At 43.5% G+C, this 144,179-nt stretch overlaps 1 protein-coding gene across 5 annotated transcripts; it reads left to right on the top strand.

The window, feature by feature from the left end:
• The first annotated feature begins 24,331 nt into the window (after positions 1-24,331).
• LPAR1 (lysophosphatidic acid receptor 1) lies at positions 24,332-124,876 on the top strand. 5 transcript variants are annotated; one of them, XM_075931439.2, is made up of 5 exons: positions 24,332-24,602; positions 25,334-25,387; positions 70,502-70,633; positions 90,799-91,546; positions 122,589-124,876. In XM_075931439.2, exons 3-5 carry the CDS (start codon positions 70,574-70,576, stop codon positions 122,888-122,890), a joined length of 1,110 nt encoding a protein of 369 aa, XP_075787554.1. In that variant the 5' UTR covers positions 24,332-24,602; positions 25,334-25,387; positions 70,502-70,573; the 3' UTR covers positions 122,891-124,876. The 5 variants fall into 5 exon arrangements, with proteins under 5 accessions (XP_075787554.1, XP_075787553.1, XP_006118052.1 ...); XM_075931438.2 differs by lacking the exon at positions 25,334-25,387; XM_006117990.5 differs by lacking the exons at positions 24,332-24,602; positions 25,334-25,387 and adding an exon at positions 24,682-25,034.
• Positions 124,877-144,179: the final 19,303 nt, after the last annotated feature.

The raw sequence follows: 144,179 nt of genomic DNA, 5'->3' as shown, positions 1-144,179 counted from the left end.
ACTGAAAAGCAGAGTAATAGACAACAACTGAAGAGTGTGTTTCATATACATACTCACAGTGCTATTAATCATGTGTGTGTGTTGTTCCTAAAAACTTAGAGGACTAAGTTCAACCCTGATATAAGTAGGAACAATTCCAATGAAATAAACAAAGTTGCACCCTTTATACTGGGAGAGAGAGAGATTGCCTTTTGTTTGTAGTTTTGGATCAAAAACAAAATCCAGTTTTAATGAAGGTACTTTTTAGCTACTCTTCACTCACCCCTCGCCCCCTGACAGCCAGTCAGCACAGCTCACGAACAGGAAGGACAGATTTGTGGTTAAAGCGCTACTCTAAGATTCCCAGTGACCCTTGTTTCAATTCCTAGCACTGATTGTGTGTGGCCTTGGGTGTGTCACTTAATGTCTCTGTGCTTCTGCTGTTAATGGGGGGAAATATTTCCTTTTTCTGACTCTTTCTGTGCCTTGTCTAGTTAGATTACCAGCTTGGAGGACCAAGATTTTCTCCTACTGTTTGTACTGTAACTAGCACAATGGGACTCTGCTCTCAGCTGGGGCCCGAGTCAGAGGGCTACTGTAATGAAAACAATGTCCAAATTCTCCAGTACTGAAGAGTAGGGGATGCAGTGAGGAGTGAAAGAGCAGCTAAGCAAAGCTTTCTGTTGACAGAGCGATCTGTTCAAACAGCAGTGAGCTACAGGAGTGTTAAGCTACCCTATTGCTCAGCTTCAGCAGAGTGCAAAGATAATGTTCTGAAGGACAAACAATAGGGCAGAGATGTGTAATTAGTTCCTGATGTTTCATACAACCCAGGCCCAAGCCCTTAGCAAACCGCTAGGGCTTGTTTTTATTTATGCATTTATTTGTTTTTCCAAGAATAATGGGTTTTCCTCCTGCACTGATGACATTCCCGTCTGGGATCCTCAGTACTGGCTGCTTTGATCCTATGCTCACCTTTCAAAGCCTCGAGGAGGTCTTCTTTTATGTTTTAAAACACATCCAGCCAATATTTAATATGAAGGAGATGTTTATCAGGCTTGGCATAATCACTTTGCTCTCTTTCATTGCACGTACAGCCTCCGAAGCTTTGAAGCCCAGACGCAGATGGAAAGCAAAGGAGGTCAGTGACTGTGTTTATTTTGAAAGAGGGACACTTGGAATAATGAGGAGGAATGTGTGTGCATGTGTATGTTTCTGATTCCGTCAGTCCCCTTAACCTTTGGCTGCCAGTGAGCCTTGATTATTTCCCTACGCCGTCTCCTTCATGTCGGACATTACATTGACCAGATCTCAAGTTGAGCTCCAAAATGTGTTCTGTGAATAGTTTGACTTTTCTGGACTGCACTTTTCTCCTCTTCAGAGGAGAAGGGACACAGTGTAATGCTCAGAGTTCATGAGCACACCAGGGGCTCTCTAAGGTCTCTCTCAATGAAAGAAAAATATGCTGTATTTTAAAAGGATCTTCCCAAAGGAGCTTTCCAGGTAGGGGAGAAACCCCCCTCCTGGTCTAATAAACAATATAGAAACCAGCTGTGTTGCTCCCTCATTCCTGGGACATATGGATGATTGTAAAATGGAGATATCCTAAAATACTTGAACAGTCCTTGAACTAAATGGAATTTTCTTTTAGTTTATTTTCCAGAAAATCTTATTTCTCTGAGGAGGCAATGAAACCCAAGGGATTGCATTGCAGACAAGTGATTTTTGTTAGTACAAGTCAGATTTTTTGTTTAAGCAAAATTCAATTTTTTGCCTGCCTTTTAAGAATTACGTAGTTATAGTCCAAGAATATTATATAATATTTCAAAGCTTCTCTTCTATCTAATGTATTCAGTCTGTACAAGCCAGTGACATCCATGGGCCCAGCACAATTATTTTGAACTGCGGTGAACAAAATAATGTGGATTACATTGAGAAGGAGCTATAACTAGATTTATTTATTTGTAATGTTCCAGTTCCCAGTTATCTTGCACATTCAAATTTGGTGGAAAAGAAAAGCAGAAATGTTCAAAGTTAGACTGTTTTAAGAGCTGTCCCAGAACTGAAGGGGAATTTTATGGATTACAGCTGTGCTTATTTTATGGTTTCCTGGCTTTTTACAGTTTTGCATCATACAGTCTGACACACAAAACTACAGAGAAGAGGGTGGAGCTTGCGTAGAACGCTTCCAAGCTGTGATATGATAGTTTTTAGAACTCAGCCCAGGGGTCATATTGTTACAGGAAAATGGGTTCAGTTGATCATATAAGCCTGCATTTCAAGCTTGTGCATTTCTTCCTGGCGCAATCTGCAAAAAGGTAAATGGAGTGTGACCTTTTTCACTGCCAATTAGCAAAAAGAAGCAGGCCTCATGGGAATGATGTCATCAGAGGGTTTTAATTCATCGCTGTGACATTAGAGCTGTGATATACAAGGCTTTCCAAAGTGTGAGGGGGGGAAACCAGGATGCTGTTTATATAAGTAATAGCATGCAACATGGAATGTTGTATCAGACGCTATCCTCACAGGCCTTTGGAGGCACAAAGTCAGAGATCCTCCTGCCTTCAGTCACCCAACAAGTGCAGCTATCCAACATATCATCACCATTCCTGATTAATCTTTTTATTATTGTACCACTCAGAGGCTCCAATCAACACTGGGACCCTGTTGTGCTAGAGGAGGGGGTGGGGAAATTTTTCGGGGTGAGGGACCATTGACCCCCACAAAAAGCAGTTGGGGGGCCACTCGAAAGTGAGAAGCAAAGTGAGACGCCCCTGGCTGAGAAGGAGAAATTCACAGGGGTGGCCCATGAGCCTAGGCCAATTAGGCCCAATGATGACGTCATGGCCATTGACGGCCATATAGGCGGGGGCACCAGTTGTGCTGCCTGCCTGGGGCGCCAGCTGCCGCAGCCAGCCTCAGGCCACTCCTGGAAAGACATTCCCCATATTCTCCTTGCTCACCAGAGCCTAGGGGTGCCTGGGCTAATAGATTTTGTGTGCTCCTGCCCTGTGGGTGGGTGGCAGGGGGCCTGGAGCACTAATGCAGGCTCCCCAATGCTGAGCCTCAGGGGCCGGATCCTGGCAAGCCTGGGGCCCTCGGGCCTGAGGTTTGCCACCCCTGTGCTAGAGACGGTAAAAACACAGCTCAGACAGCCCCTACCCTGAAGAACTTCCAATCAATGCTGTTGCTTTCATAAGCTTTCACGCTTATGCTTTTACAACTAAAAATAGTGTCTGGAATGGGGGGGGAGGGGAAAGAATCTATTTTGAAGTTATACAAATCACTTAAATCACAGAAATGAAGTGGCAATCCTAGGATAGCATTGCTCTGAGCCCAGGGTAACTGTGGTGGTAGCGGTGGGTGTGCTACCATGGCTTCAGTTGAGCTTTGCAATCTGCTATTTCTGCCCTGCTCCAGGGGCTGTGTCATTTGGACACCCCTGTGGACTACGCTACATTATAAAAGCATCCCGAGAGCCCCAGCACTTCACAAGGCAGCAACCATGACTCACGCATGCTTCCATAGCCTGGCCTCTAGGCAGCTCCCGCTGGGGCTTGTTAGGAGCATTACAGCAGTAACTGCACCAAGGAAATCCTCCACTGGCCTCAGGGGAGGTAAATTATGATGACGGTCGGTCTCGTATGCACAGTGGTTTTGCTGCCACCAACGGGAAGAGAATGGGATGAAAGGAGAGAAGAGGAGATGAAGGGTCTCCTCCTTGCTTCCAAAACATCGTGCCAGGAAAAGCTCTTTTCCTTTGCTGGGAGAGAATCAGACACATCTTGGGCCCAGAATCTGCTCTCAGTTACACTCAAATACAGTCAGAGAAACTCAGGCAGAACAAAATCTCCGAGGCTCCAAACAGCTCCAACCATGTTGAGCCATGGTGACTATGTGACTCCAGCCTTCTTCAGAATGTGCTGAACTACAAGGGTTGAGGAGCAGGGAATTTAGGTTCAGCTGAAACACCTTTAAACACTGGTGCAGGTTCCGCGGAGTGTACTCCACATACCACGACAGCAATGTCAACTGTGTCACCTAAAATTACTAAAAGGGTGTTTGTTCCTTCTTGGCACTGAGAATTGGATCTTGACTCCCAATACATGATCATTCATCCCCACAGAAAGTATGGATTTGGTACCAGCCCACCTGTTCTGAGGCAGAACCTCTTTAGGTACATGTATTTGGGACTGGTAGAGGGGATTAGCAGACTTTTTTGTGAAGGGCTCGGGTGTTTCCTCTAGAGGCTAGGTGAGCTATAGGAAGCAGACTGTGTCCTGTGGCAGGGTGATATTTAGGAAAATGGTTGGTAGAGAAGGAAGCTCCAGGAAACAGATAAGCCGTACAAAAGATCCCAACTATGGGGATGGGGAAACTGGGTTTGTGTACTGAGTTGAAGGGGAGTGGAACAGATTGACTAGGGAAGTTGTGGAAGCCCCTTCATTGGAAGTTTTTAAAAGGAGACTGGTTAGGTGATTTAGACACAACAAATCCTTTAACTTAGCAGGGGGTTATACTAGATGACCTTTAAAGACCCTTCTGATCCCATGGTCCTATGATTCTGTGTTTCAATGGAAAGGAATAAACTTGAGGAACTGAACAGGACTTTGGGTGGGGCCAGTCCCTTCTAAGATGGGGAGACTGACCGGCAGCAAATTAATGTTTCTTTTTCTAGTACTCCAGATCAGTTTCCTGAAGTCAGTGGGAAATTAATTCAGCTGACCCAGACAATGTTTCTAATCATTCAATCATAGCGTTCATGTCAGAAGCAATGCATTTTTAGTATTACAAGAGATACAGTGAAGTGCACCTATATTTTAGAAGGATGGTACTGACCCTGTAGGATTGCTCTTGTTTGATCTTGTTAGTTATTACAGTGCCCAAAAGGTATAATCTTTCATTTATTTTAGTAACCAGAGCTTTGAATTAGTTTCAATATAGATTAATAGCTGCTCACAGTTAAAGCTAAAACAAAGAGTCATACCTAACGGCTGTGCCGAAGGAACATCTGAGATTATACTTCCGGTAAGTAATTACAATTGTTGAGATTTGTTTAAACATTTGTCCTAAATGCAAACAGCATATTTCTAATACGATGTTCTGTAAAGGTGTGTCTAGACTACATGCCTCCATCGACGGAGGCATGTAGATTAGCCAGATTGGCAGAGGGAAATGAAGCCACGATTAAAATAATCGCGGCTTCATTTAAATTTAAATGGCTACCCCGCTCTGCCGATCAGCTGTTTGTCGGCAGATCGGGGCAGTCTGGATGCGCCGCGCCGACAAAGAAGCCGTTCTTGATCGGCACAGGTAAACCTGGTTTCACGAGGCATTCCTGTGCCGATCAAGAAAGGCTTCTTTGTCGGCGCGGCGCGTCCAGACTGCCCCGATCTGCCGACAAACAGCTGATCGGCAGAGCGGGGCAGCCATTTAAATTTAAATGAAGCCGCGATTATTTTAATCGCGGCTTCATTTCCCTCTGCCGATCTGGCTAATCTACATGCCTCCGTCGACGGAGGCATGTAGTTTAGACGTACCCTAAAATATACAAGCAATATAATTTGGTAGTTTTCTACTAAAACAAATTGATCCTCAAGTATTTTTGTCTTGAGCTAGTTAGCTCCCAGAGCAGCTCACTTTACCTGCCACTAGCTGTCTCACGAGTCACTCAGCTCTTTCTCTGACAAGCATGCTCACAGAAACCAGAGGAGGACTCTTGAAACCAGGTGTTTATACACCCTCATTATCACACTTTCTCCTTATGTTTTCCTGAACCCTGGTGAATATAGGTATTAGAAGTCCAACTAATTGTATGGACTTCTGCTAACAATAAGTGAGCTGAGTATGAATGAGTGCTCATCTCTCTGGGATCTTGCTGTCTAAAAAATATCTGAGGTGTTTCTCCCAAGCAAGGTTGTTCTCTGATATGTCTACAGGAAAAATGGTGTTTTTATGACCTCCTACTCGAAGGGTGTGTTCATATAGCTGACTGCTTGGGGAATAGCACACAAGTTCCATCTTGAATTCTTTTCCCACTGTTTGCCACAGAAGGACTGTGACCTATCACAACTATCACAAGCCCATTGTTGCACTGTATGGAGTCTCAGATAGCCAGTGCCTTTGGCTGGTACAGAGCAGGGTTTTGTGCAAATGAGAGGTGTATTTGTAAAATTCAGCCTGCAAATCTCACCCTGTCATTGTCAACTGAAAAGAAGCGGGTCATGGTGCCCAAAAGAAAGCAGGGACAAGACCACGTGCACGAGCATTCATATAACCAAGAAACTATGCAAAATTCTGGTCCTATAAAAAATTCTTGCCATCTCGCGGACAATCCGGTAGAAACCACAATAGTGCTTACATGCCTAACTCCTCTTCTTGGTATTCTTCAATGGAATACACCTGGTAGAACAGGAAATTCCATGCAGGATGGAACAAAATTTTAAAAGATTTGGATCGTATGGTTTAGTTGTGTGACATCAAGAAAGGGCCACTGAGAGAGAAGATTCTGAATCTACAGTAATGGACTGCCCACGTCACCCACACTCCCCATTACTAAACGTCACCAATTCTCTAGCTACCAGATGCAAATCCCATTGTGAGAGAAGAACAGAGTTCTAATGTGTCTATGCTGAGAGCAGACAGAGAAACAAATCTATAATCTTCTTTTTCTAGTTCAGACATTTTCACAGTTTTCTTTAGCTTCCACCCTTTTGGATGGTAAATTCTTCCAAACCTCCAATTAGTGTTCAGAATATATACAGACCTACAGAAGAACAAACTCTTGTGTATCTTGCTGGAGAGGGAGAGAAAGGACAGCTTCTTAATTTTGGCTCGATTTCTATCAGCAAGATGTTGATTGATACCTGTCGCATGCACTTCTGTGAGCAAAAGAGACAATGTGGAAATAAGGAGGAGGGAGGAATAGAACTTTCTTAGGTGCTCTATCTTGTTCTTGACCATTCCTGGGTTTTCATAATCAAGATTTATTCCATCACTAATTGTATGTGCCAAAATCAAAGTCTCTCAGAAACATATAGTTTTATTGTAGTAGCCATATAGCCCTCTGCATTTTTCTGTTATATCAATGAGATAGGGTTTAATTGAGTTTTGGCTAGTTAGTCTTACTTACAAGGACTTAGCTGTATTTGCAGTATTTAAAAAAGTTAATTTGCTAATTGTGATTCTCCAATCAAATTAATGTTTCTTTTTCTAGTACTCCAGATCAGTTTCCTGAAGTCAGTGGGAAATTAATTCAGCTGATCCAGCCAATGTTTCTAATTATTCAATCATCTTTTCTGTGAATGAGTAAGAATCTTTCTACCCTGTGCAATGTCAAAGCCCTTTCTCTGAACAGGAACTAACATTTTCCGTCTACTCATTGTTTGTCATTTCTTCCTAACAGATGATACATTTCCACACCAGGCTGGCCTACAGTCAAACTGATGCTGATCGGTCATAGAAACTTAAGGCCAGAAGGGATCATTATATCATCTAGTTGAACCTTCGGTACAAGATAGCCGATAGAATTTCAGTTGGTTATCCCTCTACTGAGTTCAATACCTCTGTCTGATTAAAGTATATCTTCTCAGAAAAGCATCCAGCCTTAATTTGAAATCACTAAAGGTGGGCCTAAACAGCACCCTTACCTTGAAATAAGCTACGCAATTTGCGCTATGCAAATAGCATAGATTATTTCAAAGTAATTTTGAAATAGCTTATTTCAAAACATCCCTTAACACTCATGCAATGAGGTTTACAGAGATGTCGGAATAGCGAGCCCGTTATATTTTGATATAATGGGCTTGCTCTTAAGACATAGACTAGCTATTTTGAGATACCGGAGGTCCACACTACCAGGTTATTTCAAAATAAGTTATTTTGAAATAATAACTCCTAAATAACTATTTTGAAATAAGCTTATTCCTGTTCACAAGCAGGAGTTGTTATTTCAAAATAACAGGCTTGGTAGTGTGGATGCTCGCCTTGTTATTTCGAAATAACTCCCCAGCGTAGACATAAGACATGCTCTCCACTTCAGTAATCTTTATTCATACATGACGTGGTTAGGATAAAGCAGAAATCAAAGTACTGGGGCCAATTCTGATCTTACCTATATAAGTTTTGTGAGGCAGCTTAGTTGATAAATTCAATTACTTCTGATTTCCATCAGTATTAGTGACATCAGAAGCAGGTCACTTATGTCTGAACGATTGTTACAATGGCCCCAGCAATTTGGAAAGCCAGTTCCCATTTTATATATATATATATATATTATATATATGTAAAGGAAATGGGAATCCAGACACCAAGGCAACATTAAAAATCACATCCCAAGTGTACAAGAAGGTAATCAGTGACACTGATCTTTCCCCATTAACTCTGGCCCAGTATTTTAAGTTTGTGTAAAGTGGCATAACTCATAGGCAATGGGACTACTCCATTTACATTGGCAAAAGATCTGCCCCCTTCCTCTCCATATTGCACAGCTTCCACTCCCAAAAATCTCAGGAAAGTAAATATCCCTTAACTGTTGGAACAAATACTTCTGTAGCTGTTTCCTTTCACACCCTAATCTTGCTCTCATGCAAACAATGTACAAAAGAACCACAAACAAATGAAGAAAACAATAACGTGTGGGCTTTGCAAATACAAACATTCATTCATCACTGAAAGGTCATGGTTAATTTCAGGAGACAAAGACCTTTAATTATTAAAGGGGCTGAAGTCACTGCCTACTTTCTTTATTACTTGTGGCAAGTGGAAATGTCTAATGGGGCAACTTAATTCACTTTCCCCTTTTATTTGATTGGACAGCAACACTCATTACATTTTGCATTTTGTTAAGAGTACTGCCTCAGTTAAGAAAAGTAACTGCAATACACATTTCTAAAAACTGTATAGGTAAAGATCTGTGTAGTTTCCAACTTAAGGCAGGGTGTAAATCCCTTAATCAAACACGGACATTCAGAGACAAATGTGACTGTGTTAAGAAGGACAACCACATTTAACTCATTTGGTAATTTTCACACTCTTTAGAGGCACAAGTGTGAAAGATTTCAAATTGGCCCCTTTTGTAAATGCCACAGAGATTCTAACCTTCCTTTCAGGCATTTAGAACAGGCTGAGACATCATACTTTGGAAACTAAACATAGACAGAAGATGGCTTTTAAATAACCAGGTGGCAGTTATTTTGCTTGTGGTTCATAATTGTGTTATTTACCTCCATGGAGGTGGGCAGTGCACTCAACCTTGTCTAAGAACTTTCCTTCTTCAGTGCTGCTGCCTTAGCCCTCCTGCAAGTTTAAAGCAAACAAAGGGAAGTATTTCTTCACACAGGGCACAGTCAACCTGTGGAACTCCTTGCCAGATGATATTGTGAAGACCAGGACTTTAACAGGGTTCAAAAAAGAACTAGATCAATTCATGGAGGTTAGGTCCATCAATGCTTATTAGTAAGGATGGGTAGGAATGTCCCTAGCTTCTGTTTGTCAGAGGCTAGAAATGGGTGATGGGGGAGGAATCACTTGATGATTCCCCGTTCTGTTCACTCCCTCTGGGACACCTGGCATTGGCCACTGTCAGCAGACAGGAAACTGGGCTAGATGCACCTTTGGTCTGACCCAGTATGGCCGCTCTTATGTTCTTGTGCCCAATGTTCTATTCTCTGGTTTTCAGGCTAGAATCTTTTAGCAGCTGCTCACACTAACACCTCTCCCATCCCATCCAGTAGCAGTAACACTTCTTTGTGATAAGGTGGCCTTCTACAATGGGAGTACACTTTGTCATAGTGCCTACCTAAAGGTTAGACCACTGGTATGCTGAGAGATCATGGCTGGCCATGCTCACTGCTAGTGTTCCCCTGTGCTCTCCTGTATGTACATCTGCATCTATTGTCTCTCCTACTGAGACAATAAATACTGTGTGATGTCATTTTGATCTGCACCTACCAGCACAATGGGGTCATTGGTACCTGACTCAATGCTACAGTAAAGTCCAGTGTACGAAATAAGAGTCCCTCAGAAGGGGATTCCTTTTGAGCAAGCCACGGTAGGCTCCCCAGAAAGAGAACCTGGCTCTGCCGGTGGAACTGCTGGCTCTGCTTCTTCAGGGGCCAAGCAGAATGGCAGCAGATTTCTAGAAGACAGCTGGCTTCTCTGCTCCCTCTGATGAACCTTCAATGGAATCCTTCAAAGGATTATTTAAATCACCGCTTCATTTTCCTATGTCTAGGAAACTCATCTACATGGCTCCGTCGACAGAGCCATGGAGTCTAGACATACCCTGAGATGTTCTGTGAAGTAACCTTGTAAGGCACTTGAGACACACTCCCGTCCAGATGAAATTTCCCGGCATGTGCTCCTCTCTGAACAAACAGGGTCATAGTCCACTCTGCTAATCTCCTTGCTTGTAACAGAGTTACACTGCAAGTGCGTTTAGCCCATACTTTAAAATAAACCCTTCTTCGTTGGCTCTGCATCCATTAGGAAATGGTTTGACATGTATAGGCATTGGATTGATTTCTAGGGGTGCTGAGCATCTGGTGGTGGCATTGAGACCAGTGGAAGACAAGGCTTTGAGGCATACACTCTTTCACCCACATCGGGCTGAATAATTATGGGCAAGTTATCCAAGGGTTTTAATGCTGCAATCAAATCATTACAGGCAGAAAACTACATAAGCAAATTCAAAACAATGAAAACATCAGTGCATTAGTGGAACAGCTCCAGCCATCTGGCATTCATATGTTCCTTGTTGGGGCTGTTATTTTGCAGACATAAATGACCCAATCTTACCTCCAAGCAAGGGCCTTCATTAACTAAATGTATCCAAGCCCTTTGTAGTTGGCTAATGTTACAGTCCTCCTTTCCCACTGTTATATATGGTTAAAGTTTCAGACTCTTGAGGTGTTCTATACACTCCACTCCCATTGAATTTAGTGATACCGATGGATGCGCAATACCTCTCAGGATCAAACCCTCAGTCAAACCTTTATTTGTATTGTGCAAGAGAAGGCCTTGCTGTCCAAGGTAGCAAAATTCACTTCAGTGAAAACAATATTTAATACTTGATAGTAAATACTACTGTGCGTGGTCTAACATTGTGCTAGCAGCCACTAGTTAAACATATCACTTGCACCTATTTCAATTACCCAACTGGCAATTAGCTTAGAATGCTTTAAAAAGCTGAAATTTAAACAAAGACATCACAAAAGCACGTGTGGGGCTTTGTGTACACAAGAGAAGGACTTTTTCAGACTTCTCCATATAAAACCTTTTTTTCCGAAAAAGGACATTTGAGTCAGTTGTTTAGATCTCTCGCTCTCTCTTTCTGTGGTGAAACAGCACACAGTTTTCAGTCCAAGCACCATTAAAAAAATACAGGGGGGGGGGGGGGGCAGATTCACCACAGAAGGCATAGGAGGCTCCAAATCACACCCACATACTTTCCTGAGGCTCCAAATGACACCCACTAAGGAGGCTGCTGAGGGGATATGATATAATGGCACCTCCACAGCCACAGTACCAACTTTCCAGGCAGCACTATTCTCTTTTTTTTTTTTTTTGCGGGGGGGGGGGCGTGAAGATGGAGGGAGGGGATGCTAGCTTAGCTTCCCTTCCTCCCATGGGAGTTTGCAACTTTTCTCTGCAGCTGCAGTCGGCAAGGAAGAATGATTGATGTCCAGGCCCCTCCCTGTGCTTGATTGACTGAGAATCTATTCAGAATAACAACCTGGCTCCTGTACCAAAACGTGCACACACCTACTCGCTTGTTTCTCTCTGTGCCTCTCTCTCACACACACGCGGTTCTCCTATATTAATAAGTAAACACCCCCAAACAGCTGAAATGTATTCAAAGAACCTTCTTCAAGAGATCAAAAATCCTGAATCCCTCCCTAAATCATGAGATTGGCCCCAAAAAATCATGATTTTTTTAAAAGATTGTCTTGCTTTAGGTCTGTCTCTTGGTTTTTGAACTATGCTTGCCTGATGCATCCCCAGCATGTGTCATAGAGTGGCCCACTCTCCCACATATGGTGATTTTTGTCCCTTGATGCAGTTCTCACCCCCACAACTGCCTGTCCAGCAATTAAACTTGTCCCACAGCCCACTATCAGTTCTGTCCCCACCTAACCCTCCTCAGTTCAGTCTCCCCTATCACTTCAGTGCCTTAGCCACCATTATCTCCACCCCATCACTTCAGCCTCCTTATCTTACTGAGCTCCAGTGCCCTCAGTTTACCCTCCCTGTACTCACCCCATTGGCTCAGAACTCATTATCCATATACCCCCACCCCTCCCCACAGCCTCCTTACTTCAGCTGCCCTGCAGCCTCCAGGCCATAGTTCAGCCTCCCCAGCCTCACCTCTGATCTTCTTTGGGTTCTTCACCCTCCCCAGGCCTAGGAAAAGCAACAGTAGGGTCCCCTCTCCCACTTCCCAGACTAACAAGGGAGCAGCTACCTGGAGCCCTGCCATGCCCAGGGGTGTTGGCAGGAGTTCTGTGGCTGAGGAAAACCCTGACATTGGAGTGTCCTGTCACAAGTTCATGAGCGTGAGGCTTGATTTTACTTAACTGTGGTGCATCTCATGATAAATATGCGAGAGCTGGCATGTGTGCGATGTACCTATGAACGACTGCCATTTTGGGCCCTTTAATGCAGCTAGCCTGCCGAATGAAACTGGTGCATTCGGGGTTACCCTATGAATTCCTGCAGTCCAGGCTTCACTGGCTGGGCTGGGCTGGGCTGAGCCGAGCTGAGCTGAGCTGCAGGAATGACCTACAAGTACAGCTCATGATTGCTCACATTTTTTTCTTATCTCAGGCCCTCCCAGCAACCCCAAAACAACCCGCTCCGTCCACCCACCTGGATCTCTACCTCCAGCTTTCCCAAGCCACTGAGCTTACCCCCAGCTTTCCCTCCTTCCGACTCTGCTTTTCTCAGGTATCTCCACACACACAGCCCCTCTGACACCAGACATTCCTACAAACACGGCTGTCTGGGCTTTCCCTGCTGTATCCAGTTCCCATCTGCCTACCACACTCTCTGCACTGTCCTTCGCCACCCATCTTCCACAGCCACCACGTTTTGTGCTGCTCTGTGTCTCATCTCCACCACTGCTTGAGACAGAAACCAAAGACCTGTAGCTGAAGTTTCCACAAAGTATATGGGGAGATACAACACATTTAATGGCCTAATTTGCATGTCTGATGGTAATTTGCATAAAATGCCATGAATATAACTTCACAAACATGGGTGCCTGTGATACTGAACACAAAACACCATTTTATTAAAAATAGGTGTATTTATTTGGAATGATGCTCCTACATCAGTTTCTGGCATTTCCTCTGCCTTTGTGAGCAGAAGGCATAATGTTCATAAGCAGCGATGATGACACAAGCACACAAACTTTCTTCTAATATGGTCTCACTGTTCGCTGTGTGGCAGGAAGTCTGTGAGGGTGTGTCTGGACTGCACCGTAGGTCGAAATAAGATATATTGTGTATCTTATTTTGATACTATTTTGAAATAGCTTATTTTGTCATTTGGCACTGTCTACAAATTTCAAAATAAAGCACCATTCCGAAACGTCCCTTACGCCTCGTGGAATGAGGTTTGCAGGGATGTCAGAATAGCGAACCCGAAATAACAGGCTTGCTGTGGAGACATGGCATAGCTATTTTAGGATACTCCAGTATCCTGAAATAGCGTTGCAGTGTAGATGTAGCCTGAGAGTCCAGGATTAGGTTACAAGGGTGATACAGTATTGAGAGGGCCCAAGGTGGGTGAAGTAAAAACTGCTGTTGATGAAAAACCAGTGTTGATGAAAAACAAGATTTTGGATGACACAGAGCTCTTCTTCAGATCTGCTATACAACATTCAACAGTCAGTAGGTCAACCCTGGGTCGGGGGAAGTGCGGATTCTCCCCAGGGCCAGCCCAGGGAGGTGGGGAGGACCACTGCTGGCCAGGTGCTCCCCAGGAACAGTGTGGGCTGCACAGGCCACCTGCTGGCTTTTCCCTGGGGCTGGCCTGGGCAGCAAGGGCTGCACGTCATGGTGGGCAGCTGCTCCCTGTGGCCAGCCCAGGATCATGGAGGCTGTGCTGATGGCCAGTAGCTGCTCCCCAGGGCTGGGTACTTGCTACCCCCCTGTAGTCATTCATCAATATGACTGTCGTCCATGCTTGCTGCTCCCTGTGGTCATTCTTGACTATAATCATTCCTGCTATCACACCCCACCGTTTCCATTGGATGAGAAACAATCACATTCCAGACACATCCTATTATCCTGGCACAACTGAACCCTGACTTTGCTTTAAGTTAGAAGAAGAGGAAGCTGCCTACCACAATTGGGCTATGTCTACACTCGCGGTTTCTTGCACCAGAAATATGCAAATGAGGCTAAGCGTGGAATATTGCCGAGCTTTATTTGCATACCTAATGAAAACCCTTATTTGCATACCAAGAAAAACCCTCTTGCGCAATACCATTATTCCTGAAAATAATCGGCGTAACGGCATTATGCAAAAGGGTTTTTCTTGCGCAAGAAGGAGCAGTGTAGACAGCTCCTTCTGGCGCAAGAGCCTCGTCTGCAAAAATGGTGGCTCATTAGGTATGCAAATGAGGCTCAGCAATATTCCACGCTTAGCCTCATTTGCATATTTCTGGCGCAAGAAGCCGTGAGTGTAGACATAGCTTTAGCGTTCCTAGCTCTTACCGTTTAGGAGGAGTTCTTAAAAAAACCAACTCACAGACAGACGGACAGACATACCAACAGACTCACAAAACTCTCTCAAATATGTAGTGTAAAGATTAACAAGAGAAAGGACACAGAGCAGTGTTTCCATCTTAATTCTGAATTTCCTGGGTTTGATTGGGGGTTTTTTCAGTTTAAATAAAAAATATTAGAATATTTTTTCAGGCTCACAGTGGAGGGGAATTAGCTCCCTAGCTTTTTTGTTTTGTTTTGTTTTTTACTAATTTTCCAGAAGTGCTGAAAGTGTATCACTTTACAGAGTTAAATATAAAGATGTGTGTGTGTGTGTGTGTGTGTGTGTACAGGTGAAGGGCACTTACGATTTAAAATGCATGGAATTGCTAACATATTATTGAAATATGTATTTTTCCAGGCTTTTAGATGTGAGAAACTGCTTCCATATTTAATCACATTCAGTGCATCTGCATATGATTTTGTAAATAAGCTCCAGATGTCCAGTCTTCCCCTGGTATTCCATGTTTGTCTGCTCAAAAGACTCAGTGAAGATTTCATTTATTTTATGGTTACAGTCATTGCGAACTATTGCTATTGGATTATATTAGATATGGATAAAGAACGAGTCACTGTTACAACACTGAGTAAATGTCTGAATTTTATAATAGTTTTAGTAGTAATTGAAAGATCACTGCTGGTTTAACCACAGAGGCCATCACCTTTCCCAAGCAAGCATTTGAACTACTAACCTTTCAATTGGGTGAGCCATTTGTCCAGTTTCAAGCGGGAGAGTCCTCTTTTTCTATAGTTTTGTCCCCTGTATGATACTGAGACAAAACCATAGGTGTGTTTGGTCTGTAACTGTGGACAGGGAACACCATTTTAAAGAGCATGCAGACCTGCCCCTACCAACATGACCTTATGTACTCTTGGAAGTGGCACACCGGTCGAGTGGGCCCATGCTAGTCCCGGAAGTCCTGAAGTATCTGATATTCTGAGGATGCAGCAGTAGCCGCTTTACTTTCAATGTGTCATTGTCTATCCCATGCATGGTGCAGTCTTGTTGCACTTGCCCGGTTGGACAGGCATGGCAGAAAGTCTCCTTTGAAATTGTCACTTAAGGTCTTTGGGAGCAAGAAAGGGCTACCGTCACTTGGGGCAGCTACAATGGGTTACCTGACTGGGATTAAATAGCTATGAAGACACAATACACTGACTTTTAACTCCTGTTACCAGTTAAACTTCAACTTTTGGGACCTCTATAGCAACAGTTCTCAAACTTTCTGCCCCATGGCCCATCCTACTCAATGTAAATCTTTCAATGGACCACCAGCCAACCATTTATGATGACAAAATGAGTGCAGGAGAGGTGGGATGCAAGGGCTGGACATGTGGGAGGGTGCAGGAGTGGCTTGGGATGGGAGGGGTTGGCTGGGAGGTTGGGTTGAGGAGCAGGCTGAGGGTGGGGGGGTCTGGTTAGAGGGGAAGATGAAGAAGAAGGGTGGGGATGCAGGGTCTCAGTGGGAGGATGAGTGTGTGAGAGTGATGGGGAAGTGGGATCTGACAGGAGAGTATAGGGGGTGCTTACCTGGCTCTGCTCCCAGGCACCGCCCCCCTGCTGTTCCCATTGGTCAGGATTCTGGCCAATGAGAGTGGTGGGGAAAGACTCCAGGTGAGTGGTTTCCTGCACTACTGTTCCCCCTGTCAGCTAGCCCAGTATCCAAAGGTCTAGCTAGCCCAGTATCCTGTCTTCTGACAATGGCCAAAGCTAGCTGCCTCAGAGAGAACGAATAGAACAGGGAATCATTAAGTCATCCATCCCGTTGCCCATTCCCAGCTTCTGACAAACAGAGGCTAAGGACAACCTCCCAGCTCATTCTGGCTAATAGCCATTGATGGACCTACCTCATGAATTTATCTAGCTCTTTTTGAGTCCTGTTATAGTATTGACCTTCAGAACATCCCCTGGCAATGAGTTCCACAGCTTGACTGTGCAAACTGGAGAAGCGGTCTGAGGTAAACAGGATGAAGTTTAATAATGACAAATGCAAAGTACTTCACTTAAGAAGGAACAATCTGTTTCATACATATAGAATGGGAAGCAAATTTCTAGGAAGGAGTACTGCAGAAAAGGATCTAGGGGTCATAGTGCATCAATTAAATATGAGTCAACAGTATGACACTGTTGCAAAAAAAGCAAATATGATTCTAGGATGCGTTAACAGGAGTATTCTGAGCAAGACACGAGAAGTCATTCTTTTGCTCTACTCTGTGCTGATTGAGGGTATGTTCCAGAAAAACAATGCTTACATCCACACTGCTATTGCATTCTTTCGACAGAAAGTCAAAAGAACAGAGGGGGTTTTCCAATGGCAGTAAACCTCTTTCTACAAGGAAGAAGCCTTTTTCTGAAAAAGCTGAAGCGAGAGTTTTTTCAAAAGAAGAGGTCTCCAGGAAAAAGGACAGATGCCCTGGTGGCTGCTCTGTCTACAGTAATCACAACTGAAATGTGAGACAGCATCTAATCAATGTGGATGCTATCTTTTGAAAAAGCACATTGCTTTTTTGATGTGCTTTTGCTATGAAGACGCTCGCTTTCAAAAGAAGCCTGCAATCTAGACATAGCCTAAGTCTCAACTGGAGTATTGTTGTCCAGTTCTGGGCACCTCATTTCAGGAAAGATGTGGAAAAATTGAAAAGTGTCCAGAGAAGAGCAACAAAAATGATTAAAGATCTAGAAATGATGACCTATGAGGGAAGACTGAAAGAATTAGGTTTGTTTAGTTTGGAAAAGAGAAGACTGAAAAGGAACATGATAGCAGTTTTCAAGTGCCTAAAAGGAGGGAGGGAGAAAAATTGTTCTCCTTGGCCTCTGACGATAGGACAAGTAGCAATGGGCTTAACTTGCAGCAAGGGAGATTTAGGTTGGACATTAGGAAAAACTTCTTGTCAGGGTGGTTAAATGATGGAGCAAGTTGCCTAGAGCAGTGGTCTCCAACCTTTTATACCCAAGAACACTTTTTAAATGTCAGAACAAGCCCTCTCTGTTCTCCTCCTCTCCATCACTTGCTATCCCCAGCCCTTATATACTCTCAGGGTACAGTTATACTGCTGCTTTTTTCTCAATTCTTCTGTAGGAAGAGATTTTTTCCAACATTTGGCCTTTCTAGACGGGGCCAAATGTCAGAAAAAAAACCTTCTTTTGGAAGCCCCCCTATTCTTCATGGAACAAGGAATACAGAGGTTGCCAAAAGAGCATGTTTGCTCTTCTGCTAAAAAAAAGCGGAAGAACAAATGCGTCTCTGGACACGGAAGAGTTTTCCTGGGACACCTCTGGAATCCCAGAAAAACTCTTGTAGTCTAGCTGTACCCTCACTGGGTTGAGACAGGATGTCTCAATGGGCTTGGAATGAGGGATTTGAGTGTGGGAAGGGGTGAGAGGTGAAAACTCTGGGAGGGAATCTGGATGCAGGAGGAGGAGGAGGAGAAGGGGATGGTAGCTCGGGGAGGGGGCTCCAGTCTGGGAAGTGTTGGGGTCAGGTAGAGGGTTGGGATGCTGATCAAGCCACAGGCTTGTAGATGTGAGGGTGTAGGAGTTTGGGTTGGAGTGTGTGAGGGGCTCAGGGCAGGGAGGTTGGGAGTATGGACACAGATTTGGGCTCAGATTTGGGTTCAGGGGACAGTACAGGAGTGTTATGATGCTGTGACCAGATGGGGGCTTAGCCCCAATTAGGCGTTTGTTGGTCGGGCATCATTTTTAAATAAAATATTACATCAAACACAAAAAGTTTTAGCGTTGTCTTTATTTACAAGAAGGGCAGGGAACCTGTTTTGAGTCAGGGGTCACTGACCCACAGAAAAGTCAGTTGGGGCCATACAAGTGAGATGCAAAAAATAACTCCTCCAAACTCCCCCAAGCTTCACTAATGTGGCCCCAACTGTGCTGGTGGGAGCAGGGGACATGGTAGTGGGGGGAAGGGTGCTAGTGGGTGCTGGGGCGGGGACAAGGTGTTAGTGGGGGCAGGGGACAGAGTGCCAGTGGGTGCTGCAGCAGGGGTCAGGGTGCTGTGGCAGGGACAGGATGTTGGTGGGGGCAAGAGACAGGGAGTTCCCAGCACACACCTCCTCCGGGGACTCCTCTCCATTCCCTCCTGCAAAGGAGGGAAGCCCCCGTGTGCCTCCTCCGGGGACTGCTAACCACCACCGGCACACCACAGACCTGGGTTCTGGTACTGTGCCAGTTATTTGGGAAAGGGGGAGCAGCCAGCGCACTTCATAAAACCCCAGAAGTGGCGCACAGCTGCCGGACTTCCTTCCACCCCGCAGGAAGCTAGCACTACCTACCTCCATTGTCGCTGGAGGTAGATAATGGGGCTTCTTGGGGATGGGGGGAAGTGGGAGGAAATGGGGGAGCCCTGAATGCCTCACGATCGACTGGTCAAGCCCTCCCGATTGTGGAATTTCCATCACTGGAGATATTTAAGAGCATATTAAATAGACATCTATCAGGGATTATCTAGATGGTTCTTGGTGCTGCCGTGAGAGCAAGGGACTGGACTGGATGACCTTGTAAGGTCCCTTCCTGTTCTTTACTCAATCATAGAATACTAGAGGTATTTCTTTTTGTTTTAAACCTGCTTATCTGTTAATTTGTAGTGACCACTTGTGTTATGGGAAAGCGTAAACACCTTTTAATTTACTTTCTCCACCTCAGATCTCCCCCGTAGTCATTTCTTTTCCAAGTGGAAGAGTCCCAGGGTATGTCTAGACTACCGGGTTTTGTCGACAGATACTGTCGACAAAACTTCTGTCGACATAGAGCGTCTAGACACATTCAGTTCTGTCGACAAAGCAAGCTGCTTTGTCGACAGAACCCTGTAGTCTAGACGCAACCCTACAGGCAATAACACCTTCTGTCGACACAACTCTGTCGACAGAAGGCGTTATGCCTCATAAAATGAGGTATATCAGCATCGACAAAACTGCTGAGTTCTGTCGACGTTATGTCGACAGAACTCAGCGGTAGTGTAGACGCTGGTATAGTTTTGTCGACAAAAGTCCTCTTTTGTCAACAAAACTCAGTAGTCTGGACACACCCCCAGTCTTATTAATCTCTCCTCATATGACTGCCGTTCCATACTCCTAATCATGTTAGTTGTCCTTTTCTGAATTTTTTCCAGTGCCAAGGTATCTTTTTTGATATAATGCAACCATATTTGCACTTAGTATTCAAGATGTGGGCATATGATTTCCAACATTCTGTTTGCTTTTTTGACTGTCACTACACATTGAGTGGATATTTTCGGAGAACTATCCACAATGACTCCCAGATCTCTCTTGAGTGGTAAGAGTTAATTTAGTCCCCATCATTTTATACATATAGTTGGGACTCTGTTTTCCATTATGCATTACTTTGCATTTGGCAACACTGAATTTCATTTTCCATTTTGTTGCTCTTTACTTAAGAGCCTTTGGTGAGGGATCTTATCAAAGGATTTCTGAAAATCTAAGTACATTATATCCACAGGATCCCCCTTGTCCACATGCTTGTTGACCACCCCCATTTACAAAACCCACATCGACTCTTCCTCAATAAATTATATTCATCTATGTGTCTGACAATTATGTTCTTTACTATCATTTCAACCAATTTGCCCAGTACTGAAGTTGAACTTACTGGCTGTAATTGCCAGGATCACCTCCAGAGCTCTTTTTAAAAATTGACATCACATTAGCTATTCTTCTTCTGTACCAAATGACTGATGATTTAAAGGATAGGTTATAAACCAGGATTAGCAGTTCTGCAATTTCATATATGAATCATTCCAAAACTTTTGTCTGAATGCTATCTGGTTCTGGTGACATACTACTGTTTAGTTTATCAATTTATTCCAAAATCTCTTCTCATGATATATTAGTCTGGGACCATCCCTCAGATCTGTCACTTACAAAGAATGGCTCAGGTTTGGGAACCTTCCCCACATCCTCACCCATGAAGACCAATCCAAAGAATTTATTTAACGTCTCTGCAATGAGCTGATTGGAGCTATTGTCACAAATTCTTAGAGCCAACTGCCAGAGAAAAGAACAAACCAGACTAGAACATTCCTCTCACCCTATATGATCATCTTCATCTTCATGATGGTTAAGAAGTGGAAGTTCCAGGCTTGCTTGCAAACATAAGCCTTGAGCCTCACAATTAGCCACACTCTTACATAGAGTACCATCTAACTTCTACTGCAGAACCAACACTCCAGATCTCTCATGTGTTAGAAACTAGCTGTGTCCACACAACCTTTGTGTTACCCTATGACTCAAGATCATCTTTACTATTAAGAAGTTCTAAAATGTTATAATGTTGAGGAAATGGGTTTTGGATTTTCAGGGCAGGTCATACACACAAAAAGATATGTGTGTATGCGATATTACCCAGGGTACAGTCTGGGCTGCTCAACAACTGTGTCTCCTCAAATCCCCAGTCTGGGGTGTTTTATATGCTGCTTCATTGTGAGAACAAGCTCTAATGGCCAGTTCACACACTGCCTCTACCACACAACATCATCTCCAGCTGAATTACAGGAATATTGTGGCCAGTTCAGTGATACTTCCTTTGTAGAGGGGAGAGGTGATTTGAGAGCCTCTGTTTTTCATTCATATACACGCCTCTCCTCTGTGAAGGAACTGCACCACTGAAGCCACTAATAAACTGTTTGGGGAACTGGTTGTCTTTCCATTATATGTGTGTATAGCACCTAGCACACAAGAGTCCATGACTGGGGCTCCTATACAATAAAGCAATACAAAAAATAATAAGTTATTTGACCATAAATGCGTACAGTAAAAAAACACACCTATACAATGGAAACATTTAACCTCTCTTTTATAGCATACAGAGCTGAAATAATAGCATGTGTCAAGTCATAAAAGGCTACAGTTTCAGATTATGCAAATAAACAGAGCTGTGCAAAACCTGATCCAGTCTGGTTGCCTGGGTTATGGACTGAACTCTTTATACAATTTTAGCTCAACTCCAAATTCTGCTTTGAATTTCAGATGCATGCAAACCTAAACCTAAAATACAAATTGGAAACACAACTTTGCTGACTATCTCCTTTTCATCTTCCACTTTCAACTGCTAAAATAATCCCATTGTGGCTCAACCCCCAGTTTGTACCTCAGGCCATTCTTTAGAAGAGGGCAGATAGGTCACATTCTGCAATTGTGTTATAGGCATGAACACTTGCACGTGTTATTGAGGTCCACCTGAAAAATTTAATGAGAGTTTCCTGACTTTTGCATTTTGACAGTCTTATTGGTACACTGGAGACACATCATCCTCACCTGCTGTTTCTTCACGTGGATCACAAACCGTGCGTTCCCACCTTGTAGCTTTAGAAGGGCAGTAGAATCTCTATTAGCTCTCAACTATTGTAGTAGACCTGACATTCCCTTTCATGTATCAAGCCATTCTTTGAAGTGGGCTCATTTACCCACATCAATCTCTGCCACTACCAGGCCCATCCTCATCCATACGCAGAATATGCAGCTGTGTGTAAGGTACCTGAAAATTTGGGGCACCATTGGTCTTAATGTCCTCCCACCTGCCTCTTCCTATACCTGTTCTATGGCTTCTTCCTCTGGAGAGGATCTAGTTAACTTAAAAGTGAAAAAGCCTGCCAGACCTATTAGCACTGAACCTGTGAAAGGGCCATTCAAGTGGTAATGAAACCATTTAATGGGCATTTGCCAACCCCAGGTAAATATTTTATTAGCATGTGACTGAAGATTATAAAACCACATATATAAAAAATCATCTCCCCAAAACTCCAGGCTGACATTGGGGATAGGGGCACCTATTTAATAGTACTGTGTAGGGGCCCATAAATCCTTAGGATGACCTTGGCCACTACCTCCTGACTTCCCTACCCCCATACCTACTCTCTACAAAGTTGCTAGTGACGAAAAAGGGATGAGGTATAAATTCTTAAACTCTTCCCAACCTTATAATGTAGCTAGTACCTGATGCTAATACTGAAGAAAAAATCATTACGTATCATCTTAAAATAAGTTCAGTGTTTCCTTCAATCTAAAAACAAATAGCGTAATTCTTCTCTGATTTACACCCAGGCTACGTCTAGACTGGCATGATTTTCCGCAAATGCCTCGTATAAACTATTGCACTTTTTTGTAACAATGTAGTTACTCTTCCTTTACACTAGTGTAACTGCCAGGAGACTCAGGAGTTCGAAATGAAATGCTGACAAACTTCCTAACAATTGGGTGTTGCTGTAAAACATTTTAGAATATAATATGCAAGCAGAATTCATTATTTGATAGCATGTATCTCTCAAACATACGTGGGAAAAGCTAGTATCTAAAAGACAATGTGCAGTTGGAGAACTGTGTGCTCCAACTGCCTGCAAAGAATATGTATTCTTTGCAAGATGTATACAAATAATATACATAAATGTTTAATTTGTTGATCTAAGTCCAGATTGAGTTACAATCAATTTACTAACTTCTTTGTTGTTGGGTAAGGAATTGGAATCCACTCGCAAGGAAAGGAATTTAGGTATTCATGAAGCCCAGGGATGCTAGGATAGAGAATGAGACTGTGATTATTTATAAGGCTAAGTAGATAGCACATTTGTGAAAAGCACAGGAAGAGACAGTTTGAGTCACATGAAGTAAGGCAAAAGGATTGAATGGAAAGGGAGGAAAGCAGAGAAGAATATAATGCTGTAAGAAAGGGAAAGGTAAGGAGAAAGATAGCAACAAATAAAAGTCTGTGGAAACAAGCTGAAGTGTATATAGGACAGGAAGACAAAGTAGCCTACTGGAGCTATAAATGCTGCCTCACCCTTAATAATAATGAAATTGCAGCTTTTGCATCTATTTCGGGAAACTTCATTTCACCAATCCTGTGTGATATACACTAGCCTTATATGTAGTGTTTGCTACCTACCCAGGAAGGTTTTAATGATCCAAGGGGAGAGAGAACTGGAAAAGCTAAATGAACACAGAGTTTTGGGAAATGGAATGGGATCTGGGCAGACAGTTTTAATAAATACCAGTGCTAGATAGGAAAAGGGAGAACTAGGGAGTGAATGAGAGGCAAGGCAGCCAAACACAAGGCACAGAGATCTGCTGAATGGGACAATCTGGGAGATAGAACAAGGGTGGAAGTGGAGATGGGGCAGGGAATACTGTGAGAGCTGCACGTGCATGACAGGAGGACCATGTTTCTGGGGGAGGACACAAGGCTGAGGGGCAGCAAGAGGGGGGGCATGAGCATGGGAGAAGGGTGTGGGGAGAGAAGCATGAGAATGGGGCAGTTGGAGGAGTGTGTAGGTCAGATGGAGGGGGGGACATGAGCATGGGTGCAGATGGGAGCAGCTGGAAGGGTGTGTGAGGCAGGTGGGGGCAGAAGCATGAGCACAGGGGTGAGGGCAGTTGGAGATGTGGGGGACAGGTGGGAGGAGGGGAACGAACATGGAGGTGGGGGCAGCTGCCAGGGTGTGAAGGCAGGTGGGAGAGGGTGCTGAGCTCGGGGGCGGGATAGCTGGAGTGGAGGGTCTGAGCACGGGGCGGGGCGCCGCCTGCGGAGGGCGGAGGGGGGCGCTCTCCCCCCTGCAGGGCGGGGGCGGCGGCCGCAGCAGGCGGCGCCCCAGTGCCCGGCGCTCGCAGCTCGCTCTGCCCGGAGCCGGCGGCTGCCCTGGCTCGCGGCGCCCGGCGGGGGAGGAGGCGGAGGATGGTGCTGGCGCTGCCGCCCGCCTGGGCGCGCCCCCCGCGCGGCGCTGCCGCCGCAGAGTGACCGGGCTGAGCGCGGCGGCGGGTCTCCGGCTGCGGGCGGGTCTGTCTGTCCCGCGTGGGTCCGGCTGCAGGAGGAGGCGAGCTCGGGCTCTGCAGGTAACTGGGGGAGCGGTGCGGGGAGCCTGGCCGGGCTGGGCTCCGTCCCCCCCCCCCCCCAGCCGCTCCCCTTGCCGGACAAACCCTCCCCGAGGGCCTGATCCTCGCCCCGCCCCCGCAGGGGTCCCAGTGTTGGCTTTGGGGTGGCGGGGGTCCCTTGCCCCCCCCCCCGTGCTGGGGTGAAGTGCTGCCGTTCACACTGCTTTGGGGGCTGAAGAACTTGCGCGAGGTTCCGCGCCGCCGTTGTAAGCGGCGGACGCGTCTGTGGCTTCGGAGCGACTCCGGATCCTTTGGGGGCCCCTCTCGCCTCTTACTCCAGTGCTACGTTGGGCGTGGGAGTCGCCCCACGCAGGACCGGTGGAAATCGACCTGAGCGCGTGTGTATTTCCGCAGGGGATGGCCCTCTTCGTTGTACATTCGGCTTTGTTATAGGTACTCCAGTGGCTTTTTTCCCTTGAGTTTTTGTCAGGGGTTGACATAACGGAAAGGGTAACGGGTGAGCTGCTTTTTTTCCCTCTCTCTCTCCCCGCTGCGTTACTCCCCTTCCATAATTCCAACCGCAGCCTGGCTTTTAGCTCCGAGCAACCAAAAAAGATCAAAGGAAGGGGAGGGACTTCGCTTTGAGTTGGAAGTTGGAATTTTAGGTACTTGTTGCTCTGGAATATGGTTCTAATGGCTTAAAGTTTATTTTGTGTCTCTTCTTTGATGCCATATGGTCTTTGATGTCCAAGACTGAAGATATCCTGGACTTATTACTTCCATCCTAGCTGAGGTGTTTGATACAGGTGAGGAGTTCCTGCTCTTAGTGGTTAACCCTTTCACTGCCTGGATCTCCTGTCCTCCTGCAGAACTGTCACCCTGTTTGCTGGGAACTTGACATATCGATTTCTACCAATAGGTTTCTTAATTCATAGATTTCTAAAACGGATGTGTGTATTTTCTATTTTGTCATCAGTTTTTGATCTGCTTAATATATTGGTGCATATATGTAGCAACAAAGAGAACATGGTGTTTAGTGTGCATCACCTCTTTACTCTCTGTGTATGTTATATAGTGTATTGTCTTGTAAATATTTTGCCCGTTGAACTTGAGTAGAGGTAGTCTTTTGTTTCTTCTGGAATAACCTAATTATCAAAACCATTAAAAAAAATCCTGGGAATAAGTAGTTTCTTTCATTAATGGACATTATAATAGTGCTGCCAGTGTTCATGTACTTTGGGGCCAATCCAGCTTTTCCACACAATGTCCCTGGATTTCTTTATACCAGACACACACTGAAAAGTCCTATTTAAGTGGTTTCCACCTCTTTTTTTCCTGTCAATCACTTAAAGGAAAAGCTTGCTCAATAGAGACTGAAACTTTAATGCCAACATTATCAAGTACAGTCTGAACATCTAGTGGAATTTGCAAAATGGACAAAAGGAAGGACTATAATTCAATGAATGAAGAGCAGATGGGAATGCAGAATTACAGACTGTTAAGAGAACAGTGAGCTTTGAGGTCAAAGTTTATAGACAAAAGGGCAGCTGAAGGTAAACTAAAGGAGGCGAAAGAGGCGCAAGAAAGAAGAGAGCAGAACCAGAGTAAAACAAGAATTGGAGAGATCTATTCTGTTTCTTTCCTGCCCTTTATTTTCCTTCTTTCCCCATCCCGTGTGTGTATTTTTGGCAACGTGGAAACTTCTCTGCCTGGAAATTCAATAGAAAATTCTATGATTGCTCTTTATCACTATTTTTCCTTTTCAGAGTCCCATTGATATAATATGTAGCTCCAAACTTTAATCATGGGGCCTTTTTCCTTGTTTTCTTATGTTCTCTGACTTTTGCAAATCTGTGGTTTCTGTTGAGAAATAGAAGCTCTTTTGAGATTTTTTCCCTAATTGCTACAGTCTTTTGAAGATTTGAGAACATTCAGCTTCTCAGCCTCACTGGATAACACACCTTCTACAACTTTTTGTTTAAGTTTTAGCTGACTGTGACTTGACTTTGGCTAGACAGAACTACTGGAAAAGAGAGTGAGTGACTTTTTTTGGCATGAAAGATTCTCTTTCTTTCTAGTCAGGTTCCTTAGGTTGTATGATTTAGTTTAAAATGAGTTGCTAAGGCCTGAGAATCATGTTTCAATTTGGCAGTCAAAGTTGCATGCCATGCTGCCTTCTATTAGCATGAGTGTACTATATCATTAAAATGAAATACTCTGATGGTTTCAGCAACAGATGAAATACTGACATTTGTCTGTGTCTCAATACAGGCCTGGATACTGTGATTTTATGTATAAGTATGTAATTATATAAGCCCTTTGATAGGTCCGTTCTTTAGATATGTATTTATAGTAGAACCTCAGAGTTACAAACTGACCAGTCAATCACACACCTCGTTTGGAACCAGAAGTACTCAATCAGGCAGCAGCAGACACACACCCCCTCCTACCTAAAAGCAGATACAATATTATGAAAAAGGGGGAAAGCAGTATATTTTTCTTCTGCATAGTAAACTTTCAAAGATGTATTCAATCAATAGTCAGTTGTACATTTTTCAGAGCAACCATAATGTTTTGTCCAGAGTAATGCACAGCCTCCATTCCTAAATTGTTTGTAACTCTGAAGTTCTACTGTAAATCTGAAAATCACATTAATGACTCAAAAAGAGCTGCTGTCTTCTTATACCAAATATTGTAAGCGAGTGTGTGTGGTTTTTGTTTTGTTTAGAAGTTAACCAAAATAAATAAAGAATATATTGAAATATGTCAGAGAGCCTTCTTTTTTAATTCTGCAATTTGATTTTTACTGGTATTAATTTTGTTTGTTAGTGGGGTAGTGGAAATTGAGTGCATAACTGTTAATTTAAAATTATTTTAAAAAGTCAGTAACTACCAGCCTCACAGAGATCGTTAGAGAAGAAAAACTTCAGGAGAAGGGAGACTAGTATTTCCTTTCCCCTCTACTTCAAAACATATGGCTTAAAAATGAAAAACAGCTTGTGAGCCAAAACATTTGTGAGCTACAAAACTGCTAGTAACTGAAACCTTGATCTGTGCAAGTAGGTAAAAACTAACTCATCCTAATAGGTGTTAAGAGATCTAGTCAAGATGAAATCTGTTGTCAGTGGAAGTTTGCAGTACATTATAAATATAAAAAAACAATTGCTTTCAAGCACAGGAAAAAATTGTACAGCTGTTAAAGCAGTCTGCACAGGGATGAAGCTTATTGGAAAATGTATGATGCAGAATTGAAGGAGGAATTGTTTGGAACTTAAATGTACAAAGAGTTTAAATAGGGCAGACGGTAACACAGTTGTGATGAACAGCTAAGAGTACCTTAATGAGGAGTGAATTGCTCCAGAAGGGCCTGATCATAAAGTAACAGTGTTCTGTGAAATCTTTCATGGAACTTAACATGGCCAAAGTTAAATAGAAGTCTCGTTTAAACCAATAGAATAATATTTCTTTAAGCAGCTTTCCTCCTTGGGATTGTTTCACCATTTTGTCTCCTTTGGTCCCCAAATGTTTTGTTCATTAACTTCCAGATGTGAAATTTTCATCAGAAATCTTAAGAGCAGGGGGCTGGACAATGTTACATGGTATTCTGTCACCATGCTAACTTTTGTAAAAGTAAAACCTATCACAGTGCCCAGGCAGTCAGTGCAGAAGTCCTATATGGTGACTGATTATATGTGAATACAGCTCTTACAAAAGCGTGTGCCCACTTTGCATACCTAATTGGGGCAAGAGCATCTAAGGAATGAAGTAGTTACACAGTGAGACTGGTATATTTGAAAAATGGCAATAATTTTGTCAGTCAACTTTAATGTTTTTTTCTATAAGGAATTAAAGTTGTATGTATTTTTAAGGTATGCTGTAAGACAGAAGTGCCATTTTTTAACTCTAGTTATTACAAATAATACCAAAATAAGAAATATATAATGGAAAAAAGTCTTTTCTTCACAGTGTTTACACTTGTGGGTTCACATCCTGTCCATAGTTAGTTTCATTGTGACACGCACCCCCATACACACAGTTTCTTCTCTTGTTTGTTGAGGATTGTCTAAATAGTAGCAAAGGAGAGAAACCGGCTTTCTAGGAAAATGTGTTATAGGTGTTAGCAGAAACCTTTTTTTAATTGAAGCTTTTGAATTGAAAGTCCCCTTTAATATCAGGTTATTTTTTTCCTTTTGAGTGAAGGAAGTCTGGGATTGGCACACCCATTTTAACTGTTGGAAGTAAATGATATGAAAAAAAATCTATATAACTTCACAAGAAATTTGCTCATGAGCTATTTTAAGTAATGGTCAAAATATAGCTTTCACGATGTGTGTTTTGCTACAGCGTGTCTGCATTTGCTATTAGGCAATGTATAGACATTATAATCTACGTTATTTTGTTGTAGGAACTATACTGAAATTTTTCAAGTAACAAGGGAATTTTGAAGGACTTAATCCAAAGGCCATGGGTGTCAATGATAACATCCCCCATTGACTTCAATGGAGTTTGGCTCAAAGCCAAAATTAGGGTTTCAATGAGGAGAGCAAGATTGATTCCAGAAAGGAAAGTAGTACTCCATGGAAAAAAAGACTACTGTTTGTGTTTCAAGGGATTTGAGTTTTGTTTTTGTAAGTTAATCTTTATGGCATAATTTCTTTAAAAGAAGTGGAAATATTGCTAATACATTCTCACTGTTCCAACACTGTGCTATAAGAGAAAAATGTTAATATGTGAAACAGGTCCAGTATTTTGGTTGTTTAGTGAAGAAATTAGAAAAAGTATGAAAAATGTCTGCTCTAGTATGTCCAGCCTGCTACCTCCTCCCTCTTAGTCCCCCCCCTCCCGCTCTCTTACACCAGTGTTTCTCAACCTTTTTTTATCAAGTACCCCCTATACCTACAGTTTTCAGACACACACAATTTTTTTCTACCGTTGCAACACATTTGTTTAAACAACTTAATCGTAGCTGGTCAGGCGATGACATTTTTGGTGTAAAAAGTACAAAAATAATAAAGCGCTGTAAAACTTAAAACAAAAATTCAGTTTTCTCCAAATTTCAGTTGTGTTGATGTACTGGGGGGGTACATCTGGGGGTGCCTTCTCTTGTACCACTGGTTGAGAAACACTGTCCTACACAATAGCCCCAAGCTGATTAATCCAGTATCCCTGAATTTCAGATTCTAGAGTATTGTTGAGCAGAATAACATGCTTTAGAACAGTGAGTGGGCAACTTGCAGGCATCAGGGTTCTATTGGTGGCCTACAAGACATTGTTTACCGTTGCCCATGCAAAGGGTTACCACATTCTGCTGGTTTGGGTCTGCGTAGTTTTTTTCCTACTGGTATTACAAACGTGATGTACATGTGAAGTGGGGTGCATGCTGATTGAGAGAGCTGTGCGCTCTTTCTGCATCCAATCAAAGTGCTGGTATGGTTCACTAGGCATACCTCGCAAATTCTAGGTATGCAAGAGCAGTTAGCAAAGGTACCCTATCCCAGGAGACCATCTTGGTTTCAACAATCTTGTGGCCCACTGCAATGAAGGAGGGCCACTCGTGGCCTAAGCACTAGGGATGTTAACGATTGGGTATTTGTGGAAATGTGCAACTGCTGGAAATTTTAGAGGTTACACATTTACATGCAGGGGGCAGGCAGGAGCCCAAGCAGTTGCTCGCACCTGCCCTGACCCTCTGATAGGGAAGCATCAGTGCAGGGGACAGTTGGCTCCACAGGAGCCAACATACGCGGGGAGCCGGCCTGAAATCTTCTTCCCACATGTACCAAAACCTTCCGGCCTCCCCACCCCCGTGTTGCTGCCTCTCTATCAGAGGCAGCAGCATGGGGGAGTGGAAGGACAAGCCATCTCCCCCGCTCGGAGCATCAGCTCCCTCCTTCCCCTCCCCCATGTGGTGTTTTAGATGCTGCTTGTAATTATGAGAACTGGGAGCACTGGCTGTTGGGAATCTTGAAGCACAGGAAAAAGGACTGAGGGGAGGAGATGGGCCAGGGCTGAGTGAGAGCTACAGAGGGGGCAGCAACTGCTTTGTAAAGAGGTTTCACCTTTGTTAAATAAAGGCCTGTTGAAGTTTGTTACTACCTTGCTTGCATGATGCAACATTTTGGCCATGAGGATGGATCTTCTGTCTCTGAACCCACCTGCACCCTTTCTGCAAAGGCCAGGTGAGCCTCCAATTGCTTTTACTGCCTGGATCCATATGTTTGAGACTTATCTGCTTGCAATCAGTGCTACAGAGATTTCTGAAGTAAGAAAGCGTGCTCTGCTAATCCACTGCCTTAGAGCAGAAGGGCAGCGTATATTTTACACTTTCCCCCTTGCAGATGAGAAATATGAGACTGCACTCACTGCATTAAAGAACTTTTTTTGTCCAAAAGTGAATGTAGTAGCTAATCGCTACAGATTTCGCTAGTGTGAGCAGAAACCAGGGGAGACTATAATGCAATATATTGCTTCTCTGAGGAGTCTGATTGTAACTTGTGACTTTGGGAATATAGCAGATGAGATGATTAGAGACCAGCTCATTGAGAAAACAATCATGCTTCGTGTAAGAGAACGCTTGCTTCTAGAACCACAACTTACACTGGAAAAAACAATACCCATTGCTACCCAGACTGAGTCAGCTATAGCAGAAGCCAAAATAATGAGCATGGATACAGGAGGCCCAGTTCAGGCTGTGACTCCTTTGCAGGGAAGTCCACTATCACTGCAGACAAACGATTACAAGGGGAAAACTAATTAAAAACCACAGAATCAGCAAATTCAAAGCACAGCAAAAGCATGCTTTTGCTGTGGATCCCCACAACACCTTGCAAGTTACACAAGATGTCCTGCAAAAGTAGCTCAGTGCAATCAGTGCAAAAAGATTGGGCATTTTGCTAAGGTATTCCACAGTAGGCAGTTCAATCAACAGGTGCATGCATACCAGATGTTACTGTGCTGAGTGTGGACAAAATCACTACTGCACGTATTCCAGAACAGATAAGGTGCACTGTACACGTTTCTGCCACACCTTCAGGCAAATCACATCCTATTCAGCTAATGTTGGACACTGGTTCAGCAGCATCTATACTACCAGATTCCATCTATTTGTATTACTTTAAAGATGTGCCTCTTACTGAACCCAAACTTCACTTGGTGTGCTATTTGGAAAACCAAATTCCAGTACGTGGCTGCCTGCCAGCAATAGCGGCTTTTGGTGATTGCTGTGTTGCTGTGTAACTGCAGAATTCTACATTGTCCACAAAGGCACTCCTATCCTTAGCAGAGATTTATTGGCTGCTTTAAACCTCAGGGCAGTTAATGGATGAATTGATCTTCCTCAGCAAAGCGCTCTTGCAGTACACACACCAGTTTCAGCTAGGACCCAAGACCAGGTTGAGGAGAAACTTGGCTGTGCTTATGAGTTTGTGCATAAAGTTAAAATGCGACATAATGTGATGCCTGTACCACAGAAGTTACAGCGCTTACCATTTTCAGTCAGGGAAACTGTTTCAGAGGAACTTAAAAAACTTGTTCAAAAGGACATTATTGAAGAGATTGACTCCTCGGAATGGGTTTCACCTATAGTAGTGACACAGAAGAAGGATGGAGGCATTCGTCTTTGTGTGGACTTAAGGGAGCCAAACAAAGCTATTGTGATTGACAGCCACTCTCTGCCTCACATAGAAGAAGTATTTGTAGAACTCTGTGGAGCAAAGATGTTTTCTACTCTTGATTTGCAGAGTGCATACCACCAGATTATGTTGCATAAAGATAGCAGAGACCTCACAGCATTTATTACACGAGGGACTATTTTGTTTTAAACGTGTTCCATACGGTCTTTCATCTGTCCCAAGTGTCTTCCAAATGTCATTGATTCTGAAGAATCAACATGGAGTTCAGTGCTATCTGGATGATGATATCGTGTTTGGAAATACTTCTGAGGAACATGACAGTAACCTGCAGTCTGTACTAAACTGCATCAGAATAGCAGGCCTCAAGCTCAATTTGTCTAAATCCAAATTTAGACAAACAGAGCTCTCCTTTCTGGGGCATACAATTTCACCAGCTGGACTAAAACCTGAAATCCTAGCAATTTCAAATGCTCCTCATCCAACAGATTTGTAAACCTTACGTTCCTTCTTGGGTCTTACCTCCTGGTATGCAAAATTCGTTCCCAATTATGCTTCTCTCATTGAACCGTTACGAGAATTACTACAGAGAAGTTCAACCTTGGTGTGGACAACTGATGCACAAGCTAGTTTGGAAACTGTGGAAGACTTGATTGTACATAGTCCAGTACTTGCACTATTGAGTCCTGCATTGCCCACAATTGTGACTACTGATGCTTTTGATTACGGACTTGGGGCTGTCTTCACACAACTTCATGAGGACAACACAGAGAGGACTGTTGCATTTGCTTCAATGACACTGAGTGATGCTGAGAGAAAATATTCTACAGTTGAAAAAGCAGCACTTGCTTGTGTCTGGGCTACTGAAAAATGGAGAATTTACCTGTGGGCCGCACATTCAAGTTGCGCACAGACCACAGCCCTTTGACAACATTGCTAACCACAAAAGGACTGGGAAGAGCAGGAAATCATATTGCTAGATGGTCTGCAAGACTACTCTCTTTCAATTATGAACTGGAATATAAGCCTGGAAACCAAAATGTGATAGCTGATTGCCTTTGTCTTCACCAGATGGTCCACCGGAGGACGAGGTTGAAGTAGTTGCACTTATCACAAGCACTCTTACTGCAGTTACAAGAGAGCAATTCCAAGCTGCTTGTTCAGCGTGTCCAATTCAACAAAAGCTATGGGAATTTCTGACACAGAGGTGACCCAATAACCCTAAAAACCGTGACCCAGTTTTGCTCCCTTATTTTAAGTTCAGGATGAACTTTCTTTGCTTGATGGCTGTGTGCTACGAGGTACACACCCACTACTTGTGCCAGAAGAATTACAGTCAAAACTCATACACCTGGCACACGATACTCATCAAGGAATTGTCAGAACCAAACAACAACTACAGGATCTGTATTGGTGGCCAGGGATGGACTCCCAAACCAAAGCATTCGTAAAATCCTGTGTTACTTGCCAAATGCATGATAAGACAGCAGTGACGTGTACCCGACCATTACAGCCTGTTCCTCTTCCTGATTCTGCATGGGAAAAAATTGCGATTGACATCATAGGACCCTTTGATCCTGCTCCAATTGACTGTCGTCATGCCATCACTTTAATAGACTATTTCAGTAAATGGCCTGAGGTAGCGTTTACTTCGCAGATCTCTTCTGTTACAGTAATTAAGTTCCTCTCTACAGTTTTTAGCAGGGAAGGTAACCCCAAAGAACTAGTTTCAGATAATGGTAGTCAATTTACTTCCCTGGAAACTTTTCTAGCAGAGAGGAAAATGTAAATAGAAGATCATCCCTGTATTACCCTCAAGCCAATGCGGAAATCGAAGGGTTTGAAAAAGAGTTTGCAAATGGCTAAACTGGAAGGGCCATCATGGTTAACCTTCACTACTGATTTCTTGCAAGCATACAGAGCTATGCAACATGCCACAATGCAAAGATCACCCGCAGAGTTACTGCATGGAAAACCGATGAATACTAAACTGAACTTTGCTGGATTCTTAAAGGCAAGACCTGATGCACCAAACAAGGATGATGTGAGAAAAACAGTTGAACAAAACCAAGAAAAGTATAAGGCTTTCACAGACAAACGGTGGGGTGCTAAGGAGCCAAAGTTTGTGTGGTTCCTTCGTTAGAGTAAGAAAATCTGGAATTTTATGCAATGGGGACCATAAATTCACATCTCCTCTTAAAATCATAGAGAAAAAGGGACTTTACACTTATCGACTTTCTGATAGGCGGGTATAGAATGCTTCTTATCTTGCACCTGCCTATGCACCAAGAGGAGATTAACCCTAACCCAGTCCGCATTGTATGACTTCACTGTAGCACCAACACAACAAGACATTGCGCTGGAACTGGGGTTTGAGAGACGGTCTGTCAGACCCAGACGACCACCTGTCTGGACTAGAGACTATGTTATGTAGTATTTACTGTGTTTTCAGTGTAATATTTCTGCCAACAGTATAGTGTCTTATTCCATATTTGTTGCTGTGGTTAGAACAACAATGTTTCTTATAATTGAGAGAGCTTCTTAAGAGAGGAGGGAATGTGGTGTTTAGATGCTACTTGTAATTATTAGAACTGGGAGCACTGGCTGTTGGGAGTCTGGAAGCACAGGATACAGGAAGGAGCGGGGAGGAGATGAGCCAGGGCTGAGTGAGAGCTACGGAGGGGAGCAGCGGCTGCTTTGTAAAGAGTTTCACCTTTGGTAAATAAAGGCCTGTTGAAGTTTATTACTACCTTGCTTGCAGGATACAACATCCTAGAACTGCTGCCGCTGTGGGAGGTGTTGGGGGGAGGGGAGGAAGAGGCTCTGAGGAAACTAGCATAAGCGGAGAGCCAGCTTCAAAGCGATCTCCCCAGGAGCGGATGAGAGTTTTGCGGGGCACAGGGCAGCACAATTTCGCAGGGCCCCCCTTTGGAGAAAAAATAGAAAAAAAGGCGTCAAATGCGCAAATTGAAAGATATTTTTATATTAAATGTGAATTGGGTAAATTTGATAGAAACTTAATTTAGTTGGATAATTTTTATTTTAATTGTAAGTCATTCTTAAACACGATTCTGCATTAATAATTAAAAATTTTCATTTGAATTTGTCTCTTCCCCCTCCTGCCTCACTCTCTTTTTTTCTCCTCCCCCTCCTGCCTCTTTCTCTCTTTTTCTTCTCCTTAGTCTTCCCCCTCCTGCCTCTCGCTCACGGAGCCCAAATGGCCGTTTGGGACCTGGAGCCTCTGTCATGCCCTTCGCCTCCTGCTCCCTGGCCGTGTACATCACCGCCCCGCCCCTCCCCTTCTCCTCCTGCCGTGGTGCTCAGCTGAGTTCTAAGCAGCTGTTTGGGCCCTGCGCGGCGGCTTGGCGTGGGGCCCATTGCAGCGCGGGGCCCGGGCCTTCACCCCGCTCGCCCTGCCCTATAACCACCACTGCATCTATCTCCCTATGCATATCTGCTGCCACCAGCCACCCTCCTTGCTGCCTCTGTATCACAGGCTGCAAGGGGGGAGGAACTGCACGTAGTCGATAGGATTAACCAATTAACCCAGGTTTATTGTAAGAATTTTAGTTATAAGCTGGGGATACTTCCAACTGATGTAACAGAAGAGGAGAAGGACCTCGGAGTCCTGGTTGATCACAGGATGACTATGAGCCGCCAATGTGACATGGCCGTGAAAAAGGCTAATACGGTTTTGGGATGCATTCGGCGAGGTATTAACAGTAGACATAAGGAGGTGTTAGTGCCATTATACAAGGCATTGGTGAGACCTCATTTGGAATAGTGTGTGCAGTTCTGGTCTCCCATGTTTAAGAAGGATGAATTCAAACTGGAACAGGTACAAAGAAGGGCCACTAGGATGATCCGAGGAATGGAAAACCTGTCTTATGAAAGGAGACTCAAGGAGGTTGCCTTGTTTACATTAACCAAAAGAAGGCTGAGGGGAGACATGATTGCTCTCTTCAAATATATTAGAGGGATAAATGCCAGGGAGGGAGAGGAATTATTTAAGCTCAATACCAAGGTGGACACAAGAACAAATGGATATAAGCTGGCTAGTAGGAAGTTTAGATTCGAAATTGGGCGAAGGTTTCTAACCATCAGAGGAGTGACGTTCTGGAACAGCCTTCCAAGGGAAGTAGTGGGGGCAAAAGACCTATCTGGCTTCAAGATTAAGCTAGATGGGTTTATGAAGGGGATGGTTTGATGAGATAACATGATCTTGGCAATTAATTGACCTTTCACTATCAGTGGTAAATAGGCCAATGGTGGGAAGACAGGAGTTACTATAGAGAACTTTTTTCTGGGTGTCTGGTTGGTGAGTCTTGCCCACATGCTCAGGGTTCAGCTGATCGCCATATTTGGGGTCAGGAAGGAATTTTCCTCCAGGATAGATTGGCTGAGGCCCTGGAGGTTTTTCGCCTTCCTCTGTAGCATGGGGCATGGGTCACTTGCAGGAGGATTCTCTGTATCTTGGGGTCTTTAAAACAACGTTTGAGGACTTCAATATCTGAGATATAGGTGAGAGGATTATTCTAGCAGTGGGTGGGTGAGATTCTGTGGCCTCATTGTGCAGGGGTGGTCAGACTAGATGATCATAATGGTCCCTTCTGGCCTTAAAGTCTGAGTCAATTGGTTAATCGTGTAAGCTTGGGCTTATTAATTAATCATGTGATTAACTACACATTGACATCCCTACTTATCACTAGCTTAGGTTGCCCCTCACTGCTCTAGAATTAAAGTATGCTTGGCTATTTCTGAAAATGTGAATATTATTTTACAAAGTTGTAGCCTGACCATGAAAAGCCTTATTTCGTATGACAATAATTTTTCTGCATTTGCTCCTTTCTCAGTTGGCTTCTCCATTTTCAGACAGCCATGGCTCTGCTTTTCTCTATGGTGTAACAGTATTCTTTCTAAAATCAGTATAGCTTATTCAGAATTTCTGTAGAGTGGGCTTGCTGTGCGTGGACCAATTTGTTCATCATGTTCTGCATTCTCTTCTTAGAAAGTCTGCCTTCTTTTGGCCTCCGACAATCCAGGCAATTAAGTTAGTGGGTATAAAACTACGAGTAGTTTAGTTCAAGTGGTATTTACCCTAGAGGAAAGACGAATTTCTTGTTAAAAAGAAAACAAATGTTATTTGTCTGTCAGAAATAGTACAACATTATCCATAGATTTGTGTGTCCACTCAGGTTAAAAGATTGGTAGGCATGTTTTACCTCTTACCATGTGAGCACTAGGGATGTGAAAGGTTAACCGGTAAGCATCACCCTAAGTGGGTAGTAACTGATGGAGGCTGGAGCAGCTCCCCACCTGCTGCTGTGGGCAGGGGACTGCTACAAGCCCCACAGAGGGCCCACCGCGGACAGGGGCTGCTCTCAGTCAGCGCCAGGGTGGGGATGAGGTCAAGAACCACATAGGCTGGGGGCTGCTCCAGCCAAACTGAAGTGATCCCCAGCCTGGATCCTGCTTTAGTCGGTTAACCAGTTAAACATTAGGTTAACGTTTAACCGGTAAAATGATTAACCGGGATTTCACATCATTAAGAACCCTGCAGATTTGCAGACATCTGCTTTATATTCACGAGCATCCACTTCCACAGATATGGATATCCACGTATCGTTTTTGTAGATGCGGATGAGGATCCAGATATAGATATAAAATTTGTGTCCACATCTGCATCCGTATCTGCAAAAATGATCCGCAGATATCCACATCTGTGCATGCAGATACTTGCTTTTCATCTGTGGGTATCAGTGAAATTGCAGGGCTCTAGTGATCTGTTTGGTGGAAATACTATGAGCAGAGAACAAGAAAACAATTTGCAGTTGCATCAAAAAATGTTTGGGAACACTGTTTGGGCTCTGAGAACTAAGTGGTACGCTAAAGTTTTGTATCAATGTTAAGATTTTTAAACATCTCACAACTGAGCACACATTTGAGATTTTTTTTGTTTTTTTATAGTTTGTATTTGGCATGCAACATACAAACTGGAGGCTGTCTTACCCATTATTGAAAATGTGTGGGAACAAAGTTTGCAAGTCCAGTATCTTTTTTTGGAAACAAGCAGACTTGGAATATAACAGGCAAAGTTCTTTGAATTTCTTTTTAAAGTCTACTGAAAAATGTGGAGCTTCATAATCATGTGAAGTAAATTACAGCTAGATGGAGGCTTATGCATCTGGAAGAGCCACTTATTCCTTGTTTAAAGGAGTGAAATGCTGCATGAACTCCTCTGCACATGGTGAATTTCAGTTGTAGTCTAATGAGTGTTAATTTCTTTGTACGGTAGGAAAAAATCTCATACTGTAATACTCATGCAGCGGCGGATTTACGGCAGGGCGAGCGGGGTGGCTGCCCCTGGCCCCGCGCTTCCAGAGGCCCCGCGCATGCGCCGTGTCAAAGGGGGGGCCCCGCAAAATTGTGCTGTCCGGGGCCCCATGGCACTGCCCTGGGCCCCGCGGCACTCTTATCCGCCCCTGTAGTCATGGGAGTGCAAAAATAAAGCTAGATTGAAGTAAAAATTGAGATCATTCTGCATCATACAGAGATTTAAGACAATGGTAAAATCTGCTAAAGGTAACAGTCTTCCATTATTAAGTCTTTCTGTCTATATAAAAAAATGTGCTGGAAGCCTGACCTATGGTAGTAGTAAGTAAAGATTGTCCTTGGAAGTTATTTGCCATTTGAAGATGGCTGGTTCTTGTTTGGATTTTTAAAAAGAGTATGGCTATTATTTATTATGGAGATGTTGGTTTGCAAGCTCATAATTAATCTTCATGTGAGTTTTGCAGTTAGAGATTCAATCTTCACTTACTATATAGAGACCTTTATACTAACTTCTGACTAGATATTGGTGGCTATTTAATATTACTGACTTAACACAAATATCAAATGTAGCAATGAGTAACCTGTACCTGAAGTATCTGGTTGATACAGCATAGCTCAAACTAACTGCCTCTCTTATTTGGCAGTGTGCATGAGGAATGGATGAGAATCAGTAGGTTCATCCACCTATAGTAGAAAGACATGGGTGTAACATGTGCTTCTTTGTTTGAAGTTGTCCTGTCTGTTATCATGGGCTACTGGTGAGGCTTCCATGTGAATTCCAGTTGATCTATCATGCATAGAATACCTTGTACCTGAATCTTTGTCATTGGTACTGGTACAGGAATCAATAAATTGCCTTGCTGAAGTTTGGTTTTGATCAGTAGGTGCAGGTTTAGTGGTGATACGGGTGCTGTCTCAGGGTACGTCTAGACTACAGGGTTTTGTCGACAGAAGTTTTGTCAACAGATACTGTCGTCAAAGCTTCTGTCGACAAAGAGCGTCTACACTACATTCAGTTCTGTCGACAAAGCAAGCTGCTTTGTCGACATGGCAGTGTAGACTCAAGGACAGTTTACATGCAATAACGCTTTCTGTCGACAGAAGGCGTTATGCCTCGTGAAATGAGGTTTACCAGCGTCGACAAAACTGCTGAGTTCTGTCGACGTTATGTCAACAGAACTCAGTGGTAGTGTGGTATAGTTACGCAGGTATAGTTTTGTCGACAAAAGTTCACTTTTGTCGACAAAACCCTGTAGTCTAGACACACCCTCAATGTTGTTATGCTGTTTGAAGTATATCCATTTCTTCCTTTCCCTCTAGAGCACATATGGTATTAGGCTATGAATATTAATTATTTAAATCGGTGGTGCAGAAGAATGTAAGAGGCCTGCAATTTCAGGTCTCGTTGCATGCTTGGGCATTCTAGAAGGCCTAGTCAAGGAATTGATCTTGCAGTTGAATCTCGATGTATGTAACTGTTGTTGCTGCTTTCAGCCAGCAGTGCCAGTACATAAACAGTCTCACAAGTATACTTTGGGGATAATGAAAAGCAATACAGTATTTCAGTTTGCATCAGCTAAGTTTTCTTGGGACATGCCTTTTTAAAATTGTGATTCAATTTAACCAATTATATCAGACTCCGTTATTTGGATATGAAGACATGTAATAGAGTTCAGATACTAAAGCATGGAAAAGAATGAGAGGATCTTTTTATTTGCATATTCTTAGACCAGTGAGACTCTTCTTTTGACAGTCTGGGTATTGGAACATAACTCAGCTCATATAATTTACCATCTATCTTGAGTGGTTTGTGGTTCTCATACAGGGCAGACATTGAGATAGGTAGGAATGGGATGATTCATTAGAGAGATTAGGTGTGGTTTTTACAATGTGTAAGTTGTGAGATGAGCTGTGTTAAATGGAAGGAGGGTTGCTTTGATGTGGTAAGGGAGCTGTAATGCAAGAGGTAAATGGACAATTTGGTTACATTGCCTGGGGTAATGTTTATTGTTTTAAACTGAATAGCATATTGCAGTGCTGCTGATAGTACTACACTTCAGGTTAATTACTAGAGTATAAAAAATTTTAAATGACAGTTTAGGAGGATAAAACCTCAGGTCAGAATAGCATCAGAATCATAATAACATAAGATGAATGGCCTCTCAGCTTGAGAGAGTAGCTGTTCTTACCCCCCTCCTCCCCAAAGAAAATCACAAACCAGTTCAGAAAAACTTTCCATTATAATTAACCTGGACTAGCTTATTTCTAATACGTCCCCCCTATTTCTCTGACATTCAGTGAAAGATTAATTTTGTTCTTCAAACTTTTCATTGTCCATTAATACATATCATTTAAACAAAATAAACTCAAGAGTTGGAAGAGGACATACCACTGTTTCAGTTAGATCAGATGAACATTTTGGTTTGAGATTGAATTGCTAGTCAGATGTAATAATAAAAAAGAATCACCAGGAAAACAAGGGGGGGGGGAAACAAAAGTACTCAAACACATCGGAAGAAGGCAACACAAACTGCACAATTCATGAGATTGGGCTTTAACAGTGACTATGCCATGAAAGATGTAATATGTATAACTAATGTATGTTGACCTTTTGGATTACTTAAAGGTTTGTTTGAAGGTTTTGACTGGCCGCAAATTGCATAGCGTTGTCAGTGTAGATAAAACTTAAATAGATTGTATTTCAGTACAGATTAAGTGTCTATCCTCCTACAGCCTAATTTTTGACCCTGGTTGACTGGTAACTTAAAACTGGTAGTTCTGTATAAAAGACAAAAGACCCCCCCCCCGCCCCCCCCCCCCAAAAAGAGCATCCCAGAATCTGCAACAGCTTCTGGCACTTTTAGAAAGCTCTTCATACTTCCAAAATAAGCTGTTAAAAACATGTCCCAACTGCTGATATCTACTGATGGAGTCTGGATATGAAGGAACATGGAGTGGGTGGGGATGGGATGGAAATTTTCCTCATAGTCACCATGGATTATAGCTCACAGAAGATAGATCTCCAGCACCAGGTAAAGCCTAGTCTTGCAAACTCTTAAACAAGTGTTTGATTTTGCGCCTGCAAATAACCCCACCTGCCTCTCTGGTTGACTTTTTCAAAAGAACTCTGTAAACCTTATTTTTTTCAGGAATAAGGGTTCGAAAAAGTGTTGTTTTTTTCTGAAAGAACCGCGTCTAGACTGCTTTAAAAAAAACCAACCTTTTTCAAAAAAGTGATTGGATGCGATTATGCAGCTGAAGAACAAGATTTGTAAATCTGTGCTTCATTTGCATTTTCGATCTCCTTCATTTACATTCCTCTTTCAAAAGAGTCTAGATGCAGCCTTTGTGAGTGTAGTTCACTGTCCCATGTAGTGGCATTTAGACCACGTACAGTGGACAGAGAAGAACAAGTGAGAGCCAGGTGGCTTTATAGCTCAAGCTGTAGAGCAGCCATGGCCAACCCGCGGCTCACGAGCCACATGCAGCTCTTCCCTCCCCCCGGGTGTGGCTTGCAAAGGTGCCCCCCCCATGGCTCATAAAGCCGCCCCTGCACCCCCAAAAATGGTCCTCTCCTCACAGCTCCCTGTGCTGACCTGGGCAAGGGACCTGTCTGGCACGGCCATTAAAGATGGCGTCAGTTGGAGGGAGCCTGATGTGGCCAAAAAGCCTCTAAACGCATTTGAATGCATTTTCCTAAAGGAAAATGCAGGACAATGTAGCACTTTAAAGACTAACAAGATGGTTTATTAGATGATGAATTGTTTATTAATGTATTAGATGGTTTATTAAAGTGCTACATTGTCCTGCATTTTGCTTCAGCTACCCCAGACTAACACGGCTTCATTTCTATCACTATTTTCCTAAAGGGGCAGAGCTTTTTTTTTTTTTTAAATCTTGGGTCTTTGCGCAGAATGGATTGGCCACCTCTGCTGTCGAGGCTCCTATATTAAGCTCCAGTGATCCCAGGTTCAAATCTGCCCAGTGATAGTTACATTTGCACATCCATAAAACACCTGTTCAATTTGCAGGTGGAATAAACAACCACAAAATACAATAATCTGGAATTACTGAAATCAAGGAAATACAGAATTATATAAACCAAACCCCAGATTACAAGTGTAACATCTGAATAGAGATTTAAAAGGAATCTGACCATGGTGTGCAAATGGGAGTTGAGTAAGATTTCATATAGACGTTTGCTCATCTATTACTGCTTGGACATTGAAGACTGTCAAGACATTGGGTTTCAGGCCCTCATTACTGCGGAGACAGTAACTTTATCAGCCTCTTAAAACAAAGTGGAAAAAAAAAACTTTTTTTGTGCAATATTACTTGAACATTTGTATTGGTCCAGTTAATTGCTCATTTAATGAACTCTACCCTGCTGTATTTTGTGTGGTTAGGCTGGCTAAAGTTTGGCAAGAATTAACAATTGACACTAAAGAAGAATTATCTTAATGACTGGGTTTAAATTCTCTAGTCTCATGTCCCTCCCTCCACCCAAGGCTATAGACAAGCTTATCTGATAAACAGCTGTGACCCAGAAAGGAGATCATACCTTTGATCTTTGTCACAATACAAGGCCAGCAAACCAACTGGCCCTGAACACCCAAATCCCAAGGCTGAGACATTAACATTTTCATTACTTTCTGTTCATCTCACATACTGTGCTTCTAAGTCCTGGCCATAGTACAGGACTGAAAATCAAGAGTAGTTGATATTAGTTTATTTTTAAAGATCAAAAGCAGACTTTTAAAGGGATGACTTCCCATCCTCTGCCACACACTTAGCTTTCCTCAATTTCTTCAGTGCCACAACTCAGCCTGTTGTACCCCATCCTTCATTTTCAAGGACTACAGATAGCAGATTGGGTATGGGTTCTCTCAAAAGTATTAAAGAAGCTGCAGTTGCCAATAACATTTACTAGAAAACTGAAGCAGGAAGCCCGTTTTCATTTTTAGCCTCAGAAAGGTCATGCTGGTCATTCAGTACATTCAGGTTTTTTAAAGGTGGATCCGTTCCAAAGCTTGTCCTGGAAAGAGGAACATATATTTCTTTAATTTTAATGCTCATTGTGAAGATACAGAATGCAAAGGAGTCCTGGGGCTCCAGGGAACAAAAGGAAAATTAAAATCACCTCAGATAGTTGGTTTCGGAACTCACAGGTTGCCCCAAACTGGACCATCGAAGAGCTACTCGATGATCTGCTGCAGCCAGACTGATTCCCTCTGTGATTCAACAAGTAAATGCACAGGAGACTGGGGTCTAAATGACCATGTACCTCTCATTTCTTGTTTTTGAGATGTCATGAACAGATGTGTGCCATTGCGTTTAGGGTGAACTGACAGTTGCCATAGTTGTCTAGTACTTATTGCATGATGTACCCTGTGGAGAATTAGTGCTGCATTGCATTTGGCTGAAGTTCCACAACAACTTGGATGCTGGAGATGTCTACAACCTACTTAGTAACATGTTCTACCACATGGGAAAAGACAAGCCCTGAATCTAAGTAAAGCTCTCTCCTCTTCCTTCACATGTGCACAATTATCTATACCCTAAAACTATCCTACCACCAAAAGTGTACAGTTGGTATGGGCCTGATCAAATTTCAGTCCCACCACAACTCATCCTCTTCCTTTTAAGTGCTGGAACGGAAGCAGGAGCTTTCTGTCCATCCATTACCCTCTACACAGACTGCTTCCTTAGTGCTATTCACAGGCACCTTCACTTGACGCTCAATTCTGCCAACCATGTTCAAACCCTTCTTTTGCTTGTTTTTTTCCGGTGAGCATCCTGTGAACATCTTGTTAACCAACTTTTGATCACAGGAAAATTCGGGGAAGAAATTTTAGGCATGCAAATATGTGTACAAATAGGAATATTCATAGCAGAAGTCCTCATTCTGACCTCTTATTTTAAAACCATTTATTTACTGTTAGAGACCTAAATAATATGCACAGAAAGTAATTGTGTACATGTGACAAGAAACAATTGACTGTAAAGTTTCCTAGGGAGGCAACCAATTTTCTCTCTGTTCTTTACTTAAAAGTAGCCGGGCTCCTTCTTAAATTTGGAGTAGATGTAGATGCCGAATAAAATCTTTCTTTATACAGCATAGAAAAGGTAAATATTTAATTGTCCCAAAGAGGTTATAAGCCTCTTCATTTCTCCAGCATCTCTTCCCCTTAAATGCAATGGGGAGATTCAATGGACATACTGGTTGCAGTGGCTAGATCACACAGTCAGAGGGCAAAAACAAACTTAAACAAAAAGAGATTAGGCTCTTTGGATCCTTTTGTTTCTGAAGGCCAGGACTCGGGAACACTTGGAACAGTGTGGAGAAACTTGAACTGCTGTGGCCTATTTTATACCCATTCTGAGGTTAGTGGATTTTAGTCTTCAGTCTGTCACTGCAGTTAAGTGCACTTTTCTAACTGTGTTCTGAGTCACTTATCAAATCAGGTACTCTGGGTTTGTCCTTTCAAAATGTATCTTCAAGCTACATAAAGCTTGGTAAAATGTTTTCATGTCTGAATTTGTGTTATTGAGGAAATGGGCTTCTTAGAGATAAAAATCTGGTTTAATATCCTAAGGGAAGTAATTGTTTTGTACACAGAAAACAATCAAGAAAATTCTTTTCTTGAATCAGATATGCTGTTTATCTTACTGCATGCTTGATGGGATGTTTATATGATTCGGAAGAGACTTTGAAGATAATTTCATGTTACCTCTACCATTTATAGTCTTTTTCTAAGGTACTTTCCATGTATCTTAAAAGAATATTGCCAAGGCTTCTAGAGTAGAAATCTATTGTTTTCTTAATACTATTTACTAGCTAATTCTTTTCTTGGGGAGGGGAAATCCCCTTGGCTAAATGCTTCTATGACTTTTTTAAAGCAAAACAGCATTCTCTCGTGAATAATCAGCAATAATGAACCATTGTATACTTATATGTTTCAGGAAGAAAAATTAGTTTCAAACATTCAGGGAGTCTTAATAAACAGTAAATATCTAACCAAGGCTGAACACTTATGAGAAATTTAATCCCTTAGGATACGTCTAGACTACATGCTTCTTTGGGCATATCTACTCTACAGCACTAATTCGAACTAACTTAATTCGAATTAGTTAATTCGAACTAAGATAATTCAAATTAGTTTTTAGGTCTAGATGCACTAATTCGAATTAGTGTTTTGCTAATTCGAAATAGCATGTCCACATTGAGTGGACCCTGAACCGAAGTTAAGGCTGGCCGGAACCAGTGCCAGCAGGGCATCAGGTTAGGACTTAGAGTGTGGAGCTGCTGCCTCAGGCTAGCCAGGGGCTGTGCTTAAAGGGACCCAACCCCCACCCCGGACAGACAGTTCTCAGGGTTCCCCGCTTGCTTGTCTACCTCGATGAGGGACAGCAAAGCAGTTCTGTCTTGTAGTGCCCTGGGTGCTTACACTCGGCACATCACAGCACTCGGCCATCAGCCCGGCTGCTCTTGCCGCAGGTTGCCATCTGGGGGGGAGGGTGGTCAGTCGGGGGGCTGTCAGGATCCAGGAGGCCCTGCAGGAGAGCTTCCATCCCGAGAAGTCCACAGAGCCACCCCAGTCCTCCCCATCGGGGGCTCGTACCGCATTCCCTTCTCACCTCCTTCCACTTACCCCTCCCTAGCCCCACTTCCTGATGTAAAAAATAAAGGACATGTATGTTCAAAAATAGACACTCTCTTTATTTAACAAACCTGGGGGGGGATTAACCTCTGGGGAGACTGGGAAAAGGAGGTGGAAGAGGGGAAGAGAGAGGGTGCAAGAGGGGAGGGGAAAACCTGGCAGGAGGAGCTGGAAGGGGGAAGCCAAGGGAAGAAGGAGGAGGGGAAGTAAAAAATTATGGTACGCCATATCTTCAGTACTGTGTACAGACGTGGTCTCCTCACCTCAAAGAAGATGTTTTTGCCTTGGAAAGGGTTCAGAAAAGGGCAACTACAATGGTTAGGGGTTTGGAACAGGTCCCATATGAAGAGAGGCTAAAGAGACTGGGACTTTTCAGCTGAGAAAAGAGAAGACTGAGGGGGGATATGATAGAGGTCTATAAAAGCATGAGTGGTGCGGAGAGGGTGCATAAAGAAAAGTTCTTCATTAGTTCCCATAATAGTTCTTCTGTTTGTGGACGGCTGGAGATAAATGGCACGAGACAAATGGCTTGGTCATTGTCTTCGGTCCATCCTCTCCAGGGTCCCTAGTATTGGCCACTGTCAGCAGACAGATTACTGGGCTAGATGGACTTTTGGTCTGACCCAGCATGGCCGTTCTTATATTCTAAGCTCAGGGTCAGGGGTCTCACTGGACCAACTTGATTTTCATGCAAACCTGCTCCTGGGTTCGCATGTGGCCTTTGGTGGCCAGGCTGGCAGCTATCCTGCCCTAGGCGGCCACTTTCCTGTGCCTAGTGCAGAGATTGTGGATGTTGGAGGCCTCCCCCCAAACCTGGATGAGGTTCACGATCTCTGCACTAGACCAGGCGGGCTCCCGCTTCTTGCGGCTCTGGGCAGGCTCCTGGGAGCCACCAGCTTATTGTCCTGGGAAGAGGCAGAGGGCTGGGTGGCAATGGGTGGCTGGCTCATGCCATGCCAGGTGCAGGGTCTGCTGGCTGGGTGCTGGCAGACTTGCACTTGGCATGGGCACTGTAGCCAGAACTGTAGCCCTTTAAGGGTTCTGGGGCTGGGAGGGGGGCAGAAGAGTTTCCCTGGTTGTGCCCAGAGTGGCCACCAGGGCAAGCTGGGAAGGGCTAGCCTCCCACTAGTTCGAATTAAGTGGCTACACAGCCCTTAATTCGAACTACTTAATTCGAACTAGGCGTTAGTCCTTGTAGAATGAGGTTTACCTAGTTCGAATTAAGCGCTCCGCTAGTTCGAATTAAGTTCGAACTAACGGTTTGCATGTGTAGCGCCTATCAAAGTTAATTCGATCTAACGGCTGTTAGAACTAACAAATTAACTTTGTAGTGTAGACATACCCTTTCAAAAAAAGCTTTTTCGAAAGAATCGAAAAAACTTCTTTTGAAAGGGATCATCTAGACAGCTACAACTCTCTTAAAAAAAGCGATCTGTTTTTTCGAGAGAGAGCACCCAGGCAATCTGAATGCTCTCTTTCGAAAATGCCCTGTTTGTGTTCAAGAATGCCTTTTTTTTTAAAGAGTTCTTCCGAAAAAAGGCGTTCTTCCTCATAAAATGAGGTTTACCACTGTTGAAAAAACCACTGTGTTCTTCTGATTTAATTTTGAAAATACGCAGCGGCAGTCTAGATGCAGGTGAAGTTTTTTTGAAAAAAGGCCACTTTTTTTGCGCGTGGGGGGGGAACCTATAGTGTATACATAGCCTTGGTGTCTTCTCTTTCTGCAGTTCAGGGCAAAAAGTATCTTTTCACTTAGTGGGTGTACGGTTGTGCTCCTAAGTTGACCACAAGAAACTCCAGAGAGACCTAACAATTGCTGGAGAGGACATCAGTATATATAATTAATTCACTGACAAATGCAGAGAAATACATATGGAAAGGAGTCATTTGAATTGCTCACAGTCAACACTGTTCTTAATTAACCATTCAAGAAAATGGCTGAGGTGTCCTCTTGCACAGCTCTTTGAAAGTCTCTTCATGTATAGGAGTCAAAACAAACGTTAGGCTATATAAGGAGGGGATAGAACGGCATGCTCAGAAGTCAATATCATTTGTATAATAGGGATGTCAGTGGTTAACTGGTAAGCATCACTCTTATCAGGTGATCCTCACTGGTTAACTGGTGGCCTGGCTGGGCAGCAGCAGACCCCTCCCCCCTGCCTGAAACGGGCCCCCACCAGCAGTGATCTTGGCCTGGCTGGCACAGCCCATCACAGGCAGGAAGTGCTCCAGCCAGTCTCCTGCACTGCGGGTGAGGACTGGATTGTCCCCGTCTGCCCTGTTTAAGCGGTTATCCACTTACACATCTTGTATAATCGTTAAATGGGTGTTACATTATATGCCCACACTTGTAGTAATGCCATGTTCAGTTGGGGTTACCCTGTCTAAAAAAGTACAACCCAAGTAGATGGGCTCCAAAGACTGGTGAAGTGGTGAACAGCAGGGTTGCCAACCCTCCAGGAATTAAAGCTGAATCTTTAATTAAAGACTATGTTGTGTGGGGGAATCACCAGGAATGAATGAATTGAATGATTGGACATGTGGAAAAGCCTTCTGTTTGAGAGTAAAATGCTGAGGGCTGTTTGAGTTTAAGTACTGGAATTATACCTCAGATGATATTTCAGTGTGGTGTTCTCATATCGTGATCTCTTCTCTGTTTCTTCAGCGTGCTCTGTTCTGAGAACCTGATTCTTGATCCCACATAGCTTTATATATAATATGGCGAGTCCCACTGGCTTTAATGAGTTTATTCCTAGGAGTGTACCCTGGGATTGTGCTGGATTGTACTACAGCACTTCATTGACATTTGCAGGTATGTGGCAGATGTCTTGGCCAACAGCAATAAAGAACAGTCAGTTGTGCCTGTTATCACCCCTAATATCATTATCTCATAGACACTAACCTCTCCCCTTCACTCCCCCCCCCCCCCCCGTTCTAAAATTTGATTTGTCAGTTTTATACGTGTTCACTTTTTTTGATCGTATCCCTTTGGTATATATGGTCATGCCAATTTTCTTCCACAATTTGATCTGAGGAAGTGGATCTGGCTCACGAAAGCTCGTCACCTAATAAACAACCATCTTGTTAGTCTTTAAAGTGCTGCATAGTCCTTAATTTTATAGTACAAGTTGGACCTCCCTTGTCCAGCACCCTGGGGACCTGACCGGTCCCGAATGAGGGAATTTGCCAGACCAGAGGAGTCCCTCCCAACATGGCCCATGCTGAACTCCTGCCCCCTGACAGGGCTTCCAGCCCAACACCACTACTGCCTGCCTGGCCAGGCTGGAGCTCCCTAGCAGCTGATGTTGGACCCCCAGCTCCATGGCCGGAGCCCTGGAGCCGCTGACTACCCCTGCTACCTCCCAGCCACAGAGGGCAGAACTCTCCACTGCCCCTCCGCATTTCCCCCCTCCCCCAACATAGGGCTGTTAAGTAAGTCACCAGCCTCCCTGCCCTATGGCCCAACCTCCCTATACCTGGGCTTTGTGGGAGATACACAAATACACACACACACACACACACACACAGAGTTTGTGTGTGTGTGTGTGTGTGTGTGTGTGTGTGTGTGTGTGTGTGTGTGTGTGTGTGTGTGTGTGTGTAATTTATATATAATATCTCTGCATTTTGTAGTGAACTAGTTGCTGAGTGTATTTGGTCAGAAAAAGTGGTTGTTATGTACTACACAGAGAATTTCTGACTAAGGCCTGGACAATGCTCTTTCCTTGAATAGCCACAAAGGTCATACTCAAAAGGTTTGTCTGAGGTCATTTTTGTGCAAAAGCTGAGCTGTGAAAGAAACTGAGGTCTGAGATGATCTGTTCATTGTCATGGAAAAATATTACAAAATATGAAGGTAATCTTAAAAACAAAAACTGGTGAGAGCTGCTTTTGTAGCAAGAAAGAGCAAGTGATGGGATGTAAAAGAGGGGAAAAAAGAATGGTACAAAATCATATACAGTGGTTAATTTGTGCAGAAACGGCAAACTGGTTTTTGCCCAAGGTGGTCTCTTCTCAGAGCAGTTATACCCTGGTGTTTTGCTTTGCCAAGTATTTGTAGAGTCATATCTGAGTCCTTTTGTTTATTGGAATTGCCATATTTTACACCTTTACAGATGTAGTACTCAGATTTTCCAGTCTAGGGAGGTTACTGTTGAAGCAACTTTCTTCCCAGCCTCAGATGACTGCTGTACATTATTAAAAAGGTGGATATCTGTACAATGTTTGTGAAAGTGAAAGATTGAAAATCCTTTATCTGCGGGAAGTTAGAATCTTCACAATGCCTCTTTCTAATAACTCTCTTGGAGGCCTGAAAGTGAGAGGTATGGAGGTAGCAGAGTGGGTGGAAGGAAAGGCTTCTGATCTGATTTTTCTTATTTTTTAAAAAAATTATTGTGCTTTTGACCTTTCACCTTAAACAGCTGGAGTTTGAACTCTCAGAACTTTTATTAAAGGAGGGCCCTCAGTTTAGACTTCAAGGAGAATTGTGAGAGCAAATGTCTAGTGCTTTATTAAGTAGCCCAGGTAAAATTCAAGTCACCTTGAAGGGAGATGTCTCTTGCATCCTTTTCATTCCATGCCATTGTTTCCCACTGGTCTAAGCTCGGAAGCCTATCTTTTAATAAGTAAACACGATGGAATTCACACTGGGAAATCCATTGAGAGACGGACCTGAGACACAATCTATTTGAGTTCTCAGAAATACTCCACTTTCACTTGTGTTCACTCAGGAGTAATACCCAAAACCCCATCTGAGTAGAGACTGACTTTGTTGGAGAAAATGCCACTTACAAGAGAAATGATATTTTAAATAAAATGAGCTGAAAAGAGATGCCCAGTTATTTAATACCAAATCAAAAGCAGCAATTGACTACATTCTGTGGCTAAGAAATAACTGGTTCATCTCACTATAAAGAGAGCAAGAGAGGCCTTTTCAAAAAATACAGATCTGGATATTGGTTTGGATTTCAAATCCTTCTGCAAAATTCAGAGAATGAGGTCTTGATTAGGATCTGCCTTTAATTTTGTCTTTGTAAAGTTAGCTCCTGTGAAAGGTGCTACACTGTCAATCCTCAAGACTAGAGAGATAGCAAGTTTCCTCCCATTACTTGCCAATATGCCGTACCGTGCTGGAGGAAACTCCTGTAAATGTGAGAATTCAGTTTGTGCCTATTGAGTCTGTCTGTGGCCTCTCTGCTGAGACATGATAAAGGTTGCCAGTTCCTTAGGGCCAGTTATGGTGTCGGTGCTTTATTGTGATGTGAACATTTGTCTTCTTCAAAATGGACAAAGGCCACCAAAGTTATGTGGGGGTTTTTTTTTTTAACCGAATATATTTATACCGGGCCAAATTGCATAGATTGACACCTCCTCCTTTATTGTAAGAAATTCATTTCCCATCTTTATTTTTAGGTCTATGATATGAACCCCATTTAAACAGTATATTTTCTCTCGATGTTTACAGTGTGCTACTAACAAAGGAAGAAAAGTTGTGTGCGAAAGAGGGATGTGTGGGTGTGTTGCAAATATTCATGGAGTTGTGCTTTGGTGTTCTTCAGTATACAACAGCTGAGTTGTGTTCCACTACCCTTACGGTGAGATGAAGGAGCTCTCTCTCTGTTTTCTGGGACTGCCTGCTCAGACTTCTGATATTTATTAAAACTTCAGGAATTCATGTTCATGTTAATCTGGAAAAGCTCAGTAGAGGATAGAAAACACATCACAGTAGCCAGCTCTTGTTTTGCACCCTTCTCTCCTCACTTCAGTATAAAATGTTTCCAGTCAGTAGAATTCAGGGACAGCAATAGGATTGCCAGATGTTCAGTTTTTGACCAGAACACCTAGTTGAAACTAGTGGCTATGGTCAGAACTACTGCTTGGTCTGTTAAATTTCTGGTTGGTGCAGTGGGGCTAAATCAGACTTACAGTCCCGAGGTGAAGTGGTGATCAGGGAAGCTCCACATGCTGCTCCTGCCTTGAGTGCTGGCTCTGCAGTTCCCAGTGGCTATGATCTGTGGCCAGTGGGAGTTTGGCAGGTGGTGGCATCTGTGGATACACTGGCCTGTGCTCCAGAGTTGGACATGCTGGCCACTTCTGGGGGTTGCACAGAGCCATGGCAGGCAGGGAGCCTGCATTAGCTCTGCTGCAATGCTAGCCTGGAGCCATGCCATTGATGGGCAGGCCACCCAGCTGGAGTCTGCACCATGAACTCCCTCATCCAACCTGGGAGAAAGGGAATGGGTGGCACTATCCTTGCATCCTAGCTCCCTCTCAGACCCCATATCCCTGCCCCTCCTGCACTGCAAGCCCAGCTCTGAGCCTGCTCCTGCACCCCAGCTCCCTCCTGGAGGCTGTATTCCCTACTGCACCCTAACCCCAGCCACGAGTCACCTCCTGCACCCAAAGTGTCTCCCAGAGCCTGCACCCTGCAACCCCTCCAATACCTCTGGCCCCCTGCTCAAGCCTTGAGCCCCCTCTTGCACCCAAACTCCTCATCTCCAGCCTCACCCCAGAGCCCACATCTCCAGTAGGAGCCCTCACCCCCTTGTGCACCTCAGCCTCCTGCCCAGCTCAGGGAAGGTTGAGTAAATATGGAGGAGAGTGAGCAATGGTGAGAGGGGGGATGAAGTGAGGGTGGGGGTATCAGAGGAGGAATGGGGCAAGAGGAAGGGCAAGAAGGGTATTCAGTTTTGTGTGATTAGAAAGTTGGCAACCCTAAGCAGATAGGGCTCTGGGATGCATGTTTCATGTGGGATAACATAGAAACGCTGCTTCATTCTGACAAGTGATGGGAATATTGTGTATCTTGGAAGGGTGATGTTACTTGTGCAGTTTCCTGTATCCACGGCCGTGCTGAACAGTTAATAGCTGCCTCTTCCTTTAACAGAAACGTGCAGAGCAATGTTAAAACCTAAGCAGAGCTCCTGTTTCTTCTGTCCTATGGATATCGGAAGTAGGCTCTTACCTTCCAGGATATATGGGGAATTTCTTTTGTGTTAGGGACTGTAATTGCAGATTTGCTGCTCTTTAAAGTGCTTTAATTACCATGTTCTAAATTTATTCAAGTATTGATCAATAGAGAAATAGTGATGGTTGCCAAAATCCCTTTATTATAGTAACTAGAATGAAGTCTGGTAAAGAAATCAAGCTGCCAGTTTTTCCTCTCGAGCCGAAGTTAATTGACTAACACTATTCATAGAATAAAGTGCATTCATTCCTGACTGTGCTGAAATATAATCTGTGTGAATTAGCTCCTGCAGGATTATTAACTCTTCTTGGTAGCTCCGTGCTGTTCTAGGCATGTTCTACATAGAAAAGGGGCGAGAGTCCCTGCTCAGGAAAGCTCCCAGGTTGAAGAGGAGGTGAGCCATTTAACTGAAGTGATCCACTTGGTGGCTGACCACTAGGGATGTAAAAAATAGTTTAAAAGTGTAACTGATAAGCTACAAATCCTAATGGTCACACAGTTACGTGTGCTCTGTGGTATAACGCGTACGTAAGCTTTATACCGCAGAGCCCACAGCAAAGCCAGCTCTTCGGGAGTGGGAGCCTTTGCTGGCCCCAGTCCTGGGGAGCCAGCGTGTAGGGTTGCCAGGTGTCCGGTATTCTACCGGACAGTCGGGTATTTGCGCTCTTTGTCCGGTTAAAAAAAAAAATCAGAGAATACCAGGCATGTGCAATGTCCAGTATTCACTGATTTTTCTGTCTGCGCACCGGATGGAAGCCTGGCGTGGACGGGGGGAGCGGCTGGAAGACGACTTCACGATCGGTGCTAGGAGCCTGTGATTGCGCAGAAGCTTGGCAGGGGCCGGGGGAGCGGCTGGGACTCTGGGTGCTTCAGAAGCCTCGCCGGGGCGCGGGGAGTGTCTGGGAGTCCAGCCCAATCACAGGCTCCCAACGCCAATTGTGGCCCCGCCTCCCAGCCTGAGATTCCCAGCTCGGAGGCGGGGTTGCGATCGCCGCTTATCCCGTGTGTAGCCTACAGCAGGAGGACTAGGCCTTCCAAAGATAGAGGCTGCTCTGGCCAGCTGACCGGAGCAGCTCCTGCCCATGGGGGGAAGGGGAAGGGTGGGTCCAGGGCTGCTTCGGCCAACACGCTGGAGCAGCCCGTGCCTGGGTGGCCCCATGGCCCTGGAGCAGCCCTCTACCCAAGGCAGACAGGATGCTGCTCCAGCCCTTACTGGTTAAATGGAACCTGTAAGCCTCAGCCGTTAAAGAGAACTGGTGGAGGGGGGCCTGGTCTTTGAGGAGGGTAAAAAGTCTGCCCAGGAGGTACTAGCCGAATGAGGCCAGTGCCCACTCCACCACCACTACTTCCTTTTTGAACACGGAGTAGGCCTTCTCCCTCAGGAACAACTTCCTACTGATGTATAGGGTGGGGTGTTAATCACCTCCCACTGTCTGGAAAAGAACAGCTGCTAGGGCCACTGTAGTAAGAATTGCTTTGTGAATGTGGGGCTATAGAAGATAGATTCCTGACAGAGTTGGGCCTTTAGTATGTGGAAGGGCTTCTCACAGGCCCTGGTCCCCTGGATACTTTTTGGGCTTTCATTTTTAAGGTGATTGGTGAGAGGGGTCGAGATGGAGGGAGCACTCTGGGATAAAGTGGTGACAATAGCCGTCGAGCGCCTCTCCCCCACTCCCCCAACTGGCATTCTTGTAGTTTTGAAAACCCATTGCTAGAGGGCTTGTACCTCTCCAATCAGGGGGGGTCTCTGTGCCTTTTCCAAATGTGTACCCAAGATAGGAGATCTCATCCCTCCTGAGGTGGCATTTAGTGAAGTTTCCCATCAGGCCATCTTCTTTTGAGCAACTGTAGAATGGTCGCCATATGTTGTAGGTAGGGGTCTGCTAGTTGCAGCTTTAAACACCACATCATCCAAATAAGCGCCTATGTAACAGCTCTGGGGGGAAAGGGGCGAAGAACACAGTCCATTAGCTGCTGGAACGTGATGGAGGCAGTGTGCAAAATGAAGGGGGTGGAGCATGCTGTCATCTCCTTGGATTCGGTGTGAGAGGAATCTGCCAGTATTTTTTGGTCAAGTCAAGGGTGGTGGTTTACTCTGCTTCTACAAGCTACTCAAGTAGCTCATCAACTCAGGGCAATGGATATGCATCAGATTTTGATTCTGCATTCGCCTTGCGTAAATTGATGCAAAAGTAGATACTTCTGTTGGGTTTGAGGACTAAAGTCACCGGGCTTTTCCAATTGGTAAAGAACTCCTTGATTACCACCAACACCAGCAATGACTAGTGTTCCCATCTCATGGTCTCCTGTAGCTTCTGAGGATGGGGCTAACTCCCAGTTCTGTCTGGATTTCATGGTCCACCAGGTGAGTTCAGTCTGGTTTCGTTGAAAAGACTGAGCATTATTTTCTCAGATTCCTCACCAGGAGTACTAATTTAATTTGCTGCTGTTTGGTGCTGTTTGCTGAAATTAGAATATAGATAATTGTCTATATAAACAAATGTCTCCAAACCAATGATGGGCAACCCAGGCTAGTCAGTGGGCCACAAGTTTGTCATAACCTCCCAGGATAGGGTAATTTTGCTAGCTGGGTTTGCATGCCTAGAATTTGCAAGGAGTGCCAACTAAACCGTAGCAACACTTGGGATGCAGAGTAGGGATGTTAAGAATGTAATCCATTAATTGTGTAGCTACACAATCAATAAGGAGTGGCACTGCTGCCGTTCAATCCCAGCTCCTGACAGGTCTGGCAATTACCCCCACTGCATCTCTGCACTATAAGCACTTTTATTGCAGAGCTGCAGCAGGGGTTGATGATGGGTCCTGGCGCGAGCTAGATTGAACCAGCCCTGTCAGCTAGCCCTCTAAAATAAATTACTTGTGCGGGAGAAGGGGGGGAGGAAGGAGAAAGGAGAGAGTGTTGCATAGAGTCAATAACGTTAACCAATACGTACCTGCTTATCAGTTTATCATTTAGTCGACTACACTATTACATCCCTAATGGGGAGGGAGCATATGGCTCTCACAGTCAAAGTTGTGTGCAATCAGCACACACCTCACTTTCATGTGCCCTTGCTTTATGTGACTGTCACTTAAGTAATACCACTAGGAAAAAACCTACACAAATAGAAACTAGGAGAATCCTGAACATGGGCAACATTGAACAAAGTATCTTGTGGGCCACACACAGAATCTTGACGGGCCACACGTGGTCCACGGGCCATAGGTTGCCCACCAATGCACTAAACACTGGCTGATACTGGTTTGGTAGATTGGCACATCCTAATGTGCTAATAAATGAGATCTAATCCTGCAAACACTTGCACATGTGCTTAACTTTAAGCAAGTGAGTAGTTCCACTGAAATACTTTAATTTAAGCACTTTTTTGTAGGATTGGGTCTATATTAATTTTTTACTTGAATACTCATCTCACATACACAGTTAAATGATGGTGCCAGTTCTAGACATTTTGATAACTTTGCAAGAGCTTTGATCTTTTCTGCTAATAGAAAAGATTATTTTCCCATTAAATGTGTGTTGTCAGCCAAAGTTTTCTCTTGCTCAAAAGATCTAAGTAATTCTCTAGTGACTGGGGACATCAATATCTTCTGCTCTCACCATCCCCACCCCCAATTATCAAAACAAAGTCATTATGTATTGTAATCCTTATAATCTCCTAGCAATTGAATGCAGAGTGCAGGAGTTTATCTTAGATTGCAGCTTCAGGCAAAATATATCCTGGAATGAGTAATGGGTTGAGGGAGATAAACAAACATACATCTTTGGGGTCATAACTTTTTAATCAATTTTAGTTGAGTCGGCGTGCTTAGCTAGCTCATTTGGTAAAGATTCACGAGTTTAGCTTCTTCTGTAAATGTATTTGACTCAGTACAGCATGTCCTGAACTCAAGGTCAAGATTCCGCAATCTGCTCACTGCTACAAAATAAGACACTGTCTACTGATCAAACGTTACTTTAGATATTGGCGTAAACGCTAATTGTACTTAAAGGCCTTTCCAAATACTGGTTCAGTCCTACAAAGAAAAACATAGTTTGATATATTTTTGTGTGAAGTAAATTGCTGAAATTATTGCACAGAAAACTAGAACAACAAGTATCTATAATACAATTGACCAAATTTAGATCTGGGCTCAAGCCAAGGTGAAGTTGATAGCTTCTCACATGCATTTGACCAGGTTTGACTTTTGGCCTGAAAATTAGACACTGATTTCAAAGATCTTTTTGCCTTAGTAAAAATATTGCCCTCGATCACTTGCAAAAAACAAAATGTAGTACTTTGGTTGGTTTGGGTTATTGCTTAAGCACTTTTTTCAGCAATGGTTTCAGTTTGGTGTTCTTTTCTAAAAGAAATATTGTTAAATTTCTTATAGCTGCTTAACCTAGTTGTCAGTTAACAAATGCAATTTTTGGAGTATTATGTGTTAATTTATGTTAATTAGTGCCTAGATGTAATATTAGAACAATAAAACTGTTAAAGGTAAACAGTGAAAACATTCTTCATATTTGTGTGTGCATATATAAAAGCACAAACAATACATGCTGCAATTAGTTAGTGTTCAGTAAAAGTGGCACATGCTGTTAAGTATGGGGAACAACACTGTGCACTTCTCGGGCACTTTCGGTTGTAAATATTTTGTAAAAAATAGAGCACAAATGGGAGAGAATAATTAGGGTCTGCACCAGTTTTAGGTGGGACACAGTTGTTAATATTTCTATTGTCTTCCAGACAAGCCTCTCGAAGACCCTTCCAAAATTATTAATTATGATTTAATATCTTAATATTAATTAAGATATAGTTTCAGCCAGTCGAGGCCCACCAGAAGGAACTATGCCTAGAAAAAGACGCAGACGTAATTTGCAACAACACTGGCCCCCTGCCTTTCTCCCAGTGAAGAGGCTGTTCTTCAGACTCTCTGCATCTGAAGCTTATGTAAGGGAGAGCTAGGACAATCCTTGGCTCATGGGTGCATGTCTGTCTATGTGCTGTAGTCCTTTGGAAAGACCCCCCGCTGCCTGTGGTTGGCATAATTTGCTTGCAGGTAAAGGTTGCTTGTGATGGACTGCAGGTACGCGTTATGGCTGCCTTTACTGTGCATGTGGTGTGAGCCCTTAAATGGGATTATGTTTTGGTTATGTTTTGGTCTAGAACTTGATCCAAGGACGTAGAGTTTTGTCTGTGTCCTCCTGGCCCTTCCACTTTTTCGATAACTTTTAAACATCATCTAATGTGTGCAAAATATTGGATTAATTTTAGGAAAATGTTCTTAGCACCAAATGTAGTATGTTAACTGTTTTCTGCTGAACAAGGAGCAATAAGTTACCTTTATGTGAACTCTTCTATCAAATTTTTAAAATGGGGGCTCACAAAAGAAAAAAATTGTTAGTTTCGTATATGTGGTGCCCTAAACACTAACCCATCTCGACATCAATAACATGTTATCTTCAAAGTTACATAAGTGCAAAAAAACCCCCAAAAACCAACCACCCACAAACTCAGATTTGTTATCATTCTGAGCTTGCCATCACATCTTGTTTTGTTTGTGCTGTCTAATGTATTTTAAAGTTCTCTGGGTGAGGATGGTCTTCTACTTGGATTTTGTACCGTGCTGAACAAGCTGATGTTTAATAAATAATTGTGTTGAGAGAGAGAGAAACATCAGGGGATGTGTGAGGAGACAGACGGTGGATGCTTCTGGCAGTAAGAGATACTATAAAATCAGGAATGACTCCAAAATAGGATCTGTCTCACATCTGATTTTGTTCTTGTTAATTTGCCCTACTACATGCTTATGTGTGTCTTTTTCTTTTTTCCCCATTACCATCTCAGAATCTCATCCTAAATGTTTCTAGTACAACACATGGTCAGAACTGTCCAATTTATAGTCTTAATAAATCTATTTATATTCCACAGCATTAGCTGTATTCAAAGTGGATGAAATGAAAAGGCATTTGTTTCAAGGCTGTAATGGAGCTATGTAATAATAATATTCAGGATCAGCATCTTTTGATACAGATTAGCTTCTTGTCAATCTAATACTGAATTGACTTGAACTCCCTATCAGTTGCATTTATCTTTGTCTCATCCCCAGAAACGTATTCTCCAAAGGAGTCCTTTGTTCCCATAAAAGACATGTCTATTTTTATACGGTAATTACTTGTTTAACACGTGCCCACTTAACACGTTTTCGCAATAGCACGATTTTATTTAGGGAACATTTTTTGAATAACACGACCGTCCCCGAAATAACACGAAAATAATCAAGCGGCAGACTGCTTCATGTGGGAGTATAGTTGGTAAAAACACTGGTAATACGCATGAGTGGATGAATACATGTAGTCACAGCACTCCTCCTCTCACTCATGTGTTTATCTCTGTGTTTTAACAAACCGTGGTGACTTGTGTTGCTAGATATCTAATGTTGACATTGATGACAGAGCACCAAAAAAAAAAAATTGACTTTGCCGCCACCACTTGAAATGCAAGCGCCACCTTTTCCTTTATTTTTAATGGGAAAATTGACCCCGTATAGCATGTTTTCGCTTAGCACGAATATTTGCAGAAGCACATCTATAGCGTTAAATGAGGAATTACTGTATATAGTGCATGCCCATGCACACCTATAGCCAAATTGTATTACCTACTCCTGAGTTGGGTTCCAGGTGTTTAAAACTACAAGGTTGCAGCAGATAATCAAAGACAGAATCTGGCATAGTGAAAAGTTAATTTCAAAATCCCAGTTTGCCCTTTGGCCTGTGTCTGCTCTGCTCATAGAAGTCTTGACCTCTTTCAATGAAGTAAATGTATGCTTACGGTCTCATACTGCCAACTGTCTAGTTACTTCCTACCTCACCTTTTATACAGAGATCTATTATTCTGTCTTTTAAAATAACTTTAAAAATGACTATTTTGTTCCTTTTCATGTTGAGTCTGGGACAGGAGATCCAGAGACTAACATGATCATGATGTACCCTAAATAAAAATTTTTTTGAATTGTGCAATTTATTCAGTATGGGCATTTGTGTGCTGTGACCATCAGATCTGTACTACATGGATAGTTATTTTCACTGTTGTTTTTTTTTAACAAATTCAGTGCTTGAATTTTTAAAATAAGCAGAGCTTTCTAGATGCTGAAGACAGTCTTGTGGCCAAACAGAATTTGGCAGAGATTAGTCATGTTCATAAAGCAGAAGAAATTCCATAAGCTGCAGTTTCATATTGAAATGTATGGCACCTATGTATGTACTTCCCATATATAACTATCCGTTTGCTGGATGTGTTTATTGTAAAGATAACCATGTCTATAAACAGTCGGAGTAATTAGAGCAATATTTGTATTAAACACCTGCCATTTCATAGTTCAGTTATGATGCATATGAATCCGCTCGCTAATTCTTGGCACTCTTTCAATGTCTTGTAATACAGCAAGCTGTCAAAACCTCATTAGTAAGAAGCTGCCCTTGTCGTTTTGTGGTTCAGATGTGTTCCTCTTTAATAAGAGATTGCATTTTCTGGCACTGTGCCTTTTTTTCTTTAGCAAATTTGTCTGAGGATCCTATTTTCCTGTATTCCTCCCTCCCCCTCGGCGCTCAGGGCCTGATTCTGAATTCACTAATTTTATATCTATGTAACTTCATTAACTTACATGGAGTTATTCCTCATTTTATGCTGATGCAAGACCATAATATTGTGTGTGAGTGTTTCTACAGCACTGTATATCATCCAGTCAGAGTTGTGGAGTAGAGTTGTGGAGTAGTTCGTTCTCTCTCTCTCTCTCTCTCTGTCTCTGTCTCTGTCTCTGTCTCTGTCTCTGTCTCTGTCTCTGTCTCTGTCTCTGTCTCTCTCTCTCTCTCTCTCTCTCTCGGGTCTTGCACTACTGACAGATGGTGTTTGCCTCAGAGGCTCGCTGTTGTCCTCCACATGGCCTCTTTGGCAGGGGCCATAGCCTACTGATCCATACTCACCACAGGCTAGTTCATGGTTTTGGGGAAAAAAACCCATCTATAGTCCTGGACTCCCATCGCGGGGCAGACTCTGTGATGGTGTGAGGTTTGGGGGGAACCTGGGCCCGCCCACAACCCTGGGTTTCAGCCCAGGGACCTGAAGGCAGTGGCAACACACAGAGTTGTTTTCACTTCCAGTCTGGCAGCTTTTTCCCTAGGCCACTTCCCCAAATGATCCTTCCCAGTACCTCTCCTCTAGTACTTGCTCATCAGTCTTCAGCTCGTGCGTGCATACAGACAGACAGACAGACACACACACACACACAAAGCTCTTCTGTACCACAAGTCCTCCTTCTGGTCCTTTACTCTTTTCCTTTCCCACCTCCACTCCTGTTAAAGCAGCTTCACTGGCTTTCACTGGCAGCAGGCGTTTGATTAGCCTGCTCCTTCAGGCAAGTTAACTAACCTCAGGTATCTGCTTTCCTTAACTATGTGGCAGCAGTTGCTGGGAGTTTATTGGGAGAAGAAAACTGTTTATCCAGCACCCTGCCATATGCCCTCTATCAGAGTGCCGCAGCCTGTTGGTTTGGGTCTCTCACAACTACTTTAGAAGCATCTGAGAGTCGGTTCATCTGTCTGTGAGTCTGTTTGTTCAATGTCTATTCCTAACCTAGGGGTCTCCAACCTTTTTAAGCACAAGATCACTTTTTCAATTTAAGTGCAATATATGTTCTACCTCAAACCCAAATACGCTTGCCTGGCTTCCTTCACCCCCCTTTCTCTGGGATCCTGCCCCTCCTTTACCCTGTCTCTGAGGCCTCACCCTGCTTGCTCTGTTAGCCTTCCTCCCTGAATCTCATTCACTTTCACCAGGCTGGGGTAGGGGTGCAGGTTCTAGTCTTGGGTGTATGGCAAATGCCATATCTCCTAGGCCAATGTTTCTCAACTTTTTTTTTTTATAAAGTACACATTTTTATAAAATAAAATAAAATAAAAGTACTCCCAGTACCAACAGTTTTCACATACACACATTTTTCCCCCATTGCAACATATTTGTTTAAACAACTTAATTGTAGTTTGGTGGGTGAAGAAATATTTGTGTGTAAAAAGTACAAAAATAATAGTGCTGTGATACATAAAACAAATTCAGTTTTCTCCAACTTTCAGTTGTGTTGATGTACCCCAGACTTCTCTTGGGTGCCCCTAAGGGTACTTGTACCACTGGTTGAGCAGCACTGCTCTGGGCCATTCCAGGGTCCGTCCCCCTGCCTACAGTGGGTCCCTTATCCTGCCTTCCGAGTGCAGGAGCCTGGTCCAGCCTGCGTTGGCTGTCCGGCTGCTCCCAGGGCAGCCAAGACTTGAACCCACTGCTCTGTGCTCTCCAGGTGAATGCCCTAGGCCAGTCCAGAGCTGAGCTGAGCCTCCCCTCTGGTGGGTTCTGTATCCTGTGTTTGGCTGTCGGGTTGCAGGTGCACAGGGCTTGGGCTGCTGGACAGAGACTCCAACCCACAACCCCGTGTCCTCCTCAGGCAGGTGCCGTATCGCCTAGCCCACTCAAGTGCCTTCATCAACTAGCACTTGCTCTTGGGGTGGGTTGAACCTGCCACCATGTGGCTCCCCAGGCAAATGCCCTATCTCCTGAGCCATGCCAGAGCCCACCCCACCACCTTACCTTCAGCAGGTTCCTTATCCTGCCTTCCAAATACAGGAGCCAGGTCCATCCCTCGGGGGCAGCCCGTGTTGGTGGCCCAGCCATTGCATAAGTGTGTGTGTGGGGGGGGTTTCCTTCAAACCACCCCCTCTGCCCACCCTGGGAGTGACCAGACACAGCATAAGGGATCCTCTGAAGGTAGGGTAATGAGGTGGGCTCTGGAGTGGACTAGGGGATAGGACAGTTCCCTGGGGAGCACTGCATGGTGGGCTCAAGTCCTGCCCACCCTGGGAGCAGCTGGACAGCTGCCCCACTGATGGAGCAGCAGAGCCAAGGCAGCCCCGCCCCACCCCCAAAAGCAGCTGGCATGTACAGCAATGGCTCCATGTGCTGCCCCTCACCCACAGGCACTGACCCCCCAGCCTCCACTGGCCATGGTTCTCCCATCATTGCTCAATGGGACCTGCTCTGACCCTTTCAGCAGGCTGCAGGGACATGTCAGCAACCTCCACGAGCACAGCCAACCACAGGGATAATTACTCCAGACAGGACGCGTTAGGCATTTTCGTGCCAAATAATTAAATGTAATGCAAGTTGTGAAATGCACAGTCCAGTCAAAAACTAAAACTAACCCACTTTGCAAGCAGTAACAGTAGCCGCAACAACCCCCCATGTACATGTTGGGGTCAGGAGATGAGAGGGAAGGACTGTGTGAAGTGACAGAGATTTGCATTGCCAAATTCCCTCTATCCCCTTCTCTCTGTGGAGATGGGGTACAGGAGTGGGGGGGGAGGGACACCCTGACATTAGCCTCCCCGTTCTCCCTCTGACACCCTCCACAACAAGCAGGAGGCTTCCAAGGGGCAGCTCCAAGGCAGAGGGCAGGAGGAGCAGCATGATTGGGGGGGTGGACCTCAAGTGCCAGCACTTGATAGCTTCCTGGCCAAATCAGTCAGATCACCTGCCAGAGGCTCCAAGATCTACTGGTAGATCCCGATCTACTGGTTGGTGACCACTGTCCTAAACAATAACAGCTGGGACCACCACAGCTGGTATGCAGCTTCCTCTCATCCTAACTTAAATCCAAGTCAGGTGTTGGTTGTGGCAGGAAAATGGGATGCGCCTGGAATTCAATTGTTTTCCATAACATGGAAAGGGAGGGGGCTGATCAGAGGGACACGATACTGCACAGTGTCCTGGGGGCAGAGAGCGCAGAGGGTAGCTATACTGCAGAATGACCACTGGGGGCAGCCACGCTAGAAAAGGAGTGGCCAGTTGGAGATGGAGCTCACCATCTTTCCGACCACCAACCTTTGTCCTCAGCCCTTCTCTCCTCTGCCCCAGTCCCAGTACAGGACTGGGGAAAAGACCTGCCAGCCCTACTGTTGTCCCTCCCCCCGGAGCATCACAGGGGCTGGACAGCACAGCTGTTCCCACCACACGCACCCCTACAAGACCCACAGATGCCCTATCCCAGCACTGCCAGGCCGCCTAGCATGCTCGCACAGGAAGGCCTACGCAGCCCCACCCCAGGGAAGCACCACTGGGAGGCCTCTGCACCAGCCCGTGGGGAGCCCCGGTGAGAGGCCTGCCTGTCCCGGCCTCTGGGCCGGACCTGGGCAATGATGGGTAAGTCTTCTAGTATGGACCTATTTATTTCTAGCTAGAGCACTTTCCATATTTGATCATCTATCAGAAGCTTCTTCTCACTGCAGTAGTTGTATGAAGCAGCTCAAGAAGTCAGACCGCACCATTGATTCCCCACCTCCCTCTGCTTAGTTTGTGAGCTAATCGTTATAATTGGCCTGCACAATGGGTTTTCCAATGCATTTCAGGATTTAAGCGCTATTATTTTATGTTAAATCAGAAGAGCTCTTGGAAGGTGTCTAAACCTTTACTTAGAATGATTTTAAACTTTTTTTCCATCAACTAGCACTTTAAGAACGTGCTAATTGCTTTTGAGCTAGAAGATGATGGGGAAGATGAAGGGGTGGGGCTCACAACAGTGTGGTTCTTAGGTGGGTTTTCCACTGGAGCATTCCCCTATCTGGCCACCTGCAGCTGGATTCCAACCAGGGTTCTTTATATAATGCATACAAATGAGTTACTCAAAATAGTGCAGGTTGCTGCAGCAACTAGTGATACTTAGGCTGTCAGTGTAGCTTAATCTGTGTATGTCTATCTGCCTGTCACGGGGATTTCAGCGTTTTATGGCTGCTCTGACAGAATTATGTTATCTATGGTTTTGGCTGCTAAGTCTAGATGAGCTGCTTAGTCACCACTTTTTTTTTTTTACTGTGCATGATAGGCTAGTTGAGGAATTCAGATAAGCATTCTATGAAAAAAAATTCAGCTGAAACTATACATATGTTTGTGTATATCGTGTCTCATATTCATGTGTCTCATATCCTCCCCCCCCCCCACCCCGGAATTACTGGGATTTTCTGTGGATTTGTACCTGTGAGCATATGTACATTAAGAAAAGAGAGAATTCTGTGCACCCAGGATTTTGATTAATACACTGACTCCATCACTCTCAATTATTTTGCACTTCTGTATGAAACTGGATCTGTCTGTGTCTTTCTACGTAGTGTCTGTGTGCTCTGAAACAGGGAGATATTTTTAACTCCATATTCACTGAGGTCTGTGGTCATTCTGATCTCTTCAAGAGGCAGATCTTCTGAAAAGCTGTCTTTTCCTGTTCACACAGTCCTTGCTCCTGAGGTTGACAATTAGATTGCTCCAATGGAACACAGCTGTTGTGGGAGGCTGTGGTGACAGAGGTAGGCAGTCCCTCCAGGAACTTGAGCTGTTCCCAGGGTGGATTTCAAAGATGAGTTCTTAAACCTAGTATTCAGCTACAAGACAGTGAAGTAAGTGTAACCATGGGGTGAGGTTCATTGAATTAATAGGTTGCTGTGTTCTAGACTGTTTGACTTTCACTGAACTCATTCCTCAGCTCTGTCTCAGCTGGAACAACATCTTCCAGGAAAGTCAGTGTTAGGTAGGGACAGCATTATGTTTGCCTTAAAGACTTCTAAATCTTTTCCCATGGCCATTAATTTATATCAGCATTCAGGGACATTGGGGGCATTTGTTTGTTTGTTTGTTGTTTGTTTTATTTTGTGAATGAACCTGTTGAATTCTGTTTTCAGGAGTGGAGATCCTGGAATTTGATCATTATCTTAAACCAGGTTCAGAGAACACACTAACTTGATTTCTTTTCACCATTTCTTAGTTCATTTTTTGGACATACAGTGAGGCGAAATGCACAAAGAAACTGGTCTGACCTCTGATGAAACAATCTGAATGGGAACTCTTTTGCATTTGACTAACAAATCTGTTTTCCTCCTGAACCTTTGTTCTTTATTTTTGTTTGGTGAGAAAAAATGATGGCATGCCTAATATAATCAAACTTGTGTTTCACTCGTTCTTGTAGTACCAGACCACTTTCTAAGGATTGAAATACAGGCAGTCCCCGACTTACACGGATCCGACTTATGTCAGATCCGCACTTACGAACGGGGCTTTTCTCGCCCCGGAGCTCACAGGCGGCGGGTCGCCGCCCGTGTCCTCCGGGATGAGAAAAGCTTCTCCCAGTCTCCCTGGTCTGCTGGGGGGGGGTCCAGCCAAGCTGCTGGACCCCCCCCCCCCCCCCAGCAGACATGGGACACCCGAGCAAAGCCGCCGCCTGGGCGGCTTTGCTCGTTTGCTCGGGAGCAAAGCTGCCCAGGCAACGGGACCCCCGCCGCCTGGGCGGCTTTGCTCCTGTCCCCCTGGTCTGCTGGGGGGGTCCAGCGGCTTTGCTGGACCCCCCCAGCAGACCAGGGGGACAGGAGCAAAGCCGCACGGGCGGCATCCCGCCGCCCGTGCAGCTTTGCTCGGGGGCAAAGAAGCAAAGCCACACGGGCGGTGGGGTCCCTCCGCCTGTGCGGCTTTGCTCGGGTCTCCCTGGTCTGCTGGAGGGGGAGGGGGCGCAGCTAGTGCACACCCCCCCCCCCCAGCAGACCAGACTTTTGTTGCGGGACGCCTCGGGTAGAGCAGCTGGGGTGCTGCCGGGTTGGTGCTGTGGGAACCTACCGGGCAGCGCCCCAGCTGTTCTGTCCCAGACTCAAGATTCAGCAGCTGTTGAAACTGATCAGGCTGATTCCAGGAAGCTGGGGGCAGAGCAACTCTGCCTCTGGCTTCCTGTAGTCAGCCCCTGGTCAGTTTCAGTGGTAGCAGCTGAATCTGGAGCCAGTTCCGACTTACATACAAATTCAACTTAAGAACAAACCTATAGTCCCTATCTTGTACGTAACCCGGGGACTGCCTGTAGTAATAAAGATAATTGCTCTCCTTATCTTCTTCAAAACCTATGGGACATATATGTCTTGAGTTGCTTCCCAAGGTTTTCGCTGTTGGCGTATTTTGTATTTGGTCCTTAGTACTGTAAGGTCTATGACCATGAATTCTGTCCTTGAGTGTTAGTTCAGTAGTCTAGGTCCAGTTCCTTCTGAAAATGGTATCTTGCGCTCCATGAATCCCCCATTTTGTTCAAGAGTTTATAATACAGGGAGGTAGTCATGGTTGCCAGGGAGAGAGCACCTACTGTTGATCCTATGAGGATTTCAATCAGGACTGAAACTTTGAACTGTACTTCCTGGTCAGTTGGGAGCCAGCACAGCTTGAGGTGTATTGGTGCAATGTTGTTATGTTGACCTGTGTTCTTGACTGCACAGGCTTTGTGTTTTGTATCACTGGGAGCTTTTTCAGAACGTGTCTTTAGGAATGCAGACACCAGTGGCAATAATCATGTTCAGAGTTCACAAATGTGTGGCTTGAGTACACCTTTAAATACCCTCAACTTGAGAGAGAATATTTTGAAGTGTATTGCTTTCATGCAAAGTACCAGATATCTACAATAGTGTGACTGTACCAAGTGCATGCGTGTTAATTACCAAGACACAATGGTGTTGTCTGTTAGATTTCTTTTTCCTCAAATCTCATACTGTTCCAATTCTATCATGCAGCTACACTAGTGGGAGCAATTGATATGAGGCAGGTGCTGGCATGTTTGTCAAAATGACATCTAGACTAGATTTGGCAAGAGTGAGATGACGTGGTAAAAATGACAGTACCTTGTCTACATTCATGCCAGCACCATTGTTGTTGCTTCTGGAACTGCAGCTGTGGTAATACAATGCTCTCAGCTCAATAAAACAAGTCTCACAGACACAAGCATGTCAGACTTCAAATTTGTCAGAAAACTGCAATGGCTTTTCTGAAATGGTTTAACATGCTTATTAAATGGGATACTCATTCAAAACGATCATTTTGTGCACAATCAGGGATGGCTCGTGAGTATAGGCCGACTCTGTCGTCGCCTAGGGCACCATCTTCAATGGGGCACCCGATGACGACGTCATGCCATTGACGGCTGTGCAGGTGGGGGTGCCGATCGCGCATTCTGCCTGGGTCACCAGCTGCCGCAGTCCAGCTCGGACCACCCCTGTGCACAATTAAACCATCCAGAGAAATGTATATAAAACTATGTAAGAGATACCTGATAAGATGAGGCTTAGAAAGAATATGTCTATGGCAACAGAAGACAAAATTAAAATGTCTGAACAAGTTCTCCCTCCATAAAATAAAAATCAGTAAACAATTGAACCAATAAATGACGAAAGGGAATATATATACAATAAAACCTGTTATCTGGCGCTGTTCTGGTAACCTAAAAATTCTGGTTATCTGAGGGGGGAGCGGGAGCCGGAGCCGTGTGGGGCCTACGGGGAGGAGTGCAGAGGGGGAGCATGGGAGCCATGTGGGGCTGGGATGTGGCCTGCTAGGGGAGGCCACAAGCTGTGGTGGGGGGGTTGTGGCTTGGTGAGGGAGAGTGGGAGGCGGAGATGGTAGGGGTGGCCTGCTGGGAGGAGCGAGGTGGGAGCCTCGGTTGGGGGCTGGCCTGCTGGGGGTGCCAGGAGCCGCAGGGGGAGCCGAGATGCTTGCTTCTTGCTTCCGGCTGCCGTTCGACCCTCCCCCAGGTACGTGCTGCACGCTCATCTGAGTAGCAGCCTAGCACTTAAAGAGCCAGTTTCCTTTTCCCATCCGTCCGCCACTCCCCCCCCCCCCCCCCGGCATCAGAAATTTGCCATTTTTTACAGCTTTCCGGATGCATAAGTTCCAGATCGTGCAGGTTTTATGGTATAACACTTTACAAAAAACAAGTTGAGTGGTGTAGTAGAACAGAGAAGAATGAATACAAACTAAATACTGTCAAGGGCTCAGTACTTCTTTTCATCCTCCTCAACATATCTTGGGAAAGCTGAGATTGATATATTACCGTTAACTACAAGGCTACGTCTAACTACATCCCTTTTTCGTAAAAGGGATGTAAATTAGACGTATCGCAATTGCTAATGAAGCGGGGATTTAAATCTTCCCCGCATCATTAGCATAAAAATAGGTGCTGCTTTTTTTCCGCACGGAGCTTTGCCGGAAAAAAGCGCCATTCTAGACACTGATCTTTCGGAAAATAAAGCCTTTTCTGAAAGATCCCTTATTCCTTATTTCAAGAAGGATAAGGGATCTTTCGGAAAAGGCTTTATTTTCCGAACGATCAGCGTCTAGACTGGCGCTTTTTTCCGGCAAAGCTCTGTGCGGGGAAAAAAAGCGGCAGCCATTTTTATGCTAATGAAGCGGGGGAGATTTAAATCCCCGCTTCATTAGGAATTGCGATACATCTAATTTACATCCCTTTTACGCAAAAGGGATGTAGTCTAGACGTAACCCAAGTGTCTGACTCCTGCAGAGATGAGTAATGAGCAGCAATGTTTGTGTATGGGTTGCTTTTTTTAAAATATAGCATTGAGATCTTTTTGAAGAACTTTGAGGAATTTTGAAGTATTTTATGGTATTCTTGAATAAGCATGTTTTGATTTTAAAGCTGAGTATCAGTTATGGTGAGAGTAAAACAATTAGTAGTGGCTGAATTTCTCGAGTCCGGTACTCTCTGGTCTAGTAACATCCATGGTCCAGCATGATTTTAGTTAGCCGGATGTCCAGTTATCATGGGTGTGGCCAAATTTCCCACAGTCCCATTAAGTTTGTTTACAGCCACTAATCCTGGCTTTCAGTGTTCTGTGCTGTTATCTAGCTTTAATTTGCCCTGAAATCTCTTCTAAGAGACCAGAAACCAGGGGAAGTGTTGGTAATGCTGCTAAACAATATTGACCTCCCGTAGTTCGGCCAGGTCTCTGGTTTGGCACTGGTTAGGTCCTGAGGGTGCTGGACTAAAGAGGTTCAACCTGTAGTTACTCTATTTTGATGGTAGAAAATTATGCAGCTGTTGTGATCATACTATATCATGCTGCAGTATTTAGAGAATTTAGAGAGGAGATGACATACTTTCCATTTTTTAAATCTGTCCCTAGTTCATAATTACGGATATGAGAGCAGCTATACTACCTTGTTTAAAAAAAAAAAGTTGGATTATCATGTTGGTACTTTAGAAATTGTTAATATCATTCAAATTGAAAACTAGTTTTTTTTTCTGAAACAGTTGTTTTGATGGAAAAAAATGCATATAATCCTGATACTATAAATGTAGCTATCTCAGTTCCTTTAAAATATCCAATAGGTAACTAAATTACTCAGAGACAGGTTTGAAGGCCGTTGGTATTTGGGCGGTAACACTTGCATGGCTTTCTTCATCTAAGGATTTTCTCCTTCTTTCCAGGAGTGACTGCCAGCATGATTGAGATCTGACCAACTGTCTCGATACTTCAGTTCAGTCATCTGCTGAGCTACCATGGCAGTCCCATCTGCTTTGGTGCCCTCCTCAATGATGTCGCTGCCACAGGTAATTGAGGTGAGTGGACGAATACAAAATTTTGGTAGAGAAGAATTGATCAAACTTGTGTGAGCAAAAGTGTTAAGATTGGATTCCTAATCCTTGGTTGGCATGGTTTCAAGTCATTGATAGAATTCCTCCTAATGTGTTGTACTCTGGATAAACTTGGTATTCATTGCATAATGTTGCCCTTTTTTGTGAAGTGATGCTATTCTTTTCTTTCTATTAATAACATCTAATTCACAGTTCACCGTTGTTTGTGTTTTGGTCACACCTCGAGGCCCAAACTGGGGATCAGAGCCAAATTGATAAAGGCACAGTCTACGTGCAGACACCTCTTCTCTCTGTCTTGCTCTTACTCTCCATTTCTTTTGTTATATTAATGAGAAAACACCAAAACGTTGGCCACAATATTGTTACTAAATTCACATCAGAGGACCAAATACTGCATGAATAATAGGTACTATATTACCTCAGCATTAAAGAAGAAGAACTAATGAACTACATGTAGGTCATGTCTGAACTTAGGAAAACAAAACCCCAAACTGAAAAACACGGGTTAGTTAACACAAGTTAAGAACACACAGTGTGGATATAATCTCTAAATCAGCATTTCTTAAACTGTGCGCCGCGGAGAACAACAGAGTTAAAAATGGCTGCCTTTTTTTTTTCTCAATAACTTTCCTTAACTCCCCCCCCCCCCTTTTTTGATCAATACCTTCTCCCCAGCCCAACCCTACCTGCTGTGTGGTTGTGTGTGGGGTTTTTTGGGGGAGGAGTTTGTTTGTATTTTTTGCTTAACAAAGAAAAATGCTTGGAATTCCTCATAAAAAATATTACTGTTTGGTGTCCCTCGGTCTTAAAAAGTTTAACACTGCTCTAAATATTGCAAGTTCATCTCTTCTGTGCCTTTCTTTTCATAACACTATTACAAAACTAGCCCCTTATTCTTTAGTGAGGCCTGGATAGGTGGACTTGTATGTCTGTGTGAATTCCCATTTGTCACTGGTGCATCTGCATGGATGTGACTTTCAGCTCAGGGGTTCTGGTCAATTTAAAATGAGTAATGACTGTGAATCGACTGGCAGATAGCTTGCAATATATGTCATGTTATGCAGGATCACTGCAGGTGAGAAAAAATGACATGAGATTTTTAAATTGCTGCTATTTGAAGGCTAAAGGAAGGAGATTTTTTTTTTTTAACAGCAGCTATGAACATAACATAGAAATCAAAATGGATAATGGGAAGGCCAATCAGGTTGGAACCTAGTCAAAGCAAACTGCAAACAAAACACAGATTTTTCTTTTTCTTGATTGTTTTGTTTGTGTTCTTTGTAAACCTTTCAAATCTTTAAAACTTCATAAAATTGAAATGGTTTGCAGGCTACCTCAGAAATCCTAATGCTTCACTAAAATATTGCTTTCGCGTAGTACATTATCTTGTCTAGTCAGCAGAGGTGACAAAATGATTTGCTGCAGAGGAGATTGGGACTAACAATTTCAAGGATTTTTTTTTCTTCTTCTGTGCTTGAGAGTAGGGTTGTATGTCTCCTGTGGGAGCTGGATTCCAGTTAGTTTAAATAAAACACGCTGTTCATCTTTTCGATAACACAATTTATGCTCAAAATATGACTTAATCATTTTCAGTGGACAGTTATCTAGGAAATACATTGAGAACACTGGACACATTTATTTTAGAAAGAGCAAATCTATTTCTTCTCTGTTTCATTCCCCCTGCCCGCCCAGTCTTTATTTAGAATCCTAATCCTGCACAGAGCGGTTTTCACTCCCGTAATTCTGGATGGAGTCTCACTTACTTCAGTTGGTCTCTGGGAGTGCGGCGGGAGTCCATACTTGTAGTTTCTTGTGTGGCAGTGGGGCCTGATGGCACATCCAGAGGTAAAATTCTTTGGGCACGTCTACATTGTATGGAAGATCGATGCTGCCACTGTCAATTTGCAGGAATTCAATTTAGAGGATGTAGTACAGACCCACTACATCAGCCATGGCCAACCCGTGGCTCAGGAGCTGCATGCTGCTCTTGCCCCCCCCAAAAGTGCAGCTCGCGAAGCCACTCCTGTGCCCCCCCCCCCATGGCTCCTGGTGGGCCCCTGGCTTCCTTGTGCTTACAGGGTCAGAGCTGCGGAGTTTTAAAAATGGCGCCCAAGATGGCGGCCATCTTAAGGGGCAGCCTCCTTTTTTAAACAAAATTAAATTGTTTTTGTTTTTGCTTGACAATTCTGTTCTTGGGGGGCTTTTATTTTATTTATTTATTGCTAGACAATTCTGTTGCAGCTCTTTGCATTTTTTTCCGACACTGTTTCGGCTCTCGGTACTCTTACTCCTTGCAAAAAGCAAGGGAAGCTGATGGGAGCATTTGCTCCTGTCGACCTCCTGCTGTGTGGACCAGGATTTAAGATGCGTTGACTCTAAATTATGTAACTAGAGTTGCATGTCTTATTTCAACCTTTTTTAGTGTATACTAGGCCTTTGTCTCTCCCCCAAAACTAAGGTTGGTAGAATCTCCTTCCTCTGTTTTCTGGAATGGGTAAATATGTGCTTTTTGAAAGTTTTGAAAATTCAGATGAGCTTCTGAAAGTTGTTTGGTGGCACTAGACTTTCTAATCTTTTTGAGAATTGCCCATCACTAATTTCAGCATAGAGACAGGTTCTGATGCCTTGGTAAAGTCTTCTAAATTATCAAAACCTCCTCACTAGAGTCCCTTCATAAACTTTCTCAATCTCAGGTTCTCTGTACATCACTGCCTTTCCCCTCCCAGCATACTGTTATCACAGATACAACCTGATTTAAGTATTTGGGCACATGGCTAAGAGATCTTGGTAAAAGTCATGGCCAAAGGATGGTGAATGTTCAGGATAGTTTTCTCATCCAAAAGTGAAATTCGGTATAAGCAATCTCTGCTCCTTTTTGTTTGAATGTGAAATGTATGCGGAAGGGTTATGATATGTATGGTTATGCGTTTGTCACTGTATATAGTACTGTGTTCAATATGATGGAACTCTCTTTCTTTTGTTAAAGCTCGTGTGTAACTTTGACAGGGAACCAGGGAGCCACCCCAGAGTTACTCAATTAGGGTAACTGCAAAACATGGAACAAACAATTCCCAAAGCTGGTGGATTTTCCAATGCTTAGATTGATCAACTGACCACAACAACTTCTGTAATACTTTACCGATTACCCAGAAGCCAGCAGCCAGTTCCCTGAAAGTAATTCAGCGTTAGGCCTCCACCACCAGATTCCTATGTCAAATATGATAAATATTACTGAAAATTGTATTCATCATATATAAACCTTCTACCAATCCAAAAGGATAGGACACCCTACATCTCAGGTTAATGAATATTTCAGCTCTTACCCAAATATACGCTTACAGCCAATTCCTATTAACTACAATTTATTAAAAAAGTGAGAGAGGGTATTGCTTAAGAGATCAGTATACATACAGACATAAGTACAGTTCTAATATCAGATTGACAGTACAAATGGAGAGCTCTGTAGTTGCAAAGAGTTCTTTCAAAATTAGCTCATAGATTATAGCCCAATGTCCATATTAAGAGTGAATCCAGTTTAGGTAGGACTGGAGATCTCAGTCTTACGAAAGCATCCGGGAGATCTGAGTTGAAAAGGATCAGGACTCACTGGGTTTTTATACAGTTCCAGGCCTCCTCCTGAATGGTTGGAATCCTTAGGCAAGCAATATGCAGTTACTGAGGTTCTGAAATAAACTTGCTTCCTAATCAAGTACTTAGCTACAGATTAACATAAGACATTTGCCCATTTACCACCATTCTAAGTGATTTGTTGTATGCTTCAAAGAGCGATGAATACAGTATAGATGGGAACCATATGGTTACATTGTTATCTCTAACAATATACATGTAAACAGATAAAAATCACAAACATTATCTACCAGTATGTCCCTAAAGGTTCAATTTGGGTCATTTAGCTCTGTAGGATGCTTTCTGGCTATGGGTCACGGTAGCTTAAATGTTCTCCATCTCAAATATGTGCTCACATTTTACACAAAGGTGTGCAAATCCTGATGGCAATGCAAATTGACTCTTAGAATTTTGTGATGGTTATGAAGTTTAGGAAAAGGGTGTGATTTAGGAAACATGAATGGCTTTTGTTACAGCCGCTTAGTGCATGGGTTCCCAAACTGGGGGGCATGAAGAAATTCCGAGGGGGCGGGGGCGAGGCAACCCAGCCCCACACTCCCCCGTCAATCCCACCCCAAGTTTTGCTGCTATTTTTTAGGAGAGGGGGCGTGAGGGTTTCTCAAAAATCAAAAGGAGGGTGTGATGCCGAAAAGTTTGGGAACCACTGTATGTACCAACACTTTTCCTTCAAATTAAAGCACTTGATCAAGGAAAGAAGCTAAGAATAAATCTCTCAGGTGTTGGTTACTTTGCGCACATACAGAAGTGGATAGCAGTAGGTTGTAAGTTCTTTGTGTTTTTACAGCATCTAACATACTGGGATCCTGGTTCATGCTTGGGACTCAGAGGCATTACTGCAGTACAAATAACAATAGTAGTGTAAAAAAAAATCACAACATGACCAGCACTTGACAAACATGATTCTTTGTCTTTAGAGTCTGTCACTTTTGAGTATTCCCCCCCCCCCCCCATCTTCCTGTTGGCAAAAATGCTACATAAAATTACATTATAGAAACCTTGACAGCTTCATAGTGTAGTAGGTAGAATGGCCAACAGGAATCTTGAGGAAGCATTTTAGGGTGCTTGGAATGCTGTGTATTGTTTGCAAAGGGAAATGATAACCAGTTATGCTTTAGATAAGATAATTTACTACATAGAATGATTAGAAGGTTGCCTTTAAAGGTGAGATGGCAGATAAGGGAGAGAGGATTATTTTCTTTCTCACAGTAGGAATTAGAGATTTCATTCATTCTGTTTACACATCATAGCTTCAAGGAAAAAAATATTTGTTCTTCTCAACTAAGAGCTCTTAGAGCACTTCAAACATACCTCAGGCTTGTTGTGTTTGTTCACATTTCTATTATTTATTTATTTATTTATTTGCCAGCCAAGGCTCACCAGTGCTAGATGTAAATGGGGACACACAAACCAATAGCTGCAATTGTTCTAAAAGGGAATCCAGAAGGCATCTTTCATTGTCCTTTCTGTGCTTGTCAAGCGAGTCTCCAGAAACCAATTCTCTTCCATCTGAAATGGAATAAGTTTTTATTCTGATTTCTCTCCATGTTTTCCTGTTTCTGCATGGAGGAGACTTGGATTCACATGATTTAACTTCAAGTGGGGTACTGAGTAGGAGGGGAAAAGGGCAGGGAGAATGCAGTGGGTAGCTGATATTTTGGCCCTGTGTATTTTAAACCCATTTCTAGCAGCCCTCTGGCACTGGCACTTTTCTCTGTAATATTCTTTGAATGTGTTTAGTATGAGCTCTTTTCCCTGTCTCATTATACCGAGTAATCCTGTAAAACATGTTGACCTGCCAACCTCCTGCTTATATTCTTTTTCTTCATTATGAAGGTGAAATCCTTTAGTTATGACACCTTGATCTCTAATTTAGGTGATGTAAAATGAGTATCTGCTAAGGGGAAATGCACAGCATTGGGATTTGCTTTGTATGAAATGTGCCATAGTAGAAAACGCCTGTCACTCGTGTGTAGCTAAATAGTGGTGATGTCTTGAAGTCTTTAACTGCAGTACAATCAGCGGAATTCCACGGACAGTGTTGGAATAAAATGGAACAACAAATATTAGAGGGAGAAATGTTGATACATAATTAATCCTAGTGGAAAGTGCTGCTGCAATTTAAACGAATAGAACTATCCTACTAATATCTCCCTAGACTGTTGCAGGATAACTTGGGTTCTGCTGACTCCACCCTGACTATTCCAGATAGGCTGTTGAACTGTAGCTCTCAGCATCCTTGCTGAAGTCTGTTACATCTTTTTGGTAACAGGACGAGTTTTAATTCTTGTAACTGTTGACTGCTGAAGACGGCCTTAGAAGTGCAGCAGAACTATTACTGTCCCTTCCGCTCAGACAAAACCGCGTTGTTTGTGGTTTGGGGCTGGCTCCCAGTCGCAGGACTGAGCGGAGTGACCTATGTAGCACTTTCTCCCTTCCAGGTGAGTAAACAGATTGAAGCCATTATCAGAACAGGTCTCTGGGAGCACTGGGTACTTTGAATGAGAGAGCAAACCAGCAGTGGCCACACAGGCCAGGAAATGAGTAACTAGTGATAGCCATGAATCCACCCAATTATAGGCATTTCTTAAGGGGAAACTTAAATACTGTTTGGCTTTCTCATTGTACCAGTTAGAATAGTCAGTGTTCAAAATGTGTCTCTATGGTTACAGAGTAGACTAGCATTGCTTTTATGGGTTTCTGGTTGGTCAGGCTTGAATGCATCATTGATAGAGAGCCCATTGTAGCTTCTGTCCCAAAAAGAGGGGTTCTATTATATATATCTTCATATATTCTGTTTACGCATCTTTCATGGAAGGTTCATTAACGCAAAATAAACTGAGACACGGATCAATGCTGGCTCTGTATGCAAAGGTCCAGTATATTGCTAGGAAAAAATATTTGAAGAGGTAAATACTGAGTAGTTTTCTTATTCCCATTTAAAAACTAGTTTTTTCTATGCAGAACTAAAGGCCCTACACTAGTAAACATAATTTTGAATAAACATTTACCTTTCTGGATAAGTTTCCCTACATAATTACCTTGTCTGAACACTCCATGAAAAAGGTGGAAGATGCATCTTAGGCCGGGTCTTCACAAGACCTGGAAAGTCGGGTAAAGGTACACCACTCTAGCTGTGTAAAATACCTTAAGCCAGTGGTCACAAACCAGTACATTGGGATCTACCAGTAGATCTTGGAGCATCTGACAAGTGATCTGGCCAGGAAGCTATCATAGTGCTGGCACTTCAGTTACCCCTCTCCCCACTGCCATGCTGCTTCTGCCTTGGAGCTGCCCCTTGGAAGCCTCCTGCTTGCTCTGCAGAGTGTGGGAGGGAGAACGGGGGGGGAGGGTGGCTGATGTCAGGGTGTTCCTGCCTCCCCCACTCCTGTACCCCATCTCCACAGAGAGAAGGGGATGGAGAGACCTTGGCAATGCAAATCTCTATCACTCTCACAAACACTCACTGTCCTTCCCTCTCATCTCCTGACCCAACACGTACATGGGGGGGTTGTTGCTAATTTTTTTACTACTTGCAAAGTGGGTTAGTCTTAGTTCAGGCATGTCCAAAGTCCAGCCCGCGGGCCAATTGCGGCCCGTGTTCCGGTTTAATAGAGCCCCACAGGTAATTTGGCAATATCTATCTTTTATGGCCCCCAACGAATCCATATGTATTGAGATGAATACATTGTAAAATCTCAGTTAATGTCAGTTGGTCTAAATCAGTTATAAATATATTTGGACACAACATGTATACTTGGTGTTATGTTCCTGTTCATATTTTTTGAACTTAAAAGTTGACAGACAACCTTTATTACCAATAATATGTAATGTACTTTACAATGTTCCTGACATATATTTCAGCTTCTTGTATTTTTTTTTCATCTGGCCTTCAGATATGAAAGGCAGAGTGATTTAACACCTGTTTAGATTTGTCATCCATGTGACGAAATGAAAAGTATGCCATTTGCAATAAACTTTGCATAAAATAGTTAATTTGCATTTAATTTTAATGGTTCAAAGAATGTCAGGTAAAATGGTCGGCCCTCACGCATGTTCACTTCATCAAATCTGGCCCTCTTTGAAAAAAGTTTGGACACCCCTGTCTTAGTTTTTGGGTGGTCTGTTCATTTCACAACTTTCATCTCTCTATTATGCTTCAATTTAATTCTTTGAGTACTAAAATGCCTAACCCGTCCTATCTGGAGTAATTATCCCTGTGGTTGGTTGTGCTCCTGGAGGTGGCTGACATGTCCCTACAGCCTGCTGAGGAAGTCAGAGCCGGGGTTCTCCACATACTGTCCTTACCGGTAGACACTACTCCTTCAGCTCCCATTGATCAGTAATGGAGAGCCATGGCCAGTGGGCTCAGTGCCTGTGGGTGAGGGGCAGCACATGGAGCCATTGCTGTACATGCCAGCTGCTTTTGGGGGTAGGGTGGGGCTGCCTTGGCTCTGCTGCTCCATCACTGGGGCAGCTGTCTAGCTGCTCCCAGGGTGGGCAGGACTTGAGCCCACCATGCAGTGCTCCCCAGGGAACTGTCCTATCCCTTAGTCCACTCCAGAGCCCACCGCATGACCCTATCTTCAGAGGATCCCTTATGCTGTGTCTGGTCACTCCCAGGGTGGGCGGAGGGAGTGGTTTAAAGGAAGGAAAGGGGAGGGGGATCTCCAGTGAACTTGGGAATGGGTATCAGCCTCTAGAATACAGGATGGTGGGCTTGCTTCCCCCCCCCCCCCCCACACCCACTTATGCAGCGGCTGGGCCACCAATACAGGCTGCCCGAGGGATTGGCCTGGCTCCTGTATTTGGAAGGCAGGCTAAGGAACCTGCTGAAGGTAAAGTGGTGGGGTGGGCTCTAGCATGGCTTAGGAGATAGGGCATTTGCCTGGGGAACCACATGGTGGCAGGTTCAACCCACCCCAAGAGCAACTAGACACAGGAAATCCCAACGCTTCACTAAAATATTGCTTTCACGTAGTACATTATCTTGTCTAGTCAGCAGAGGTGACAAAATGATTTGCTGCAGAGGAGATTGGGACTAACAATTTCAGGGATTTTTTTTTCTTCTTCTGTGCTTGAGAGTAGGGTTGTATGTCTCCTGTGGGAGCTGGATTCCAGTTAGTTTAAATAAAACACGCTGTTGCTTTTTTTGAAAACACAATTTATGCTCAAAATATGATTTAATCATTTTCAGTGGACAGTTATCTAGGAAATACATTGAGAACACTGGACACATTTATTTTAGAAAGAGCAAATCTATTTCTTCTCTGTTTCATTCCCCCTGCCCGCCCATTCTTTATTTATAACCCTAATCCTGCACAGAGCGGTTTTCACTCCCGTAATCCTGGATGGAGTCTCACTTACCTCAGTTGGTCTCGGGCGGGGGCGGGGGGAGTCCATACTTGTAGTTGCTTGTGTAGCTGTGGGGCCTATAACTTCACTTGATGGCACTTCCAGAGGTAAAATTCTTTGGGCACATCTACATTATATGGAAGATCGATGCTGCCACTGTCAATCTGCAGGGATTCAATTTAGAGGATGTAGTACAGACCCACTACATCAGCCATGGCCAACCCGTGGCTCAGGAGCTGCATGCGGCTCTTGCCCCCCAGAAGTGTGGCTCGCGAAGCCACTCCTGTGTCCCTGCCAGCTCCCCGGCTTCCTTGTGCATATGGGGTCAGAGCTACAGGGTTTTAAAAATGGCGCCCAAGATGGTGGCCGTCTTAAGGGCCTCCTTTTAAAAAAAAATATTTTTGTTGTTTTTGCGTGACAATTCTGTTCTTGGGGGGCTTTTATTTTATTTATTTATTGCTTGACAATTCTGATGCAGCTCTTTGCATTTTTTCCGCCACTGTTTTGGCTCTCGGTACTCTTACTCCTTGCAAAAAGCAAGGGAAGCTGATGGGAGCATTTCCTCCTGTTGACCTCCTGCTGTGTCGACCAGGATTTAAGATGCGTTGACTCTAAATTATGTAACTAGAGTTGCATGTCTTTTCAACCTTTTTTAGTGTATACTAGGCCTTTGTCTCTCCCCCAAAACTAAGGTTGGTAAAATCTCCTTCCTCAGTGTTTTCTTGGAATGGGTAAATATGTGCTTTTTGAAAGTTTTGAAAATTCAGATGAGCTTCTGAAAGTTGTTTGGTGGCACTAGACTTTCTAATCTTTTTGAGAATTGCCCATTACTAATTTCAGCATAGAGACAGGTTCTGATGCCTTGGTAAAGTCTTCTAAATTATCAAAACCTCCTCACTAGAGTCCCTTCATAAACTTTCTCAATCTCAGGTTCTCTGTACATCACTGCCTTTCCCCTCCCAGCATACTGTTATCACAGATACAACCTGATTTAAGTATTTGGGCACATGGCTAAGAGATCTTAGTAAAAGTCATGGCCGAAGGATGGTGAATGTTCAGGATAGTTTGCTCATCCAGAACTGAAACCTGGTATAAGCAATCTCTGCTCCAAGAGGCTGTTCTACACAGTTAAAAAATCCATTTGTTTTTAATTCCAGTAATCCATGCTTCAGATATTTTAGGCATTTTTATTTTTTTCCAATGCATTTAAAAAGATAGGTGCATTCTATATATGACCAGTGGGGTTAGTGCCTGTGGATGAGGGGCAGCACATGGAGCCATTGCTGAATATGCCAGCTGGTTTTGGCGGTGGGGTAGGGCTGCCTTGGCTCTGCTTCTCCATCTCTGGGGTAGCAGTCCAGCTGCTCCTAGGGTGGGCAGGACTTGAACCCACCACACTGCCCTCCCCTATTATCTGGTCCACTTCAGAGCCCTCCCTACCTTCAGAAGGTCCCTTATTCTGTATCTGGTGACTCCCAGGATAGGCGGAGAGGGTGGTTTGAAGGAAGGGAGGGGAATCTCCTGTGAACTTGAGGATGGGCATTAGCCTTTGGAACACAGGGTGGTGGTCTCGATTCCGCCTCCCTCCCCCACCGACTCAGGCAATAGCTGGACCGCCAATACAAGCTGCCCGAGGGATGGACCTGGCTCCTGTATTAGGAAGGCAGGATAAGAGACCTGCTGAAGGTAAGGCATGCACTGGGCTCTGGAGTGGCTTAGGAGCTAGGCCATTTACCTGGGGAACACATGGTGGCAGGTTCAAGCCCAATCCACCCTAGGAAGCCCAAGAGCAACAAGACAAAGGACCCCCTCAAAGTCAGGGAGGTGGGCTGGGCTCTTGAGTGGGCTAGAAGATACAGTCCTTGCCTGAGGAGGATGTGGGGTTGTGGCTTGGGGTCTCTTCCCAGCAGCCCAAGCCCTGCACACCTGCAACCAGACAGTCAATACAGCATACAGAGCCCACCAAAGGCTCAGCTCAGCTCTGGACTGGTCTAGGGCATTCACCTGGAGAGCACAGGGTGATGGGTTCAAGTCTTGGCTGCCCTGGGAGCAGTTGGACAGCCAATGCAGGCTGCCTGAGGGATGGACTAGGCTCCTGCATTAGGAAGGCAGGACAAGGGACCCCCTGAAGGCAGTGGACTGTGGAGTGGCCTAGGGCAGTGCTTCTTAACCAGTGGTGCAAGTACCCTTAGGCACCAAGGGAAGTCTGGGGATACATCAACACAACTGACATTTGGAGAACTTAATTTTTGTTTTAAGTTTTACAGCACTTGATTATTTTTGTACTTTTTACACCCAAATATTTTATCACCCACCCGGCTACAATTAAGCTATTTAAACAAATGTGTTGTAACAGTTTAAAAAAAAAAAGTGTGAGAGAAAACTGTAGGTACTGGGGGTACTTATCACTTTTTTTAAAGGCGATACTTTATAAAGAATAGATTGAGAAACATTGGCCTAGGGGATAGGGCATTTGCCACACGCCCAAGACTAGAACCTGCACTCTTACCCCAGATTGGTGAAAGTGAATGAGATTTGGGGAGGAAGGGCAACAGAGCAAGCAGGGTGAGGCCTCGGAGAAGGAGTGGAGGGGGGCAGGGCCACAAAGAAGGGGGGAAGGAAGCCAGGCAAGCGTATTTGGGTTTGAGGTAGATATTATATTGCACATAAATTGAAAAAGTGATCTTGTGGTTAAAAAGGTTGGAAACCCCTGCCTTAAGCCGAGTTTGGCGCCATCTTCACAAAGGGAGGCCAATGGGAGCAAACGCTCCTGTTGGTTTCCCATACTTTTTGTGACTGCAAAGAGTATGGTGCGGAGTGGAGCTGCCCTCAGCGTTTGATTTAGAGGGTCCTAACCCAAACACCAGAAGATTGATAATCTGGTGTAGCAACTGAAGATGTGGCCTTATTTGGAGGTAGAGTGGTCCAAACTGCTCAAGATTAAGACCAAAGCAGACTGGGAAGAGCTTCAAAAAGATCTCACCAAACTAAGTGATTGGGCAACAGAATGACAATTGAAATTTAATGTTGATAAATGTAAAGTAATGCACATTGGAAAAAATAATCCCAACTATATATACAATATGATGGGAACTAATTTGGCTACAACTACTCAAAAGAAATATCTTGGAGTCATTGTGGATAGTTCTCTGAAAACATCCACTCAGTGTGCAGTGGCAGTCAAAAAAGCAAATAGAATGTTAGGAGTCATTAAAAAAGGGATAGAGAATAAGACAGAAAATATCTTATTACCTCTATATAAAACCATGGTACATCTTGAATAGTGCGTACAGATGTGGTCGCCTCATCTCAAAAAAAATATTGGCATTGGAAAAGGGTCAGAGAAGGGCAACAAAAATGATTCGGGGTTTGGAACGGGTCCCATATGAAGAGAGATTAAAAAGACTGGGACTTTTCTGCTTAGAATAGAGGAGACTAAGGGGGGATATGATAGAGGTCTATAAAATCATGACTGCTATGAAAAAAGTGAATAAGGAAAAGTTATTTATTTATTCCCACAATATAAGAACTGGGGGTCACCAAATGAAATTAATAGGCAGCAGGTTTAAAACAAAGAAAAGGAAGTTTTTCTCTACTCTGCACACAGTCAACCTGTGGAACTCCTTGCCAGAGCATGCGGTGAAGACTAGAACTTTAACAGGATTCAAAAAAGAGCTAGATTGATTCATGGAGATTAGGTCCATCAGTGGCTATTAGCCAGGATGAGTAGGAATAGTGTCCCTAGCCTCTGTTTCTCTGAAGGTGGGTGACGGGAGGGATCACATGAAGAGTACATGTTGTGATCCCTCCCTCTGGAGTATCTGGTATTGGCCACTGTTGGCAGACAGGATACTGGGCTAGATGGACCTTTGGTCTGATCCAGTATGCCCCTTCTTATGTTCTTAAACATCCTATTGTAAAGAACTAATCTTGCACCCACTGAAGCTAATCAGTATTTTGTGCCATTCATCTGGATACAAATAAGATTGGGCCCAAAGTCTACACATTACAGTTCATTATGAAAGTTCTCTTTGAATGCATTTAGCTGCTTCTTTCATCCCAAAGTACATCAGTGCAGAGACTGTAGGTTTGTACAGCACTCGGCACCACCAGGCTTTGAACCTGAGTGGGGTATCTGGGAACTGGTGTGATTACAAATATTTCACAGCAGCAGTCAACTTGCAGTTGCCCAGTGAACATCCCAACTTGCTGTGCAATGCAGTCCAGTGACAGCAGAGCATAGCAATTTTGTGGCCAAGATTTCCAAGGGTACTAACGAGTGATTTTTATGGCTTCCTGGCTTGATGTCTTTTAAAGGAGCCTGATCCTCTTAAGGGGGGTGGGGGGGGTGGGGTGCTCACCATTATCTGAAAATGACAACTTAGCACCTTTTTCATAATGCCGCCTTGTTCTGGGATATAGGTTTTCATTAAAAGCAGTCACTCTTTAGCTGTTATGGTTACGGAAGTGCATTTGGTCCACATTTTCAAGGCTGGCTGGAGCACTGAGGTCTGCCTTTGTTTGCAGAGCCTAAGATATGAGCTGCGGGGGTGGGGGGGTCTGGGTCAATAATCTAAGTGGATGCTAGCTCAGATGTCTAGTGCATTACTTTAAATGTTACCACTGTTAACTGTTTCTCTGCTCCTCAAAGCATGTAATAATAAAGGACCATATTATGAAGACCGCACAATCAACTGAGTGACAGTGGTATATTAGCACAAGAGTGGGTTTGCAAGAGTACCAGTCTTGCCGCTCAAACTCCTACTCATTTCCTCTCCACTCCCCAGTGCAAGAAGGAGTCAGACAGAGCCTGGGATCTCCGCACACCTTCCAAAGAGGGAACAAACTCAAGGATCCCAGAGGAAGTGTGTGATTTACTGTGAACGGCATCGTAGGAGAACAGAGCTTATTTTTGCAAGTGGAACCTGGAAGAATGGCATCCCCTCTCCCCATCTCCGCCTGATGCCCTGCTTTTGGAAGTTGTTGGTTTCCATTTTAAGTTTTCCTCTAAAACCGCTTGCTCATTATGGAGTTGTAGTAGCTCTTCAGTAGTAGGCTTAAGACTGAAGCTAGCGTCTCATTCTGTCAGTCCTCTCTACTTCCCAGAGGGAAAGCATCCACCGGAAACTTTGCATATTCCTCATTGCAGGGTAGAATTCTTTGGAGAAGCCTGGAAATATCAGAAAAGGAGCTTTGGTGATAGCGTGTTCTTGTTGGCTTTTTTAAAATTTCCCTTTTGAAATCTCTCAGAACATTTTTTTTTTCTTCCCATTTCCCCACACTCTTTGGACAACAAATTCCAAATAAGTGTTTTGTTTTGTTGCGTTTTTGTTTTTTTGCTGGCCTGGTGATAGAGAGGGCAAGTGTAGGGGAATGGGAGCATGGGAGTAGTAATGTTTGAGAGTGAACTGGAACACACTTGCAATTTTCGTTCCTTTCACTATTCAAAATAGAACTTCTGTCACATTGCCTGGTACTCCATTTCTTCGAGTCTAGGTCTTTGGATCCTTTGGCAGACTGCTCAACAGCCCTGTGGTAGGAAAGCGATCTTGAACAAGGCTCCCTGTAAGCTGCACGGCAGCACGGCCCCACAGCTGCTTAATCAGCCCCATCCAGCCAGGGCTTCAGGTAAAAGAGGGTAACAAAACTCCTTTCAGCTGGGGTTCAACCCAGACCTGTGAACCTGGACAGAGACTGTGTCTTGAGCAGCAATGCATAGCCCAGGGTCTCCAGTCTTTTTAACCACAAGATCATTTTTTCAATGTAAGTGCAATATAAGATCTACCTCAAACCCAAATATGCTTGCCTGGCTTCCTTCCCCCCTTCTCTGGGACCCTTCCCCTCCTCCATCCCTTCTCCGAGGCCTCACCCTGCTTGCTCTGTTGCCCTTCCTCCCCAAATCTCATTCACTTTCACCAGTCTGGGGTAGGGGTGCAGTTCTAGTCTTGGCCGTGTGACAAATGCCCTATCCCCTAGGCCAATGTTTCTCAATCTTTTTTTTTTTAAAGTACCCCTTTAGCCAAAAAAAAAAAAAAAAAAAAAAAAGCACCCCCAGTACCTACATTTTTCTCTCTCTCTTTTTTTTTTTTTTTACCATTGCAACACATTTGTTTAAAAAGCTTCATTGTAGCCAGACAGGTGATGAAATATTTCGGTGTAAAAAGTACAAAAATAATAAAGTGCTGTAAAACTTAAAAAAAAATTATCAGTTCTCCAAATGTCAGTTGTGTTGATGTACCCTCAGACTTCTTTCAAGTGCCTAAGGGTACTTGTACCACTAGTTGAGAAGCATTGCCCTAGGCCACTCCAGGGTCCATACACACACCCCTGCCTTCCGGGCATCCCTTATCCTGCCTTCCTAAATATGGGAGCCGGGTCCATCCCTTGGGCAGCCTGCATTGGTGGCCCAGCCATTGCCTGAGTGGGTAGAGGGGGGTGGGATTGAGCCCACCACTCTGTGCTCCAGAGGCTGATGCCCATCCCCAAGTTCACTGGCAATCCCACTCCACTGTCCTACCTTCAAGCCACCCCCTCCGCCCACCCTGGGAGTGACCAGACACAGCATAAGTGACCCTCTGAAGGATGGGGGGAGTGGGGCCTTGAAGGTGCCTGGGGAGCACAGAGTGGTGGGTTCAAGTCCTGCCCGCCCTGGGAGCAGCTGGACAGGTGCCCCAGGGATGGAGCAGCAGAACCAAGGCAGCCCCACCCCCAAAAGCAGCTGGCATGTACAGCAATGGCTCCATGAAATGAAATGAAATGAAAATTATGAAATGCACGGTCCAGTCAAAAACTAAAACTAACCCACTTTGGAAGCAGTAAAAAAAAATAGCAACAACCCCCCATGTACATGTTGGGTTAGGAGATGAGAGAGAAGGACAGTGAGTGTTTGTGAGAATGACAGACACACACACACAGTGTGTGAGAGTGACAGAGATTTGCATTGCCAAACTCCCTCCATCCCTTCTCTCTGTGGAGATGGGGTACAGGAGTGGGGGGGGGGGGAGGGACACCCTGATATCAGCCTCCCCTTCTTCTCCCTCACACAACCCTCCACAGCAAGCAGGAGGCTTTCAAGGGGCAGCTCCAAGGCAGAGGACAGGAGCAGCGTGACAGTGGGTGGAAGGGCAACTGAAGTGCCAGCACTTTGATAGCCTCCTGGCCATACCAGTCAGGATCACCTGTCAGAGGCTCCAAGATCTACTGGTGGATCCCAGTGTACTGGTTGGTGACCACTGGCATAGCCTTTTCCCTGAGCACCTGTGATATTGTTGGTAGAGGAAGTTGAGCTTGTTCACTGGGAACACGTCTCTGTACATATTTGGGCAACCCAGTGGGCTTGGTAACCTGCATTGAATCCCTTTCTGCCACCTTTGCACTACTTTTGTTACCTGTGCTAGCTAAGTTAAAGCTAGGGCATTATTCTCATCTGTGCTACAGTCACATCTTTGCTTTCGCTGTAGATGTACCTTAGAGAAGAGCAGTACGGTTACTAGTTCGGCCCCTTCGCGTACTCAAGCAGTCAGGCTTGTTCAAAGCTGCTGCCTGAGGTGGCAGGTTGCCTATAAAACCAAAGAAGGTGTTGACCTTCCTTCACTGCATCTCTTGAATCTTGCAGGAGTTTAGGGGTGTTTTGTGATGGTCTGAGCAGTCCAAGCCTATGGACATTCTTGGCATGATTCTCATATAGGCTTTGAGCACAGACCAAGTGTCCATACAACATAGATGTAAAGTGCTACTAGAGAGGCTACGCTGCCATTGGAAGATGTAAATAGTTACTCATGACATAAGGCGGTAAAGGATTATGCTCTCTGTTGTCAAGTTCCCTCTTTTGTGGACCTCACAGCCAGCATTTACTTTCCTCTAAGTTTGGGAACTTAATAAGGGTTATATTTTGATGAATAGTTTTATGTAATAATAAGTATTCTTTACATTTTGGCTTTTGTACCTCCTTTTTATCTTGCACTCTACAGCCAAGTCATTTTTAGTCTGTGTTCTAAATTTGTTTGCTACTAACCACCAGACCCTTTTCAACTTGCAACGTTAGTTTTCTGCAACATGGCTTTGTAATTATGGGGTGGGGAATTACATGCTGACTAACCTTTTACCCTGTATTCTGGGACCCTAGTTGGAATTTCTGGTTTGTCTCAAGTCTAGACTTCTTGGTATGTTGGTAAATTTAAAGGCTTTTAGTTAAATCCATGCAGCAGTAACTTACCTCTGAGAACTCCTGTAGTAAACACTATATCCAAGTCTCTCCCAGTCCAGAATTACACATCCTTCCCAACTCTAAATTTCTGTTGAAGAAACTGTCATGTGGATCTCTCTGAGGGCATACAGATGATTGCTTATTATTTCAGGGCTCTGCATTAATTAGGGACTATGATAGTCAACATCTTACCTTGCAAAACCAATCAGGCTGCTCTGAGTTTCATTGGCTTAAAAAAGACCGTACGCAAGTTGAATCGCTTTGCAAAATTTCAGGCCTTGAATTTTACTTGATGTTTTATTCTAAGCATGATTTTGATCCCCCTCAAACTTCATTTAGGAAAAAATGCCTTTATCCCTTCTGCATGTTTTCTAACAGCACAAGAAAAAATGGCAAAAATTAATTTTAATTGTAGAGAAACTTTTTGTAAACTTTTGGGGAGACTTTACATTTTTGTTATACTTTCAGATTTTAAAATTTCAAATACAACTGAAAAGCACATAGAAATTGCAAAATAAATCATATTACAGCTCTGAAGATTACACAATGAGGGGAAAAAAACCACTCTTGAGTGAGTGGGTTTTTGGGTGTTTTGTTTGTTTGTTTGAAGTTAATCTGTGTAGCTAATTAGAGGCTTTCACTAATGAAAACTAGCAGAGTTTATATGTTGTGATAATTAACCCTTCAGACTCTCCTAGAGCACATGTATTTCCCACTGGTTTGGTGATTGGCTTTTTATATATAACTGAGACAGACTGCATTACAGATGGTTATGCTAAGTTTATTGATTTTTATCATAGCTTGCTTGTGGGTGTATGTAGTAGGGATGTAAGCGAGTAGTCAAGTACTCGACTACCCAATAAGCCTAAGTTTAGCAGGTAGTTGAGTTGAGTACTTGACTACTCAGTTCCCCCTACCCTTGCTGCCTCTGTAACAGAGGCAGCAAAGGGGGGAACAGGAGCCGGTGCTAGGGCGAGCCAGCTTAAAAGTCAACAGAGGCTCTTACTACATTTAAAAGTCAGAGCTGCAGTGGTCGCAGTGCCTCCAGGAACTACCCCTGCTGAGACTCTGCAAAGCAGCTCCCCTTATCGACTAATCATGTAGTCGATGCAAGTTGTTGGGGCTTATGGCACAAGGGAGACGGATTGAATTTGTGAGCTCTATTTTGTAGTATAGCTACAAAACTGTAATCCTGTAACTTCATCCAAAACTATATTTGCAAGGATGAACTGTCTTATCCTTATCAGTTAGACAGAGGCAACAGTGAAGCTCAGACAGTCAATACCCATATTTATGATGTGAGAGAGAAATTCCCACCCCTAAACTTGGTGCATGAATGTAACAGAGAACATTCACTGAAAGATTTAAGACTAGAAGGCACCATTAGATCATCTAGTCTCTCCTCCCACATTACACAGGCCATTAAACTCATCCACTTTACTCCTGTAAAATGCCCAAAGTCTGGACATTCATATAATACAGATTCTGGCAAAGAGTTTTATTATGTTTACTAATTAAATCCTGTGCAACTTCCCTTTCCCCCAAGGATTTTTGTACTTGACGCATTATTTCCTCACAATCTTTAAACAAAGAATTTGAAGCCATAGCATGATAGAGCTGGAAGAGACCTCAGGAGGTCATAAGTTCAGCCACCTGCCCAAAGCAGAACCAAACCCAATGACCTTAAGTCTGTCCTGCTGAAGTGCCCATTGTACATGAATTGTTCTATTCAGTTGAGGGATCTTGTACTTCAGCGCCTCTCAAACGTTAGCAACCTGAAGAGCCCCATTTTGATTTTAAAAATTGTAGTAATCCTTAAGTCCCCCCCCCACGCACACACTCAACCCTTGCCCTGTTCTCTGTCCTGAGGACACACTTCTGACCTGCCCCTTCTCCAAGGTCCCGCTTCTGCTCATTCCATCTCCCCCTCATCACTCGCTCTTCCGCTCCCTTTCTCACTTTCACCAGGATGGGGAATGGGGTTGGAGTGCGGGGAGGTGAGCTCTGAGAGGGCTTGGGAGGAGGTGGGGGTGCAGGGTCTGGGGGAGAGTTTAGGTTCAGGTTGCGGGCTCTGGGCTGGGGCAGAGAGTTGGCCTGCAGGGGAGGATGGTGAGAGGCTCGGGCTCCCGCCAAGCTACACTCACCTCAGGTGCTTCCAAAAATGATGGGCATATCCCTCTGGCAATGGCTCCTCGGCAAGGGGGCCAAGAGGATGCGCACTAGGGATGTAAACGGGGAACTGGTTCATTAAATCCTATTGTGTGATGTGTTTGTTTGCGTACTGGTCAGTGCACACACTGCTACGAAGGGTTATGGAGTAGAGAAGCCCATAAGGCTTGCGTTGAGGAATTTACAGTCAGAGATCATCTGTTTAAGTAAGCTTATGCACTCCATGGAAGAGAGAACTGAAGGATAGGGGAATGTGTTACTGAATGTCACCATGTGAAGTGTTGGGTTGGTGAGCTTGCTGGGATCCATGCTGAAAAGCAGGTGCCCTGACAGAAGCGGAATGAGTTAGCCCAAGGCAGTCTAGCTCTATTTTTATGTATCAATAACATGCTTGATTCATTATTTAAAGCTCTCATGTTCTGTGTTATGGGCAGCATTGTCTGTGTTAAGTGATTGTTTTTTTCAGATTGTATGTGTCGCACGATGTCACAAGTACTGTTGTTTACAGCTACCACAGGGAAAAATTCTGTTTCCAAAGACTGATGTAAATACCGTTGGTTCCCTGAAGTCTTAATACCAGTTCTAGCATTGTAATAACAATTGTAATGTCGTCTTGGATATGTATTTAAAGGCATTGTCTGCAGAATTATTCATGTTTCCTTGCTTCAGCATGTGTCTTACCTGCAGAGGCAAGCTTGTTGTTATTGGACTGCTGCTTTGAGTTCTGATTTCTGTTTTCTCTTTTTTTTTCCAGTCCACAGTCATGAGTGAACCCCAGTGCTACTACAATGAAAACATTGCCTTCTTTTATAACCGGAGTGGAAAATATTTAGCCACTGAATGGAACACTGTCAGCAAGCTGGTGATGGGACTGGGTATTACCGTCTGTATCTTCATCATGCTGGCCAACCTCTTGGTTATGGTGGCTATTTACGTCAACCGCCGCTTTCACTTTCCTATTTATTACTTAATGGCCAACTTAGCTGCTGCGGACTTCTTTGCAGGACTGGCCTATTTTTACCTAATGTTTAACACGGGACCCAACACTAGAAGGTTGACTGTCAGCACCTGGCTTCTTCGCCAGGGTCTTATTGACACTAGCCTGACGGCATCTGTAGCCAATTTGTTGGCCATTGCTATTGAGAGGCACATAACGGTCTTCCGAATGCAGCTGCATACTCGAATGAGCAACCGCCGAGTGGTGGTAGTAATTGTTGTCATCTGGACTATGGCCATTGTGATGGGGGCCATACCAAGTGTCGGCTGGAACTGTATTTGTGATATCACTCATTGCTCCAATATGGCGCCTCTCTATAGTGACTCCTACTTGGTCTTCTGGGCTGTTTTCAACCTGGTCACTTTTGTGGTCATGGTGGTCCTCTATGCTCATATCTTTGGATATGTGCGCCAAAGAACTATGAGAATGTCCAGGCATAGTTCTGGGCCCCGCAGAAATCGGGACACCATGATGAGTCTGCTGAAGACCGTGGTCATTGTGCTTGGTGAGTGGCTACTTCAGCAAAAATTGTTCTTTCCGTTTCCCATAGCATAGCATTTAGTTAGTGGTAGAGGAGAACTGGTGCCCCGCCTTCCCACCAACCCATTATACATTTTTGAGGGAGGGAACAAGCACGTGAACACCAAATAGCACTCTTGGATATTATTTACGGCACTGGTAGCTGAGCCTCAAGCATTCTAGAATGTAACATCTGTCCTGGTAAGATCATTTTTTTTAAAGGGAATATTTCAAGGATTGATGGGGACAACAGGACATGAAGTACAGTGGTGTTACACACAAGACAGCAACAGCCCCTTCCCCTGGAACAGCTTCACTTATACTTCCTGGTCCCTTGTAAACCTCCTCAATGCAGACATGCCCCCTTCATAGAAACTTTTAACCCTGCATATCTTCCTGGTGCCAGGCCTTTGTATTTGGCAGAGTTAAGTCACTGTAGCACTGAAGTGCCACAGAAGCACTGATTCTTGCCTCTTGCTCCAAGATTAATCAGTAAGTAGTTTAATCTATACTTCCTCCAATTTATGTTTATGTAACTAATAATATAACAAAGATGTCTGTGTACTTGAACATCCTATAACAGACACCTGAACCTAGCCAGACATATTTTCACTTCAGTTAGTGAGATTTAATGATTTTTGACAATGAGGGTCACTAAACAGAGGGAATGGTTTTGTGCCACAGAAGCAGGTCAAGCATTTGTTACCTGGATTATCACCAAATATGGCAACAGATACCTGTGAGGCTGTGCCATTTCTTGAGCAACAGAAAAGGGAAACACAGCAGGTGCTTACCTGGGAGATGGAAATAATGCAGGAAGTAGTAGCAACTTTAGTTTCATTAATACAAGCAGGTAAGTGTTAGCATGGTGACTTGGCTAACATCTTGGTAGAAGGGCAAATGTCTGTGCGCCACAACAAGAACAAGCTGGAGAGTTACCAGCAATCCTTGTATTATTGTTTCCTTGCATAATTATCATGTTTTCCTTTTCTCTCTAGAGTTTTAAAAAAAAAAACCTGTTTATAGTGCTGAGATGTGAAGGATAAAATGGGTAAACTTTCCCTTTGATTCATGGACTGCCCTGCTATCTTCAGCACCGTTTCTAAACTCAACCCATCCTCCCTCCCTTTCACCAAATTCAGACAGGCAGATGGGGTTCAGAAAAAAAGCTTCCACTTTGAGCATATTATTGGAAAGCAAATCTATGTTTTCTCTTTTGGATGAACTGCCACTCTTTCCAGCTGTGTATCAGTAAAGTATTTCCTGCCAAGTAGCCAGCTGATTAAATCTCTTAAGCCAGACAAATAAGTGTTTTTTTTCCCTTTGAAATAGTAGAAAGTACTGAGTAAATCTCATTTGGTCACTAACATCAGTTATGCATGGGACTAAGATTGTCTGTGCAGGTAGAAGTCAGGGGAGATCTCGCTCTGCTCTTCTCCTTTCTCCTCAATGAGAAGTTACGCTGAAGATTTTGAGTACGAGATACAGCATGACCTTAACAGCGAGGCTGAACTGAGACCTTAAGCCACCTTCTCTCCTAAGGCATTGCTGAAAACTGTAGAAATTACCTGGAAGGCTAATTAGCATAAATCATTCTAATTTAATGTCACTGTTAGTATCATTAAATAATAAACACCATGGCTCCTTGTTACGTTGTTTTGAATAATTGCCAGCACTGTAGGCAGCACATGCAACTTGCTATATCATTTAAATCGCCACGTAGTGCTTAGCATTACTGATTCCATAATACTGCTGACATTCATTCAGTGATGCTCATGTTGTTCTGTGTGTATACTCGGTCTTAGGCCGTGTTTACGCTTCCCAGTTTATAGTGGCACAGCTGTTCCAATACATCTGTGCCACTGTAAAAGCACTTCCGTCCCTACATTAGGCCGGTGGCAGACAGGTCTCCCATCAACATAGTAAACGCTTATGCCAGCAAGCTTGTCACTCAGGGCGTGTTTTTCCACACCCCAAGCAACAAGAGTTTTGCCAGCAGAAGTGCTGTCGTAGACCTGGCTTTAGTCCCATAGAACATTTCTTGAGAAGTCTTACAAAATGGCTTTCCTCAGAAAACAATAATGAATGCAGTTCTCAAGTTACCAGCACTTAACTGTGTGGTGTTGCTGAAGAACAACAAGTAGTCTAGTAGCAACTTAAAGACTAACAAAACATGTAGATGGTAGCATGAGCTTTCATGGGCAAAACCCACTTTTTCAATTTTCCTGCATGGCCAGCACTTCTATGGAATATGTATCCTGTATGTAACAAGATATCAAGTATAGGGCACTTGAAGTAGCCTTTTAAAAATAGATGAGATGCTTACATGAAAAGTAGAAGCTGTAGTTACACTTGCTAGGACAATCTACAAAGGGCTGTGAATCCTCCTGATCCAGGGAATTGGGCTAATTGCTCGCTGGGGTCACGAAGGAACTCATATTACTGAGAGGGGTTCTTCTGTTGATGCCGACAACTCCGCCTTCACCAGGAGTAAGGGAAGTCGAAGGAAGAGTGCTCTTCCTTCAACTTCCTGCAGGATAGACCGTGCCAAAAGCTGAGCTCGACTTCAACTACACAATTAACGTCGCTGAAGTTGTGTATTTTAACTCAGCTTTGTCCTGTAGTGTAGATGTACCCTTACTGGTCTAGCTATTAATGCAATGTAGTGCATTAAAGTCGGAGGCAAAGCTCACCCGCTGTACGGAGAAAGGGGAAAAGAAGCACCTCGCTTTTATTCTCAAAAGATCGTCTCCGCTGAAATTCCCTGCAACTGACTCAAGAATGCAGTTGGCACATGCCAGCCCTCTTGACCCAGGCGATTGGCTTTCCTCAGAACAGAGTGGCGACGGAGCAATGGGGAGGGTAAAGTGAGAATCAGAATGCAAAATGCAGGGAAGGAAGTGGCTCTAGAGGAACCCTCAAATGTAAATCAGCAAACACTGCAAATTTGCAAAGATGTAATGTTGATATTATTTTATAGTCCCCTGAATCCATAAATAACCACCCCGTAAGTTGGCTAACAAAGGATTCCTTCACTTGAATTCTAGATGTCCATAAATTGGGCTTTCTGAAGTTATCCCCTTGCTAGTCAGAGGAAAAATCCCACCAGCGAGCACAGAAGTTTTTTTTCATTCTCTCTTAGTGCAGTTTCCAGGGAAGGGGGGTAAACAAAAGAACTTGTTTATCAGCCCCAGTAAACACAGTCTGCCATCCCTGCATCTCATTGCCTTGCTCCAAGAGGACAGACACCCAAAAGAAAAAGAAATCCTCTTCTGATGGCTATGCTGCCAGCATGTGTGAGGTGGAATCCAATTGAGTTGCATAAGAGGACTCATTGTTTTCCTAATGACTAAGAGGGCTCGAAGCTCTGACTGGAGCCGTCGGGTGCTGGCACACTGCGTCATCCCACAGAGCGGCTGGGATGTTGAATCCTGGGACTGAAGTCAATGCAGAAAACAGATTTTCTTCTCTTTTTTCTTTTCATGCCCTTTTGTGTTTTTTTTCCTTGAGTAAAATATTTTAAACAGAAGGAAGTGATTTCATAGTTGATTCCTTTCTTTTAACAAGGCTCCTTTTGAAATCGCTAATGCAGCAAGAACATAAAGCTCTTTCTCCATAACATGTCTTTTTTGCTCAGTGACTTTTGCAGAATCGATTCATATAACAAACCAACATAAAATTGGGTCTCAGGCTCAGACTCCAGTTATACCAAAAGCATTTCATAATTGCACTGTTGTATTAAAATAGAAAAGAGAGTTTGCAGTAAGAACCTACCTGATGCAACAAGCTTAAAACTGGCATCTTTTCCTCTTTATTATGTTCAAACATTTTTTAAAGATGAAGTTTAACCAGTTTTTCTGTTGCTTTTTAGTGAAATGGTTATCTGAATCTTCTTCACTAGCCAATGCAGGGCTGGAAATATTCACTGCTATATAAGGAAGACCAGTATTAAAACTCTGAATTCAGAGATCTAACTTCAAACCCTACCACCACACTAGATTTGACTGACCTTGGAAAAATTACTCCCAGCAAGATTTTTTTTAATGCTATTGAGATGTCTAAGAAGGCAAATAAGTTTTGAGTGGTATTCCTAAAAGTGCTGGGACTATATCTGCGTATTTAGATAACAAAATACATTTAAAAACCTGTTCCTTAATCTCTGCTTTTTGGATTTGTGAGCGAAAAACTTTCTTGTCTATTTAAAATGTTAGCTGTTAGCTGTTGTGGGGATTGTCTTGTCTCTCCATAGCCTATCTGGTAAGCCAAATGAAATAACAGTGAGGGTGATGGTGCACATTGTAGTGTGCAGTCTCATTAGGGCAGGAGTGGGCAATTATTTTTGCGGGGGGGGGGGATACTTCATGGACTTTGGTTCATGGACACGGGCCATCTCTGCTCCTGTAAGGGGTGAGGCCTTGGGGCCTCTAGGTGCTGCACCCCCTGCTGGGGGAAGAGACTTCATGTGCTCCCCCTTCCCAGGCCATTTGGGATCTGGGGGAGAGGAGTGCACTAAGTCTCCCTCTTCTCTCCTCCCCCCCAGCTAGGGACTCTCAGAGTCTAGAGGGAACTGCCAGCCATTTTGAACAGCTGGCAGTTCCCTCTAGGTGCCTCATGTCCCTGGCAGGGAGAGGAGACTTCACACACTCCCCTACCCCAGACCAGTTGAGAACTGGGGGTGGAAGAGTGTGCAAAGTCATTCACTGTACAAAATGGCTGGCGGCGCCATGCACTCATGGTGGGGGGAGGGAGCTGCCAGCCACTTTGGACAGCAAGTGACTTTGCACTCTCCCTCTGCCCTTAGGTCAGTGGTCCCCAACGCGGTGCCCGCGGGCGCCATGGCGCCCGCCGGGGCATTTGTAGGCATCCGCAGACAACCCGGGCTGGCTCCGCCCCCGGCGCACTGGAGGCGCCGGCCCCAGGCGCGCGACACTCACCGGCGCCTGGTGCGCGGCGCTCGGGCGGCCCCAGCCCCGGGGCACATGCGGGCGCGCGGCGCCGGTGCCGGTCCCAGGCATGCAGCTCAGGCGGCGGCGCCAGCCCCGGGCCCACGGCACAAGGGGCTCGGGCGGCCCCGGCCCTGGCGTGCCCCAGGACGCGCGGCCCCGCCCCCGGGCGCCCGGCGCGAGTGTGGCCCCGCCCCCGGGCACCCGGCGCGTGTGTGGCCCCGCCCCCAGGCGCCCGGGAGCCTGTAAAGGTTGGGGACCACTGCCTTAGGTCTTGATTGGCCTAGTGGCAGGGGAACGGAAGGGCAGGCCACAGGCTGGATCAAACTGCTTGGCGGGCTAGATCCAGCCCACCCCTGCATTAGAGGCTGTCTACAATGCAGTGTTGTATTGCTACCTTGCTTCTATAGGGCGGAGTCATGGGGGCCGCTCGTAGTAACAAGCATTACAGCCACTGCTCCCGAGTTTGCAGAATAGGGCTCTTGTGTCTGACATCGAAATAACAGTAACAGCTCTTCCCAGTTCAGTGATGGAAGTGTGACAAGTTTGCATATAACTAGGCCACAGAATTATTCCTTCCTTTTTTAGCCTCCTTGCCTGTGCATTGTCAATATTATTTTACCAAAATTACTTATGTATATTGACTTTAACTCAGGAGCTGCCTTCTGTGACCTAGGTGGTGCAAGCAGTTAATTCCTGACTGCTTGTACTGAGACTTTCCTGGGAACTGGAAAACCTGCACCATGTCTTTTCTCTGAAACATAAGGGTACTGACAGTGTGAGAGAATAAGTTTGATTTAACCTGCAAGACTTGGAAATAGAGGTGGGTGCAGGATTCTAATGAATTGTAGTTAACTATTTTGCCATAAAGGAGTGTCATTTTCTGTAAATGCACCCTCCCCCATCGCTATTACAATGAAGTAATAAATGTGATGGAAACATCTGGAAGTTCAGGGTAAATATCTGGAAGGTTAGACCTGCTTGTTGACAGGGTAGAGGAGAAAGGATTCTGCCACAGTTGTGAATTGCACGAGAAATGTTAATTTTTTGTACGGACTCTTAAGCTCTTTCACAACCACGGTACCAATTGAAATGAAATGTGACAAACAATAACTAAGTTAATATAATGCGCTTTTATGAACCTAATTAATCCTCAGAGCTGGAGGTAGTTTTCATGTTGCTTGGTTAAAGGAATGTAGCAGGAAGTAACCTATTTCTCGACATATGCGGTTGATTAAAGCAAATTCCAATGTATTATCAGTAACTTGTCCTCTAAGCAGGTGATTGATTGGTTGACATACAGTTGTTACATGGTAGGATGAAAACCAGCCAATACTGTGGAGGCAGCCTTTTTTAAAAGGTATTTTCAATATGCATGCAGTTTGTCTGCTGTAACTGGAAGACCATTCACCCCATGAGTGTTTCCGCCCCTCTGTGCTATGCATTTGAGAGGCTTTTTTATTTAAATAAAAAACTACCCCCATCTCATTTAGTTTTAATGAGTTAATTTTCCATGCTAGTTATATAAGCACAACTCACAGGCTAGAGAATGCTCAGATTTCATAAATGTCTGTTGCTTCCTTACGGACTCCGATATACCTTTTTGTTAGCTGTGTTTCGTTAGCATGGAGTTGAGTGGACTCAGGAAATGAGGCGAGAGCAATATTGTCTAGGCCGGAGCAGACAAAATATGGCCCATGGGCTGGATCCAGCCAGACAAGCTTCTGGATCTGGCTTGTGGGCCACCCAGTCTGAACCATGGGCTGCCCTGCCAGAGCCCTCAGGCACAGATCAGCCAGTTGCTTCAGAGCAGTCCCATGTCACTTTAAGTGGCTGGCCGCTCCCAGTGGGTCTCTACTCCAGGTGCCAGGTGGAGAAGGAGGCTTTGCAGAAACTGGCCAGTTGGAGCAAAGAGATTTTGCTAGAGGCAGAGACAACATGCGAAGCCGCCGCCTCCTCCCACCCCCAGACACCCAGGGCAGACAGCCACAAAGAACAGCCAGTCATTTTGAGCAGCTTGGGGCTGCAACAGGCAGGGAACCTGCCTTGGGGTCCTGCAGGGCTGCTGGCTGGGATCCGCCAAGGTAAACCTGCCTCTGGCACCCCAGTCCTTCCTTCCACAACCTCCCAATTCCCTGCCCCAAGTCACTACCTCCTCATGCCCCGGGTCAGTATCCAAACCTTGTTCACCATCCTGCCCTTTTCCCCCAGGTCACAAATCCCTCCCAGACCTTGCTTCCTCTCTTACACCCCACCCCCAGGCCAGAATCCTCTCCTGTCTGCACTCCCTCCCTTGACCACTTATCACAATCTTGGAGTAGTCCGCCATGAAAAGGTATTGTCCACCTCTGGCCTAGGCAGAGCTTGTCTGGCAGACCTTCCTTGCCATTAGAGAGGTTTTCTACAGTCAAAAGCAAATACTAAGTTGTAGTAGAGCAACACGTCAATAACAGAATCTTTTGGAAGAGCAGAGATATAACTTGGCACTCGGGTTCATCTGTCCATCCTGTCTTTGTAGAGTTTGTTGCCACAAAGAGCACTGAAGCCTTAATATCCTTTTCCATAAGATCATTCTTCTTAGCAGATGTGCCATGTGTCTCAGGTGGCACATGACCAGGATTCATCACCCAATTTGGTCTGCTGGTTGGATCATTAATATCCTCAGCCTCAGTCGGGCACATGAACACTGATGCATGCTTCACAGGAGATCGTTGAAAATGCGTCTCACTTATTAACTGTAAAGCACTGTTCTATTCAGCAGTCATGGCCTGATTTGGAGGGTTGTGATGTGTGTTCTTTTAATGTTGATAGAGAAGGCAATTGTGGGGCTGGTGAGGAGGGCTCTGCTTCCCACAACCACTGTGCAAAGGGCCACTTTAAGAACTGGGGTGCTCCTGGAATTGGGAAGCACAGTAGAATCTGTTTAGTATGAGAGAGTTGTTCATCCTTCGCCAGCCTTACATAGTAACCTTGCTTCTGTGTTGATTCAGGCCTAAGGAAAACAAGTTCTGTAAACTCAGGAATTGGCATCGGCAGTCTGATTCTGACCATCAATGACTTTCTGTTCTAAAACAGGAGGAACAGTATTTAGACTCCTGGTGTTTTTAGATAGGTATATTTTAAAAGTGCATAGACTGTGAATTTAGGCCTCGGTTGAGTAAACTTGGAAGTCACAACTGATGATCTATAGCCTAAATTAATCATATCTAATGTATTTAAGATGAATTCTCTTACTGCACTGTACATAATTATATGAGGAAACAATGTGTTTGTAACACATTGTATAATCAGTTATAAATGAAGGCTGTATAGTAGAAGTCTGATAATTATTATACCCTCAAAGATACTATTTGAATGAAAAAAGTGAAATCAAATGTGATACCTTAAGATTTCTGCATTTGAAATATGTTTGAGGGGTTTGGTTTTTGTTTTTACTTTGAGTTTTTTGTGTTTGGTGTAATTTGAGTTGGGTGTTTTGATGATTTCATGCAAGCACTTTCAGAACAATTGAGGCTCAAGACCAATACACATCTAAAACTTTGATTGGAGAAAATAACTGCTGTAGTTTCTTGGTTTTTATTAAAGATGCTATATGCTGCTAGTTTTATTATGCAGAAATTTGTGCATGTCCTCTCCGTAAAATGTTGGATATTATATAAAAGGGAGAGCACAGTCAATTTATGAGGCTGAATAGAAAATCAGACTCTCCTATATCTTTGCCATACAGTTTGCCATGCATGTCTTTAATTTTTGTTATTACTGTGAGCATGGAAAGAGTTAGGCAGATAAGTTACCAGCCCAGGCATAAAATCTTTCCTGATTTTTTTGCCTTGTGTTATGCAAATGTTACCACAATTCTTGCATCAATAAACTATATGTTCAGATTCTCAGCTGTAAATCTACGTAGCAGCATTCAAATCAGTGGAGTTATTCAGACTTGTATGACCTGAGAATCTGGCCCATAATTTGTAAATTCTTATCAAGGGCCACAAAAATAACCTGAGTTTTGAAAGTCATGTAGTGTTCTTATTTGGTTTTAGCACACAATTATTGCATGGTACTCTTCCCATAAAGAGTCCCTCTGAATTTGACTCAATGGGCACTACCTGATGGCCTTTAGGGTGTGTCTAAACTACAGGGTTTTCTCTAAATAACTTCCCCTGCATCTAGACTGCTGCCGTGTTTTTTCAAAATTAAATCAAAAGGACGCGGCATTTTTTCGATTGTGGTAAACCTAATTTTACGAGGAGGAACGCCTTTTTTCGAAAGTGCTCTTTCAAAAAAAGGCATTCTTGAATGCAACCAGGGCTTTTTTGAAAGAGAGCATCCAGACTGCCTGGGTGCTCTCTTTCGAAAAAGCAGCTCACTTTTTCGAAAAGTGGTTGCAGTCTAGATGCTCTCTTTCAAAAGAGGCTTGTAGTCTAGACGTAGCCATAGTGTTCTGATTTGGTTTTACAAAAACACACAATTATTGTATGTACTCTTCCCATAAAGAGTCTCTGATGGCATTTATTTCCTTGCAACTCCTTACTGTTCTCTCTTTTTTTCCATGAAATCAGCTTTATCATAACTAAATCTTTTAAATAATTGTTTTGGCTATCAGGAATGATATGGTAACAAAAATCTATTCTACTGGTCTACTTGAACCTCAAAATAATGGAGATTCATTCGTTACAGTAAAAACAAGGAGTCCTGTGGCACCTAAGAGACTAACAGATTTATTAGGGCATATGCTTGTGGGCTGCAGCTCGCTTCCTCAGATGCGTGAAGTGGACACTTCAGTGTGGCAGGAATGTATACATACGCACAAGGATTGAGAGGGTTACGTTGCTAAGTGGAAGATCAGTGCTAATGAGGGTATATCTAATAGGCCAAATATACCCTGATTGAATTAGCTTCGTTAGCACTGATCTTCCACTTAGTAACATAACCCTCCCAGCCTTGTGCGTGTGTATAAATCCCTGCCTCACTGAAGCGTCCACTTCACGCATCTGACCAAGCGAGCTGCAGCCCTCAAAAGTTCATGCCCCAATAAATCTGTTAGTCTCTCAGGTGCCACAGAACTCCTTGTTGTTTTTGCTGACACAGACTACCACGGCTACCTCTTTGAAATTTGCGACACTATTAGTAGATGTGTGACTCGAGGCGTCACAACAGTTATGTTTTCCAGAAACAAACCAATGCAAGCTCACAGAGCTGGAGCAACTGTAATTTGACCTTCGAGTTTAGAAAGTGCTGTGGCAAATCCTTTCTATGAACCCTAAATCTGGTTGGTTGTTCTGACAATTTAAAATGAAAGACTTTTCTTTCTTTCTCACTGTCCCTCCCACTAAAATCAAATACACCTGTAAATAAAATAGATGCATCTTCAGTAAACAACTTTTCTCTAAAATATTCTAAATATCCTTGTTAAATTCATGGTTTTACCCTTGGAGAAACCACCTGGAAGTTTGGTCCCTTTGACTTAATACAACAGATTTATTTTCCTTTTGGTTTCCTTTGAGACTATGATTTGAAGAACTTCTGTCAGTGCCTAAAGCAGGCATGTGGTTTTTTATTTGGGGGAGAGAGGACTGAATCCCTGTGAGAGGGCCAATACCTTACAGTGGAAAGAAATGTTGCCTCATTTATAAAAGCTTTTTACCTAAATTCAGTTCAGATTAATACCTTTATTTTGTAGAGAGGCACATATTAAAGGCAAAATGAAAACTTTGGAGCATTTAAAAATGCATGGGATAAATATGAATCTCGAGTAATCCTTCAAGGATTACTCAAGATTCAGTTCTTGGTAAATAATCTTGGAATAGTGACTTGTAGGGATTATCTCACAGTTTGTACACTCTTTAGGATTTCTTTAAATAGCAAAATTGAGACTTTGGGTATTAATTGTCCCATCCGTGAACATAGCTAGCATGTGTTAACAATAAAAAAGATTGGGCATCTCCTTGCACCTGGGGTACAGAAAATATTGCTTCTGTTGGGCAAAATTGAAATAACGAATAGTTGGTAGAGGAGTGGAACATAGCTGCTGAAAGCCCCACCTAAAGGAAATGAAATACTTCCGAATAAACTCCTCTCCTTCAGCGGCATTATAACCAGGGATGTACTTAGAGAGACAAGGTGAGTGAGGCAGTATCTTTTATTGGGCTCCCTTTTGTTAGTGAGAGACACACGCTTTTGAGCTTACACAGAGCTGCTCTTATAAGTTTGAACACGTCCCTCTCCCCAGCAGAAATTGGATGCTGATAACATCATACTAAGCCATTATGCAGATAATGCATGAAACTTCTATATGACCTAACTAGCAAGTGTTTGCTATTGTGAGGGCAAAATTCTGCCTGCAGAGAGTCCAATCTGCATGTTATGGGCATAGAAAATAGCTTTCAAAGTCTGATTTTAAGTGACTTGCTCCAGTTCATGACAGGTGACTCTGGTTCTATTCCTAGCTCCCTATCACATCTCAACAGGCAAGTTTGGGGGGAAGGTGGGAGAGAATGAGAAAAATAAACAGTCATTAATATCCCACACACATCAAAATCTACAGTGAAGTCAAGACCATATAGGAAGAAACTGTATTTACATAGTTCTAAAGGGCAGAAAACATAAACATAAACAAAATAACCAAAGTCCAGGAAGTTTTTTTTTTTTAAATTGACTGTCTTCAATGTTAACTGAAAATTGAACAATTTAAGCCTTTTCTATTTCTGACTAATATTAAGGTGTATCAGTAAACTTCCAACATGCATCACAGCAATCAAACATCTTGCTTAAAAGTCTTCAGTTCCTCATCAGAGGAGGAAATATATAAATAGACAAGGGGAGAAAAGTGCTTTTTGCCTGTCATTGATAGCGGTACAGTGTATCTTGTACAATGTATAAGAGATTATCTTTAGTTCACGGTACAGCACACAGCTTCTGAAGCTTATGTGGTTATTCCATGAAGAGCTCTGCCTCTTTATAACAGTAAAACAGCCATTTAGAAATGAACTTCTTGTCTACAACTATAGAAGGTAGTCGTGGCTGATGAGTGAGGCGACAGTAGTGTTCGCCATAGAATACTCTACATATTACCCGTCTGAATAGATGTTATGGACATGTGAAAATGAGGGCGTGTGCTTCTGCAGTTGCAGCCCTTTTGATCCATGTCCATGTGTGCCACCTTCTGCAGAACTTAACTTGGTCTGTGTGTACTGGCTATGGGAATTAAATCCACGCTACAAAGATACATAGCATGTCATTTTGAAAATTATCATTGTATGAAACTAATTGAATAGAATGAAAATATCCGAGTTAGTTCCAAGCGGGCAACTTTTTTGAATATTGTGCAAACTTTCCCTCCCATCTCCTCCTCATTCCCAAGGAGTGGAAGGCCTTTATTCCAATTAACAGACTTAAGAAGCAAGAGTGCTTAATGCAGAATCAGAGGTGGTCTGCTGAGTTATAGGCTAGATGCACAGACCATCGTGAGCTTTCCTGTTCCTTGGCTAAACCATTGCTTTTCTAATTGACTTTAGAGTTACGGTTTCAGTTTAAAAATTACTTAATGTACATTCATTTCTGAAACTATCCTTTTAAATCGATATTGCAGTCACTCTACATATTGGTAATTGGGCAATTTTATAAGTAGAGCAATTATTTATTCTCTAAATAAGAATAAATTGAGTTAACAGTGACCAGAAATTTGTCTGCTACTAGCTATTTGATAGTCAGCCTGGAATAAGGTTTTTTAACTTCATTCTAGGTTAGTAATAACTACAAAATTTTACTGTTGATGCTATATGGCAGGGGTAGGCAATTTTTAAAAGGGGCTACCGTGGAAGGGGTAGGGCCTCAGGCTGAAGGGGGCAGGGCCAGGAGCCTTCTTGTGCTCCCCCAACCCTGATTGGCCTGCAGTAGGGGAGCACGAAAAGTCGTCTTCCTCCCTTTCCCACCCTGCTCCTAGGGTTGACAGATGGTTTCAACAAAAATACTGCCCATCCCTGCTATACAATGTGGTCTGAGCAGTTTGTAGCGGTAGAGATGTGCATATAAAATATCAAAAAATTAAAGTAATCACTTCCAGGTAATTAGTTTGTTGCTCTGTAGCTAGAGGACTTCGCTCTCCATTCTTGTCAATCCAGCAAATTCTCCAACTCTAAATTCATACCATCCTGTTGTGGTGAGTTTCTTTAAAGAGCAGAAGGCTTCGACAGGTTCAATGTTGCTTTTCCTGTCCTTACTCCTAAGTGTAACTGGTGTCTGTAAAGTACTTAGAGAAATGTGACCTCTTAAACACATTCCAGAAACTTACAGTAGTGTTTGAGATTTTGCTCCATGTGACTTTTCTTTTTTTGGTTTTACTCTCTACCCTTTATTCACACTGCCACTCCCTTCTTTATTTTTAACCTTATCTTCATGACCTTGCTCCCTTTCAGATGGCAGGCAAGAGTTAACGCTTTTCAGAGCTTGCACAGATGCTGAATGGGAAGTGGGAGAACTGATTACCCAGAGGTATTGCAAGAGGATTGCAGTCAACACCTTTCAGCCCAAACTCTGTGTGTTCCTGCTTTGCTGGGTCCAATTGCAAGCTGCTCAAAGCCTAGGAGCTAGACTTGGATGTCAGACTTCACTTGGGTTTTGTCCTGGCAGTGCAGAGTAATTCTCGACCTGTTTTATAAAAGGAAACATAGCTGGCTGCCTTGTTCCAAACCTTTCTTAGGGACAATAGCTATCCCTGTATTTCCTTCACACTCAAGACTGAATAGGCATGGAGCATGATTTCTGGAAGTCCATGTGCTAGGGTTGCCAGGTGTCCGGTTTTGAACCGGACAGTCCGGTATTTGAGGGTTCTGTCTGGGGGGGGGAGGGTGGGAAATTAAGAAAATACTGGACATATAAAATGTCCAGTATTTTCTAATTAGGTTAGATTAGTTTTATTATTATTAGGCGTATCAGTACTTAAGTTGCGAACTGCCTGGTTGGTCGGCATATTCACGCTGTGTGAGCGTGTCTACCAGCCAGGCAGTACGCAACTACACGAGAGGGGCGGGGCTGGGGCAGGAGAGAATCCCCAGGGCCAGACTCGCTGGTGCTTCGCCGGGACCGTGCACAGGAGGGGGAGCGCCCCGGGATCTGCGTGCACCTAGGTCGATCCCGCTCCCCGCTGGCTGATTCTCTCTCCCAGCTCCCCTCCCCTGGCCAGTCCCGCTCCCCCTGCTTACCTCCAGCCGCTTACCCCTGCCACCGCCAGACCTGCTTCCTGCCAGCCGGTTCCCGCCTCCCAACATCCTCCCAGCCAGCCTTGCTCTCCTCCCGGCTGGTGTCCCTCTCCCCCCCCCCCCCCCAATCTGAGATCAAGTGCATCCGGTATTTTTTTTAAGCCACCTGGTAACCCTACCATGTGCCAGTGTAACAAGCTGTGAAGTGAAAAGCGTATTTGCTGTTTCTTACTCCATCACCCACTTCGTAACATATTTTGTTCACTGCATAGAAGACAAATGAAGTTTAAGACAGCAGTAGAGCTTTTCTGTATCAGTAATACCCATTATGGATTCAGCCCTTTAACAAATAGATCAGAATTAGTTCTTAAACTAAGTGTCTGATTCCCAGACCTGAGGAAGAGATTTGTGTAAGTTTGAAAGCTTGTTGGTCTTACCAACAAACATTGGTCCAGTAAAAGATATTACTTCACCCATCTTCTCTCTCCAGTGTATTTGCTGTAGAGTTGGGATAAATAAATTTCAGCCTCTAGGCTATTTGCAAACTGTTGATTTTGGATAAAATTTCCAAAGTGCCTAAATGATTTAGAAGCTGAAGCTTCTTTTTCAAAAGTGAGCTAGGCACTTAGGTTTCTATGCGTCTTTTGAAAATGAGATTGAGACGTTTGAAAATGTTACTCTTAACTCCTTGCTGTTGGTTATTTGTGGGGACATTGAAGTTTATATGGCATTGCTTCTGCTCACTGACTGGAAGAATTACATTTTTTGAGGAAAATATTGAAAAATATTTTGTCCGTGTGACACTTTGAATAAGTAAAGATTTTTGTTAAACTTCTCTTATGCAATTTTTTCACTGAGCCTTAGTTGCTCTCTACGTATATGTGAAAAATGAACAATATAAACTTACGAATCATTTGGTTTTGAAAATATTCATGAATCAAGTGATACCTGTTGAGCCATCTGTAGCTAATAGTACTATGGAGAGTTTGTAAGATGAACTGTAGTATCAAATTATATTATCTGGCAGACTGGAAAAGTGGTTTAATAGCTGCAATATATTTGAAAAGCTCTCATTTGTATAAAAAGCCACTCTTCGTATCAGACAATTCCTTTGGGTATGCTGTTAGGGCAACATAACTGTCAATTCATCTTTTCTCAGTCTGCAAAATGTTACTACTTAAAAATGAATCATAAACTCGCCGATAAGCTGAAATGCTAAAGAGACCATGATGTCGTAAAAAATAAAACCTGGTTACTCTGTGAAGTTACTGTTTCACAGTTGGAACTGATCTAGGTCAGCAGAGCATTGATAAATGCCTGTGTTTGTGAAGTACCAGTAGAGCTGTGATAGTCAGTTATCCTTGGTAAGTAATGCCACTTATCAACAGTAATTGTGTGGGTTTGTTTGTTTTTTAAACAACAATGTATGTCCCACTATTTTCTCTTGGGGTTTAGGCTCCTTGGACACTCCTGACATTTTTACCCCAACTAACTTTTTTAACTTTTTTAATTCCTAAACTCAAAACTTTCATTTGTCTGGGCAACAATAGCTGCCTGACCCCAATGGCTCCCAGTCAAAGGAACTAATCAAGCACCCACCACAGAGGAAGTTGGTTTTGTTAAAGTCAGCCCAGGGACACTGACCAATCAGGACTCAGGTTAGGTAAGAATTCTGTCTACTGTAGCACTCCATCGTCTGTATGACATTCACCTGTGGACTAGCTAGTTTACTAAGATGTAAGGGATACCCCAAAAACATGTAATATTGAACATTTAACCCTCCTTTTAAGGCAGAACCCAAGATCTGGATACCTTGGGTGAAATCCTGTCCTGTTGACATCAGTGGAAGTTTAACTCTTGACTTTGGTGGTACCAGGGTTTCACTCCATGCATCTTGGTGAAATTTGGTTCTGAAAACGGACTATGGCTGACTTTTACTGTAACTAAAATCTTGGAGTTGGACACCCGCAGAGCTTTATGGTTTAAATCTCATCTATTTCATAGAAATACCTTTTGAAAGAATGTTTAAACACTGCAGCTCATGATTTAATGAGTCCGCTGAACCTACTCTCTCTTCTCCTGGCATTGTGGATCGCTGCTGTTCTCAAGGGATTCAGTAGCTAGGAACTTGTAAAGAATCTCAGATGATATCTTTATTATATATTTATACTGATAACTGGGAATCCTAGTGGGAATAGCATAATTTTAATGTATTGAGGCTATTGAAAAATACTTCATTTTTCCCAAAAAAAGCATAATCAGTAGGGAGTTATAATAAAATAAAGGGCTTTCTAGCATTTCATGAAGTGAAGAGTAAGTCCAGTGTTTTTCTTGCATTTAAAAAATGCAACGAGGGAAGGATTGCTGTGGTGTTAGTTTCAGTGCACTGTTGCTCAGTTTTACCTTGAGAAGTAGCAGCAGGTATTTTGTATATACAAGCAAAATCTTCTAGTAACTGTGTACATTTTTGTGAGGCAAGTTATCAGCATGAAGTGGATGCCAAATTTAGTGTCGGTAAAGCATAGAATACAGATTAGGACATGCAGCATTTATTGTACAGAGTGCAAAGGATTTATTTCCTTATCTTAGTAAATCCATGGTATTGTTCTATGTTCTTACAGCCCCAAAGCTTCAAACCTTACTCCTCCACTCCATGCACATCCTCATTTTGAATAAATCTCAAAGGAATTTCATCTCTCCAGGTCGCTGGGGAAAAAAACTTTTCATCAGCGCATTAAAAATAGAGGTGGGGAAAAATAAATGGAAAACTTAGTTGCCAAAGATAAGCAGTTGCCAGTGGTTAAAAGAACTTTTAGAATGAGAGGGAAGTTTCCAGGAACTCGCATCCGTCACACAGGTTTAGTGTACATCAGAGTTGTGCAGGAGACGAGGTGACAGTCACTGCCAAAGCAACAAACATAATGGTGATGTCATCAGCACTGCCCACAAGAGGTGGTTATATTGCTAGTGGGGCCTCACAGTTAGTCCTCGGCCCACACCCGACTCCTCCCCATCAGGGATTTTGCCGTCCATTTTTAGATTGGTTATTTGGATTGAACACTCATAGGAGCCTTCAATCTCAGGAAGGGTTTGGGAACAGATTTATGGGAACTAGACAGGCTTAAAGACACACGTATTGTGAAGGAGTGGCTATGTACTTCTCTGATAATTGTGACTTTTACTGTTTGGTTGGCCTTTCAGGATAGTCAAAGTTAATCTTATTCAAAAGTAGTAGTATTAGGAGCTTCTGAGATCGAAGGCCTGTTATCTCCTTACTCTTTTATTCCCTTTCCTTTGGGTTGGAGAAAGATACCAGAAGATAAATAGGCTTATGGACTGGAGCTCACTCTAGTAACTGGTAGAAGTATGGGAAATATAAAATAAGTTGACAAGATTTTGGATGCAGCTACTCTGTAAATATTACCACATGCAGAGATCTAGTTACAACATGGTTGAAATCCAGTTCAGTCTTGCACACTTTTAAACTCTATTCCTTCACTGAACTACTTCCCTGTAGTAACTGAAGACTGTAGAAAGGCAGGGGAAAACTGTAAATTAAGTCTCTGTTCACAGCACAAAACTAACCTGTGATTTTTTGTTTTTTTGTTTTTTTTTTGTAACCCTATCTCGGAATCGTCTGTCATTTTATGCTGGGGTTTCTAAAATGTAAAAATTTATATTCAAACTTGCACTTGCACTATCAGAGGACTGCCATTTTGTAGCAAGGATTTTGCATATAATGTTGGAGTGTAGATTAGGGTTGTAAGTGAGTAGACCGCTACCCGTTAAGCATATCTTTATCGGGTAGTTGAGTCACTACTTGACTATTTACTCCCCCCCACTTTTGCTTCCTCCAGGGCAGCAATCAGGGAGGAGAGCAGGAGCCGGTGCTGGGGGGAGCCGACTTAAAAGCCGGTTCCCCCCAACATGATCTCTGCAGAGGCACAGCAGAGGATCTGGTGTGATCTAGGAATCAGCTGTCCTGGCTTACACCTGGTCCCAGAAGCTGTGCCATTTCTAAGGTTCCCGGCTGCACCTCTGCCTTTAAAATGTAGCAAGAGCTGCGCGTGGCTCTTGCTACTTTTTAAAGGCAGGGGCGAAGCAGAGATAGCAAGCACCTCGCTTATCAACTAATCAAGTAGTTGATGGAAATTCCACAAGCTCGGTTTGCTGATGAATAGAAATTTAACATCCCTAGTGTAGAGGAGGTCTTTGTATGGCAATCTAATCTAGCATGGACAAGGAAGGGTGGATTCTTCACCATAAATGGAACATGGTGAGAAAATGGCAATCCGTATTAAGAAGTACAATGCGGGTGTCGTGTTGCTGCAAGTTAGAGCTTTTGTCATTGATACATTTTAATATATGCAGATTTGCATGGAATTTGGGCCTTTTGTTTGAGCCAATCCCAAATCAACTGTGGAGAATTGGTTGTTTTTGCATCCTTTGTTTAGAATAGTGATCTCCAAGTTGAATGGGTTTTTGGAGTAGACTCTTTCTGGACTAGGCACGTGTAACTGAAAGTACCCCAAAAGAACAAGTTACTATGGAGAGCTACAAGATTGGCTAGCCTGCCTCCTTTTTTAAAACCCAGAGGGGTGCTTAGCTCACATCCTGTCTTCTCTTGAGTACACGTTAATTGCAGGAGATTCTCTGACTTCCACCTCAGCTCACTTGTGCTAGAGTTTTGCCCTAAAACAGGATGATTTTTTGCCCCAAGAGTTTTCTTGGTGTTGATAAGGAGAGTGTTTGCACCACTGAAAAACTGCTACAAAGTCTTCAGTTACAGAATAAATCCTCCATCGCTAAGTGATTACCAGTGCTATGATAAAGCAAATGTGAAAAGTAAATGAGCCACAGACAAGAATACAAAATGTTAATTCCTTAACCCAGATTCTTCCCCTTCTCCCTACTTAATATGTTGCTGATCCCTTAACTGTAAATGGGAGTTTCCCAGAAAGACTGGCACAGTGCTGTTTCGCTGAGCAATCATCTTGTCAACAGTTGATACCTGACACTGTGCTGTGTCAGCTTTGGGGTTTATATGATCAGCACAGGAAGACAGCTCAGCCTCTTGTGACAATAGATGCATATTGGTACTCATCAGAAAATGCATAATGTACAGCCAGGAAAAATTTAAGGAGGTGGCAGCTCTTAAGTAGGTTTTCAGAGTCATATCGCTTCAGTTGGGTAATGAAATTTTTACCTCCTTTGCTACAGATGTATTTGGTGCTTCGCTCATCTCTCTTGGTGCTTCACTCATTTCTCTTCTCTAAAGTACTTTCTCTAGACGTTTAGCTTAAGGAAGTTAACTAACGTCTAATTTACTAGTCGAATAGTCGATGGAATTTCCATCAGCTACTTGACTAGTCAATAGGCACTTCCGTATTCCTCCTTTGAAATGTAGAAGAGCCCCCACTAGGGCCGTGTCCAGACTCAGGGTTTTTTTCGGGAAAAGTAGCCTTTTCCCGAAAAAACTTCCCCTGCGTCCAGACTCAAGCTGCGTTCTTTCGAAATTATTTCGAAAGAACGCGGCTTTTCTTTTGATGGCGGTAAACCTCATTTCACGAGGAAGAACGCCTTCTTTCGAAAGTAGGCGTTCTTCAATGTAAAGAGGCCGTCTTCGAAAGAGAGCATCCAGACTCGCTGGGTGCTCTCTTTCGAAAAAGCGGATTTCTCTTTCGAAAGATCCGCCTGCAGCTAGACGCGATCTTTCGAAAGAGGCTCTTTCGAAAGAAGCCTGCAGTCTAGACATAGCCTAGGAGTTCTGGGAAGGCTCAGCTATATGGGCTCAGCACCCAGGAAATCAATCCCCACAAGGGACCAAATAAATCTGTCTTACCCTCGTACAAGTTGTGCACAGAGAAATCTCATAGGGTCAGTCCTCTTTATCAGTGGAAGTGAGATATGCATGGTGGTTGCTCCCATCCCTCAGTTAACAATTATTTACTCTGGGTTTGATAATAATCAAAAGTTTTTATTAAGTTTAAAAAGTAGGAATTAAGTGGTTGCAAGTGAAAACAGTCAGAACAAAGTAAGTTACTAAGTTAAAACACAAACACCAGCAAAGTCTATTTATTGTATTAAGGAACTTGTTACATGCAAATTCTTTCTCAATAGCTGACCTTACCTCAGGTAAAACGCTTCATTAGCATTGATCTTTACTCTGGCTTGAGTCGTGTGTGTGTGTGTGTGTGTGTGTGTGTGTGTGTGTGTGTGTGTGTGTGTGTGTGTGTCCTCTCTATGTGTGTCTCCCCTCTCTTAGGACAGTTGAGGAAGTTTCAAAGGCCAACTGAAGACAAAACTGATTGCCTTCTATTTCTTAAATAGACTTCCTCCCCCACGCTACATCTACACTGACATGATTTTCTGAAAATGCTTTTAACAGAAAAGTTTTCCGTTAAAAGCATTTTCAGAAAAATCACGTCTAGATTGGCAGGACGCTTTTCCGCAAAAGCACTTTTTGCAGAAAAGCGTCCGTGGCCAATCTAGACGCAGTTTTCCGCAAAAAAGCCCCGATCGCCATTTTCGCAATCGGGGCTTTTTTGCGGAAAACAGTACTGTGCTGTCTACACTGGCCCTCTTGCGCAAATGATTTGTGCAGGAGGGCTTTTGCCCGAATGGGAGCAGCACAGTATTTCCGCAAGAACACTGACGATCTTACATGAGATCGTTAGTGTTCTTGCGGAAATTCAAGCGGCCAGTGTAGACAGCTGGCAAGTTTTTCCGCAAAATCATGTGATTTTGCGGAAAAATGTGCCAGTCTAGACACAGCCCCAGAGTGGAACCCACTGTTTAGCACTCCTCATCCCTAGGGAAAAACACCAAGTTCAAGATGGAATCTAGTACTAGGAGGCAGGACCAACCAAAGTCTGGGCTTTCAGGAAGAATAAAACCTTTTACAGATCTTTGGTTTGATACTGAACCATTTAGATCCTAAAGTATTCCTAATGGCCCTCATTAGCACATGCAGAATTCAAACCAGATTCACACTTCATATGTCTAACTTCTTATGCAAGAATGATACATTCACAAAAATAGGATATACAGATTTGGCAGGGTGTAACTTTAAAATCAATGTGTTATATGATGCATTTTGCATAAAGCCTATTATTTGTATTCATAAGCCAATTTTCATAAGGCATGAAGGGAGTGTGGGAGCACTTGGCATAATTGCAAAAGCAAGAAACACTTAACTTTACACACACAGAGAGTTGTGTTCCCTTCTGCATGTGTGTGTGTGTGTGTGTAGTTGTGTTCCCTTGTTCTGATTGATTTTATAGTTATCAACATGTATTTCTCACAATCGTAATATAGCTGATACTTTCTTATATATCCCTAATTGCACTGGGCATACTTCTGAGGTTCCCATCACTGTAATATTGCTGGGTATTCCTACCTAAATTTATCCTTGTGCAAGAGGCATTCCTCATGCTCTCAAGTCAAAGGATCCGGACCCAGGTTCAACTATGGGGCAAACATTTGCAGGAAGAAGTGTATCTTGCAACATGTCTAAAAGAACTCCGGTTAGAAGTAGGGATGTAAAATCCCATTTAATTGGTTAGCCAGTTAAACAGCACGGTTATTTGATTAAAGGGGACAGGCAGGAAGGCTGGAGCAGGAAGGCTGGAGCAGGAAGGCTGGAGCGGGAAGGCTGGCCACAGGTTAACCGGAGCCAGTAAGCATCACCTGTATTCATCAGGGACATTTGGCTAGGAGCTCCAGGCTGGGAGCACAGCTTTTCCAGTGAAAGAAGTCAGTTCCCACACTGGAAAAGCTCTGCTCCAAGTCTGCCCTGCCCTGAGCTCTTAGCCAAATGTCCCTGATTAATACAGAGACCATTCTTTGATGCACAGCCCAAGGGGGCAGCTGTTGAGGTAAACAGGCCTCAAGGTTTATAAAGAAACAGGATCCTTAAATGGTCTCAGTAGCCAGCCAGCTCAGAACGTGAAGCACTAGTAAGACCTGCCACAGCTCTGTCATAGTTAGTAGATGGGCTACCAGGGGGCTTTACCATATAGGTGGCTTCAGTGATCAGCCCAGTTGCAGTGGATTAGAAGCAGTCTAGCCCGGAACTGACAAGCAAATAGATCCAGTGGTTAGAGCTGCAACTGATAGATGCTGCAGTCTTCAGTCTGGCTGTGAGCAGGAAATCACACATCCAGCCACTATACCTAGCTAGGCCTGTGGAAGCAGACACAAATCTAGCGGGAACGTTAAACCATCCACTTCCCTTCACAGTAACAGAGAAAACAGTGCTTCACAGCTCAGGTGCACAGGCAGAAAGATACAGCTCCAGTCCTTTCCCTCCTTCCTCCCCCAAATCATCCACCAGAAGCACAAGCAATTCTTATAAGGCTGACACTGCAGTAACGGATGCACAATATACCATCTCCTCTCCCTCAGTGCAGCAGGGTTGTTTTACACAGTGAATCCATCTGTTAGTCCAACCAAGCTGCATAGCCCAGACATCAGCTCCCTCAACCACTATGAAGAGTCGTGTACTTCATTGATGAAAGCAAATATGCATGGAGCTAAGAGGGACAGGAAATACCTCCCCCGCCCAGGTTGTATTATCTGCCTCAAAACCCTGACAGTTTGGCCACATTAGACGTGCATAGGGTGACCGTTTTGGTCAGGACAATCCCTTCTTAAAGCCCTGGCCTGACTGGTGTTGTTTTTTTTTTTCCAAAAGGCAGTATTAGTCCCACTTGCACTTGCCAACTGATCAAGTTAGCAAGCGCAAATGGAACAAATGCCCATTTTTGTCAGAAAAGTGTAGTGTGGTGTGAAGCAATGTGGGAGGGGGCCAAGCTGAGTTGCAGTGGGGAGGGGAGGCAGCATTGCAGCACGGGGCGGGCGGGGGGAGGGCGCAGCAGGATTCTAGCAACCTGCAGACAGCCTCCTGAGGGGTATCCCTGAGGGGTCTAGCTACAGGTGTATTGTAGTGTTTCCTGCAAAAGGCCATCAGATTCAGGATCTTCTATATCCCCACTGGGAGTTTGTTCCATAATTAGATCCCCTTGTCCAAGAGTGTTTCTATCCCAGCTCTAAACAGGTTTCATTCTGGGTGTTTTGATCTACATTGCCCCAGAGGAGGGCAGCTGTCAGGGTGTGTCTAAACTACACCCCTCTGCTGACAGAGGGATGTAGACGAGGCACATCGCTATTGCAAATAGACAGGGATTGGTCGACAAGGAAAGCCTTTTCCGACCGATTCTGTAAACCTTGTTGCACAAGGCATAAGGGATCAGTTGGAAAAGGCTTTCCTTGTCAACTGATCCCCGTCTAGATTGCCACTTTTTGCCTGCAAACTGCCGCGTCGGCAAAAAGTGGCAGCCACTTCTATTCAAACGAAGCGCAGGATATTTAAATCCCCGCTTCATTTGCAATAGCGATGTGCCTAATCTACATCCCTCTGTCGGCAGAGGGGTGTAGTTTAGACACACTCTCAGAGTTTTATAGGTCAAAAATTCAGCTTTTCATGTAAAATCCGTTAATTGCTTTAAAGATGACTAATGTACCTTAACTAACTTGCTGTAGTTGGATACCATTCAACTATTACTAGATGGGAGAAAACACAACTGCAAAGCTCATAATTGAGTTGGAATTTGAATCTAATCAATCTGATCATTGCCATTGTCTCTTTGGTTCTTACTCTGTTCAGGTTTTGTACTCCCCTCATTGCTATAATGCAGAGCTACTCAACTTTGGAAGTCCGGGGGGGGGGGGGGGGGGGGGCATAATGATACTCTCAGCACATCCGGAGGGCCGCAACTTAAGTGTGGTTGCATATACATGCAAATATATGCAAATAGCTTCTTTCATATTAATAGGCATGAATAAAAAGATTAAGGCAAAACTACACAACACTCAGGCCCCATTTAAGTCAGTTCTGCTGATATTAATAAAATGCAGTGTTTACCCGATTTCCACCCATATGACAGCACTTTTCATGAGCAATGACAGTCCAGGAATTTAACTACTAAAACACATAGCAACAAAAGACCATTACATTGACTCGTCATTGTGGAGCGTGTTCCCAGTGGAGGCCATGCCATGTTCAAAGGATCCTACCTGCGGGTTCCGTGTTGAGCCCCACATAAACCCAAACCGCACCATGGGTTGCAAAGAAACGGGCTGCATGTGGCCTACGGGCCGCACGTTGAGTAGCCCTGCTATGATATCTGAGTTCCTTCCCGGAATGTGTTAAGTTAGAAGCAAATTTAGGTCTATTAAGGAAACCAAGAGTTCTAATAACTGTATTTCTGCTGTCACTAATAGTTTAATTCTATTTATAGGGGGAACACGTCAGCGCCTAATGTTTAAACTGTGCACACACACAGTTCTGTCAGGAATGTACGTTGCAGTGGGAGCTGACCCAATCATAATACATGTAACGTGTAAGGATCTTAACAACAAAAGAAATAACATTGGAAAGATATTAAACAAACCATACTGTTTAAATGTAAATGTATTATTAGAACTTGGAGACGTAGCAAAATACAAGAACCGGTGGGGAGAGGGAGGAGGGACATTTTAAAAAGAAAGTTTTCAACTTCAGCATGAAATAATTTTCTGTGATTAAAAACAGTAATATGTGTGGTACTAAGGGAACATCAAAGTTTTCAGCGTGTTACATATACATTACAGACTCCGATGCAGACTAACTCGACTACCCCTCTAAAATCTGGTTTGTAAATGGCTTCATGCAACATGCCAGCTGTCCACTCTGTGCCTCAGATGACCTCTTGTGGTGAGCCCTAGTGTTTGCATAAACATGGCTACTGCTGTAGAAAAATTCAGAATAGCTTAAAAAAATTAAAGGGGCACTTAGGTGCCAAAGAAATTTGTACAAGTAAAAATTACTTTGAAAATTCCCAGTATAAGTTCAGGTATGTTTAATGCCTTACATAAAAAGACTTACTTGGCTAAATGCTTCCACTTGCGCATATATGGATATACATACATCTTCAAACTTGCCCAGCGATTTTACGTACCTACATTTTTGAATGTCTGAGTAGAGGTATCTCTAAAGTGACCATATTCTCGTAGATGCTCAGGTCCATTTAAGGTGTTTCAAGTTGGCACTTCAAGCTCATTAGTCATTTAAAAAAAATCTTGGCCCTAGTAGTCTACATTTGCTTCAAATCAACTAATATTAATGACTTTACCTTTTTATTGGGTTTTTTGGATCATTTTCTTTCAATAGCCATAAGAAATCAATTTGTATAGTCCAGCTGACAACAAATAGTCAAATCCAGCCTAAAAAGCCTCAGGTGGGAGGGGATATGTGAACTGAAAATATTTTCTCCTCCTTCCATCTCTCCCCAAATCTGAATTCCTTTAATCATAATCTGCTTTTTCCTTGACCCTTGTCCAATGTGTAACACAGTATTATAGTCTATGCCAATGGCTCAACTACTGCAAAGGTCAGACTCTGCAAGACCCCTGTCATCAACAATATTTTATGCCCCCATTCCAGCCAAGTCAGACGTTGAGCTTATGAAAGTGTGCTAAGGCCATTATTTAACTGTTGTAAGATGATGATAGACACAAAAACTTCCTGTTTGTATCAGGTTTTTGGCAAGAGTGAGGCGCGGGGACTGTCATTTTATTTTATGAAGCGGGAAAAATATTTAAATTTTCTCGGCAACAGCTGGACCTTATTCATGCATCAGCTTCCCGTATCTTCTAGTTTAGAAACCAGTCAAAATCCTGACCATTGTCATTTGATAATCTCCTGGTTTTGTTCAACATGTTTTCCTATAAGTAAACAGTTTATTTTTTTACCTTTAGGAAAAAATGAATTTGGTTATTCACTCACTAAATTCAGCCATTGGATTAATGGTGAATTAAATACTTTCCTCTAGATCTTTCAGAGATTGTAAATGCATGTTGTTAAATTGTTTCAGTCCAAGATTTTTGTTTTCCAAGGAAAGTAGATTTAATGCACCAACCCTGAAGAATTCCTTTTAATAAATAATGTATATATGTGAAGTACAGGGCTTTGTGCTCCTTAATTTCAAAAACTATTTTAATTGAAATCCCATATGGCTCACTTCCATGTCCATTCAATCTTTTCCTTCTCTTGTAGGAATGTCTCAGTCAGTCAGTCAGTCAAGATGGATGATGAAAGTAGTCCTTTACAATCAGGACTAAGATCCTCAAATTTATTTCAAGTGGCTACTAAACAGTCATGGTTAATAACAGCATTGGTGCTGGAAGTGAAACCACAACTTAGAGATGAGAAAAATCAATCTTGTTCTTTGCATCTTATTTTCTTTTTTTTCTCTCAATATTTTTTCTGAGTTTGGGCTGTTGGTATGAGATGTTTCAAGGGGGCATTTGGTGATTTTTTTTCAAGCAGTAGAGGTCAGGGAGCCACAGACAACATGTGCATATGGCTACTATTTAAATCATCAGGCTGCTGTAGAGTTTCATCCAACTCTCAGCAAAGGGAAAGACTGTGTATGTGCTGTGTTTTTCCTAGACCTCATGTGCTGCTAACAAACTAGTAACGGTTCTCTAGCAATTTAAATTGTCACTTGCCAGTCTTCTTCAGGGGGAAACAAGAACTGGAGCTCTGCTGTACGTCGAAGGAAAAGAGCAATGTAGTTACCAAGTTGGCACAGCAAACTATGCCGTGTAGTTGCCCAACAAAAGCTTAGTACTAAAAATCTACAGAGGGCGCAAAGATTTTGCTGCACTGGAAGGCTCTGCGTTTGCCTCACTCTTCCAGTCCCTCCATGCCTTGCCCAGGGGTCCGTGGACGCTGTTGGCTCCCCTTGTTATATCATTTCCTCTCCTTGCTGTGGTTCTGCTCTGAATTCTCTTACAATACGTACATACCCTTTTATGATGGAATGGATATGACGTGCCTTTTCTGATTTCATTGTAATTCTTGCAGATCATTTTTGCCGCTTGCATACGATAGCAGCATAGAATTTTAAAAAATAGCTGGTGAGAACTGCAGCAGAATGTACAGCACAAGGTATCTATGTCAGAGCACAGCCGTGCTTTCAACAAAACACAGCTGCATTGATGTGCAGTAGTGTCAGGCTCACTCAGGACCACACTTGTCAGTCCATGCTCAACCAGCAATTCCTATCACAGTCTGCTTGCTCATAGGAACTCTCTGAGGGTACGTCTATACTTGCACCCTACTTCGAACTAGGGATACAAATGTAGGCGATCAAAATGGTATATGAAGCAGGGATTTAAATATCCCGCACTTCATTAGCATAATCTTGCCCGCGCGCTGTTTAGGAACTCAGCTGTTTTGAGCCAGGAAGTGCACTCCGGGCTGCGTTAGTTCGAATCAAACCCTGTGGTTCGAACTAATGTTACTCCTCATTTTTTGAAATTTTTTGAAATCATTTTTTGAGGAGTAATGTTAATTCGAACCAAGGGGCTTGATTCGAACTAATGCGGCTCAGAGTGCACTTCCTGGTTTGAAACAGCTGAGTTACAAAACACAGCGCAGGCGAGATTATGCTAACGATGCGCAGGATATTTAAATCCCCGCTTCATTTACTATTTTGGTTGCCTACATTTACATCCCTAGTTCAAACTAGGATGCAAGTGTAGACGTACCCTGACAGTGGCAGAAACTGTTGGCATGATGTGATGGCATTTACTGCTAGGTAAAACCCTTTTGTCCTACAACAAAGCCGCTGTTCCTGCACATGTTTATCAGAGGAGGGATTTCAAACCTGGGACTCGCTTTCCCTTTGATTTGCTGGAGCCCGAGTTTGTTGACTTTCTAGGTATTTTGCAAGGGAATATCTATTTCCCTAGGCATTTTCTGAGGGAGTCGGTGCTGGGAGAGTCAGAGCTCTCATTCTGATGAGTTGAGGAGAGCTGGAATTGGGTCGGTTAGAACTTGGCCTTTTTAAAAATATCTTCATGGAGTTTGACTGGCACATTTTAGAAACTGAAATAAAAACTAAGTGAAAAGACCAGCAAAATTCCCAATCAAAGCTTTAAGCTCAATGTAATAAAGATTTGTTCTTGAGCTGAAGATTTGGGGTGATACCATAAGCATTTGGGGGCAAAATCAGGGAGCATTATATCTGGCTAGAAACAAAAGAAAAGTTATTCTTCATATATTTGCAGAAGCATTAACTCTATTCACTATTACTTTTTGTAGATAATAGTATTCAATTTATAATGGGCCATCTGAATTTAGTATTAATGGGAAAAGGCACTATGCTATAAATAAATGCTAACATAATTGTGTGCTTAGATCTTCATGCTACACTCAAGAGAATTGCAGCATTAGGAGACTTACTGATATCCAAGGCATGAAAAACACATGGCTGTCTAGTGGCTAATTAACTACATTCCAAGTAACTAGAGCTAACCGTTTTCCCTATGGAGAAGTTAATTAAACCTAGCTATTTCGCGTTCATCACGCAGTATGGATGCTGTCCCTGTTCCTGTGTTTCACCATGCTTTGACTCCTATAGATATTCATAATCATCAAATAGAGTGCACAGTTGGTCTGTGCGCTGGATTCCTTACAGAAATCCTTGCTCCTTATAAATCCTCCAAACAGTGGAGCTAAGTCAAGATAATCGGTTTTGAAATGGGAACTAAAGGAGCCTGGTGTTGTGGGATTTTCGACAGAGGGGCCTGAATACTAGAACCCTGTTGCCCTCTCTGTACACCAGAGTCCGACTGTGTGACATGCCCGGCTAGTCTCTGTGCCTCAGGCCATGCATTCACTATGCGGAAGATGAATGCTGCTGCAGTCAATCTTCCAGAGTTTGGTTTAGCGGGTCTAGTAAAGACCCACTAAATAGAACTCAGCAGTTGCCCTGTCGGCTAGGGATGTCTACATGTAGACTACATGAGTAACCGATAAGCCATCCTGTCGACTACACGCATCCTCCCACCCCGCCTCTGTATCAGAGGGAGCCAGTGCCCATGGGGAGCCAGTTTTAAGCCAACTCCCCACAAGCACTGGATCCACCTGCTGCCTACCCCTGCAGCCTGATAAAGAGGCAGCAGCAGGAAGGGTGAGGGGAGAAGGCAGGAGCTGATATACACCAGCCAACACATAAGCCAACTCTCCATGCATACTGGCTCTGCTGACCCACCTCTCCCCCGTGCTGCCTCCTATAGGGGGGTAAAAGCCAACTCCCCCCAGCACCAGCTCTGTGATGCCACCTGTACTCGCCCCTCTGCCACACACACACACACACACACTCACTCACTCACTCTCTCTCTCTCTCTCTCTCTCTCTCTCTGCTTCGTCTATCAGAATCAGTAGCGCAGGAGAGGCTGCTGCAAATCAGCCTCTGTCCACAAGGAGCCGGCCACCCACAGATGAGGCAGCAGGCAACCAGTCTGCATGTGGAGCTGGTTATTAAACCAGTTTCCCTCACAAACCGGCTCCAGTGTGCCGCCCCGCATTACTGCCTCTGATACAGAGGCAGCAGCGTGGAATGGCAGGGAGCTCCCGGGGAGTGGAGCCAGAGTTCACTGGCTGCTGGCCCTGCCCTGAGGGACTATCAAATAGTCGTGTAACCACGAAAATTTGATGGTTACATGATTATTCAGTTGTACGCTATCTAACATCTCTATCGTCAGCAGCCGGTACTCCTGCTCTTGCGAGAAGTAAGGGTAGTCAACGGGAGCAGGGAAATTCAAATTAAAGTACGTCAACTCCAGCTGTGTAATTTATGTAGCTCAAATTGCATATCTTAATTCCACCTTCCCCTATAGTGTAGAGCTGGCCTGAGTGATGTTTGAAGGGGAGGTGCCTGGTAAACAGCAGTGTCTGAAAGTTCATTTAAAATTTAAATGATGCTGTTGCAGAACTATGTTGCCCCTTGAGTTGATATGTCCCCTCACAATAGGGGCACACTACTAGGGACCATAATGATGGCTGCAGCAGAAAAACCTAAACAAAATAGAATTGACAAGGCAAGATGTGGAAGCTTATACTGTCATTGCCTGTGCTAAACCTGTCTGTACACAAGGACTTTATTTTTCCATTGATGTCAATCCAGCAAATCTCAAGAGCATTAAAATCCCCTCATTTTCTCTCAGATTTTTCCACAACAGAGCTCCCTCTGCTATGTATATATTGGAAACAACTTTATCAGAATGCCTAACTTCACTGCCCCAATTACAATAATAGCTACTTGATTTCATCCCTGCGCTTAAATGCAGAATTTTGTTCTGAGCTTTACCCACTCTCAGTTCTGCAAGTGATGGGGGGGGTGGGGCAGAGGAGTGGGAGGGGGAAAAGTGTTTTAATCAGTGCAAGATTCTTTGGCAATCATGCTACTGAAGCCTTAGGAGCTTCTGAATTTCTGCTGAATAGAGTTCTAAGAGAGAAAATAAAGCCCTTCAAAGACTACCTTTCAGTGCATAGAGGGCATGTTTAGTACTTTCCATTACGTAATGTGCCTGTAATGGATTAGCAAGACCCAAACAAATTCTTTTCCTTGAGAATTACTCCCTGCATCGTGTCCCTCTTTCTGCTTCTTCATTCACGATGCTAGCAGAAGGGTAGTCTTTGTTGTTGTGGTTAGCTTGAGATGGACATTGCTTCATTTGTCTCCTGGGAGCAAGATTTAATCAAAGGCCTTTAGCTGAGGAGGAAGAATGCGCCTCATTATCACCTTTTACTGGAAACATTTGCCAAGGAGGGAATATTTAGAGGACAGCATGTGTGACGCCTCTTCTGGTATGAAGTTCTGCCAGAAAAAAATTTCAGACTTTGAGAGAAACCTCTGCTATCAGTGAACAAACCCTTGCCAGGAGTATATTGATTGTTGCAAAATAGAATGAAATATTGCTGGGTTTGGTCAGATTGTGTATACAGCCTTTTATGTGATTGGTGCATTGATCTTTAATTTTTCTTTCTCACTAGGTGCTTTTATAATCTGCTGGACCCCAGGACTAGTCTTGTTGCTCCTTGATGTTTGCTGTCCTCAATGTAACGTCCTGGCCTATGAAAAATTCTTCCTGCTACTTGCTGAATTCAACTCTGCCATGAATCCCATTATCTACTCCTACCGGGACAAGGAAATGAGTGCTACCTTCAAACAGATCCTCTGCTGTCAGCGCAGCGAGAGTGCCAATGGCCCCACCGAGGGCTCTGACCGCTCTGCCTCATCGCTTAATCACACCATCTTGGCTGGAGTGCACAGTAATGATCATTCTGTGGTTTAAAACAGAACTGAAAGATCCAAAAGGACCAGAGAGCATTTTTATTGATGGCTGAACAATAACAGGCTACGAAACCACGTACAAAGAGGGCTGGGCACAAGTAAAGTAACCAACTCACAAGACAGGCTTAAATACTAATGGACTGTAGTACTCTTGTTTCCAGAAAACCCACCCACGCACAACACCAGCCTTGTATGCAGAACTGGCCACACTATAGCGTTCATCCTTTCTTCTACTTTCTGAAAGTAGAAAACAGATTCCTTGCGAAGGAATTCTTAAGTAGCCCTTGGGAAGTTGTATTTAGGCAACACTAATTAGACTTGGTCAGAATATGCTTTGTCTTGGTGCCAATTGGAATCAACTCTGATTAATTAAGCTTATACCAGCTTCACTGCATTTACATGTAGACACTTAGTCATCTTTTTTAAAAAAATGCATTTCATTTAATAAACACTTAATATTTATCACCATCTGCATGCTTGTGATGGACATTATCTGTGCAGGGAGAAAAAACATGCTGTAGTCTGTATTCTTAGCTACACCAAACCAAAACTATGCATCTATTACAGACAACAGGAAAGTGATGGAAATTCTGACTCTTGCTACCTTTTTTCTATTGGTATTAGAGAACACGCATGTTCCGTGTGTTTGCAAATTGTTTTAATTACGGAAAAGCTGATCTTTGTAAAGTCCCGCAGGAAAGTAGAAAACCATAGATTGTAGAGCAGTATTCGTTTAGATGATAAAATAAACAGTACTCTAGTCATAAGGTATTTAACTTTTCTTTTTTGAAGTGTGGTATTGAAATATGTAACATACACAAGGAGTCCCAAGTTTATGCATAGTCAGCTCCTTAAAGTAAGGTGTGTCTTTAATGCTCTAAAAGAGCTACAGCTGTGAGGCTAAGCTGAAACACAATAGTGTTTGGTAAGATGTATTTATGGCATTGGAGGTTTTTCCTCATTCACTGGGATTCAAAGGGATTTTAATGCATAATACAGTGTACTTGTTAAACTTTTTAAAAAAATTTTGCACTGAGATGTTTTTGAGGGTAGCTATTAAATTATTTACCCTTCAACTCATAAACAGTAGTTACTTGGAGCTAAGGTACAATATTATTTTTTAAGGAGATCAAATATATAATAATTTGTCAAACAATTGAAATCTCCATTATGACAAGCCAGCCTAGTATTTGGACATCTAATATATGGCTACTTCAAGAGGAGATACCACCCGTCCCAAGTATAAGCGCCTATGAATTATTACATACTCATGTAACTCAATTGTCTGCCATCAAACAAATTTTAGTGAAGAAGGGAACTTTGTATTAAAGAACTTGGGACATTGGTATTCCAAATTACTTGTTTGTGTGTGCGCTCATGCGGGCATAACAATGTAATGGACCACAACTAAAGTTCATGATAGGCTATTTTCCATGTTGTTAGATGCCTAAATAATAACTTGTTTGAGGCTTATTGATCAGTCTAATTCTCTCGAATGTTAGGTAGCAGGTGTTGGAAGACTGTCATGAGGCTATTGTGTTGAGGTGGCTAGAGGGTGGAGATTAAAGAAGGATGCCTGAAAAGGGGAGTTTAGCTCTAAGGAGGCAAAGTATAAAGTTGCCAAAGAGTGTGAAATCAATAGGAGTTTTGTCATTGAATTCAGTGGAGCTAGGATTTTCACATCTATTGTTCAGCAGGTGTGTAAGGGCTACGTGAAAGTGGGGAAATGGGAGCAAGCAGGTGGGCTTAGAGAGAGCTTCCGGGAGTCATGTGTCATTTAAACAAGAGACTGATATTTATACTCGCTTTGTACAAAACACACACAGCTATATTTGTTCATACTTTATTGAAGCCGAGAATAAAAGAATTCATGGTTTTTTTCACACATGTAACTACAATAAGAACCAGAAGATGGGCTGTTTGAACTTAAAAAAAAAAAACAAAAAAAACTCCACACTAAGCCACTAATAAAGTTTTCTCAATGAGTGTACAATGTTTGGTGTGCATACTTCAGTGCTCAGACAACAAGGGGGATTTCCCAAAGAGGGGAATGGAGTTGGGGAGAAAGTATCTGTTTTTCTGTCCTTCCAGATCTGCTTTTCCTTCTGCTGGTTGCTTCAGCGAGGAGGTATAGATGACAGAGGGCACTGCACTTTCCAGTGTCTCCTGCAGCAGAATGGGAGATACTACAATATCTGGGTTTAATGCAGGTTGCATTTCCCTAAACCGGGACCCTCTGGTCCAACAACATCCGTGGTCCAGCAGGACCATGGATGTGGAGGTCTGGTAGTGCCACTGGGGGCCCGCCAGCACCACCGCCAGGAGACTGGTGGCATGGCTGGAGCCCCACAGGGCCAGCAGTGGCTGGAGAGTCCCGGCCAGGCCAGCAGCATCTGGGCCCAAGCCCGGCAGTAGCAGCAGCCAGAGCCTGGTGGCAGAGAGGCCAGGGCCTAGGCAAGAAGGAGTCGACAACAAGAAGGGACAGCGGGCTGGCAACCTGATGGCAGGGGACCTCCTTTGGTCTGGCAAATTCACTGGTCAGGTCCCAAGGGTGCCCACCCAGGAAGGCCCAACCTTTAGTGGTTTTCCTCCTTCCCTGCAGGTATTTTCGGATGTCATGGGAGGGAGTCAGTAGGGTGACAAAGTCAAAGGACAAGAGAAGTCATCAGCCAATTGGTGGAACCGCCAATTCTAGTCCCAGAATGTGATTGAGTAGACAGGTGCCTATAGGCCAGATATAACAAAAGAGTTTTCATCCCCCCAAATATTTAAAATATGGGTGTCTGAAAGTTTCGGGAGGAGAGTATGGGAAGGATTGGAGCAGAAAGAATCATTTGCAAAAGACAAGGGTTAACAAGCTTAGTGTGCGTGATGGGTGTTGCATGGTGCTTCTGTTTCTCTCATTGCTGGTACAGTAGACAAAAGTCCCTGCCTACATTCTACTCCAGAGCAACACTAGCCAGTGCTAGAAGCTAGAATTTTTGAACTTGCAACAGCAATTACATCTCGTGCATCAAAGAGCTTAATCCAAGAACATTTGTCACACAGGCGGTTTTTCATTACTTGAAGATGAACTGCACAGGTTTGCTCAAAGTTAACAGAGTGCAAAACTTATTTATATGATTGCACTAAAGGAATTAAGCATGTGGCTATTACAAAATTTAATTGGTGCTGTATGTTAATATAATTATCACTATCCTTGAGAAATCTGAGTTGCCAATTGCATAGTTTTTCTGGAAGCTAATGTAATTACGGCTGCCATGAGCAAAGGAAATGAAAACAAGAATTTGGACTAGAATGATTCTTTCAACCTCCTGTCTATAATGGTTCTCATGTTACTTATTTTGGCAGAGAATCCTAGCAATCTGTCATTTAGATTTCTCAGTATCTTTAGAGGGTTGTATAATTGTCTCCAGTATTCAATTCTTTTAAAACAATTTATTTTTTCTACAAATCCTATAAAAGCATTGGGGAGACTTTTTAAAATTCCAAAGTTTCTCCCAACTTCATTAACATACTTGTATGTCTCGCCTAAGCAAATATTACCCGAGTTCAAATGCAGAGGTGTTTGTGCACACAGCTGTAAACATGGGAGGAGTTTAGTAAAATGCAATGCTGGAGGAGGTCATTTGTATGTCATTAATCAAAATGTTCCCCCCTTCATTGATTTGGCAACAGCACTAGTGTTAAGAGTTCTCTGTGGAAAAATAGAAAGAGTTAGGGAATTCTTGGGCTGGGGGCGGTGCCACAAATGTCTTTGTAAGCTAAAATATGGAACATTCACTGACCCTTTAGTTTCCTTACCTCTGTTGTGTTCCATCTTCTCTCTTTTTACTGATGAAGGCGGGGAAAAATTTGAAGCTATTAGCTGTACAAATTTACATTAAAATACAAAATCTATTCTATATTGTGGGAACAAAAAACAGGACTATGTAGCACTTTAAAGACTAACAAGATGGTTTATTAGGTGATGAGCTTTCGTGGGCCAGACCCACTTCCTCAGATCAAATAGTGGAAGAAAATTGTCACAACAATTTTGTGACAATTTTCTTCCACTATTTGATCTAAGGAAGTGGGTCTGGCCCACGAAAGCTCATCACCTAATAAACCATCTTGTTAGTCTTCAAAGTGCTACATAGTCCTGTTTTTTGTTCCTGCTACACCAGACTAACCCGGCTACATTTCTATCTCTATTCTATATTGTGTTTGAGCTGCAGCATCTCTCTTGTTGTGAGCCCAGCCTCTTAATCCAGGATCTATAACATCTATTGAAGAGCTCAGATTCTGTAATAACTAGAGATGTGCCCAAACTGAAAACCCATATCAGAGCGTAATGAAGTTTGGAAGAGCTGGACTTTACCACTCGCTCTTATCGCTAAATCCAAACTAACAAGTACCTGAAGTCCACATCTGGATCTAGAATTAAATGCCTGGGGTTGCCATCTATGAACCGCCATCAAAGCCAGTTATTGGTCAATAGAGCTAAGTATGGGGACAAAACTTTAGAAGGCAAAACCTTAAAAGTTTCTAAGAAACTAGGGAATTTTTCCCCATCAAAAGTTCTCCAATTTAAAGGCACGGCAGTTTGCACATCAAAATCAATAGTTTGTTTTTAAAATATCTGCATAAATTTCAAACAATATTAAATAGCACTATATTTTAAATGTTAGAGTATGTGCAATGATCAAGAGGGAGTATATTTGTCTACTGTATGTGTAGGGCTTCCAGCAACAGCTTATCTGAATGCTATCAAAAATAATTTTTCAATTTATGTAAAAAAGCTCTCCAGTGATGTTAACTTGGACACTGGTTTTGAGAGGTTTCAGTTTATACACACACATCATCATCATCTCCTTGAAATAAATGAGAACAATACAGGATATGGTTAAGAAAAACTTGTTTTCCTAAGACACGTAGCCAAGCCACGACTGTGCTTTGTACCTAGAAGTCTGTTTTGTCCATTTTGATCTTGAAATGTAGTAGTGTTTCTTTAAAAGTATTTTCTTTACTGTTCCATTACTCATATAATGAATTACACGAATATAAATGAAATACTTTGCATTTCCTTAGTGTCTTTAATAAGGTTTTTTTGATAAAGGCTTGTCTGCACTTATTTGTAATCATATTTGACTACATTAACTAATGAGATTGCAAATTGTAGTGCAGAGAAGCCCTTAATAAAGGCATTGAATAAAAGCAAAGTGTTGTTTATAGTGAAACACAACTAGTGAGGAGTGTTTGTTCTTGTTCACTTAAAATCTACAAGTACATTTAAGATGTCTTAAAACATGATTATATACTGTACAGTAGACAAACTCTAAGAGAAGGTCAAAACTATATAAATATCAAAAGAGTCTCCTAGCATCCCATTTTAGTCTTCCATTCTTGCAGGTAGTGATCAGTCAGTATAATTGTAATAGTAGGTAGCTTCAATCCACTCCATTTTCAACCAGTGCACCCAGGTTTTTACATGTTAATGTAGCTGACCAGTGTTAGAATACTTCTAAAGTGTCACAAGTCTTTCCAAGTGCTCAGCTACCTCCCTTCCAGAGATTATGCCTTGTCCTACCATATATCCCTTCCTCTCCTCTTCTCTTACAGGCTTTTAGACAAAGTTTCTCATTCCCGTAAATATTTTTAAAGCTACTGGGGGGAGGAGGAACCCTACAGTATAAAAATACAGCTGGACAAATACATTGTGGTCATAAACCAACATATTGTCTGCGCCATCATCCTAAGTAAATCCAGACCACTGATGTACTGCCAACACTTTAACAAGAAACTCCCAGTCACACAACATGTTCCCTCCCTGCCTGTAATAAACTCCTTGTAATGAGAAGTGTATATATATGGGAAACTAAGAAATCTGGTTATTTTTCCCTCTAGTTAAATGAAAGTACTTTCTTGTAAGTCTTAACTACGCATGGAGCCAATGCTAGTGTGTCAAGTTCATATACACATTTATAGGTTATGCCTACTTTAGGAAAGTGTTTGACATGTGCAATCCAAAGTATGTGAGATGGCCTTTTAGGGGAAATGTACTGTGGGGATAATCTGTTACAAATATGTCTACAGATACATGCAATCTTTTCCATTCCATTGAGCACTGCACTTGATTTTTGGAACCCCAGCATGATTTAGCAGCATTGTGGGATGTTTAGTTTGGGTGAATCATATTAAAATCAAAGTCAGTTTAATTTTTCTTATTTTTTGGCATTGAGTGTAGCTCATGCTCTCTCTTCTGTTCCAAACTGTCAAGCTCCCATCGGCCCTTATTCTGGGCTGCTTAAATCCATGATTGTGGCATTTTAATCTCAGGTGCTCTTCATGCCACTAAAGGAGTCACCTGGGTGCAAGTGTCTTGTGAGGAGTGGGGGCCAGACTCAGAATCTGTGGCTCTAAAACCCAATTCTGTTACCTCTCTGCCAATCGCAGACTCATAAATCTTACTGTGTGGTCCAGCTGTGAAAGGTGACAGAGAGCCACAATGTGTAAATGTGAGTTACGCGAGCATAATGGTAGGTTTGGTTACAAAGGGTTGAGTTTTTTAAGCACTGAGGGAAAGAATTGGGCATGTGCTTTTTTTCTATTGCTGCTCTATTTTCTATAAAAAACCTAATTGGAATTGTTTTGGCTTGATTTTCACAATAGAAATTTAGTTCCTATTTAGCCTTTTGTTTATTATTTGCATTACCATATACCTTGAATTTCAAGTCATGAAACATCCTCCCCCTCCCCCTCCCCTCCTCTCCTCCCCCCCCCCCCGGTGCTAGGCACTGTACAAAACCTAGCCACACATCAGAATGTCTGACCTATTTGGATTTGAATTAAGTAAATAAAACAACAACTAAAGCTAAACTGCAATAAGACCCTTAGATTCTGAAATCAGTGTGTTCATACCAGGCTTCCACCACAATAAGAAAGAGAGTGGATTGAAACAGATTCATTTATTTTAGGATCAGCTTGTTGATCAGCCCTCAGACTACTTAAAACCCTGGTGGTGGGGGGAGGGGTCTTTTGGTTGGTTGGTTGTTTTTTGGGGGGTTTATTGGAGGGTTGTCAGTTTTTGGTCTTTTTTTTTTTTTTTTTTTTTTGTAATCTCTGTTTATCTTTGACTAGTTAATACTCTTTCAAAAAATATTTTTAAAGAATTGATTACCCACCCCAGGTATTCAGTTAAGGAAAAAACGCTAACAGTTTATATACTGTGAACTGAGAGAGTCCTTCAGCAAAACCAGAGTTGACATTCCTGGGGAAAAAAATCCCCTCACACTTTTTAAATACCTCATAAAAGATGCAAAAAAGGTCACACACTCAATTATTTCCAAAAATTCTCTATATGTAATATTTAAAGCTTTAATAATGGACCTTTAATGCCATGTCATGTGCAATGTAAAGAGGCTTTATAAAGTTTGCCTTGCCTTGACATAAGGAGCAGGCAGCCAAAATAAGCAATTTATTATATAAATCAAGCCTCATGAAAACATCTTGTGGTACTTCTGGGGTTTGTTGTAGACCTGGGTAACCATTTTCTGGGGAAGTCAGACTATTTATATTGCAGTCCGTTAACACTGAATAAACAGCATGTGCAGTGATGCAGGGCGCAGGGGAGATGTGCACTAGGCACCAAACAGAGCAGTAATTTGGAGAAGTACTCAAGATACCAAGGCCCAGATTTCGAGAACCCATGAAGCTCATTGCAGAAGTCTGACAAGTGATGCTGGGGCCAAGACTGGAGAACAGGGAGGTGTTATGCCTTGTTAGGTCATCTACTCCATTTCTTTGCTGGTGCGGGAGGGGTTCCTATAGAAGGCCTGATTAATCTGTGGCATTTGGCCAGAACCTGTCATTCCTGTTGTCCTCTGTTCACCTGCCCACCTTTTCTTGGCTGGCTGCCAACATTTTATGTATTTGTTTGCTTGTTTGTCTGTTTGTTTGCTGGAGACTGTCAAGCAGGTGAGAAGCTAATGATGGAGGCTCCCTTTCCTCCTCCTGTTGGCCAGCCAGACTGTCACCCATTGTTTCACCCATCTTGGCTTCCCTTTCAGTTCCTGTTGTGTGTGTCAGAGCAAGAAGAGTTGAGGTGAGAAGAGTTCTGCTGGTGGAGGAAGTTGTCCTGCAGCTTAATTCCCTTGGAAGCTGGAAGATTTCCCCACTGCAAGACTGGAGCGGGCGAGCTAGTTACGCTGTTTCAGCCGGTAGGTACTCCGCATGCAAACTGACACTAACCTGGTCCACGTTGAACCTTTAACTTTAACTAGTTAATAAGCCAGTTGAAAAACAGTCTGTTCTGACTAGTCAACAGGTCACTTGCAGGCTGTTTATGGCCTCTGTGTGGACACAGTATTTCACAAATCACCTAAGGGCTTTAGCCATCATGTAGATAAGTTCTTAATTATACTGCACAGGACTGTCCTGTCTAATTGTTCCCATTTTTGGATGAGTTTGCCCTTCAGTGTTATGCATGCAGGCATGTTCTCTATTCTACTCATCACTTATCCAAGCAATCTGTCCGTGTAGCTCTTTTGCTCTTCCCTTATAAGAATGCTCCAGCCCTTTAATCTTCTCTGATCTCCCTCCAGGGTGGCTACGTGATTCTTCATTGTGAGGTGCTCAGAGCTGAGCCCTGTGTTGCCTACTACCTGGCATGGTACTCTCTGAAACCCTCAGTGCCAAGGGGTGATTTGAAAAATTGAGAGCAGGAGAAGGGAAAAATTGAAGAGGATTGAAACCCTTTCCTGCAGAGCTTAGACTGTGATTTCTTCAGGGGGGTTCTGACAAGTTCAGAGACGGCGCTTTGTTTTCCAAAGGAGTAATGCCCTTTGCATGGTGTGGCTTTTTCCAGATGGCGGCTGAAAGACTTTGTGTTGTTTTAGGTGTATTTCATTTACTCGGAGCTCCAAGAGCCAATTTAAATGAGGAAAAGCCTCCCCTGTTCCCATCCACATTTGACATGAAGTTAAACTTTACCACTAACAAACGGAAGGGTGCTGAAAAGCTTGAAAGGCCGTGCCTTTTCGTTGCCCCAATCGTCCCCGGAGCACGGCTTCTGGGTCGTGCCTTGGCTTGTTCTTCAGTTATAAACATCTTGCACATTTTTCTCCTCTTCTCCAGTGTCATCTCGGGATCTTTTATATATACACACTCTTGGCAGCTCAAGAAAGTTGTTCAAAAATGTGCCTGAGTTTGAGCCATCCCAGCCGCTGTTGCCTGCTAGACCTCTCTGCCATTTGTTAACAATGAGGACAGAGCTGGAGCTGTTGCTGAATGCTAGCAGGCGACACTTATTTTGTTTAAAAAATTTTGTGTCGGGACAATGCCAGCATCAGTTACATGATCTTATAGCTAATGCATTGCCCTGCAAGCAGTCAGCCTCCCTCAGATGGTATTTCTTAAAAGCATATTAAGAAAACATATAGTTTTCTCACACAGGCTTGAGGCTTAAAACTCACTGAATTTTCATTTCATTGGGTTGTTTTTCCCCAGGATTTAAATGTCTCTGCTCTTTTATGAACATGCTGAAAAAAAAAGTTTTTTATGGTTCTGTATCCTCTTCTGACATTTCATACTAAATCGTGTGTGTGTGTGAGATGAAGTTAGTAAGAATGTGGCTTGAGTAAGAAGTGTTTGAATTGGGCCTTCTGAGTCAAGAGCCAAGGAGGAAAGATTTTCAAATGGGCTCGGTTGTGGCCTATGTCTGGTAAACTGTTGACTTCCTTGGGCACAGTTGGTATGTCTACACTGCAGTTTTTCCAGGAAAAAACAGCCATTTTCCCAGAAAAACTACACTTATGTCCACACTGCAATTGCGTTCTTTCGATAGAAAGTTGAAAGATCACAGGGGTTTTTCCCACAGTGGTAAGCCTCTTTCTATGAGGAAGAAGTCTTTTTCTGAGAGCTCTTTCGGAAAAAGGTGTGTCTGAAAGAAAGAAAGAAAGAAAGAAAGAAAGAAAGAAAGAAAGAAAGAAAGAAAGAAAGAAAGAAAGAAAGAAAGAAAGAAAGAAAGAAAGAAAGAAAGAAAGAAAGAAAGAAGCCACCAGGAAAAAGCACAGGTGCCCTGGTGGCCACTCCGTCCATAGTAATCACAACTTAAATGCGAGATAGCATCCACACTGATTGGATGCTCTCTTTCAAAAAAGCAGATCACTTTTGCTGTGTGGACACACTTTTTCGAAAAAAAAAAAAAAAATTCTGGAAGATCTCTTGCAGGAAAGCTTCTTCTGAAAGAAGTCTGCAGTCTAGACATAACCAGAGTTACTCACTGACTTCAGTGGAAGCTGAGTTAGGCCAGTGCTAGAAAGTTGGAAAATCACAGTTGAAATAAATACTGGGGGGAGGCAGCATGACCTAGTGGATAGGTTATTGCACTAGGATTTAAGATGTTTTAAATCCTGGAATGACTGAAATCCATAGGAGTTTTGCCATTGACTTGAATAAGGTGAAGTTTTCACCCTGGATTTTATTCCCATCTCTGCCTCTAACCTTAGGCAAACCATTTCACCTCTCAATGCCTGTTTCCTCCCTAAACTTTGAATCTCTTAATTCTCCAGATGGCAGGTGCCTCTATTTATACGCTAGGGCTTCGTCTAGACTGGCAAGTTTTTCCGCAAAAGCAACTGCTTTTGCGGAAAAACTTCCCAGCTGTCTACACTGGCCGTTTGAATTTCCACAAGAACACTGACTTCCTACTGTCTGAAATCAGTGCTTCTTGCAGAAATACTATGCTGCTCCCATTCGGGCAAAAGTCCTTTTGCGAAAAGCTTTTGCGCAAAAGGGCCAGTGTAGACAGCTCAGATTTGTTTTGCGCAAAAAAGCTCCGATTGCGAAAATGGCAATCGTGGCTTTTTTGCGGAAAAGCGCGTCTAGTTTGGCATGGATGCTTTTCCGCAAAAAGTGCTTTTGCAGAAAAGCATCTGTGCCAATCTAGACGCTCTTTTCCACAAATGCTTTTAACAGAAAACTTTTCCGTTAAAAGCATTTGCAGAAAATCATGCCAGTCTAGATGTAGCCTAGGTGTATGGACAGCACCTAGCACAGTTATGTCAGCTAGGCACTGATGTTATATAATGATTGCAGATCCAGCTACAGATGAAGGGGACGAGTTCACACACGTGTGCATTTGAGGAAAAGGGTAGGACTATTCTGTATACAATAGACCATGATCCAGGTACATGAGATCTGGGGAAGAGGGTGGCAAGGAAAACAAGTTGTGTTACTTCCACGGCTGGGAGATGAAGGAAGGATGAATGGAAAAAATGCTTTAAGGTTTTTATGTGCTATAATTTGAAAATTATTTACTTTGACTGATAAGGGGAAAGCTAGGAATGTAAAACACTAGTTTGATATAAACATATCCCTATCTGCAAAATCCAGAGGATCATTACTGCTGATAACTCTCATGCTGCTCATATCCGGTTTACTTTATTCTCTCTTGTTTTCAGGGGGTGACCTGCAGAAGGCAAGGCTTAATCCATCTAAAGCGACCAGAATTGTTTACAACAGTTAAGTGATTGGGTTCTGCTCTCTGGTGACCCTGCATGTTTTTTCCAACAATTAACAGATTTCCCAACTAGCTAGCTGACACTCTTGAAGAATAGGCTTCATAACTCATATTTAAGCTATCTGCAAAAATAGCAGTCTAAAGCCATGGTGATGAATGTGTAAACCTGCTTATGAATCAACATTAAAATAAAAAGAGTTCTATCCATGGAATGTCGGGTTTTGAATGTGACTATTTAAATATCACACCCTTTCACAACTAGTGTAGGCCTCTTCAATAAAGAAACCTGTTGTAATGAACACCATCAGGCCCTGAGAAAAAGTATTCATGGTGTGTCTTTTTTCTTTTGCTCCTTAGACAGCAATAGCCATTTGAAGGAACTGGACCACCACAGCTGGGTTCCAATTAGCCCGGTTTTTAATTATATACAACCCAGGGCTGCCTTGGCTGGTTTCTAAAATACAGAATGGGGTGAGCACAAATAGAGGGCTCACAAGCCATATGAAAGGCTAAAACCATAGAGCTATATAATAAAGGTAGATAATGTGGTCCCTTTTATTGGATCAATAAATAATACAAACTTTCTGGACCAAATGAATTGTCCTTCATATTTAACTTGGCTTTCTCTTATTCTGTTCTCCTGAAGATCTCAAAGCCTTTACAAGTACTAGCCAGCTCATTCTCATTATTCCTTGTCAGCTAAAGATCAATTAATATCTCCATTGGATAGGTGAAAAGATGAGATTCAAAGGATAGCTAAAGGCTGGAAGATGCTATACATGTAGGGGAGTAAGAACATTTGAAGTTTTTTATGATATTTGCGGGTGCTCAGGATATCATAGAATCATAGAATAATAGGACTGGAAGGGACCTCGAGAGGTCATCGAGTCCAGCCCCCCGCCCTCAAGGCAGGACCAAGCTCCACCTACACCATCCCTGACAGATGTCTATCTAACCTGTTCTTAAATATCTCCAGAGAGGGAGATTCCACCACCTCCCTTGGCAATTTATTCCAATATTTGACCACCCTGACAGTTAGGAATTTTTTCCTAATGTCCAATCTAAACCTCCCCTGCTGCACTTTAAGCCCATTACTCCTTGTCCTGTCCTCAGAAACCAAGAGGAACAAATTTTCTCCTTCCTCCTTGTGACACCCTTTTAGATATTTGAAAACCGCTATCATGTCCCCCCTGGAGCTATATGCTTGCTTGTTTTCTCCTGGAATAAGGCTGCTAGAGGCCAGCCGCAAATCACTGCTCCAATTATTGACCATTTCTAGGTAACAAAATAAAATATTGGTGCAACCAAGCTGCTCTTGATGGAAGGAAATCCAGGCCCATTTTACTCCACCAAACATCAGGGCTGTGTCTACACTGCACCCCTTTTCCGGAAAAGGGATGCAGATTAGACCAGTCGGAATTGCAAATGCCGCGGGGGATTTAAATATCCCCCGCGGCATTTGCATTTACATGGCTGCCTCTTTTTTCCGGCTTGGGGTTTTGCTGGAGAAAAGCGCCAGTCTAGACGCGATTTTCCGGAAAATAAACCCTTTTCCGGAAGATCCCTTATTCCTACTTTCAAGTTTTAATATTTTTCCTATTCATCCTTAAATACTCATCCTGTGAACACTCCTGGGCTGTGTCTACACTGCACCCCTTTTCCGGAAAAGGGATGCAGATTAGACTTTCAAGCAGGAATAAGGGATCTTCCGGAAAAGGGTTTATTTTCTGGAAAATTGCGTCTAGGCTGGCGCTTTTCTCCGGCAAAACCCCGAGCCGGAAAAAAGCGGCAGCCATGTAAATGCAAATGCCGCGGGGGATATTTAAATCCCCCGCGGCATTTGCAATTCCGACTGGTCTAATCTGCATCCCTTTTCCAGAAAAGGGGTGCAGTGTTGACACAGCCCAGGAGTGTTCACAGGATGAGTATTTAAGGATGAATAGGAAAAATATTAAAACTTCTACAGATATATATGATGTTGGAGAGAGCTGGGCTGAAATTCAGTACTGAATGAAACATCCCTTAAATGTAATTAAATGCTCTGAAATTTCTGCAAAAGGTTTGATTCTGGAAACCTGCAAAGTTTCAAAGGAAAGCAAAAGAGTTTGTTCTTTTATGGCCGTCCTTTGAAGATGGCCTAACTTTGAGTGTCTGACATATTGTTCTAGAAGGGTGTCAGACTTGCAGAACAGGCTCTCTTGTCTTCTGAATCTGATCAGTGAGTTCCAAAGTGCTGTAAGAATAGAATTTGGCAGTTCATTCACACACCTTGCAGTTTGCACTGTTACAACTGCAGTCATAACTGAAGGGGAGGCTTGGCGTGTGGGAAGAATGGGTCAGAGCTGCATTTCTACCCTTAGGAAATTTAGACTGTATAACAGCAGCACTGTTGGCGCCCTTGCCCCATCTCACACATGCAGTTGTGGTAGTTAAAGACAAAGGAGTTAAGAGTGGTGTGTAATGGAGCAGAGCTACACAATTGATTTGCTCTTATTTTTCTGTAAACAATCATAAGCCTCGCGAGCTTGCTCATCAATTGCTGTAAATCAATGTAATTCCAGAGATTTTTAAAGGTGTTAGAGTATTTGCACCAGTTGAGGATCTGGCCCAGTATGTTCCTACAGTTTTGCTTTGACAAGGATGTAAAGGTCTGTTGTTGGAAGGTGAGGGCTAGCATGGGCTAAAGGTCAAGTGCACACAAGACACTGTGTGCTTTTAACAGGTGCAGGGTGGTGAGTTGTAGCCTAGCCTCCTCACCAAGTTGCACATGGTAAAAGTATACTGTACCTTGGCTACACACTACTTAGAACAAGTCAATTAGAATTTCTTGACCAGCACCATGCCAGAGCCCATCATTAAGTCCCTATGGTAAGAATTTAAGGTGCACCTAACCAGCCTACGAGCTCAAGTCTCATTGACTTTCAAAGAAACTACTTCAGCTGGATGGAAGTCAGTGGGAGCAGGGTTTTAAGCACCAAAGTCACTTTGGAAAATTAGCCTCTAGGCTTCTCTGTACATAAAAATGTTGCTGCTCTAATTATGCCGCTAGTTAAAATGGCAAATGGCACAATCCCCCAGTGTGAAGAGTTTTAACAGTGTACAGACACACCAAAGACAGCGTATTTGTAAACTATGGTAGACGGCACCTTTACATTAGTATAAGTGTGTCTACACTAGGATTTGTCCCAACATAACTACGTTAGCCAAAAAATTCACACTCCCAATGGGCATAGTTACGCTGATAAAACAGCCTGAGGCTCCTAACTGAGGCACTTTTGAAGATGTTACTTCTAGTCAAGATAAAAATAATAAATTAGCCAGTATTTGAAGCAAGTAGCTTTATTAGTAATTTTAACAATATTTAAAGCAGCCTCACCACCCATTTCCACCGTCAGTGAGTAACTCTAGTGTCAAAAATATGGAGAAGTTCCAAACACAACTGTATGCTTTTCATTAGCAGCAAGGGAAAAAAAATCATACTGTGCATAAATTTACTATGAAGCCCATGTGGTTTGCTATGAACTAATAATATGTGTGATTTTAATTTATAAAATCCCATGATTTCATTAGCTCTAGCTGCGTGCAACTCAAGCTTACAAGGGCAAAACACACACACACACACACAAAACAAAAAAAGGCAGGTTCCATTATTCGCCAGAGCAATGTTCATTGGTTAAGTTGAATGAGCCGTTATAATGAAATCCCAAACAAGGTAGATTTTCTCCTAGTTGTGGTTTCTTTACCAGTTGTAACCTGATCCTGATGTGATTTATCCCAGTGAAACTCGGCTGTCCTGCTTCACACAGCGTGACCAAGACCAGAACTGTGCTGTAAGTTTGCTGGGAAGAAGGAGAATCCAGGGAACTACAGACTGATCATCCTTACCTCAGTCCCTGGAAAAATCATGGAGCAGATCCACAAACAAGTGGGAACATGATCAAGAACAGTCAACATGGATTCACCAAAGCCAAGTCATGCCTAACCAACCTGATTGCCTTCTATGGCAAGGTAACAGGCCCTGTGGATATGGAGAAGGTGGTGAACATGATATGCCTTCACTTCAGCAAAGCTTTTGAGGCCATCCCCACAGTAATCTTTCCAACACATTTAAAGTAGGGCTTGGCTGAATTAATCATAAGGTGGATTGAAAGCTGGGTAGATTGTTGGGCTCAATGGGTACTGATCAATGGCTTGGTGTCTAGGTGGCAGCCAGTATCAAGCAGAGTGCCCCAGGGGTTGTTCACAGGTCCAGTTTTGTTCAACATCTTCATTATTGATCTGGATAATGGGAAGGCGTGCACCCTCAGCGTGTTCATAGATGACACTAATTTGTGGGAGTGGTAAATATGCTGAAGAGTAGGAATAGAGTCCAGAGTAACTTAGACAAATAGTAGGTGGATTAGGCCAAAAGAAACCTGATGAGGTTCAACAAGGACAAGGACGAAGTCCTGCACTTAGGATGGTAGAATCTTATGTAGTGCTACAGGCTGGCTGCTACATTCTATGAATGGAGGCTTGGAGGAAGAGTAAGAGAAGTGACAAGCAGGGGAAGGGCAACAGACTTGCTGGGCCCATGGGTAAGGGGGGTAGCCCTGTTATAGAATCATAGAACCATAAAATGCTAGGGCTGGAAGAGACCTCAGGAGGTTATCAAGTCCAGCCCTCTGCCCAAAGCAGGACCAATCCCAACTAAATCAACCCAGCCAGGGCTTTGTCAAGCAGGACTTAAACACCTCTAGGGATGGAGATTCCACTACTTCCCTAGGTAACCCATTCCAGTGCTCCTGCACTCTCCCAGTGAAGTAGTTTTTCCTAATATCCAACCTAGACCTCCCCCACTGTAACTTGAGACCATTGCTCCTTGTTCTGCCATTCGTCACCACTGAGAACAGCCTCTCTCCATTCTCTTTGGAACCTCCCTTCAGGAAGTTGAAGGCTTCTATCAAATCCCCCCTCACTCTTCTCTTCTGCAGCCTAAACAAGCTCAAATCCTTCAGGGTATGTCTACACTGGCCTCCTAGTTCAAACTAGGGAGGCTAATGTAGGCATTCGAAGTTGCAAATGAAGCCTGGGATTTAAATATCCCGGACTTTATTTGCATATTCCCGTCCGGTCGTCATTTTAAAATTCCTCTAGTCCGAAGTAACTACCTGGGGGTACACGCGGCAGTGAAACGGTAATTCGAACTAAGTCCTTAGTTCGAATTAACTGTTACTCCTCATGGACTTCATTTGCAACTTCGAAAGCCTACATTAGCCTCCCTAGTTTGAACTAGGAGGCTAGTGTAGAAATACCCTCAACCTCTCCTTGTAGGTCATGTGCTCCAGCCCTGTAATCATTTTGGTTGCCCTCCGCTGGACCCTCTCCAATATGTCCACATCCTTTCTATAGTGGATGACCCAGAATTGGATGCAATACTCCCGATATGGCCTCACCAGTGCCAAATAAAAGGGAATAGTCACTTCTCTAGCTCTGCTGGAAATACTCCTCCCAGAATGGGCAGGTCCTCAGGCAAAATGGGAGGGGCTGAGGCAGCCAACCCTCAGCGCTGTAGAATGCATTGCAGAACCCCATGGGCCTATTCCCCCTCCCTGATAACCAGCCCTTTCTGCCGTTGTAGTTTGATGTCACAGAGATGATTGCGATGTTACAAACATTTGAAATTCATATGCTGTAATAATAGCCATAGGAATAATAAAGAATTTGCATTTACAGTATATAGGACTTTTACAATGGAGTTAAAATGCTGGAATACTGTTTTTCAGCCATAGACCCATACACATTCAACTAATATTAGGGACCATAGACTCATTGAACACTAGAACTGAAAGGGACCTTGAGAGGTCATCAAGTCCAGTCTGCTGCCATTACAGCAGGAACAAGCATCCCTGTTAGATGTCTCTCTAACCTGCTCTTAAATATCTCCAGAGATGGAGATTCCACAACCCCCTAGGCAATTTATTCCAGTGTTTAACCACCCTGACAGGAAGTTCTTCCTAATGTCCAACCTAAACCTCCGTTGGTGCAATTTAACCAGCTGTAGAGAGGAATGATGCTCCAATGGTTAATTCATTGGACTAAGACTCAATATATAGTTTCCGTTCCTGGCTCAGCTACAGACTTTCTGGATATGTCCACACTTCAGAGTTTTTTTGGAAAAATGGCCGTTTTTCTGACAAAACTTGAGGAATGTCCTCACTGCAATTGCGTTCTTCTGCAAGAAAATGGAAAGAACGGAGGGGTTTTTCTGACATTGGTAATCCTCATTCTATGAGGAAGACGCCTTTTTTGCGAAAGAGCCCTTTTGCAAAAAGGCGTGTGTGGATGGGGAAGAGGAAAGAGCACAGGTGCCCTGGTGACCATTCCATCCATAGCAATCACAGCTTACCTGCGAGAGAGTGTCCATTCAGTCTGGATGCTCTCTTTTGAAAAAGCAGATCGATTTTTCTATGCACGTTTGTAAGGTGGACGCTCTCTTTCAGAAGAAGTGTTTTCGGAAGATCTCTTCTGAAAAAAGCTTCTTCTGAAAGAAGCCTGGAGTCTAGACGTAGCCTCTGTGTGTCCTTGACTAAGTCATTATCTGTGTTTCTCCCCCTTAAAAAGGACTAATATTTCTATTCCCAGAAACAGCCAGCAGCAGGTTCCCAGCCAATGGGAATACGGAGCTAGTGCTCAGGACAGGGACAGTGGGCGGAGTCCTGTGCACTCTCTCACTCCCCTTTAGCATCCTGGCCAATCACCCTGCAGCAATGAGACCCAGTGCCTGACATCCCTATAGTTTGAAAACCAATGAACTACTGAGTCCTTCTTTGGTACCTATTGCAGTGAATTCTTTACCCAGACAGGCTATTGTCAGATGTGATTATTTATCCATGTCCACTTATTATAAAGCATTACCAAGCTGTTCCCTGGTTTTCTGTAAAAGAGATTCTTTTCATACCTGTTCCCAGGGGCGATGAAGAAAGCATCTTCACAAATTAAAATCTTCAGCCTTGAGGGGAATAAGGACTCTGGTTACCATACCAAAGCAGTCCCACACTAGCCAGCTGTCAAGTCATTGTGAATGTTTTCTGTCAGGCATTGTAGCCCAAGTTGTCAGACTGCCAGGCCCTTGTTCCCTCTTTTGTTTTTTCCCCTTTGTGTTGTATGGATACGTGTCCCCCAAATCTTCCACGGAGCCAAGCGAGGATGATTGGTATGCAAGGCAGACAGTACAGGCATTTCAGGAAGACAATCGGTCCACAGTACAGCTGCGTTAGAAGAACCAGGAATTTCAAGTGAAGCAGCTGAAGTCAGTAGCATGACTGTGCGCTCATGCCGTTATTTATGAACAGGTCAAAAAGCAATCCCAGCTTCACACAGGCAGGCGTAGGAACAATAAAAGAGGCCTATTCTCACAGCAACTGGCTGTGCTGCTATAATCAAAAGCCTCATAGTAGCACACTCGCAGGTGTTCAAAGGGCTTTGTTTCTACAGCCCAGGCGTTTTAATGGAAGGGGATCAAATCTGGTGTACCAGGTCTCACACAACATGTGTGTTTTCTCATTTAAATAATTTTGAATTAATGTTTTTTTAATGTAAAGGGACTGCAGACCTGATTCCAAACCCTGCAGCCAGAGGAAAAACTCCCCTGGACTTGAAAGGGCTTTGGATTGGCGGCGCTATGGCTGGGGAAAGTGTTCCCACCCAGTCCTTAGCCTCTTCTGTGTAGGCTGAAAACACAACTAAAGGTGGTTGTGGCGGTGATGGTTTAACTGATGCCTCTCAGCAGTTGGACTGAGACTGACAAACTGACTTTGTACAGGCCAATGAAGTGCGTGACACAACCGGTCTGGCCCTTGTTGCTCTTGTGGTGGTGTTGCAGAGCACCTGTATCCAAACAGCCCCTGGTGCAGTTTTATGACGCGCTCTTCCCTTAAGGCCTTTGATAAAGTTTGCACAGCCAGTGCTGTCCTGATTCACTCATCCGTCATGCACTCACACACCAAAATCCTCACTCTCGTGTAATGTCTATGCTAAGCTGAGGCCAAAGGCTAAGTGGAGGAGGGGAGGCGTCAGGAACGTATAGGAGTTTGGTTATCAGTGCTTCAGAAAACAGGAAGGCTGGTTTTGACTTATGTTTTGCTGGCCACATGACACTTTCTTACCCTGCTGGAGAATTCTCAAAATTCCAGTCACGAAGGCCCTTTGCAAATACCTAACATTCCTGACCTACAAGACCATATGTCTGGCAGTCTCAGGAAAAGGCCCCCCTCATGGTCAGCTCTTAGGAATCCCAGCAAACACCCCCTCCATCTCCAGCTAAAGTAGGAGTGTTTAAAAAGACAGAGTTGCTCATTGACCTTTCACCTCTGTAGCCCTTGGAAGAAATAAATGCTGCATTCTGCCAGGAAAGCTAGAAATTAAATGGCCAAATGGGGTGGCACTCGGAAAGCCCTTCCCACATGGCTGTCAGCACAAACACCTGAATGCTGTCAATACCCCGCCTCCAATTGCCTGCATCATTTGACTAGTTCCTATTATTTGTGAATGGGACTGACTACAGAGGGCACATGATAGCATTAGGTAAAGCTTTGCTGTGGCATGACTGTGGAGAGGCCATGTGTGACAACACAGAACATGATTGAAGGGTGCACATACCAGGCAGGAGAGTTATTTCGAGAGTAAAGCGGGGAGGATATAAATAGGAGGGAGAGGTTAAGAGAGGGAACATTGACATTGGCTATTAAAAAATTCCTGAGTGCAGAGTCTGCTAAGCTAGGGACTGGTATCCTTACTTTAATGGAGGGGGGCACCATTGCTCTATTTCAATGATCCCACATTGTATTAGAAAATGTATTAAGGTGGATTTAAACAATCACAAAGCACGTCCATGCGCTGGCTCTCGAGGGAGGGTTTTCAAAAGTGCTCAGCTTGGTGAGCACTGCTCCCACCGAAGTTAAATGGCCAAATTCCTACTGACACCACTGGCGAGCAGGGTTAGGCTAAGGCTGAGCACATTTGGAAATTACTCTCTGTGCACCATTGACAACATTTAGGAAGATGAGGTGATATCCTGATCCCCTCGAAGTCAATGGATAAACTCCCAGAGACTTTATTGGGACCTGGATTTCACCCACTGTATTTGCGCCCTAAAACCAGTGCAAAGTAAACCAGCAACAGCATCCCGAGTCCATATAAAGATCACTGTGCTGTGCCAATTTCCCAAAGTCCCCCACTGTCCACACAACCCTGCTGGGAGATATGGGCTGTGCCAAGTAGCCAGGAGGCTAAGTAAGTCAGGCTGTTTTGGATTCAGATGGGGAATGAAGTCCAAGGTCAGAGATGTCTGAAAAATCTTTTTGACCAACATCCATTCAGCTTCCCCAGAAAGCTTCTCTCGCCAGTGCTCACTCTGCCTTCCCTCGGCCTGTATCTTTCACAGGCCATCCTGGAGCTACTGCAGACTGTCAGACCCACGCTGCAGAAAGGGGAGCCTCGGGGTCAACTCTCAGAAGTTCAAGACAAGAGATCATTATTGAGTTGCCTGGAGCTATTGACAGTGTGGCCAATTGGCCATGTGCTGTTCAGCCCCACAGCAGTCTGGGAGCACTCAGGCCTTACTAGATCCCTAGCAGAGCTGCATGGAGGTTTCTGTGGCCTGGGACCAAATCTGAAATGGAGGCCTCCATCCTTCCAATAAATTGCCATGGAGATGAAAGCATTTAAGAACAAGGGAGAAGAGCAGGGCTCAGAGAAGGCCCAGGCATGTGGGGTCACTGCCATGCCAAAGAAGATGAGATGTGTCTGT

Source organism: Pelodiscus sinensis, chromosome 6 (genome assembly GCF_052426305.1).
Source record: "Pelodiscus sinensis isolate ZL-2025 chromosome 6, ASM5242630v1, whole genome shotgun sequence".
Classification (NCBI taxonomy): domain Eukaryota; kingdom Metazoa; phylum Chordata; order Testudines; family Trionychidae; genus Pelodiscus; species Pelodiscus sinensis.
This window is presented reverse-complemented; position numbering and strand designations above follow the sequence as displayed.

Excerpts from the sequence above, each read along its gene's own strand:
- LPAR1 (XM_075931438.2), top strand. The coding sequence starts at position 70,574 with ATGGCAGTCCCATCTGCTTTGGTGCCCTCCTCAATGATGTCGCTGCCA. Across the intron at positions 70,634-90,798 it reads CGCTGCCACAGGTAATTGAG|TCCACAGTCATGAGTGAACC; the intron begins GTGAGTGGACGA and ends TTTTTTTTCCAG. Across the intron at positions 91,547-122,588 it reads GACCGTGGTCATTGTGCTTG|GTGCTTTTATAATCTGCTGG; the intron begins GTGAGTGGCTAC and ends CTTTCTCACTAG.